This window comes from Rana temporaria, chromosome 4 (assembly GCF_905171775.1).
Source record: "Rana temporaria chromosome 4, aRanTem1.1, whole genome shotgun sequence".
NCBI classification, from domain to species: Eukaryota; Metazoa; Chordata; class Amphibia; order Anura; family Ranidae; genus Rana; species Rana temporaria.
In genome coordinates, this window is record NC_053492.1 from 315,996,611 (window position 1) to 316,140,789 (window position 144,179).

Sequence of the window (144,179 nt, forward strand, 5' to 3'; positions counted from 1 at the left end):
GCACTCAGCCCCCCACACCTGCACACCCTCAGCACCCCCTCACCTGTACGCACTCAGCCCAGCCTCACACCTGTACACACTCTGCCCCTCCTCACACATGTACACACTCAGCCCCTCCTCATACCTGTATGCACTCAGCCCCGCCCCACACCTGTACGCACTCAGCCCCACCTCACACCTGTACACACTTAGCCCCCCTCACACCTGGATACACTCAGCCCACCCCCACCAGTATGCACTCAGCCCCACCTCACACCTGTACACACTCAGCCCCCCTCACACCTGGATGCACTCAGCCCCCATCACACCAGGATGCACTCAGCTCCTCCTCACAAGACAGGACAGCCTTCCCAGAAGAGTTGAAGCTGTTATATCTGCAATGGGTGTACCAACTCCATATTGAACCTTACGAACTAAGACTGGGATGACATTAAAGTTCATGTGCATTTATAAGGCAGGCATCCCAAAACTTTTGACAATGTAGTGTATGTACACCCTATCATTTATTAGTATTCATAAGAGTTCACACATATTGATGGAAAGAGTGATCTTTTGTTTCCTGAAATGGTAATCAAGTAATAAATCAACTAATAAATCCAAAGCACATTTTAAAATCTTACTGTACTTTTTTATTGTGTTCTTTTTAAATAATTAATCAGTTAATCAATAAACGTGTCAGCAAAAATAAAAGGAGCGGTAAATTGTGTAACATATAAATAAAACTCTCATACTTACTAGAACATAGACTTCTTCACAATGGGGACTTTAGAGCAAATACTTCTTATTGGACTTCTGTTTCAGTCAGGTAATTCAAACGTTTGGATCAATCTGTATCTGTAATGTAAATATTTAATAACTTTTCTTTTCTGTTTATATTGTGTAGTGTTATTCATCAATTGATTTCCTAATATCGCACAGTGTTGCGATTTATGATAGGGTTGCACTGTGATATATGTATGTTTGTTTAAATACATAGGGGCAGATCCACGTACATCGGCGCATTATTCCGCCGGGCATAGCGTATCTAAGATACACTACACCGCGGTAACTTTTTTTGTTTTTTGAATCCTCAAAGAATTTGCGCTATAAGTTACAGCGGCGTAGTGTATCTTTAAGGGCGCGGAATTCAAATGGATGTGATGGGGCCGTGTTTTATGTAAATACGTTGTGACCCGATGTAAACAACGTTTTTTTTTAACGGCGCATGCGCCATCCGTGGGGGTATCCCAGTGCGCATGCTCGAAATTAAACCGGAACAAGCCAATGCTTACGACGGTGACGTCATTCTACGCAAATCCCTAACGACTTACGCAAACAACGTAAAAAATTCAAAATGCGAGGCGGGAACGATGGCCATACTTAACATTGAGCACGCCACCAAATAGCAGGGGTAACTATACGCCGAAAAAAGCCGAACGCAAACGACATAAAAAAAATGCACCGGCCGGACGTACGTTCGTGGATCGCTGGAAATAGCTCATTTGCATACTCGACGTGGAAATCGACGGAAACGCCACCTAGTCTCCGCCAAAAAAATGCAGCTAAGATCCGATGGCGTACTAAGACGTACGCCTGTCGGATCGATCCGAGATGCAGTCGTATCTTGTTTTGTAGATACAAAACAAAGATACAACGCGCAAAATGTGAAATTACGTGGCGTATCAAGAGATACGCTGGCGTAATTCTTTTGTGGATCTGCTCCTTATACTTTATCTTAGGGGTGGCGAGCAGCCATTCTAAATTAGACATGTGCACACTGAAATATTTTGTTTTGGTATTTTGTTTTCGTCCGAAAAATACATTTATTTAGTTACTCCCTAAATTTATTTTTATTTATTTCATTTTGTTAGAAAATGCATTCGTCCGAAAAACCAAACTAATTAAGGTCGAATCTGTCATTGAAGGCTCATGGTGTCCGTCGAATGTTCTAAGAAGATTCGACGAAGCAGCTCAACTGTACAACGCGGCAATCGCACATTTCCGGTCGAATGTTCAGCCTACAAGCTATAGTAGAATTCTAAAGGGGTATGACTAGTAATAATTGTTTTTACTAATTATTATTACTAGTCAACCAACATTAGAATTCTTCTATAGCCTATGATCGGAGCATTTGACCATAAATGTCCATTTGTGGCTATCGTATGTTTTTCGCTGCTTCCTCGAATCTTCATGTCTCTATAATGTCAAATCTTTTCTCTCTATGGGCCAGATTCACAAATGAGATACGACGGCATTTCTTCTGATACGCCGTCGTATCTCTGTTTCTATCTATGCGACTGATTCATAGAATCAGTTACGCATAGATATCCCTAAGATCCGACAGGTGTAATTGTTTTACACTGTCGGATCTTAGGATGCAGTACTGCGGCCACCGATGGGGGGAGTTTGTGTCGTAAACCAGCGTTGGGTATGCAAATTAGGAGTTACGGCGGATCCACGACGGTTTTTCGCGTTCGCTACGTCGCCGCTAGTCTAGTTTCCCGTCGCAAAGTTAGTCGTTTTTTTTGGTGCCCTAACTTTAGTCAGCAAGTATATTGCTGTCTAAAGTATGGCCGTCGTTCCCGCGTCGAAATTAAAAATTTAACGTCGTTTGCGTAAGCCGTACGGGAATACGGAAGTACGCTACGTGCGTCGCCGTTCAAAAAAATGACGTCACGGCGCGCAAAGCATGGCGGGAGTTAAGAAACGGAGCATGCGCAATAGGTCCGGCGCGGGAGCGCGCCTAATTTAAATGGCACACGCCCATTTAAATTGGCCCGCCTTGCGCCGGAGGCCGGCAGCGTAGTTTTCATCGCAAGTGCTTGGTGAATCAGGCACTTGCGATGAAAAATTGCGGCGGTGTAACGTATCTAGGATACGTTGCGCCGCCGCGATTCTACATGAATCTGGCCCAATGTCTCTATGTCGAATAATCTCAGACTAATAGAGTTAGGTTAGGCACATTCGATCGCAGATTCAATAGACACAGATCGCTATTGTCTATATCGAACTGTTGTCGCAACAAAATGAAAATAAAGCATTTTTTATGTCGGATCTTTCCGATTTTGGATTCAACACGTTTGTTATCGTTTGTTAAAACGAACGCGAAAATCCCAGAAATTTGGACGAAAACAAATGCACATGTCTATTCTAATATAGGAATTATAATCAAGAGATAAAAAAAATGGGGTTTCATATTCACATTCATTGTACATTCACATTCAAAAGCACAACAATATTAAGCGAGCATTTGAAAAAAGTTGTCACATTACAGCAATACATGCCTTAAGCCCTGTACACACGATCGGATATCTGATGGAATCTAATCCAATGGATTTTTTGTCGGATATCCGATAAAGCTGATTTTCATCAGACTTGCCTACACACCATCGGTCAAAAAAATTATCGTGTCCAACGCAGTGACGTAAAACACTACGACATGCTGAGAAAAATTAAGTTTAATGCTTCCGAGCATGCGTCGACTTGATTCTGAGCATGCGTGGATTTTTGACCGATGGACTTCCACACAATCATTTTTTTCTAAAAACATGTTCTATTTTTTTTCACCAATGGAAAACAAACCGATGGGGCCCATTGGTCTATCGGTCTGTTTTCAAAAGACAAACTGATTGTGTGTACAGGGCTTTAGTGCTACGACAACATCATTAATTATGCTCTAATTTTCACTTTGCTCCAAGCAAATTGTTGTAATTTTTTACACATGCACATTTATGTTTCAAAGTGCACATTTACTAATCTAAGGATTTTACAGTAAAAAAAAGAAGATTACACTTGGTTAGGTAATCTGAACTGCATAAAATATTTACAGATCTGTATATTTCCTTTTAGGAGGCACCAGTTCTACAACAGAAAGTTTATCTATACAAGGTACCATATCATATCATTCCATATCATATCATATTCTATAATGAAATGTGATCAGTCTTTATTCTTTTATGTTTAAGGTGCAGAAAATATTCCTTGGTATTAATTAGTACTAATTCCGTCTAAATCAATATGGTCTCTTCTCAGTGTTCTCAAAACTGGTCAGTCTGTTTGATGCCAGCGTGGTGTTTCTTCAGCCCTGCACCTTTGAATGTGTACCAGTCACAGAATTTAACGACCCATCCTTGTCTTCTGCTGGTTAACAAAGTGCAGGCCAAAATTGGGCAGTATTAAAAAGAATTTCAAATTACTGGGCCAGATTCACGTAGAATTCCGGCGACGTAACGTATTGCATTTACGTTACACCGCCGCAAGTTTTACGGGCAAGTGTTTGATTCACAAAGCACTTGCCTGTAAACTTGTGGCGGCATAGCGTAAATCCGTCCGGCGCAAGCCCGCCTAATTTAAATGGGGCGTGTATCATTTAAATTAGACGCGTTCCCGCGCTGAACGTACTGCGCATGCTCCGTTTGGAAATTTCCCGCCATGCTTTGCGCGAAATGACGTTGCACCGATGTAATTTTTTGAACGGCGACGTGCGTTACGTCCTTTCCTATTCACGGACGACTTACGCAAAAAAAAAAAAATTTAAATTCGACGCAGGAACGACGGCCATACTTTAACATGGCAAGTCTAAATATAAGCCATGAAATAGCAGCCTTAACTATACGCCGGGAAAAGCCAACTAGCGACGACGTAAGAGAATGCGACGACCGCGCGTACCTTCGTGGATCGCCGTAAACAGCTAATTAGCATACCCGACGCGGAAAACGACGTGAACTCCACCCAGCGGGCGCCGAAGTATTGCATACTAAGCAGGGCTGTGGAGTCGGTAGATAAATGTTTCGACTCCTAAATGTTCCGACAATCTAAATTTAGTAGGAGTCGGAGTTGGAGTCGGTGCATTGTTTGCTGACTCCGACTCCAACTCCAGGTACCCAAAATTTTCCTCTGACTCCGACTCCAGGTACCCAAAATTTCCTCCGACTCCACAGCCCTGATCCTAAGATCCGAAGGAGTACGAAGCCGTACGCCTGTCGGATCTTACCCAAATGCCGTTGTATCTTGGTTTGAGAATTCAAACTAAAGATACGACGTGGGAAATTTGAAAGTACGCCGGAGTATCGGTAGATACTCCGGCGTACTTCTTCTGAGAATCTGGCCCACTGTGTTTATCTCAGACTTGATGTCACAAATATCTAATTCATCTGTGCCTTGTGGGCATCACTAGCAATCTTTTTTTTTAAGTGCTATTACTGCTGTATTTAGTAGCAGGAACTGTAAAACTTTTTTTTTTTTTTTTTGACAGTAAAAGGTAAAACTTTTGTTTAAAGTGGATGTAAACCCACTCTCATCTTTTTTAACCACTTGCTTACTGGGCACATATACCCCCCTCCTGCCCAGGTGAAATTTCAGCTTCCGGCACTGTGTCGCTTTAACTGACAATTGCGCAGTCGTGCGACGTGGCTTCCAAACAAAATTGACATCCTTTTTTCCCCACAAATATAGCTTTCTTTTGGTGGTATTTGATCACCTCTGCGGTATTATTTTTTGCGCTAAAAACAAAAAAAGAGCGACAATTTAAAAAAAAAACAATATTTTTTACTTGTTGCTATAATAAATAGCCAAATTTTAAAAAAAATAACATTTTTTTTTCTCAGTCTAGGCCGATACATATTCTTCTACATATTTTTGGTAAAAAAAAAAAAAATCGCAATAAGCGACTGGTTTGAGCAAAAGTTATAGCGCCTACAAAATAGGGGACAGCATTATTATTATTTTTTATTATTAATTTTTTTACTAGTAATGGCGGCGATCTGCGATTTTTATTGGGACTGCGACATTATGGCGGACACATCGGACACTTTTGACACATTTTTGGCACCATTCACATTTATACTGCGATCAGTGCTATAAATATGCACTAATTACTGTATAAATGTGACTGGCAAGGAAGGGGTTAACACTAGGGGTCGAGGAAGGGGTTAAATGTGTACCCTGCATAGTGTTTCTAACTGTGGGGGAAGGGGACTGACTGGGGGAGGTGACCGATCTGTGTCCCTATGTACAAGGGACACAGCATCGGTCGCCTCTCTCCCTGACAGGATGTGGATCTTTGTGTTTACACACAGAGATCCACGTCCTTGTCTGTGTAACCGCCGATCATGGGTGCCCGGCCGACATCACGGCCGCCAGGCACACGCATCGGCATCTCAGTGATGCGGCGGGCAAGCACGCGCTGCCGCTGGCAATTGAGATCCACACTGTGGCTGTACAAAGTCGTACAGCCGGCAGCAAGTGGTTAAAGTAATGGCAAACTGCTCATCTATAAGGATATACATGCCTCCTGCATGTATCCTTACCTTTCAAATATCTCCCCCTTCTTTATTTGGAGCTCCGTAAAATTGTGGATTCAATGGGCGGGCCTGATGTACGGCGCTCTACACTCGCGCCTGGCCAGAGTGAAAAGGGTGCGCACAGGAGAAGAAGAGCGCGCTCATGGGTGCTGTCAATTCATGTGTCACTGTCCAGTGACAGTCGGCATGATGGTGCGGCGAGGACAGCTGTGAGCACGGAACCCCCCTAAAAAAAATTTCCGCGGAAAGCCAGGGGAGGGAGAGAAGCAGAAGCGGCTGAGCTAAAGCCATGCAGAGAGATCGGTGCTCATGGCTGTCCCTCCGCTGTACCGATCACCTCCGTATTCTCCTCCACCAACTCCCCTCACCTTCTTCTATGTCCTCCCTTCTCTCCTCCGTATCCACCCGCTGTGTCTTCCTCCTACGCACCCCCCCCCCCTCGTCCCCCGCAGCCGACTCCCCTCCTCTGCTCTCCCGCGGGCTGGGGGGGTTAATCTGTCAGGATGGAGAGCGGAGGAAAGGACCGGTATATATGTAATTTACCGGTCCTTTCCTTTTCTGAATAGGACATTGAATGGGACGTTACCGAATGCTCTCTCTGTGTCTTGCAATAACTGAGCAGAGTAACCTGTGTGTTACTCTGCTTCTGTTTATGAATGGAGGGGAGATGCTGTCTTCCCTCCATTCATCTTCAGTGTGAGAAAGGGAGTGGGGAATCTGTTACCTAACTCCAGTTCTCTGTCTCTAAGGGGAGATGTCAGAGGTCTGTTTTGACCCCTGACATCTCACCAAAGCCCCCCAACAGAGCTCATAAAAAATAAGGACCCTCCAAAGGAAAATAGGAACCTTCTTGCAAGGCCTTAGTGGGTACCATAGATGTAAGATGTGCCAAGTGTGCTCCTTAAATATGTGTCAGGATCGCAAAATTACACAATTTATTTCCACGAACACTGGTAAGACCCATGAGGTTAAGCCCTTTGTGACTTGTTCATCCAAGGGGGTCGTATATTTTCTCCAATGTCCTTGTGGACTTCAATATGTGGGGAGGACCAAAAGGGAATTGAGGATCAGACTCAACGAGCATATAGCCAATATTAGGAAGGGTTTCCCCAACCACTCAGTATCTAGGCACTATGACCTTGTCCACGATAGGAATCCTTCTGGTACGCTGTTTATTGGTATAGACAAGTACAAGCCGCATTGGAGGGGGAGTTCTCTTGTTAGAGAGATATCCAGTTCAGAAATGTCTTGGATCCATAGGTTGAGAACTTACCTTCCGTATGGACTCAATGTAGATACCGACATAAATGCCTTCATCAACAATTCCTAGGTTGGGAGAGGGGTGACAAATCTGCCTGAATCCCCCCCCCCCATCCGAATTGTATTCGAACCATGGAATGTTTGATTGTGGGTAAGCACATGCATGTATACATATGATGGTTTCATTTGGAATTAGCATTTATGTTGTGTGCGTATTAATGTGTTATGTTCTAGTAACAAGTAGAGTTAATGCTCTAGTAACAAGGCCCTGTAAGGTTATGGGATTCGGTACTGGAGTATGAGGGGGTGACCTTCGATGCGGCCCCAGATGTGGAGTCCTCCCTTGGGATCTGTACCCGTGTGCGTGTGGGGCGATCCCATGGTGCAATTAGTTTTGCTCCAACACAGGGTTAAATCAGAGTTCATCCCGGTGCTATGAGTATTTTAATAGGTCACCAATCTAGCCATCAATCGTGCGAATGGTGTTTTTAATATGTTTTAACGGTTTTGATTATTATGCTTAAATGTTGCTAATTCATGCTGGCATGAGGAGTTTTAATAATTATGCTTAATTGCGATTGTTTAATTAATTTATGTCAGAATGCATTCAATCTTTCGTATATGTCCCCGTAGAACCAGCTTTTTATTTACATCCGGGACACGGAATTTCCAAGTCTCCTTCCGGGGGCTGGACACATGTCCCTCTGCGCCATTGGCCCACCCGCCCGTGGGAGGGACTCTGGTGCTAGCGAATGAGACAGGAGACTGGCCCAATAGTGGAACGCAGGCGAGGTGTGACTCCTCTGTGTTTTACAACGCGCGTGCGCCCGCAATCCGGAACGAGGCTTGGCTCAATCACAATATGTGTTGTCTATAAGAGGGGATGACCCGGCATGCCGCTCGTGCCCCGAGACAAAGTGACCTATTACGAAACACGTCGGGCAAAGCGAGCGGCGTGCTGACGTCATCCCCCTCTATCGCAGTATCTCTACATGAGTGGCTTGCCTGTTAGCGTCTGGCCGGTGCTACAGGCTCAATATATCTACCGAAATGTGAGTGTTTGATTTTAAATTTTGTCTACAATAAAGTATCCTCTGGTTTTATGCTATGTGAGGCCCTTCTTTCCTTATATGATCCATGCCATTGAGTGACCGAGTGATTCATGTGGAGTGCCTTTGATCTTTGCCAAATCAGTATTAACCAGTTCCCTGCCGGTTTTATATGCTGTACTTGGTCCATGAGGACCTTTGGCTCTGATAAGCAGATTCTTTGACTAAAGGTGGCGGATTCACAGTAGTTCTTGGGATCACGAGGCTTCATTAATCTTTGGAGTGCGCACGGGTGTATACCAGCTATTCAACTAAGGACTTTCTACATTCAGTGGGACTTTATTTTTATTTATCCCTTTAATTTTTAATTTTTGTACACCTTATCTCACCCATCTACTAGATGGACTGGAATCTTTGTTTACATATTCACTAGGTTGATCAGTGTCATATCTGCCTAATGTGGTGAATTGCACTTAAATGTTTGGTGTATTTTGTTATTACATCTGAGTGTATATACCTATAGATTTGTGTTGTCGTCGACACCTATATTTATCAACATCAGACACACACGGTTCAATCTTGGGCTATGTGTTTATCTGATGTGCGTTTTCACTGATAGCACAAAATATGTTTTTTCTTTTGGTTTAGCGCAACTATATATATTTTCCTCATAAAAAATAAAACTGCAATGAATATTAAAAAAAAATATTGTAGAAAAAATATAAAAAAAAAAAATACTGACATTGACACAATATGACTGTGAAAAAAAAAAATGAAGAACAAATGAAATTGTAAAAAATAAAAAAAAACATGACAAAATAAAAAAACATGACAAAATAAAAAAAACTATTGACGCCGACCACTGACACCGTCCACTCACGCCGTCCACTCACGCTGTCCACTCACGCCGTCCACTCACGCCGTCCACTCACGTCGTCCACTGACACCGACCACTGACACCGACCACTGACACCGACCACTGACACCGACCATTGCCCCATCCCCCCACCCCCTTTCCCAAAAGCACTGTGAAAAAATATATTTAAAAAATAAAATCCCACCCTCCCTTCAATAGTACAAAAATAAATTGTAAAAAAATTAAACTGTAAAAATTTATAAAAATAAAAAAAATCCACTGGTCTCAAAAAAACTTTTGAAAAAAAAAAATTTAATTGCAAAATACAAAAATTATCTGACACTAGCCACAATCCTGACACCATCCTGCACGTACTACCCACCACTGTACACTCTGCATTACTTTGATTTGCACCGCATTGCTGTTCAGATCACATGCGATGTCTGTGTGATGCGATTTCAGCCATACAGTTTGTATGGCTGAAATCGCATCACTTTCGGACCAAACACGCACAGGACCCTTTTTTTGGTCCACACAAGACGTTACCAAACGCTCTCTCTATGTCTTGCGATAACTGAGCAGAGTAACCTGTGTGTTACTCTGCTTCAGTTTATGAATGGAGGGGAGATGCTGTCTTCCCTCCATTCATCTTCAATGTGAGAAAGGGAGTGGGGAATCTGTTACCTAACTCCTGTTCTCTGTCTCAAAGGGGAGATGTCAGAGGTCTGTTTTGACCCCTGACATCTCACCAAAGCCCCCCAACAGAGCTCATAAAAAATAAAACTGCAATGAATATTAAAAAAAAAAACTGTAGAAAAAAGATTAAAAAAAAATACTGACATTGACACAATATGATTGTGAAAAAAATGAAGAACAAATGAAATTGTAAAAAAAAAAAAAAACATGAAAAAAAAAAAAATATTGACACCGTCCACTGACGCCGGACCACTGACGCCGGACCACTGACGCCGGACCACTGACGCCGGACCACTGACGCCGGACCACTGACGCCGACCACTGACGCAGACCACTGACACCATCCACTGACACCGACCATTGCCCCATCCCCCCACCCTCTTTCCCAAAAGCACTGGGAAACCCCACCCTCCCTTCAATAGTGCAAAAATAAATTGTAAAAAAATTTAATTGTAAAAATTTATAAAAATTAAAAAAATCCACTGGTCTCAAAAAACCTTTTGAAAAAAAAAATTAATTGTAAAATAAAAAAATTATCTGACACTAGCCACAATCCTGACACCATCCTGCACGTACTACCCACCACTGTACACTCTGCATTCCTGTGATTCGCACTGCATTGCTGTTCAGATCACATGCGATTGTGTGATGCGATTTCAGCCAAACAAACTGTATGGCTGAAATCGCATCACTTTCGGACCAAACACACACAGGACCCATTTTTTGGTCCACACCAGAATCGCATGGGTGTTCACACCCATGCGATCTGATTCATGTCCTAACTGTCAGTTCACAGTGCGATATTTGAGCTGAAATGGGAGTGTCATTACCATTGTATGACACTCCCCAGCAGTTTGCATATGGCAGTGTAAACTGCCATGCGAGTCGGGTGCGATGTGGGAACCCGCAGCGGTTTATACGCAGGGTTCCCGAATTGCACCAGTGTGAACCAAGCCTCAAAGCATACAGCCTAAATGGTCCTGTGGGTGTTCGGTCCGAAAGTGATGCGATTTCAGCCATACAGTTTGTATGGCTGAAATTGCCTCGCATGTGAGATGAACAGTAGTGCGGTGCGAATCACTTGCGATCTCGCACATCACACTAATGTGAACCAGCCCTAAGTTCATTCAGCCTTACTGGGTATAAGTATAAAAAGTGAGAAATTCACCCCTCCCCCACATAACACATCCTGGTAATATAGGAATTTTGTATATGTGATCAGGTGACCTCAGACACACACTGCAATATAACAATAATAACAATAATAAGACTCAATCACTCAAGCTCGGACTAAATACATCTCCCCTAATCACGTGTCTATGTATATTCTGATGGCTGTTCCCTGGAGAATTTCCTCATCACACTGAACTGTAAATCACCCCATATTTTGAAAACATTTACTCAAAACACAGGAAAGACAGCCAATCCTAGGAGAGCTGGAGGGGAGAGGAGAGGAGGAGAGGGGAGGGGGATGTGAATTGGGCACTTTTTACAGAAGCTGTGCATGTCTGCAAGCTAGTGCACGAGATATGAAAATAACCTGTCACTCAAAGCAAGGACTTTGGTTTTATCTGGAAGTCTGTTTTATTTCACTAAACAATAAAAAGAGTATTGCTCAGCGCTGGATTAACTCTGTGTGGCAAGACTGGGCACAGATGATAGGAAATCGTATTCTCTACATTGTGACATTAAAAAAAAGTGTGAAGAAAGCCTCTTGAGGGGGGAGGGGGCGAGCAGGAATGTCAGGACGCCCACTAACACACAGCTCATTTCTGTATCTGCAAAGTAGAGAGTGTCCTGACTTGCCTGCTCGCCCCCTCCCCCCTCAAGAGGCTTTCTCCACACCAGGAAGAAAGCCTTGCATTACTGTGTGTATTTACAGACAAAAGAACAGGAAGTGAGGATTTCTCAGAAGAAATAAGGACATTTAGCCCAGGTTCACACTGGGTACGATTTGAGATGCGATTTCACATGTCAAATCGCATCTCAAATCGGCGGCATTTGTCGGCAATGGCACCGTCCTAATCAGTGCGACGCCACATCTGCGGCGCTGCACCGATTTCAAAAAGTAGTTCCTGTACTACTTTTTGCGATTTCGAGCCGCGATTTACATTGAACCCTGCATCGCGGCCGAAATCGCGGCAAAATCGCGGCAAAACCGCAGCCGCAAAATTTTGAATTCGCAGCAGTGTTAACCTAGCCTTAAAAGCAAAATGGAAGGATGAGGTAAGTGAAGGAGGACTGCACTAAGGTAAAGGAAGCTATTTAGGGAAAACCATTTTTTCCTTTACAACCCCTTTAACGTTTCCACATTTGGAGGGAGTTTCCCTCTTTTGAAAGCAAGTCCTTCTGCCCCCTCAGTTGTCTCTTTTATTTGGTCTGATGTATAGGCTAGTGCTTTTCATTTTTTTTTTTCTTGTCATGACTCAAGACACATTAGCTGACATGACACATGACATGAGCCACCCCAGTTTTAAATGTAATAAATATAAATGTTACTTGTCAATAGGAAACCTGAGCCTGTGACAATGCAAACAACTGCATTGTTGAAATAAACATTACATCAGAAGCCCCCAAACACATTAGAGTTCCTCTATTACATCAGATCCCCTTAACATCAGAGTGCCCCAGTTTGCCATCTGAGATCCCTATCACATCAGAGGCCCAACTATACATAAGAGGCCCATCACCACACAGTCCCACCATCACCACTGAGTCCCCCATTACAGAGTCCTCTCATCACATCTGAGTCCCCCTATCAAAGTGCCCTCCATCATGGAGCCCCATTATAGAGTCCCTTCATCACAGAGCTCCCCCAATCACACAGTCTCCCATCACATAACCCCCCAAATCATGCAGTCCCTTGCCCCATCACAGGGGCCCCCAATGGCATCAACAGAGCACAGAAAGGCAGGTGGAGCAGATCTGGAGGAGGCAGGTTTCTGTCCTCCCTTGAATTCTGGGGGTGATCCTGCATGCTGCCTACCCTTGATCAGCATCATGTGTTTCCATGGTGTGGGTAGGTCGGCTGCCAACACCATAGGAAGGAATGATGCCATGAATCCTACCCTAGAGTGTCATCGGTTGTTATAGTGCTGGGAGCCAGCCCATCCACACCATGGCACCCCATGACACTCATTAAGAGCAAACTGGGCAATGGTCTGGTAAACCCAAACAAGAGAAACACTGGTTTAGGCCTTTATAAATAAATGCACTATTAAACTAGCAAAAGTGTATACTATAGTAAACTTTTCAGCAAACATCAACATTTTTGCATTTGCTATTTTAAAATGTGTTAAAAATTGGTGGTGAGAAAAGTACTCATTTTTTCTGTATTTCATTTTTATGATTTGAACCAGGTTAACAAGTGACTACCTATTTCTCTGAATTGTACAAAAATATGGCATGTCCAAACTGATTGAATATGCTGAGATTTTTCAAAGGGACTAAAACAAGCTACATAGTTAGGAAGGTTAAATAAAGATAATTTTTGAAGTTCAACATGACTGCGTGTGTGAGCTTTTATGTCACTACCATATCCCATATCTGTGCGTTGTATTTGCAAAGAAATTATCAAAATTATCGATGCTCCCCGCTAAAAATACTGCCTCTGGAAGGGAATTCCACATCCTAACTGCTCTTACAGTAAAGAACCCTCTACCCAGTTTAAGGTTAAAACGCTTTTCTTCTAATTTTAGAGTATGGCCACATGTCTCACTAAAATCCCTTACATGGAAAAGTTTTATCCCTATTGTGGGGGTCACCAGTAGGGATGAGCCCAATGTTCGAGTTGAACATAAGTTTGACTCGAACATCGGGTGTTCGCCTGTTCGCTGGGAGAAATCTAATGCTAATTTTAAAGGTTAATATGCAAGTTATTGTTATAAAAAGTGTTTGGGGACCCGGGTGATATGTATTAATGCAAAAAAAAGTTTTAAAAGCTAAAGTTTTTTCGGGAGCAGTGATTTTAATAATGCTTAAAGTGGAACAATAAAAGTGAAATATTCCTTTAAATTTCATACCTGGGGGGTGTGTATAGTATGGCTGGAAAGTAGCGCATGTTTCCCGTGTTTAAAACTGTCCCTGCACAAAATGTAATTTCTAAAAGGAAAAAAAGTCCTTTAAAACTAATCGCGGCTATTCATGAATTGTCGGGTCCCAGCAATACAGATCAAAGTCCTTGAAAAAAACAGCAGGGACCCCTAACGAAAAAAAAGTGTGGGGTCCCCCCAAATTTCATATCAGGCCCTTCAGGTCTGGTATGGATTTTAAGGGGAACCCTGCACCAAAATAAAAAAAATGGCGTGGGGTCCCCCCAAAAATCCATACCAGACACTTATCTGAGCACGCAACCTGGCAGGCTGCAGGAAAAGAGGGGGGACGAGAGAACCCCCCCCTGAACCGTACCAGGCCACATGCCCTTTAACATGGGGAGGATGTTGATGGGGACAAGGGCCTCATCCCCACAACCGTTGCCCGGTCTACGGGAAGGGGGCTTATCGAAATCTGGAAGCCCCTTTTAACAAAGGGGACCCCCAGATTCCGACCCACCATGTGAATTGGTAACGGGGTACATTGCATCCCTGCCATTTCACAAAAGAAAGTGTCAAAAATTTTAAAAACCACACAGACAAAGTTGGGAGAAGTCCTTTATTAAAAATAAAAAAAACATTCCAGCGTTGTAATCCATTCTCCAAGTCCCGCGGTGTCACCCGTCCGTGTCATTGGGTAACCCCCGACTTTCTCCGGCAAGCGGGGGGTTACCCTATGACGTGGGCGGGTGACCCTGCCCCGTGATGTCATGGGGCAGGGTCACATTAACTTGCATATTAACCTTTAAAATTAGCACTTTTGATTTCTCCCATAGACTTTCAAAGTGTGTTACGAGGCTTTTCGAATTTGCCGCAAACACCCTAAATTGTTCGCTGTTTGCCGAACGGGCAAACAGCCAATGTTCGAGTTGAACTCATGTTCTGCTCAAACATAAAGCTCATCCCTAACCACTAGCTGTAGACTATAGCTGGAAAATGTTTCTGCCCCATCTGCTGCAGCAAAAAAAAAACACAGTCACTGCCACCCACATGCCCATAGTGCCCAATGCAAGCTTGTCCAAGCTGCTGGCTCTACAACTTCTGTGCATTATGCCCCCTTCAGTAAATTTGCAGAATGTGCTGTGCTACAATGGCAGGTTACCAGTTGCTATTTCTTTTCATGTAAGGCCATTCCAGCTCTGTACCATCAAATGTTAGGCAATGTTGTGGCATGGTTAGGCAAGGCAGTCAGTTTCAAAGTCCAAGTTACTGCTGACACATAGTCCAGCAAGCATGTTCAGGGATGATATATTTAATTCACAGCACACTGGGTAACTCTGCTTACAACTCGGAAGGATGCAGGACAGGGCTCAGTGCTGCAGCTTGTTGTGACCCCACGTCTCCATACAGCTAGTGGTGATGATGCAGAATTTGTCAGCTCTACCCCCTCCTCCTCCTCTTCCTTCTTCTCCATGCCCTTAAATTGTCCTATGAACCACAAGTAGCTCCTAAGCGTTCAAGGGGCTATTCAATGAGTCAAGCTAAAAGATGCCATGCAGTGCCTCAGTTGGTGTGTCTAGGGGATAGGAGCCACACCAGATTGTTGCAGCTCTACAGGGACAGGCCCAGAGGTGGTTCATGCCATGCCAGCTGGAGCCAGGAACAGTGGTGTGCGATAATGGCACAAACCTCCCGTCCGCCCTTAGACAGGGAAAGTTGACACATGTGCCATGCCTGGCACATGTCTTCAATTTGGTGGTGCAGTATTTTCTAAATAGTACCCATAGTTGTAAGATCTGCTAAAGCAGGCCAGAGGAGTCTGTAGCCTTTTCAGGCTGTCATACACAACCAGTGCTCGGTTGGCTAAAATTCTGCGAGAATTCTAACTGCCGGTAAATTCCTGATAATTTCCTGATTTGTGACATGTCCACCAGGTGGAACTAAACTTTGGCAATGCTGCAGCAGCTGAACATGCAGCAAAGGGCTGTCAATGAGTACGTGTATGAGTATGGCACAACGACAGACTCAGGCCGGCTATGCTTTTTTTTCACACGCCAATGGCTGCTGATAAAGCTTGCATGCACTGTACTGTCATTATTTGAGGAGCCACAAGTATGGTGAGCAATGACAATGCATGCATCAGTGACACAATCCCTGTTGTGTTTCTGCTAGAGCAGACTCTGAGTGGCATTATGGACAGGGCACTCGAAGTAGAGTAGCGGGATGAAGAGGACTTCCTTTCCTCATAAGGTTCACTTTATGCAGACACCATTGTTCCTACGCCACAGAACACACAAGAGGAGAGGATTTTGGCAGTTTTGGAGGCATTTAAGCCATACGTCAAACAGTAAGAGATTGTTTTCAATTCACAAAAACCTTGGGAGTAGTACATGGCTGGGAGGAGGCACTTCCAGAAACTATAATCCTCAGTGACCCTGAGGAGTCTGCTTCTCATGCCTCTGCAAATGTTCAGTGCATGGGCTCCCTCATGCTTTAAAGCCTGCGAAAAAGGGCCCAAGAATACATGGCATAAAGGAAAAGGGTCACTGTTGGTTGGCAACTTTCCTTGACCACCGTTACAAGGGGAAAGTCTCAAAACTCATCCCGTCCCCACAGAGAGTGCAGAAGATGAAGTCTCTTGAGGACAACCTAAAGATGAATCTACCTAATGCTTTTCCCAACTCTGGTAGGTTACTGTGTCATGGAAATGTAGTTGTGAGGCTTCTGTTGGTCAAGAGAGAAGCGGCCACCTAAGTTTATGCATTTCACAATTTTTTAAGTGCTCGCCACCCAGGGCTGTCAGTAGGGGTGCAACGGATCAAAAAACTCACGGATCGGATCGATCCTCGGATCAGGAGTCACGGATCGGATCATTTTCGGATCAGCAAAAAAAATAAAAAAATCTTGTTACACCCACCAGAGTTTTATATTTCATAGTTATTTTCAACACAAAATGGAGTTTATATGCTTAAATACAGTGTTTGGAAATCCGACGGACTGTTTACATGTTACATTTTAAAAGCAGCAGCAAACCTGCTGACCTCACATGCTTGCTAATGTGACAGAACACCTCTGATTTCACATTTAACTAAATGTGAAATCAGAGGTGTTCTGTCACATTATTAAGCATGTAAGGTTTGCTGCTGCTTTTAAAACTAAACAGTCTGTTGGTTTTTTAAACACTGTATTTATGCACATAAGCTCAGTTTTGTGTTGAAAATAACTATAAAAAAATATATGATCGGACACACACAGCAGGGCTTCACCTGTCAGTGATTATTGTGGGGTATGATGGTGTCCCCATAGTGGGTGTGTGTGTGTGTGATGACAGGGGACACAGTGTGGAGGGGAGGAATGTGTCATATACTCACAATGTATTAACTACCGTATGTGTTCTGCTCTCGTCCTCGTCCAGTGCTGGTGATGCCGAATAGCATCCTCCCCCGTCCCCCCGTCCAGGAATACAATAACAAACACTCGGCCTCCCCCTCCTCCTCCCCCCCGGGCTCCGCAGCGCTCCTTCTCCCTTCACACATGGCTCCGGCCAAAACACTAACACACGCTGCCTGCTTGTAACGCGCCCGATGATTGGTTTGGAGGCAGGGCAACTCTGGGTCGTCGCTTCTGTTCTGCATCCTGATTGGCCGAGTGCTAGCGCCTCCTCCTTTCTTGTCAGTCAGTGTACTGCAGTGAGAGGAGGCTGAGGGAGCTCGCAATGTACGGATCATACGGATCACATGTGTACCGATCCGAATAGGTTGATCCGTGCGGATCACGGATCAATGACGATCCGTTGCACCCCTAGCTGTCAGCATGGTGGATGATTATCTATGGGCGAAAACAGAGATGGAGAGCTTTCAAGTCGACGATCCACTGGCTTACTGGGTCATGAGAACAGACCACTGGTTATAACTTGCCCAGTATGCAATTGAACTGTTGGGCTGCCCTGCATCCAGTGTGCTTTGCAGATGGGCATTCAGTGCTGCTTATAAATGGATGTTTTGTTACTGACTCTGTTACGAACTTTGTTACTGATGTTTTGTTACTGTGGACCGTCTGACATTTATCAACATGAATCAGTGCTGGATTACAAGCAGCTATGGAGCCCCTGATGCCGATGTAGCTGATTAAGTATTTTGGGGATGTGGAATCTCTGTAGGACTTCCAGATGAAATCAACACCCACAACGCTAGTTGTAAGTGTTGAATTTACCTGTAAGAATTTTTTTGGTCTAGGTTTCTTGGGCAGAATTAACACTCAAAGACCAATTTTTCCACACCTGTTTGACAGGTGAAAATCATTTACATTTTTTACAGCAAGGTCAATTCTTGCTTTCATTTAGGGCCCTTTCACACGTACGTAATTTGTCCGCCTCCGCAAAGATCCGCATTTGCGGACGGAAGAAATCCTATTTTTCTTCCGTCTGCCGGATCGCATGAACACGGACATACGGTGCGTGTTCATCCGATCCCCCATAGGGGAGAGCGGAGGAAAGAAAGGACGGTCCCTGCACAGTGTGCGGGGACCGCCCTGTCAGCTGCCAGCTCAGCGGGGATTTTACGGAGGATCCCCGCTGAGCTTTGCAGACACACGGAGCGGATCATTACTGATCCGCCCCGTGTGAAAGGGCCCTAAGAGTACCTCTTTAGAGTTACTGTGTGAAGGCGCCACCAACACCCAAAGACCAGTTTCTCCACACCTGTTACTTCTATCCAAAGTCTGTTGAAGAGACACCAGAAATTATCCAAGTAATCACTAATCCCAGTTCCCAGTGCACTATTGTGGCCTCATCATACAGACTAGCTCTGCAAGTTTCTTACAAAGTAAAGAAAGCTTGCAGGGAAAATGTATTTTTTTGGCTTTATAAATGCAATTATTGCTGCAGTAGCTTCTATACACTTTACAGGTAGCCTAAGGGGAACCTCCATGCACGACTATATTGAAAGGAATTTTTCATTTTTATGCTTTCACTTTAAGCATCAATAAATCACTGCTCATTTGATTAAGTTTTTCACAAACATTTTCTTCATTGATACATGTCCCCCAGGGCAGTTCCTGGACCCCGAAACCATTGTATGCCCAATAACTTGCATATAAGCCTTCAAAATGGGCACTTTTGATTTTTTCAGTTCGGCTCCCATAGGCTTCAATGAGGTTCATTATTTGGTTTCAAACTTTTGTGATGTTCAAAAGTTCTGGTGCAAACTAAACAGGGGGTCGTTCAGCCCATTCCTTGTAATGATAATAAAAAAATAGCAACTGTTTCAAATTTAACACTGGGACTTGTTTGTGTTAGTTTATGTTTCAAGGTGCTATTTTAAGACTTTTTCTACAATTAAGTGAAGAGTCTCCAGCGACAAGGAAAATACAGTATAAAATAGGAAACAAATTGGAAGGGACGTTTAATATTTATTTTTTACATTTTACAGGGTTTTTTTTCAGTTTATTTGCAAGTAAATCCATTCATTTATACTGAGCTGTCAAGCAAGTTCATTGGTAAATTTCCAGTGTTCACACTTTACCTGCTCTCATTCATATGAAATGTTATGTTCCTAATGGATTTAATGTGGATTGGGACGTGAACTGTTTTATTAATAATGGTTCATTTTGATGTTGTTTTTTTATAATTAAATTACATTTTTAGCCAACATTGTTCTATCATGTTCATATAGCATAAAATGATTTACAAATGTCGACTAGGTGGGGGTGACTTCACTTGTTTGATGTTGCTTTTATTATCTTCTTAATAATGAATTATCAAATTTTGTCCAATTCCCAAAAGCGTGACTGTTGGTCTTGTGTTTATTTTTATATTCTGTTTTTTTTAAATGCTTTTTGTTAAGATTATATGGTTATAGAATTGCACAACCTTGTTTTTGCCTTCTATATATCTTATTAGTGTAATCCCAAGGAACCTTTAGCAATTTGTTACATCTTTTGTGATAGACGTCTGGGGTGTGTAGTTTATGAGAAAATTCCTTTGTCTCTTGTTACTCACCCTGGATGTAAACATAAAAAAAAAATTGTTCCTGCTTCCGGCTGGTGAAGCGCAGTGACAGATAAGTTATGCATTCCAGGTGTCAACTTTGAGTTGACGCACTGTCCGGAATCAGGTGAAGCGCAATGACGGATACGTCATACATTCCAGGCGTCACCTTCCATTTGACACAATGTCTGAAATCTACATAAATAGGCGTGCTTGTGTTAAATGTATTTCATTATTAAAGATTGAACAGTAAGTTAACATGATATTAAGGCTTATTTTAATTTTTTTTAAATAACAAACATGTTATACTTACCTACTCTGTGCAGTGGTTTTGCACAGAGCAGCTCTGATACTCTTCTTTTCGGGTCCCCTGGCGGTGCTTCGGGCTCCTTCCTCTGAAGCAGTGCCCCCCTGAGAAAGCTGCTTGCATGCTTGCTCCTGAGCCACTGCTCTATGTGTCCATAAGACATATAGAGCCAAGGATCGTCACCCCTCTGCTCTCGCCTCATTGTGCTGCTGTCTCAGCCAATGAGGAGGGAGAGTCCTGGGACAGCCGAGGTTATCGTGCACATCGCTGGATCAGAGGGGGCTCAGATTAGGATTTGGGGGGGGGGGGGGTTGCTGAACACAGATGGATTTTTACCTATATGCATGTTAAAATACCTTCCGCCTTTAGAACCACTTTAAGATTAAGCCTCTTATATGTCTCTTATAGAACCACGCACATTTTAAATTGATGTCCTGCCTCTAAGTTAGGCCGTGTACAGACGACCAAACATGTACGATGAAAGCGGTCCGCCGGACCGTTTTCACCGTACATGTCTGGCCGGGGATTTCTGTACGATGGCTGTACTAACCATCGTACAGAAATCCGGGCGTAAACAATACGCTGGGCGTGTCCGCGGCGACGTAGGCGGGCCTGCCAGTTAAATGCTTCCACGCATGCGTCGAAGTCATTCGACTCATGCGAGGGATGGCGGGCGCTCGGACATGTACGGTAGGTCTGTACAGACGACCGAACATGTCCGAGCGGGCAGGATTCCAGCGGACTGTTTTAAAACAAGTCCAGGAATATTTGTCCGCTGGGAAAAGGCCCGGCGGGCAAATGTTTGCTGGAATCCTGTCCGCTCGGGCCTACACACGACCGAACATGTCTGCTGAAACCGGCCCGCGGACCAGTTTCAGCAGACATGTTTGGTCGTGTGTATGGGGCCTTAAAGTACATTTTCTGCTACAATGGCTTGCTGGATGCACAGACATCCCTGTTTTTTTTTTTTTTGGAATGTTGGCAACTATGATGTTCACAATTGAATGGGTCATCACTGTGCTCTTTCTTCCCCTAAGCAAGCTCATACTTTTAACCATTTTGCTGCCAGGGTAATGTTTGAGATTTTTGCACACATGGATAAAAGGATTTCTGAAAGCAGACACCCTATAGAATAAAATAGTGTTTTTTTTTTAGGTCACACGATATTACTGCAAAGGTAAAAAGGTAAACATACACTAAAGTGAATTTTAAGGCACCCAGACATAATACATTTCCAAATGTATTAGTAAAATCTGAAATATGAGGTTGCACCAAGTAAATAGATACCCAACATGTCAAACCTTAAATGTGCGTGCACCCGTGACATGGCTACACATTTCAGTACCCTATATTTTCCATAGTCGAGACTTTAAATATTTAGAAATGTAGAAATATTGCTCTCACTCTAGCATGCGGGGCAATATGTAACATGTGTATCGAAAGTTTTCATGCAGAGGTGCCACAACACGTGCGTTTACATTTGTGCGTGCGTATATATGTGGGGGTAGGGGGCCTCAAAAAAATGTTGGCTGGGGATTTTATGTGCTTGGGTATACCTTTAATTTTTTATTATTAAAAAATATATATTGTTTTACCTTTTTTTCCATCCTATAGCAGACGTGGACGAGCAGAGCAGCTCCAGCCACTGTCTCTGGTTCTCATTGGCTGGATTGATAGCAGCAGGAGCATTGGCTCCCGCTGTTGTCAATCAAAGCCAGTGACATGGTAGCCGGGGGCGGGTCCAAGTCCTGCTGTCTGTGTCAATGGATGCAGCAGCAGGACTCGGGAGCATGGCCGCACAATTCCCCCCAGCGAATGAGGGTCACCGTGGGGGGAACTCGAGAAGAGGAGGAGCCAGGAGTGCTGACTTCTATTATTCTGAGTGATATATATATGTATATAAAAAATTGTAGTGCTTACCCTTCCAGAAGCCACTGATGTTGCTGGGTCCTCTGTTCTGCCACAACTCTTAAAACAGCTTGGTCTCCACTGACACACCCAGTTAGAGGTAAAGGACCATGTACACCTGAACAACTTAAGTGTTAGGGATTCACAACAATGTAGCAATGCACAAACAATTAGACCCAGACTACCAGAAAGTAGGTTATTGTTTCGAAGCAGGTAACAGCACAAGACTTGATATGAAGCAAATAAACACTATGAAGAAAATAAACACTGGAAAGTTACAGAACTGAATTAATTGAAAACTGTGCTATAACTGGAAGGCCTACAACTGTATAACGACAGTGTTAAACCACATTTTAACCAGACTAACACCTTTTGAGCTGATTAGACCCATCTAACTCAATAATAATGTTCTTGAGTGTACTCTATTAATATATCCCCAGATATGGATATCTGTAAGTTGTACCTGGTGCCTTAACTTAATACTAATGTTGGCCAGCTTGCGATGGGACCCTTTGTTGGTGGTGCACAAAAGTCTGTCTCTTTAAGTGGATGTGGATGTAAAGCTTCAATCTACTAGGTGAGGGGCAGTCTATGCAGAGCAGAGTGTAGCAAGGGGTTAAATGTGTGTTCTTCCCTGGCTCTGGTACACACTTGCACAGTCTCTGGTAAGCTGCAGCAGGAGGACTATCTCCCCTCAGATGTAGTCAATCAGACTCCGGCAGCAAGACCTCTCTGTGTAGTGCTCTTTTCCTCTGAGGCAGCTGCTTGTCCCATAGCAAGTCCTCTCAGCATGGCATCCCTTCACAAGAATAATGTAGTCTCTCCCCCCCACCTGGGAAAAAAGTCCAGACTCTTGTCTTCTTCTGCAGTTTGGAGTCCATCCCACTGCCATTCAATGGTATTGTGCTGTTCTCTTTAAGGAAATACACTTCCTAGTGTCCACTGCAATACAGCAGGTTTTCTTTCTCATGCTCCAATCGGCTCAGACTCTCCTGTTCCTTGATTGGCTCAAGCTCTTTTGCTCCCCCAGTGGCTCAAGCTCTCTGCCAGGAGAGGGGAGGTGGAGAGCAAGAACTGGTTTCACACAGATCCTCCCTGTGAGCCTGCAGTGAGAGAAAGGAGAGAAGCTGGTTGTAGCGCTCAGCACTCAGATACACAATTTTTTTCCAAGATCCCTTTCTATCTAACTGAGCAGGGCTTTCAGCATGTTTCTAGGCAGTACTGTAGCCTCTTCCTAGTCATTTTGTGTTGGCGGAACTCAAGTCGATGTATTGTATATACCAAGGCTTGGGAACAGTAAAGCTGACCTGGTATAAATTTGTCTGGTTCTACAGGGACCAGCCACATATTTTAAGAGTGTGGCAATCCTTGCTCAAAATGTTTTTGATCAACTTTTGTTGAACAGTCATGATTGAAAATGTTTGTTGGCAGGTCCCACTGTCAAAATACAATGTCTGGGGTAGCTACCATATCTGTACAGTATGTACTACACTTTCTTTTTTAATACATGTGTATACCGTATAAGAAGGAGGGTGTATATACATTAGGAATAATCTTAATATGTGTTACCAGGTTTAAAACCCTGTAGCTGTATAATTTGTTATATACAATATGTACATGCAAGCAACCAGTTTTGCTTGCTGCATATGCAGCTTCTGCACCCTGCTTTTCAGTGCCACAAAACAGTTATGTATTACTGTTCCTTTTTTGTTTTATTTAATGCCCATGATTGGGCATTAAACTAAACAAAAATGTGCTTAATTTACTGTATTTATTGGCATATAACACTCACTTTTTTACCCTGAAAAAAGACGGTAAACTGTGCCTGGGTGTTATACGCAGGGGGCTGTGGTAAGTTTTTTCCCTGAAACTTCCCTCTTAAAGTTAGGGTGCATGTTATACGCCTGTGTGTGTTATACGCCGATAAATACGGTACTAAGATAAGGGAACGCTCATTTTATTGAGTAAATATTATCTACTTCTTTAGTAAATCATCCCCATGTGTCAACAAACTCAACAAAATCAATGCACTTCATATTTGTCTAATATTTTATCTTGAAATGTACCGAGAGAGATTATTTGTCCAAAGCCACTAAAATATGTAAGAGGAAGCTTGTAAATATGAAAATTCTATAAAGAATTACTCTTTAAGTACAGTACACTTCTATAGTACACTTATATATTATAATAAACTTCAATAAATGTCCTAACCTAAAAATATTTTGTATTATTTAGAAATCCGACTAGTGGGTGGCTTGGACAGATGTGCCGGACGTGTGGAAATATATAATGGAACAGAGTGGGGAACAGTATGTGATGACATATGGGAAATCAATAATGCCCATGTCGTGTGTCGACAGCTGAAATGTGGGTTTGGTGTTGCAGCTCTAATGTCTGCTTATTTTGGACCGGGTAATGGGAGTATTCTTCTTGATGATGTGCGGTGTGTTGGAAATGAGCAGTACCTTTACCAATGTAGTCATCTTGGATGGGGCTCCCATAACTGTGGACACAATGAAGACGCAAGTGTCATCTGCTCAGGTATACGATTGTTGCTCTTTTAACACAACAAGGTTTTAGTAGGCAAAGAGACATGCTTTATAGTGTATTTTTTTTTATTACTGATATGTACAGTATGTTACAGGCTGCACTGTAAAATTCATGCTACCCTTACACTTGAACACACAGCATAATTTGATGATTCATGACATTCGTATTTCCCGAGTATATGTCCGTCACATACTTCATATTTGAAGGTCAAATTCTCTAAACATTGAAAACAAACCCTGTTATCAAACATGATTGGAAACAAATTACCCTCCAAGTATGTATTTCATACATCTGCACAAACAGGCCATTTTTGTAAGTGAGAGAACAAGGTATTTTCAATTAAAGGTGTACAAATAAATTCCCTTAGCTAAAAACACATAGGCCCAGATTCTTGTACACTGGGCGTATCTCTGCGGCGGCGTAACGTATCCGATTTACGTTACGCCGCCGCAAGTTTTTCAGGCAAGTGCTTTATTCACAAAGCACTTGCCTGTCAAGTTGTGGCGGCGTAGCGTAAATCACCCGGCGGAATTCTAATTTGTCGGGTAGGGGGCGTGTATCATTTAAATGAAGCGCGTCCCCGCGCCGAACGAACTGCGCATGCGCCGTCCGTAAAATATCCCAGTGTGCATTGCTCTAAATGACGTCGCAAGGACGTCATTGGTTTCGACGTGAACGTAAATGACGTCCAGCCCCATTCACGGACGACTTACGCAAACAACGTAACTTTTTAAAATTTCGACGCGGGAACGACGGCCATACTTAACATTGGCTGCGCCTCATATAGCAGGGGCAACTTTACGCCGGGAAAAGCCTAACGTAAATGTTGTAACTTTACTGCGGCGGCCGCGTGTACGTTCGGGAATTTGCGTATCTAGCTAATTTGCATACTCAATGCGGAATTCGACGGAAGCGCCACCTAAAAAATTGCAGTTTAGATCCGACGGCGTAAGAGACTTACGCCTGTCGGATCTAATGGATATCTATGCGTAACTGATTCTAAGAATCAGTCGCAAAGATACGACGGGTCAGATTAGGACTTACGATGGCGTACATGGCGCTGCGCCGTCGTAAGTCCTTTAAGAATCTGGGCCATAGTAAGTGCAAGAGTTTGAACTAATGTGAAATTGTGGTGACAGAAATTTGGGAGATGCTAACTTAATTTTAAAGTGGCCATACGAATTATAGTCTAACTACCTGAAAAGCTCTTTGACATGGGAAATTCATGCAGCCACTCATGATCTGCATTGACTCGATGTGGGGTATATTTATCAATGATTTGATGGTCATTTCACTCTATATTCACCTCTTTGATGAACATTCACTCCTGTGCTAGGCCAAATAGGTGGACATTTGGCCAGGATTCCACCAGTAAAAAAAATAATTCTTTGACTAATGGCAACATCAGTTAATTTATACTGTAACATTCACCCAATGTAAGAAAAAGCTGAATGTTACTTTTCCTAAACATTCATCAGACATTCCTTCAATCTTTAAATCCATTGAACATGCACTGATTGTTTGTCTATGGAGAAAGCTATTTTTCGGAATTTTGTTTTCATCCAAAAAATAAATGTATTTAGTTACTCCCAAAATTAGTTTTTATTTATTTTGTTTCGTTAAAAAATGCATTTGTCCGTAAATCCGAATGTATTAAGGTCGAATCTGTCATTGAAGGCTTATGGTGTCCGTCAAATGTTCTAAGAAGGTTTGACGGAGCAGCTAAACTGTACGACACCGCAATCGTACATTTACGGGCCGAATGTTCCGCCTACAAGCTATAGAAGAATTCTAATGTTGTATGACACTAGTAATAATTATATTTATAAATTATTATTACTATTATTATTATTATTATTATTACTAGTCAACCAACATTCAAATTCTTCTATAGACTATGGGCCAAGCATTTGCCTGGAAATGTACGATTGCAGCGTTGTACAGTTTAGCTGCTTGTCGAATCTTCTTAGAACTTTCGACAGACACCATAAGCCTTCAATGACAGATTTGACGTTTGTATGTTTTTCGCTGCTTCCTCGAATCTTCGCCATTCATGTCGAATGGTCTACCCCAACACTGTCTCTATAATGTCAAATCTTTTCTCTCTATGTCGAATCTTTTCTGTAGAATAATCTTGGAATAATAGAGTTAAGGTTAGGCACATTCGACCACAGGTTTGATAGACACAGATTGCTATTGTCAGCATCATGTCGAATCTCCTATCTATATCGAACTGTTGTAGCAACGAAAACGAAAATAAAGCATTTTTTATGTCGGATCTTTTGAATTTTGGATTCTGCACGTTCGTTTTTGTTTGTTAAAACGATAGCGAAAATACACAAAATTCGGACGAAAATGCATTCGGACAAAAACACATGTTGTAAAGAAATCAAATCATGATACATATAACCAAACTTGAAAATATATTTATAATTACATTTAAATTGCTAAAAAACACATCCATGACATGCATTGCTACATTATTTTTAATTTCTACATTCACTATGTTCTTTTGTTATTTTCAGAAAAATAATGGCTAGAAGTATTCTAGTGTTCATTTCATGCATGGCTGTCAGGTCTATTGTCAGGTCTATTGCCATCTACTACCAAGGACAATATTACCGTATTTATCGCGGTATAACGCGCTCCTGCGTATACCGCGCACCCCTAATGTTGCCCCGAATCCTGTGGAAAAAAAGTATTTTTTGTACTTACAGTTTTGGTGTCTTGCGCGGCATCCATCGGCGGCCTCGTCGGGTCCGGCGTCCGTCTGCGGCTTCGGGTGTCCTCTTCGTCGGGTACGGGTCCTTCTGCGGCTTCCGGGGGTCCTCTTCGTCGGGTCAGGGGTCCGTCTGCGGCTTCGGGTGTCCTCTTCGTCGGGTCCGGCGTCCTTCTGCGGTGTCCTCGCGTCCTCCCCGCTCGTTTTTCCGCGCCGAGTTTGAATACTGCGCCGGCATATACCGAGCGCAGTACACTCGTGTATCGTCGGGCAGGCTCGGCAACTCTCGCGCTGACGTCCTGTATGCTCAGGACGTCAGCGCGAGAAGTGCCGAGACTGCCCGAAGATACACGAGTGTACTGCGCTCGGTATATGCCGGCGCAGTATTCAAACTCGTGGCGGGAAAGCGGGTATCGGCGTATACCGCGCACCCACGATTTTGCCCTGATTTTCAGGGCAAAATAGTGCGCGGTATACGCCGATAAATACGTTACCTGATAGTGGCCACAGAGTATCAACACAGATGATGGAAGTGATAGCGAGAGACATATGAAATGAAGTACAAAGCAGGCTTACTTGCCTCAGGCAATGACATAGTACACTATGGGCCAGATTCACAGAAAAAGTACGCCGGAGTATCTGCTGATACTCCGGCGTACTTTCAAATTTGCCGCGTCGTATCTTTATTTGTAATTCACAAACAATGATACGACGGCTTTTGGCTAAGATCCGACAGGTGTACGGCTTCGTACGCCTTCGGATCGTAGGTGTAATTCTCCGGCGGCCGCTGGGTGGAGTTTGCATCGTTTTCCAGCGTCGGGTATGCAAATTAGCTGTTTACGGCGATCCACGAAGGTACGCGTGTTCGTCGCATTCTCTTACGTCGTCGCTAGTCGGTTTTTCCCGTTGCAATCTTAAGCCTGCTATTTCATGGCTTAGATTTAGAACAGCCATGTTAAAGTATGGCCGTCGTTTCCACGTCGAATTTCAATTATTTTTCTTTTTGCGTAAGACGTCCGGGAAATACGAAAGTACGTTACGCACGTTGCCGTTCAAAGAACACGTCGGGAGCCGTAATTTCACGCAAAGCACGGCGGGAAATTTCCTAACGGAGCATGCGCAGAACGTTCGGCGCGGGAACGCCCAATAGTACACGCCCAATTTGAATTAGGCGGGCTTGCGCCGGACGGCTTTACGATACGCCGCCGCAAGTTTACAGGCAAGTGCTTTGTTTACAGGCAAGTGCTTGTGGCGGCGTAACGTAAAGGGGATACGTTACGCCACCGTAATTATTCCTGAATCTGGCCCTATAAACCTATAGAGATAATGTAGCCTTTAATCACATATGAAGACTAATAATGTATTTACCACCAAAGTGTATAAATAAATGTAGACATTTTCTCAGCCAATGTCATAAAGTCCTGCTTTGTTTGCATAATACGGATTGGGTGCATCTAGGACCAAAGGGCCAGATTCACAAAAGGGATACGACGGCGTATCTGCTGATACGCCGTCGTATCCCTGTTTCTATCTATGCGACTGACTCATAGAATCAGTTGTGCATAGATATCCCTAAGATCCGACAGGATGCAGTACCGCGGCCGCCGCTGGGGAGAGTTTGCGTCGTAAACCAGCGTCGGGTATGCAAATTAGCAGTTACGGCGGTCCACCAGTGTTAGTTTGCCGTCGCAAAGATAGGGCACCTTTTACAAAGTGTAAAATTACTACACCATGTAAAAGTATACCCGTCTTTCCCGCGTCGCTTTTGATTTTTTTTTTAAAACATTTTTTTCCCGGCGCAAGTCTTTTTTTCAAGTTGCGATTCACAAAACGTCGGCGCATCGTAATTTTGCGCAAAGCACGTTGGGAAATTTGCGTCGGGAGCATGCGCAGTACGTCCGGCGCGGGAGCGCGCCTAATTTAAATGGTACCCGCCCCATTTGAATTGGCCCGCCTTGCGCCGGACGGATTTAGGATACACCGCCGCAAATTTCCAGGTAAGTGCTTTGTGGATCGGGCACTTAGACAGAAAATTTGCGGCGGTGTAACCTAAATCGGTTACGTTACGCTGCGCCCGGGCTACGTGAATCTGGCCCAAAGTGCTTATGTTATTGAAAAAATGCTGAAACTTTTGGAGTGATCGTCCTTTTTTTCTCCAGAGAAAGGGGAACAACCTTCTTCTGTATATGAATTGTGGTCAAATATTGGCCCACTCAGAGAGAAATGCCACAGTAAAGCCTCGTACACACGATCGTTTTTTCCGACGGAAATTGTGTAATGACAGGCTGTTGTCAGAAAATCTGACCGCTTGTACGCTCCATCAGACAATTGTTGTCATATTTTCTGACAACAAATGTGGGATAGCATGCTTTAAAATTTTCCGACGACAAATGTGTGATGTCGGATTTTCCGATCGTGTTTACACAAGTATGTCGGAAAAAAATCCAAAGTATAAACATGCATGCTCAGAAGCAATGCTCACCATAACAACAATAGCAGAAGTTGGCCAAAGGGTGGTGCTAAAAAGCTGAAAAACCAAGTAGTTTCATGTTTGTTGGCCAACAATTCTTTGCCGTTTGTATGCAATACAAGTTCACGGCCAACGCCCTTCAGACAAAAGTCAGCCTCTTTCGTCTGATGAAAATCTGATCGTGTGTACGAAGCTTTAGTTTAGTTTGGAAGGCAATTTTGAATTCAGACAGAGTTCATTTCTGTAGCAGTATCAATAAGGTATCAGCTTATGAAGCCAGACAATTCTAAGAGCTTACAGTATAAATCATTGAGCTGACTGATTTAGTCATCATTGAACTTCCAAGTTAAAATAAATAATCTAATTTCCATAACATCATAAGCAATCTGGAGCCATTGTACACAAGTGTGATATGTGACAAAATAACTTTTATTCAAAGTATAAGCATTATTTTGATTTTAGTATCAGCATTATTCTTGCTTTGGCCGATTGACACATTTCATTGACTAATAATAAATTATATGTTCATCCTTTCAGATTCTCAAAATGCCCATTTATATGGTACTACAGGTAATATTATTTTATTATTTCTTCAAAAAATAAATAAATAATCTGTCACTCATAAAGCAGGACTGTGGTTGTTGCAGAGACAAGGTAGAACTTTTACTTCTTACAGTATATTTATGGGCCATTGTCAGTTATTCAGCAGTGAAAAATCAGCTATGATGTTTTTTTAACCAGCTGATGACCTTAAGTGTACAAGTTATATTCTAAAAACCTCACCTAAATACGTTGGTACAATCTGATAGTCATTGTGGCAATCTGGTTCTGTCTCTGTGTCACAGGAGCCACTGCAGTGGTTTCTCTGTATTTGACACCAGCAAACAGTGAGGCATGGGCAGTTATGGGCATGGTGTTAGGACATAGGCTTAATGTGACATACTTTTCCACCTTGATACGGTAGGATAAAAGAGCAATGTCAAGCTACTCATGAGCACAAAAGCACAAGTGTGTTCAGCCATGCATTATTTTGGCTGGCTGGACAAACATCTGCATCTCCCTGGGTGTAGAAAAATATGGGCAGTTTTTTTCTAGATCTACTTTGTGTCTGCAAATGTATATTCCCTAGAGCATAGGTGTGTGCAGCCTTTTGCATTAGGTTGTGCACCCCAAAGCTCAAACACACATGCCTTTCTCTGAAGCCTCAGCTGCATGGGGCAGTGAATAAATGGAAATTGCTCTATGCTGAGCGGCTTCCTGTTCATTCACAAACTGAAGCATAGTGGACACGGTTTACTATGCTTTAGTTATAAATGAACACAGTGAGTGTTCAGTTAGAAAAGGAAGAGGTCAGTAAATGAAATATTGGCTAGCCCTTTTATCTACTCTCTATCTTGAAACATCCCCCACGGCAGCCAAGGGAAGAGGAGGGAAGCCAGCAGCACTGCGTGGAGCAACATGCGTGAAAGCCTGGGCCGCAGGGGAAGTCATCACCGCACAGAGTGATTAGGGTGTGCCTAGGCACATTGACACCCCCCCTGCGCACGCCTATGCCCTAGAGCTGAACTTCAGGGAAATTTTTTTTACCCTTGCAGTGGGTCCCACTCCCACTGTATGGGTAACTGCTTGTTCTGCCTAGAGCAGTGTTTCTCAAACCTCTTTGTCTTGCGGTGCACCAAAAAGATCTACAACATTTCGTGAAAAGATGTAACAATTTTTGTGGCCAGCAATAAATATATAAAAAAGCAGAAGTCTTGTGTGATCCCCAATATTATATATCAGTAATATATAATATTGGGGATCACAGAAGACTGTTGCTTTGTATATATTATACAGTATTTTCCTGCTGATATAATAATGGGGAACGGGGATCACACAAGACTGCTGCTTATATTTACTGCTGATATACTCACACACTGGTCCATCTGTCCCCATCTCTTCTATCGCCTTACCTTCTCAGCTCCACATGTGTGGGACAGCCAGGGACTTCTGGCTCCTCTGTTCTGTTGTGGGTGTGACTGGAGGAGGGAATGATGTCACATTGAGGCTCGCTGTGCCCAGCACCTCATTGGCTGGATGCGCCTGGCACAACACCTGTCCTGGTACACTGCTGACAGCCAGGCCACAGCCCAATCATATTCTGGATCAAGATTGGCAGGGTCTGGTGGTGGCGAATATCATGCAATACAATCGTGCACAGGCTAGACAACACAGATAACCGTGTACGTGTGAGGCCTGCACATACTTGCTCAGTGAGTGACAGTCAGTACTATGCTGGCAGAGCAGCGGAGTCTCACGGTGTGGAGCCGATGCAGCCAGTGCCAGGTCCGGTGAACAACATGAATGATCCCACGACACACCTGCAGTTCTCCCACGGCACACAAGCACACAGTTTGAGAAACACTGGCCTAGAGAGATGATATACTTACCTTACTCTTTATCCCAGATCCTTCTCTTTCTGCGACCAGACTCTTAAAAGCCCAGTCGCAGCTATTTGATGTCTTCATGTACAATGCAAGACCAGCAATTATATCCTGCATTGTATAGGGGGACATTGAGGACCTGTCCACATTCCAAAATGGTCTAACAATGGAGGAGAAAGCTTGCTGCTGAGAGAGTTAGGAATAAGGCAAGTATTTAACCTTCTTCATCAGCCCCTAACAAAATGAGCAGTTAACTATTGTTAACAGCTAAATTCAGTCTAAACAAGTCCAAGTTACTATGTGATGCACAAGCCTCCTAAATTAAAAAAAAAAAGCTTCCTTTAGTGCTATGAATCAGGAAAGCAGTGGACAGGACTAGGCAAGGCCAAATGCTGGCTTAAGAATTGGCAGTGACAATGCTGATAGCTATGCCCCCTGCAACATTTTTCATCCCACTGTAGGCACAATCTACATGAGGGTGACATCAACATCATAGGCAGCTGCATTAGGTGAACTTCTCTGGCAGGATTACCAGGTTTTGGTGAGACTTTGCAGGCAGACTAAGAGAAAACTGTAAACACAGACTTTAAGTATTTTTTTTTTTGTGCATGAATATCAGTGGGGTTGAATGTTTTTTATGCCCACACTTCTCCGCTGTCTTGCTTTTTCTTTTGTGTTTAGAAAATGTTGTGAAGCACTAGTATATAGAAGAAATCAAACTGACTTATTAGAAATAGAGAAAAACACTCCTGTGGTGCATGAAGTGGTGTAACTTCCTCTCTAGGGTCTGGAGCTAGCACCACACTTCTCTTTTATTTCTGATAGGTCAGGATCTGTGGCCAGTCTATAAAAAGTGACAGTTACAGTGCATTACACACATCCCCCCTATCATCCTTTATTTACCTTTATCCTCACAGACATAACCTGGGCCTGTTGACTTTTACTGTACTCCAAGTCTTTCTTTTCTTGCAGACTTCAATATGTATTGTTAGTGAACAATGTCATACCACAAAGAGTGTTCCAGGCATAGTGGCTGTATACTTTATTTATTAGCTTGTATACTGTGAGTACTTTTGCTAAAAAAAAAAAAAATTTTACAGAATATATAAAAATTATACAAAAAATGCAAACCCGCAAGACAGAATGAAGACAAGCCATTGATGGAGACAATATTCAAAATGTTGCTCATTCACATTTTTTTATTTGTTTTACGTATACTGTATACTTGCCTCTAGTTACTGAAATTTAGTAACACATATGTATTTTGTTTACAGAGCATCCACAATACCCAGATTTTACAACAGGTATTTTGTTGGATTGTGTTACTATGTGTCTATCTCTTATTCTGTTTGAACAAATAATGATGATGACTATAATTATGATTTATAATAGGATATGCACCATAAAATCTGCAGTCTTAGCTTATTTAAGAAGAAAATTCATGGTCACATATGTGTTTCATTTACAGCAATTGCACAGCACCCACATTGGACAACACGTATGTATTAATCTTTGCATTTATTTTCTATTATTTGGAATTGTTTAATTACAATGCCTATGGTTATTTATTTTTATATATATCACAGAGCAATACACCAGTTGTGGAGGTCACATCATGCAGTTTTCTGGGGTTATAACCAGCCCAAATTTCCCCAGTGATTATCCACCTAATAGTTTCTGCGTATGGGAAATTGAGACATCAAGAGAGTATCGTGTGGAGTTGACGTTTACACATTTTCAGTAAGTGCATAGAAGAATTAACCTATACTGTGAAAAATTTAGGATGCTATTGCTAACCTCCTTCTGAAAATGCTGATTCCCCTTCTGTCCATGGGTCACTGACCCAGAACATGCATGCAGATTGGAAAGATATTGACGTTAAAATATATATTTAAAGTAAAAATAAATTGAAGTCATACTCAAGGTCAGTGGTTCAAAAGCAATAAAAAAAACAGTGGATCAGCATGACAACCTAGCAACTAACATTTTCAGAAAGATAGGTCAGTAATGGAAGTTTACATATTACCTATACCACAGCACTGTCATAAAATCAAACCAAATCTATTCAAAATGTTGTTCAGTGCAATAAATATGTGAATATATAAACAAACAATCCCATTATATTTTAAACGTCCATCTATAACTGTATAACATGCTTCTTTGTTCAGATAAAAGTGCTCCATGCTCACATAAAGCTCTTAGCACTCCACAAAGTGCTCAGGGCCAATGTAGTGCTTCCACACACTCTCCGGACCAAATAAACTGTATGCATGTTCAGCACAGAAGTTATAGCAGGATTGGGGAACAACCCTCCTGGGAACTCTGGCCGCAACATTCTGCCTCTTCACCAAAGATCTCCTGATGCTCATACACCCCTCCTGTATATGTGTGTGCCTGTTCTTGGGCTTTCCCTTCCATCTCTTCCCAGTCCATTCTGGTAGAAGGTGATTCTGTTCTGGCTAGTAGCACAACTTTTTCACAAGTTCTCTTCAGGCTGGTATCCCAGAAGATTGTGTTAACCAACCGCTGTTAATTCAATTAGCTACACAGTCTACTTCCTTCTTTTTTAGAGATGCATTTATGATTTAAGTTGATGAATTATTATTTTCTTTTTACATTTTGAAAAACATAGTTTAAATACATATTTATACACAATTTAAATAAAATAAATAAATACATAAAAATAAAGCCATTGCAATAAATAGTATTTGAATAATTAAATCTGCGTAGCTAGCATCAAATATCAGTAGCCGTTTGAAGCTGGAAGTAGGCATTAGATAAGCACACACAGATAATCTAAGTGACCAATTAAATTTTTGTTACAGATAGGTGCACTGAGCCGACGTTAAAAAGCATGCGATAATTACCACCAGGGTTTAGCTGGTGGTATCACATGCAGTATTTGTCAAAAAACTGTCTGGGGGTTGGGGGCCCCCAGACTGTTACTTGACAAATAGCTGGTTGCTACGGAGTGGGCCGGGATTTAAAAAAATAAACGGCGTGGGGTCCCTCTCAGAATCCATACCAGACCCTTATCCAAGCATGCAGCCTGTCAGGTCAGGAAAGGAGGGGGTCGAGCAAGCCATACCAGGCCACATGCCCTCAACATGGAGGGGTGGGTGCTTTGGGGTGGGGGGGGGCTCTGCACCTTGTTCATGTTAATGGAAACAAGGCCCTCTTCCAGACAACCATTGGTGGTGGTTATGGGGGTCTGCAGGCAGGGGGCTTATCGGAATCTGGAAGCCCTCTCTAACAAGGGGGCCCCAGATCCTGCCCCCCCGATCTGAATGAGTATGGGTTAGAGGTGTAGTGTTACAAAACACAAGAGATTACTTTTATTAGTCCTTTATTAAAGCGGATCTCCCACGCCTAATCGTTTTTTTTTTAATGGGCTATTCAAATCTGTAATAGCACTGCTGTGCTAAACTCACGTTTCCGGTGTCCGACCGCCGCTCCGCTGTTAATCCGTCCATAATAAATACTTATATTCTGGTTTGCCTCCCGTCGCCATCTTGGCTTTGGGCGTTCGATTCCAACAAGCAGCTACTTCCTATTTGCGGTGGATGCTGTCCCAGCATCCACCGCTCGATCTCGTGCATGTGCACTGGCAAAGGTGCCCGGCGGCTTGAGCGTCTCTGTTGTCATCGCAACGGCAGACGAAGTCGCGCGATGTTAGACAACAGAGCGGAATATTATAATTAGGGAGCTCTGATACTGGCTCCCAGCAGACACAGCGCGGCACAGCAAACTGCAGAAAACCCGTCGGAAACCCGAGGGGGGGCAGACCGGAAGCAAGGCTGATAAATAAGGTACACGATTGCTAATTGAAATTAAAATAGCCGATTCATCATTAGTTTGGAGCGGTAGGAATATGGAGCTACAGTTAAATTGAGGGTGGAGATCCGCTTTAAATGTCTTCTCTCTCCGGTAGTTTCTTCCCCCTCCGGTGATTCTTCTCCCTCTGGTGTTTCTTCTCACTCTGCGGTCTTCTCCTTACGCTGTCTTCTCTTTCCGCTGTTTCTTCTCTATCTTTTCTCTCCGGTGATATCTGCTTTGTTTGCCATTAAAAATAAATGCTGGCTATCGTAGGGCCCTTTAAGAGCATTGGTGCACTTAACGACAGTCACAGTTATATTTACCCTCTATTCATTCCAATGCAGGTGGACCAAGGTGCCTGATTTTGTCACTTTTTTGGTCATTCATTTTAATAGGCTACCCTATGCATGACAATTGCTCAAAAGAGGACTGATCTTTTTGGGGGCTATTTAAAAAAAAAATTGCATCACACTACAATACATGAAATATTAGCATGTCTTGTGGTGCGATTCAGCAAATGTGCTTTGGCTGGTGCATTTGAGTTGCTATTAAGAATGAATGACTGCCCAGTGGAATAAATAAAGGTGCAGCATAGGAACAGTATAGTCTCAGTAAAGGTGCAAGGTATATGTGGTTCAGATGCGCTAAAGGTTTGAGGGTGTTATAGGGTGTCATAGAGTTTGTATAGGCGCAGTCTAGGTTTGGAATAAGTGCGGTATAGAGTGCAGTATGGGTGCGGTATGGATTGGGTACACTTAGTGTCCTGCTGTCAGTGGCTTAGTCCCTCCTACCAGTATCAGCAATGGGAGAATAGCCCTCTCACTAGCCCATGGGATGCTGGGATGACCCAAAATCCTCCAGTGATCAGCGGTGGAAATCAGAGAGGAGTAGACACTCCAGTCTCCCTGTGGCAGCGGTTCAGGTGCTGAGATGTGTGTGTCCTCCCTCCCAGTATCAGGCTTGGATCTCAACTGGTATGGTCTCCCGCTAACAGGCCAATATCCAGACAGAGGTGATCTCTCACTCTACCTTTAGTGGTACCAAGTAGAAAAACTTTTCTGGGCAATTTAATAAAAAGTCATGTAAATGTTATAGTGCTATAGTGCAGCCATTACATGGCTACTGTCTCAAACTACAACTCCCAGGATTCTCAATACTCTGCATAGAAGTCTATGGGCTTGCTTAGCTTTAGCTCTACTTCTGCTGGTTGGAGGAGGATGATGCAGCAGCATACATATATAATATCACAGCAGAGGGAGAGAGGCAAAAAAAAGCAACATTTCCTTCTCCATGTTGCACCTGGCCACACAAGTCTTTAGACTTTAGTTAGCTATGGTAGTCTTTTAATTGTTTCCCATATGTGTTGATTGTACACGCTATATATACACATTCCTTGCACCTGGAGGAATCATTCTAACACAGATGCCTTTGTAGACTGGCCCTTAGGCTGCTTTCACACTGAGCAACGTCGGGCGTATTTTTAGCGGCGCTTTACTGTTTTTTTGGCGTAGAAAAGGGGTCAAAAATCGCCCGCAAAGCGGCGCTTTGCTGGCGGCTCGGCAGTGCTGCCCATTGATTTCAATAGGCAGGGACGCTTTAGGAGCGGTGTATACACTGCTCCTACAGTGCTGTAAAGATGCGGCTTGCAGGACATTTTTTAGCATCCTGCCAATGCATCGCTCCAGTGCGAAAGCACCTGGGCTTTCACATTGGAGTGAGAGGAGAGGCGCTTTACAGGCGCTATGCAGACGCTATTGTTAGTGCTATAGCGCCTGTAAAGCGCCTCAGTGTGAAAGCAGCCTTACACTGTACATGATCCCATTAAACTAGAGGGAGCCCATAAACTGAACACAGTCCGGGGAAAAATGTATAATTAATGTACTGCTGGTTTAAAACAAATGTATCACTCGAGGACTGGTGCAATCAATCACCTGGAACTTTATGGATGTTGTCACTTTAGCATTTATTAGTGACATGCTGCACTGCAGCTATTTGTGGTCTGTATTCTCATTTAGCTTACCTTGAAAAAAGTTACTGTATCCTGGTTTTGATAGTTTTTACTTTATTTTTTTATTTTGTTTAGCACCCATTATTACATCATCTCATGATTACATATTGTACACCATGCAAACAGCAGTGTTAGCAATTTGCTAACTTCTTATTATCTGTAAGATTTGAATAAAGGTAAGATTTTCAAAGTTCAAAGCAGCTAATTCCCTTATTTATAATTGTAAAAATGGTAGGGCCAGCAGCAATTCAGATGCATCGAAACCATAAATCGATTGTTGCATTACTTAACCAGAAACGAGTAGGTGGGGACACACCATTACAACAGGCTGTCATTTCAACAGTATCAGACGGTGCATATGAATTACTTATGCTGCAATGATAAAAAGGTATGCTGCCCCTCAAGGACTTGAAAACCTTGGTAAGTGCCTAGTTTCCTCCACCCCTTCCCTCTTCCCCTCATGCCAGCACTAATGGTAAATGGTGGGTGTGTGGATATTTGTATCCACTTTTTTAAAGAGAAATAAATGTTTTAAAACGAAACATCTATCCACCAAATAGATTTATCTGGAATATTTTCACTCATGGATATGTTACAATGACCACTTTGCTTTTATATTGTGTGTTGGATTACATTACCTTTACAACCCCTTTAAGCAACAAAGCCCATGTGGTTTGTCTGTTCTGTAGGGCTATATACAGAATTTCTAAGATTGTGTTTTGTTGTTAGACTAGAATCATCATCAAACTGTATGTACGACTGGGTGAAGATATATGATGGGCCTCCTCGAAACTCTATGCTTTTGGCAATGCTTTGTTATCCTTCAAACATCACTTTGTACAGTTACCGCTCATCATCGAATATCATCAGCATTGAATTTAAAAGTGATATCATTATTCAAAGTTCTGGATTCCGTGCTGACTTTTCATCAGTTGTGGCAGGTAAAAGATTCAATATTCAAATTTTGTGGAACACTTACACATTAACTAACTACATTATGCACCATGTTTTAAAATGTATATTTACCCTCTATTCATTCCAATGCAGGTGGACCAAGGTGCCTGATTTTGTCACTTTTTTGGCCATTCATTTTAATAGGCTACCCTATGCATGACAATTGCTCAAAAGAGGACTGATCTTTTTGGGGGCTATTTAAAAAAAAAATTGCATCACACTACAATACATGAAATATTAGCATGTCTTGTGGTGCGATTCAGCAAATGTGCTTTGGCTGGTGCATTTGAGTTGCTATTAAGAATCAATGTCTGCCCAGTGGAATGGCAGAGCCCAGGAACCATTGGCACCACCTGCTGGGGGAGGGTGTTCACCCCTTTAAAAAAGATCACTTTAATCGGAAACATTCTTTGACCATACTACAACCAACAACAGTACGCTTATCGTAGTTTAAATACACTCTGGTCTACATGTTTCACAGCTATAAACTGATTTATTAGGACCAAGATGAGGTGTTGCTTAAAATGTGGATTATTGTTCATTGGCAAACAGGTCAGTATGTCTGTATATCCACTTCAGCTCCAGGCCATTTCTAGTACTTTTTGTTTGCATGTAACAATCAGTATTTTTTGCTAGAAAATGTCTTAGAACCCCAAAACATTATATAGTTTTTTGGGAAAAAATACACTTTTTTGAATTGCAATGCAAAAAAAACACAATACATAACCCAATTTATTTTTGTAAAATTTAAAAGATGATGTTATGCCGAGTAATTATATACCAAATATCTCATTCTTTAAAATTACGCACACCCACGCATTGGAGAAAAACAGTAACTAACCATTATAAGTAGCATAACCATTTTACTAACCATAGGCAATGCTTTAAAAGCCTTTACAGGTTACCACTTTGGATTTACAGAGGTCTAGTGCTAGAATTACTGCCCATGATCTGATGTTCATGGTGATACCTCACATGTGTGGGACGATAGCTGTTTGGGTGCGTGTGGGACCCACGCGTATGTTAGCCTTGATGTGGAAATTCTTTATACGCAATGTGTAATCCATGTCTCCTGCGCTAATAAAGTACCCTTTCAGCCTTTTGGTATAATGCTCCCCTATTTCAGAGTAAAACAGACATAACCACTGTCTTCACATCCTTAGCTCCATAGGCCGACTTCCTTTTGGAGCCTGTCTTTTGTTTATTCATAGTACTTAAAGTGGAGGTTCACCCTAAAACAATTATATAACATTACATCCAGCATACTAACGACATGTACAGTATGGGGAAAATAACAATATAATGGTATGTACAGCAAAAAAAAAAAAAAATACCAGCATACTGTACATGTCGTTAGTATGCTGGATGTAATGTTATATAATTGTTTTAAGGTGAACCTCCACTTTAACAATAGAGCTTGGTAGCTTCACAACCAGCCAATCAAGCACAGCCACTGCTTCAAACAGGAGGAATTATACAAATCTCAACCAATGAACAATGACTAGGGGAGTTTATGGTCGTGTCTGGGCAGGGGCAGTGTGTAGGATGCCCATTGTCTGTGCTCTTTAGCTACAGATAGGAACCACATGGCTGGCCTAAGAACTCATGAACACTTCCCCCAACCACAATGCACACAAAACTCCTGTTTTTACCATTGGCGTGAATCTTTATTCTGCATTGTTAAGAGATCAATGCATACTCAGATTATACTACCATTCCAGAAGATGGGAGACGATCTGCAGAGACACACACCATAGCCACTCCACCTGCTGATCAGACATACAGGGCGACACAAGCGCATATCCCTCCATAACTGATAATGTCTTTGCAGAGTGAACACATACCCCCCAGGGGCCCTTCTCTAGCAGACATATCCCCACTCTGCAAACAGGTATTTGCAACCTCAGGAAGCTTTCCATTACCAAACGGGTCTCAACTGGCATTAGTCTGCCCCAGTCCGCTCTTTAGAGCAGGCTGCAGGAGAACCAACACTGTGACAATACATATTAAATAAATCTTAATAAAATTTCCACAACAGCCTTTTCCTATGAACATGGGGGGATGGAGAAACTTTTATTGATTTTTTATATAATTATTATTATTTTTTTTTTTATATATATAAAACTTTTATTACTGCCACAAGGAATGTAAACATCCCTTGTGACAACAATAGGCACATGACCGGCAGGTACTCTTTATGGAGGAATCTGGGGACCCCAAATCCCTTCTCTGCACTTAAATGCACTCGAAACACCAAGATTGCCATTTTTAAATGCTTTTAGTCATTTGAAAATGGACATATTTTTATATCTTTTTCCATCTTTGCAAAGTTTCATTACCTTGTTACGCAGGTCTTTTGACTGTTCTTTTCTGATCCCCATGGCTTATTATCTAGCCTGCTTAGGGCATCCAAGTGAGAGCTAACAAACTTGTTGACTATTTATACACAGACACTAATTGTGATTTAAAAAGCCACAAATCCGGCGTATCAAGATACGTAGTTTACGTAAGACATACGCCGGCGTAAAGTTACCCCTCATAAAGCAGGGGTAAGTCATGTTAGGTATGGATGTCGGAAACGTACGAACAGCGTCATATTTTGCGCCATTTGCGTAAGTCGTCCGTGAATGGGGCTGGGCATAGGTTACGTTCACGTCGACTAAGCATTGAGCAGGTGCAATTTACTTTGAAAATTCAACGTGATAGTGAGCATGCGCGCGAATGCGCCGTTCGTAAAAAGCGTCAATTACAAGGGGTCATGATTAGTTTACATAAAACACGCCCACCTCTTCCTCATTTTATTTAGGCGCGCTTACGCCGGCACATTTACGCTACGCCGCCATAACTTAGGACGCAAGTGCATTGTGAATACTGCACTTGCCTCTCTAAGTTGCTGCGGCGTAGCGTAAATACGATACGCTACGCCCGCTTAAAGTTACGCCGCCTTACGTGAATCTGGGCCTATGTGTCTAAGCTACAATAAGGATCCTGTTAGCTCGAGTATGTTCAGTCCTATATAGCTCTATAAGATTTCTTTCACATCACTTATATGTGTTTTACTCTTATTTACTAACATTATAAAGTGTATTTTATATTTTCTTGTATGGTGCCTTTTGAGTCCCACAATTTGCTTGTTCCTTTACATACAACAGTGTAAGAAAAAGCTAAATTACACCCATAGGGCCAGATCCACAGACATTTACACTTGCGCCGCGTATCAGAGATACGCTACGACGCCGTACCTTACCTGGCGTACTTTCAAATCCTCAAAGATTTTGCGCCGTAAGTTACGGCGGCGTAGTGTATTTCTGTCAGGGGAATTCAAATCGGCGGGTAGGGGGCGTGATTCATTTAAATGAAGCGCGTCCCCGCACCGATTGAACTGCGCATGCTCCGTTTCGAAATTTCCCGCCGTGCTTTGTGCGAAATGACGTCGCAACGACATCTTTTTTTGAACTTAGACATGACTTACGTCCATTCCTATTCACGGACGACTTACGCAAAAAAAAAATTCAAATTTCGATGCGGGAACAACGGCCATACTTTAACATGGCAAGTCTATCTATATGCCGCAAAATAGCAGCTTTAACTATACGCCGGCAAAAGCCGACTAGAGACGACGTAAGAGAATGCGACGGCTGCGAGTACGTTCGTGGATCGTCGGAAAAAGCTCATTTGCATACCCGACGCGGAAAAACTACGCAAACTCCACCCAGCAGGCGCCAAAGTATTGCACCTACGATCCAAAGGCGTACGAAGCCGTACGCCTGTCGGATCGAATCCAGAAGCCGTCGTATCTTGGTTTGAGGATTCAAACTAAAGATACGACGCGGGTAATTTGAAAGTAAGCCGGCGTATCAGTAGATACGCTGGCGTACTTCCTATGTGGATCTGGCCCAAAGTATTTACAAATGAGCAAAACTAATATAACAATTTTGTGATAAGCAGTTGAAAGAAATTTTATATTTTTTGTAAACAATATTAAATAGATAACTGATTATTTACTGACAATGTATGGCACCTCCAGATGTAATTATTTTTTCTCTCTTAATATATGCAGGTTACACAACAGCACCTCCAGGTAATTATAATTAAAATATACATAAACATCATGCATAAATTAGTATTTTTAGACATTAATGCCAAAATATATGTTTTTTAGACTTCTCTCTCGGTGAGTTTTTTTTAGGATTTTAAAATATAAATACAAAATGTTTTTCCTTCATTAAAATCCATATTATTAAATTTGGAATTCACAGTGGAATTTTGTGCCCCAACGCAGGTCATGTCAATAGTGTTTTGTTGCATGAGACTAACTACTATAAGTATATTTTATAGCCTAATCTAAACTTAGTTTTGCACAGAAGGGTTGGGATCCCTATCATTATTTTATTGGTGCCTGTGTACCTTTTGAAGATATTTATCACTTCCATTTTTCATTGTTACATAGTCCATCTAGAATTTTTTTTTAGAAAAGCTCTATATACACAATTCCATACCCACAGTTGATCCAGAAGAAGCCAAAAAACCCCTTTGAAGCATGATCCAGTTTGCTCCAGCTGGCAGTGATTTTTCTCTGGTGATTGTTGTAACCAAGACAGAAAGGGAAAGGAGATCCAAATTGTTACATCTATCACTGGAACAGCAGATAAAGGGAAATCAACTTGTGGAGAAACCTGTTCTGGTGACAGCTAAGGGATTGGTAGATTTACTCTCCTTTTGCTCTGTCTAATGCCCCGTACACACCATCACTTTATGTGATGAAAAAAAACGACATTTTCTGTGAAGTAAAAAATGACGTTTTTGAAACTTCAATTTTCAAAGACGAAGTTGCCTACACACCATCGTTTTTCTCACAATGTTCTAGCAAAGCGAGGTTACGTTCACCACGTTTTTCCATTGAAGCTCGCTTCATAAGTAGCTTATGGGCATGCGCGGATGAAAAAACGTCGTTTTAAACGACGTTTTTGCTACACACGGTCAATTTCTGTGAAGTAAAAGTTGACGTTTTGAAAAACGACACATAAAATTGAAGCATGCTTCAATTTTTTTTGGTCGTTTTTTAGAAGACATAAAACGACGTTTTCCCCCACACACGGTCAATTAAAGTGACGTTTTTAAAAACTTCATTTTTTTTCATCACATAAAGTGATGGTGTGTACGCAGCATTAGAGACAGAAAGTGAAGGGAAATCTTCTCAATGGAACACAGACCATAAAAAAATTATCTAGGGTCAGGTTGTGATGAACATATGAACTGTTTTCAGTTCAGTTTTTCAGTATTTTGCGGTCTCTTTAAATTATAAATTCAACAGATTTACATAAAGTCTTAGATATTGAGTAAAAATATGTGAAAACATAACACTGACAAGGCGCTTCTGAAATAACATGTGGGTGTCATATATGCACGATACGATAAGACCTCAAAGGGCTGACTAACAGTGATATCAAAAGCCCAAAAACACTGAGGACATTGTAAATGAAAATTCAAAAGTTGAGGATTACATGTTACAGAGAAGGCTTTTGAAACATTAATTTATAAGGGCTACCCTAGGGCGCTAATATCGGAGTAAGGTGACACGTGACATTGAGGTCAAATGGGAAGATATCAGGTTCTTTTCTTTTTTTTTTAACAGAACAGCCATTTTCAGGTGTGGTTAGTGAAGATGCCTCACTTGCCAGTTCATTGTGCAAGGTCAGACAACATTTAGGGACAAGGCCAGGCACATCTATGAGATAAGACAGTTTATCACTTGCTCTACAGACCATGTAATTTATGTACTATGGTGCTCATGCGATCTGCACCATAGGCCTACTTCACAATAGGATCGGTGAACACGGTAGGTTCATTGAGGAATGCTCAGACAAGTACAGTATCCCATGCCACTTCACACAGTGTCATGGCGGGGACATGGGTCCCTTACTGCTAACCAGAAGTTTTCACTATTGTGCAAACGTGAGATCTTTTGGATGCACAAATTAGATACTTTGACTCCCAATGGCCTTAATGAGGATCCAGAGATTCAAAGTGTAATTTTTGATCTTTTTTATAGATACTGGTCTGCGATATAGTATATTTAAATGGTCTGCCTGTTGTTACTCCTCTATTTCTTTCTTTTTTTCCCCTCTATCATGTTTTTATATTCATACAATATTAGTGTGTTATTCGGTATATCAGTTATTTACATGTACTTTAGAGTGCAGCAGAAAGCTGACAATTTTAATCTATATATTTTAAAAAGGTCTATTAGGTGTTAATGTTGCATTCCCCAGTAGTTGATCAGAACATCCTTGGGCTGAGGCATATGCTGGGTTAACTGCTAATTGATGGATGTCGGTGCACAGATATAAACATTGGCTTGCTGGTTGCCTGTCAAAATTTGACAAAGGGGCATACCCTGAAACATGTTATCCTGGCAACCGGTGTGATTCTCTGGTGTGTCTCAGTCTGAGTGACCACCACCACAGACTTCCAGCTACTTCTGGTGACATGGATCCACCCACCTCCTTGCTGTGGTCGGCAGAAATGTTCCAACATGGATCCCACGGTCCCCATCGGTAATCCAGTTACCCAGCTTTTCTGCTTGCCTGTGGTACAGGGTTGGTCATCAACTGGTAACCACTGTTCATCTCATTTGTTTTTTAACCGTGTGTGGAATAAACCTAGACTATTTCAATGGATACACCATCCTCTGTGTTTCTGGGCTCTTGATATTGCTGTTAGTCAATCCTTTGAGGTCTTATTGAGGTCTTATCATATCATGCATATATGACACCCACATGTCATTTCAGGAGCACCTTGTCAGTGTTATCTTTTCAATTGTTTCTTGCCACTATCCCAGTGGTCACTCTGAGGCAGCCCTTTTAAATGACTATTGATATCTGGATCACTCATGGCGGTGGACTTTTCATCAAGGTGGAGTCAGCCTAGTGCCTTACAACGCTGTTGTTTGGATTGAGTCAAAATCTATCTACTATATCAAACACATAGTAATATCTGATCAATATGAATCACAGTGCTCAACATTCATCAGTGATAAAACAAGGTCCATGCACATATAAAAAACATGCATCAGGTGCTCCTGTGCTCCTTAACTTGCACATGGAACTGCCTTTTACCGCCTTCCTGTCCAAGCCAATTTTCAGCTTTCAGTACTGTCACTCTTTGAATGACAATTGCATTGTCAAGCAACACTGTACCCATATGAAATTTGTATCATTTTTTTTTCACAATGGCAGGTGTCCATTTTTCACAAATAAAGCTCTTTTGATGGTATTTAATCACCATTTGGGTTTTGCTACACAAATGAAGAAGACAGAAAAAAAAAGTTAGTAATTTGTTATAAAATCTTGCAAACAGGTAATTTCCTTACATAGTTACATAATAGGTGAGGTTGGAAAGAGGCACAAGTCCATCAAGTCCAACCTATGTGTGTGATTTTATGTCAGTATTACATTGTATAACCCTGTATGTTGTGGTCGTTCAGGTGCTTATCCAATAGTTTTTTTAAACTATTGGTGCTCCTCACTGAAACCACCACTTGTGGAAGGGAATTCCACATCATTGCTGCTCCTACAGTAAAGAACCCTCTATGCAGTTTAAAGGAGTTGTAAATAAAAAAAAATTATGCTGAAATGACTGTTTACAGGGTATAGAGACATAATAGTTAACTGATTCCTTTTAGAAACGATTAAAAATAGATACAAATCAATCATTTAATGTACCTGTAGTTTCTAGTTTCGTTTTTGCATGCTGTTTCCTGCCTCTCTGCTGTACAGAGCCACAGAGCCAATACAGGGCAGTAATGGTTTGGAAAACGAAACTGATTGGTGCTGAGGGGTTTTAGACACACAGTAATCACACCTCCTTGAAGTTAGTGACCACAGAGAGAAAGCTCCCAGCACCGTGGTTATCAGGAAACAGACAACCAGGAAGTGTGGAGATCAGAGAAGAATTACAGCAACTTGAGAGCAAAAACAAACAATGAGGACATGAAAACAGCACTGCATTAAGGTAAAGGAAGCTACTAAGTTAAAAAAAAAATCCTTTACAAACCCTTTAAGGTTAAACCTCTTTTTTTCTAATTTTAACCACTTAAGGACCGCCGCACGACGATATACTTCGGCAGAATGGCACGGTTGGGCACATGGACGTATATATACGTTCCTGTCACGAACGTACTTCCCGAGACCAAGATGCTGAGGGCGGCACAACTTTGCGACCTGGCACAATCCGCCCCCTGGAGTTGGGACAGAGGGGGGAAGGCGCAAGGAGGCACCAGTACCGGCAGGGAAGCTGAAGTCTTACTTTGATTCGTCAGTGGCTATAGCTGATGGTGGTTCACTGGAGACAACTGTGGGCCAGGCAACAACAGTTCTGGTACACAGAGCACGTTGTCAGGGACAAGGACTGGAGGCGGGTCCGGGGTGCAAGCCGAAGGTCAAGGGTTGGAGAAGGCAGAGAATCCCAAGTTACAGGCCAGAGGTCAGGGGCAGGAGACAGCAGCAATCCAGGGACGTAAGCTAGAGGTCAGGTTCAGGAGAGAGAGCAGAGTCGTGAGGAAATCCAGGTCAAACAAGGCAGGTACAGCAACAGAAAGCATAACAAGAGCTGATGACAAACCAGCAACCTGTCAAGGGACATGGGCTGGTTTAAATTGGCCGGTCAGGCCTCTGATCCTGGGGAGAGGGCGTGCGTGCGCGGGCCCGTACATGCGGTGCGCCGCCGGAACATGCATGAGCGTGCGATTCGCGCACAGGCATGGGCGGAGATCGCTGTTCTACCGCGCATGTGCACTATTCTGCGTCTGGCTGGGTTGGCTCCCTGACAGTTCCCTTTAAGAGCCCAGCCGTGGGTCGCGAGCATGCTGCCAGATGCACGCTCACAACCCGGTCCGAAGCTCCGTCTGTTCCCTGCTCCGTCTGCTCCGTCTGTTCCCTGATATAGGGAACGACGATCACTGATGTCACAAGTCCATCCCCGCCCCCCTACAGTTAGAAACACACATGAGGTCAGACTTAACCCCTACAGCGCCCCCTAGTGGTTAACCCCTTCACTGCCATTGTAATTTTCACAGTAATCAGTGCATTTTTTATAGCACTTTTCGCTGTGAAAATGACAATGGTCCCAAAAGTGTGTCAAAAGTGTCCGATGTGTTCGCCATAATGTCGCAGTCATGAAATAAATCGCTGATCGCCCCGATTTGTAGTAAAAAAAAAAGATATTAATAAAAATGCCATAAAACTATCCCCTATTTTGTAAACGCTATAAATTTTGCGCAAACCAATCGATAAACGCTTACTGCGTTTTTTTTTTACCAAAAATAGGTAGAAGAATACGCATCGGCCTAAACTGAGGAAAAAAAAATTATATATTTTTTGGGGATATTTATTATAGCAAAAAGTTAAAAATATTGATTTTTTTTCAAAATTGTCGCTCTATTTTTGTTTATAGCGCAAAAAATAAAAACCGCAGAGGTGATCAAATACCACCAAAATAAAGCTCTATTTGTGGGGAAAAAAAAGGACACCAATTTTGTTTGGGAGCCACGTTGCACGACCGCGCAATTGTCAGTTAAAGCGACGCAGTGCCGAATCGCAAAAAGGGGCAAGGTCCTTAAAGCGGTAGTTCACCCCCCCCCCGACACATTTTACCATCGAGACAGGCATTGTAGCGCGAGCTACAGTATGCCTGTCCCGATTTTTTTAACCCCGGACTCACCTTGTAATCGGACATCGTAGATTTCGGCTCCCGCGGGGAATGGGCGTTCCTTTCAAGAGGGAGGATGATTTACGGCCGGCCCTGGCACGTCACTCTCCCCGAAGACAGCCGGAGTAGGTCTCGGCTCTTCACGGCGCCTGCGCACAGGCTATGCGCACGCGTCGTGAAGACCAAGCCTATTTCGGCTATTTCCGGAGAAGCGTGACGCGCCAGAGCCGGCCGTCAATCATCCTCCGTCTCCATAGGCACGCCCATTCCCCGGTATCTTCGATGGACGACTACAAGGTGAGTACGGGGGTAAAAAATTCGGGACAGGCATACTGTAGCTCGCGCTACAATGCCTGATTTTAAGGTAAAAGAAAAAAAAAATTTTTTTCGTCGATAGGGTGAACCCCCGCTTTAACCTGCATATTGGTCCGGTCTTAACCGGTTAATGAGTGGCCACGTGTCTTATTAAACTCCCTTCCACAGAAAAGTTTTATCCCTATTGTGGGGTCACCAGTAGGCATGAGCCCGATGTTCGAGTCGCCCATTTACCGAGATTAGAACATTATGGGGGGCTTGTGGAAAAACCGAGTGTCCGCGGAACGCCACATAATGAACAGCGAGACCATCAATGCACTGCAACCATCACAGTGCATTGACGGCTGCTAATTGGCCAAAGCAAGCACCTGACCTGCGTGCTTTGGCCAATCATAGCACACTCTGCTGTGAGAGCCATGATTGGCCAAAGGCAGGGTGCCTTTAGCCAATCATGGCTCAGGGGGCTATGTCCACGCCCTACACTATGTTAGGCTGCTTACATAGTGGACGTACATAGTTTTTTGAATGAGAGCAGCAAAATGACATTTGTAAAGGAAAAAATGTCATTTAAAACTGCTCGCGGCTATAATGTATAAAAAAAATGTAAAAATGACAGGAGACAGTTTGGGATAAGTACTTTATTTAAAAAAAAAAACTGGCCAGCGATGTCCATTCATCTTCGATCACAGCGCCACTGACCCGAGAAAAAAAACAAAAAAACTCTGACTGCAGTCTTTTTGCGCTGACAGCTGTTATATAGCTGGTGACCCCGCCCCCTCTGACATTATGTGATGTCAGATGACATCAGAAGGAGCGGCTTACATCCCTGCCCTCAGCTATATAACAGCTGTCGGCGCAAAAAGGCTCCAGTCAGAGTTTTTTCTGTTTTTTTTTCTCCGGAGCGGCGGCGCTATTATTGTAGATAAATGGACATTGCAGGACATTTATTTTTTAATAAAGGACTTGACCCAAACTGTCTACTTAAATTTTTACTTTTTTGACACTTTTTTGGTGAATGCGTAGGGATACAATGTAACCGATACCATTAACACAGGGAGGGGGCGAGATCTGGGGGTCCCCTTGTAAAAAAGGGGCTTCCAGATTACGGTAATCCCCCCCACAACCACCGGGCAAGGGTTGTGGGGAAGAGGGCATGTGGCCTGGTATGGTTCAGGAGGGTGGGGTGCTCTCTCATCCCTCCTTTTCCTGCAGCCTGCCAGGTTGCATGCTCAGATAAGGGTCTGGTATTGATTTTTGGGGGGACCTCCACGCCATTTTTTTTATTATTTTGGCTCAGGGTTCCCCTTAAAATCAATACCAGACCTGAAGGGTCACCATTTAAAAAATAAATTGGTGCAGGGTTCCCCTTAATACATTTTGATGTGGGGTTTCTCACTTTATATTCAAACCAGATCCAAAGGGCCTGGTAATGGACTTGGGGGGGGCCCCATTTCAATGATTTTTATCCATATTGCCGGGATCCGACAATACATTACAGCCGCAAGCAGTTTTAAATAAAAAAAATTCCTTTAGAAATTTAATTTTGCTGTGATACTGTTATAAACACGGGAGAGATACAATACTTTACAGGCAGACTAAGGACACCCAGGCATGATATTTAAAGGAATATTTCATGTTGTTGTTTCACTTTAAGCATTATTAAAATCATTGCTCCTGAAAAAACAGCAGTTTTTAAAACTTTTTTTTGCATTGATACATGTCCCCTGGGGTCCCCAAACACGTTTTTTTCTGGTAATAACATACATATAAGCCTTTAAAATTAGCACTTTTGATTTTTCATGTTCGTGTCCCATAGACTTTAACAGTGTTCGCGTGCTCGCACAATTTTTTTTTCTGTTCGCAAGTTCTGGTGCGTACCAAACAGGGGGGGGGGGGTGTTTGGCTCATTCCTAGTCACCGGTATGGTATTTGTAAATTGAAATCATATCCCCTCTTAAGCGTCTCTTCTCCAGAGAGAATAAGTTCAGTGCTGGTAACCTTTCCTCATATCTAATGTCTTTCATTCCCTTTATTAGTTTTGTTGCCCTTCTCTGTACTAATCTTCAGCACATCCTTCCTGAGGACTAGGGGTGCAACGGATCAAAAGACTCACGGTTCGGATCGTTCCTCGGATCAGAGTCACGGATCGGATCATTTTTCGGTACATTCTCTCAGTACAGACACACCCCCCCTCAGTACAGACACACCCCCCTCTCAGTACAGACACCCCCCTGTCAGTACAGACACCCCCCTGTCAGTACAGACACCCCCCTGTCAGTACAGACACCCCCCTGTCACTACAGACACCCCCCTCTTACTACAGTCACCCCCCTCTCAGTACAGACAACCCCCTCTCAACACAGACACCCCCTCTCAGTACAGATACCCCACTCAGTACAGACACCCTCCCCCTCAGTGCAGACACCCCCCAGTAGTACAGACAGTAACCCCCCTCAGTGCAGACAACCCCCCCAGTAGTAAAGACAGCAACCCCCCCTGAGGACTGTTGCCCAGAACTAGACAGCATACTCCAAGTGAGGCCAGACCAGAGTCTTGTAGAGTGACTCATCTCTTGAGTTACTCCCCTTTTTAATGCATGCCAATATTCTGTTTACTTTGTTAGCAGCAGCTTGGCATTGCATGCCATTGCTGAGCCTATCATCTACTAGGACCTCCAGGTACTTTTACATCCTTGATTCCCCCATAGGTTCTCCCCCCAATGAGTAGATTGCATTCATATTTTTGCTACCCAAATGCATTATTTTACATATTTCCACATTAAACCTTATTTTCCATGTAGTTTCCCACCCCATTAATTTGTTCAGATCTACTTGCAAGGTTTCCACATCCTGCAGAGAAGTTATTGTCTTGCTTAGCTTAGTATCATCCGCAAATACAGAGATTGAACTGTTTACCACATCCTCTAGGTTGTTTATGAATAAATTAAATAGGATTGGTCCCAGCACAGAACCCTGGGGACCCCACTTTCCACCCTTGACCATTCCAAGTACTCCCCATTTATCACTACCCTCTGAACTCGCCATTGTAGCCATTTTTCACTTCATGTACTCACCCTAAGGTCCATGCCAACGGACCTTACTTTGTACACTAAACGTTTATGGGAAACTGTGTCAAATGCTTTTGCAAAATTCAGATACACCACATCTACAGCCTTCCTATAATCTGAATGGCAACTCACCTCTTCTTAGAAGGTTAATAGATTGGTTTGGCAAGAATGGTTCTTCATGAGTCCATGCTGATTACTGCTAATGATACCATTTTCATTACAAAAATATCATCCCCTCCAAGAGCTTGCATACTATTGATGTTAGGTTAACTGGTCTGTAATTCCCAGGGATGTATTTTGGCCTGTTTTTAAATATTGGTGCTACATTGGCTTTTCTCCAATCAGGTGGTACCATTCCAGTCAGTAGACGGTCAGTAAAAATAAGGAACAATGGCCTGGCAGTTACTTGAATGAGTTCCTTAAGGACCCTCGGTGCAAGCCATCTGATCCCAGTGACTTATTAATGTTAAGTTTTTCAAGTCTATTCCTAATTCTGTCCTCTGTTAGCCATGAGGATGCTTCATGTGATGTGTCATGAGGATAAACACTGCAGTTTTGGTTACTGAAGCCCCCCTGATTCCCTTGTGACTGAGGAGAATAAATTCAATACCTTTGCCATCTCCCCATTCTTTGTAACCAGATTTCTTTTCTCATTCTTTATGGGGCTAATATGGTCTGTCCTCCCTCTTTTACAGTTGATATACTTTCAATAATTTTTGGGTATTGATTTTGCTTTCCTCCGCCCTAATTGCACCCTTACATTTCTTGTTGCATTCTCTGAAGAGTTTGAATGCTGATGATGATCCCTCAGCATTGTATTTTTTGAAGGCCTTCTCCTTTGCTTTTATATGCATGTTTACATTGGAGTTAAGCCACTCAGGACTTTTGTTCGCTCTTTTAAATTCATTTCCCAATGGGATGCACTGGTTAATGCCCTTATTTAATATCCTCTTAAAGTAAACCCATCTCTCCTCCGTGTTCTTTGTTCCTAAGATTTTATCCCAATTAATATCTTTTAGCAAGGTTCGTACTTTAGGAAAGTTGACTCCTTTGAAATTCAGTGTCTTTGTATTCGCCTTATGTTTCCTATTTGTGTGATTTGTACTGAAGCTAATTGACCTGAGATCACTTTTTGCTAAATTGCCCCGTACTTCCACATCCATGATTAGGTCTGTATTGTTGGGTAATCAGTAGGTCTAGTAATGCTTTGTTTCTAGTTGGCGCATCTACTATTTGACCCATGAAATTGTCTTGCAAGACATTTAGGAACTGCGAGCAGTCTGTTTGGATAATTAAAATCTCCCATTATGATTACATTTTCCATGCTTGCTGATAATTAAGATTGTTATAGTAGGTCATCTCCCCCTCCTCCCCTAGGTTAGAGGGCCTTTAGCATACTCCCAATATTACTTCCTCCTTAGTTTCTTCCCTTTGGAGCTCTACCCATAAGGATTCCACCTCCTCCCTAGCCCCCTTAGTGATATCATCTCTCACATTCACTCGTACATTATTCTTTATATACAGGCATACCCCTCTCCCTATTTTATTTCTCTGTCCCTGCGATGAAGGAAATACCCTTGAATGGTTGCCAGCCAATCATGACAGCCGTTGAACCAAGTCTCTGAAATTACCACAAAATCTAAATCCTCCTCGTACAACAGTATCTATAGTTCTCCCATCTTGTCCACCAGGCTCCTGGCATTGGTGAACATGCCACGTAGTTTGGACCAGTTGCATACTGTCTTCTTATTGGGTCTTCCAAGGTTGAAAATAGTACTTGGTGCTATACTTACCTTGGGTTTATGCGGTTTAGTCAACCTACCACTAGTGCCCCAATACTTCCCTCTGGAAAATATTCCACGCTGACTATCTCTACCTCTGGACCCCCCCCCCCCTTCGCCTAGTTTAAAAGTCCCATCTTCACTCCCAGCAGATCTGCACCCTCCTCCTTTAGGTGCAGTGCGTCCCTTCTATAGAAATAGTGACCAACTGAGAAGTCGGCCCAGTTCTCCAGGACCCCAAACCCCTCTTTTCTACACCAAGTCCTCAGCCACTTGTTTACTTCCCTAATCTCCCTCTGCCTTTCTGGTGTGGCTCAAGGAACCAAAAGTATTTCTGAGAATACTACCTTGGAGGTCCTTTTCCTCAATTTAGCTCCTAAATCCTTAAAGCGGAGGTTCACCCAAATAACATTTATATAAGACCAAATTCTTTATACTACCAGCATGTACAGTCGGCACTTTTTTAGGCTGTACATACCTTATAATCTATATTTGAAATCTGGCTTCCGGGTACTTCTCCCGCGGGAGTAGGTGTTTCCAAGCTGAGCCGCAATGTAATCTAGGCGTTCGCCCAGATGATTGATGTCTATTAGAAAATGTTCCCCCTGGCGGATAAGGCCCGCCCCGCGTATTGTGTATGCGCTTCACGGAGTTTGCGAAAGGAGCCGAACATGTAAAGGGGCGAGTCGGCTCTACACAGTGCCTGTGCACCGACTAGGACCCGTGTAGAGCTGACTGTGCAGGCGCCGTATAGAGCCGACTCGCAGCTTTACCTGTTCGGCTCCTTTCGGAAACTCCGTGACGCGCCTACGCAATACGGGCGCACTTATTGGGATGTTCCAGCCCAAGGTCAGCCTCCCTTGCACTTTCCCCTCTACCCTTCCTGACTGTCACCCATCTAGTCTTTTTTAGTGCCTGAACCTCTTTGTCTCCACCCGTCTCTGTGCTGGCCCCTGCCAGCACCTGCCGGCTAGGTTCCCAGCTCTCCTTTAGTATAGAGGGTCTTCTTAGTGCTGACAGTTGCTTCCCTAGATTCAGAACCTGGGCTTCCAGGGAAACAATGGCCTGGATTCACGTAGAGCGACGTACATTTGTGTGGGCGTACCACATCTCATATGCGCTACGCCGACGTAACACAGAGAGGCAAGAACAGTATTCACAAAGCACTTGCTCCCTTTGTTGCGCGGCGTAGCGTAAATTGGTCGGCGTAAGCCCGCCTAATTCAAAGTAGGAAGGAAGTGGGCGTGATACATTTAAATGTAGCGTGACCCCATGCAAATGAGGGGCCGAACGAACGACACATGCGCCATCCCGTGGACGCTTCCCAGTGCGCATGCTCAGAATCACGTCGGAACGAACGCCTAATATACGTCGAATCACTGAACGTAACCTACGCCCAGCCCTATTCACGTAATACTACGTAAACGACGTAAAATACAACGGCTGTTCCGACGTCCATACCTTTGCATGGGTTGCGCCACCTATTATGTGGAATAACTTTACGCTGGACGTACGCCTTATGTAAACTGCGTAGATTACAGCGGCAGCGCAAGTACGTTCGTGAATCGGCGTAACTCGGTCATTTACATATTCGACGCGTAACTCAATGGAAGCGCCCCTTGCGGCCAGCAGAAATATGCACCCAAGATACGACGGCGTAGTAAACTTACGTCGGTCATATGAAGCCAAATTTCAGGCGTATCTTACTTCCAGAACCAGGTGCAGAGATACGCCGGCGCATCCGTGCACTTACGCGGCGTATCAGTAGATACGTTGGCGTAAGGCTTTCAGAATCCGGGCCAAAATGCTTACATTTTACACAGCAGTATTCTCCCTTGATCGGATGATCAAGGAATGCATAAATCCAGCAAGATGTACATCAAGTCGCATCTTCACACCTGCCGGGCTTCGTACCTACTAGTTTAATGAGGATTGGGGATTATACCTTGTCCAAATTAACTAACAACTAGCTTCCTGACACTTATGCCGCGTACACACGGTCGTTTTTTGTGATGAAATAAAACAAAGTTTTTAAAAACTTCATTTAAAATGATCGTGTGTGGGCTTCACATCGTTTTTTGTCTTAAAAAAAACGATAAAAAAAAAATTCAAACATGCTTCAATTTTTTATGTCGTTTTTCAAAATGTAATTTTTGTGTCATAAAAAATGATCATGTGTGGGCTAAAACGACGTTTTAAACCCACGCATGCTCAGAAGCAAGTTATGAGACGGGAGCTTGAATGGAACAGAGTGCTGTCGTACGTGTTGTACGTAACCGCGCTTTGCTAGAGCATTTTCAGAATGCGGGTTTATGATGAAGTAGTAAAGACAGCAACCCCCCCCCCAGCAACCCCCCCCTGAGGACTGTTGCCCAGAACTAGACAGCATACTCCAAGTGAGGCCAGACCAGAGTCTTGTAGAGTGGGAGAATTATCGCCTCATCTCTTGAGGTACTCCCCTTTTTAATGCATGCCAATATTCTGTTTGCTTTGTTAGCAGCAGCTTGGCATTGCATGCCATTGCTGAGCCTATCATCTACTAGGACCTCCAGGTACTTTTACATCCTTGATTCCCCCCATAGGTTCTCCCCCCAATGAGTAGATTGCATTCATATTTTTGCTACCCAAATGCATTATTTTACATATTTCCACATTAAACCTTATTTTCCATGTAGTTTCCCACCCCATTAATTTGTTCAGATCTACTTGCAAGGTTTCCACATCCTGCAGAGAAGTTATTGTCTTGCTTAGCTTAGTATCATCTGCAAATACAGAGATTGAACTGTTTACCACATCCTCTAGGTTGTTTATGAACAAATTAAATAGGATTGGTCCCAGGACAGAACCCTGGGGGACCCCACAGACTTCCACCCTTGACCATTCCAAGTACTCCCCATTTATCACTACCCTCTGAACTCGCCATTGTAGCCATTTTTCACTTCATGTACTCACCCTACGGTCCATGCCAACGGACCTTACTTTGTACACTAAACGTTTATGGGAAACTGTGTCAAATGCTTTTGCAAAATCCAGATACACCACATCTACAGCCTTCCTTTAATCTAGATGGCAGCTCACCTCTTCTTAGAAGGTTAATAGATTGGTTTGGCAAGAATGGTTCTTCATGAGTCCATGCTGATTACTGCTAATGATACCATTTTCATTACTAAAATCTTATATAATATATCCCCTCCAAGAGCTTGCATACTATTGATGTTAGGCTAACTGGTCTGGAATTCCCAGGGATGTATTTTGGCCTGTTTTTAAATATTGGTGCTACATTGGCTATTCTCCAATCAGGTGGTACCATTCCAGTCAGTAGACGGTCAGTTAAAATTAGGAATAATGGCCTGGCAATTACTTGACTGAGTTCCTTAAGGACCCTCGGTGCAAGCCATCTGGTCCCAGTGACTTATTAATGTTGCATTCTCTGAAAAGTTTGAATGCTGATGATGATCCCTCAGCACGATGTGAAGGGTGGCAGAGGACACTACTGTGGGGCGTGATGTGAAGGGGGGGCAGAGGACACTACTGTGGTGGGTGATGTGAAGGGGACCAGAGGACACTACTGTGGTGGGTGATGTGAAGGGGAGCAGAGGACACTATTGTGGTGAGTCATGTGAAGGGGAGCAGAGGACACTACTGTTGTCGGTGGTGTGAAGGGGGGCAAAGGATGCTAATGTGACACAATGGGGGTTATTTACGAAAGGCAAATTCACTTTGCACTACAGGCAGTTGTTGTAAATCTGAGGGGTAGATCTGAAATGAGGGGAAGCTCTGCTGATTTTATTATCCAATCATGTGCAAGCTAAAATGCTGTTTTTTATTTTCCTTGCATGTCCCCCTCGGATCTACATCGACTGCACTTTCAAGTGTTCTTTCAGTGCAATTTCAAGTGCACTTTGCACTTGTAGTTTACAGTTCTAGTGCAAAGTGGATTTGCCTTACGTAAATAACCCCCAGTATGTGTTCTTCATGCTGTCATTTTATTGGGAGCGTGATAAAAAAAAATATTTTAAAGGGTGCCGCCTAGTACTCCCCCAGATCTTTGCTTTCCTCCATCCTTCCACACTCCTAAACCTTGTGGACAATCTGGTGGACACAGCCGATGACAGATCGTGTCCTTCCGGATAATAGGGCTCCTGCCCAGCCATCATTTTACAAAGGGCCTGGTGGGAAGGGGTTAAAATCAGGCACATATGGAGTGCTTTGCTTTCAGTTAGTATTTTCACACATAGGGGTTGGTTAAGAAGTAGTAGAAAATGTTTATATATAATGTATATACAGTGGGGGTTGTTTACGAAAGGCAAATTGCACTGAAAACGCACTTGGAAGTGCAGTCACTGTAGATCTGATGGAGACATGCAAGGAAAAAAAAAACATTTTAGCTTGCATATTATTGGATAATAAAATCAGCAGAGCTTCCCCTCATTTCAGATCTACCCCTCATATTTACAGCGACTGCACTTCCATATGCACTTTCAGTGCAATTTCAAGTGCACTTTGCACTTGTAGTGTGCACTTGTAGTGCAAAGTGCAATTGGCTTTCGTAAATAAACCCCAGTATCTCACAAAAGTTAGTACACTCCGCACATTTTTGTAAATATTTTATTATATCTTTTCATGTGACAACACTGAAGAAATTACACTTTACAACAAAGTAAAGTAGTGAGTGTACAGCTTGTATAACAGTGTCAATTTGCTGTCCCCTCAACACACAGCCATTAATGTCTAAACCGCTGGTGAGTACATCACTTAAGCCCTGTACACACGATTGGTCCATCCGATGAAAACAGTCTGATGGACCGATTTCATTGGTTAACCGATGAAGCTGACTGATGGTCAGTCGTGCCTACACACCATCGGTTAAAAAAACGATCGTGTCAGAACGCAGTGACGTAAAACACAACTATGTGCTGAAAAAAACGAAGTTCAATGCTTCCAAGCATGCGTCGACTTAATTCTGAGCATGCGTGGATTTTTAACCGATGGACGTGCCTACAAACGATCGTTTTTTTTTTTCTATCGGTTAGGTATCCATCGGTTACATTTAAAACAAGATTGCTTTTTTTTAACCTATGGATAAATAACCGAGGGGGCCCACACACGTTCGGTCTGGACCAATGAAAACGTTCTCATTGGTTTAACCGATCGTGTGTACGCGGCCTAAGTGAAAATCTCCAAATTGGGCCCAATTAGCCATTTTCCCTCCCCAGTGTCATGTGACTCATTAGTGTTACAAGATCTCAGGTGTGAATGGGGAGCAGGTGTGTTAAATTCGGTGTTATCGCTCTGACTCTCTCATACGGGTCACTGGAAATTCAACATGGCACCTCATGGCAAACAACTCTCTGTGGATCTGAAAAAAAAAATGAATTGTTGCTCTACATCAGGGGTGCCTAACCAGTGGCCCGGGGGCCACATGTGGCCCAAGGAGCCCCTGATGTGGCCTGCAACCTCCTGCTTTGGGATGGTGGATTGGCAAGCCCAGATTGTGGGTTGTCGACCCACCATCCCAGAGCAAGAGTGTTGTGAATGAAGCCGGCGGTAGAAGAAGCAAGTGGCTGCGGAGCACAGTCGCATAAGCCGATGCTTCCTATATAGCGCCAACTCCTGTCACAGGCGGGGTGATACCAAATGCTCTCTGCCTGGGACAGCAACAGCCGATGATACCTGAATAGAAGACTGCTTTTAAAGGTAGGTTTATTACTAAAATCCCAGGGCCAGATTCAGGTAGAATTGCGTAAATCCGCGGCGGCGTAACGTATCACATTTACGTTACACCGCCGCAAGTTTTACGGGCAAGTGCTTGATTCACAAAGCACTTGCCTGTAAAACTTGCGGCGGCGTAGCGAAAATCCGTCCGGTGCAAGCCCGCCTAATTCAAATGGGGCGTGTATCATTTAAATTAGGCGCGTTCCCGCGCCGAACGTTCTGCGCGTGCTCCGTTTTGAAATTTCCCGCCGTGCTTTGCGTGAAATGACGTCGCACCGACGTAATTTTTTGAACGGCGACGTGCCTTACGTCCTTTCCTATTCACGGACGACTTACGCAAAAAAAATAAAAATTTTAAATTCTACGCGGGAATGACGGCCATACTTTAACATGGCTATTCTAAATATAAGCCATGAAATAGCAGCCGTAACTATACGCTGGGAAAAGCTGACTAGCGACGACGTAAGAGAATGCGACGACCGCGCGTAACTTTGTGGATCGCCGTAAACAGCTAATTAGCATACCCAATGCGGAAAACGATGCGAACTCCACCCAGCGGGCGCCGAAGTATTACACCGACGATCCAAAGGCGTACGAAGCCGTACGCCTGTCGGATCGAAGCCAGAAGCCGTCGTATCTTGGTTTGAGGATTCAAACTAAAGATACGACGTGGCAAATTTGAAAATACGCCGGTGTATCAGTAGATACTCCAGCGTATTTCAGCTGTGAATCTGGCCCCCAGTGTATATATCTGGGTATATCTGTTCTGCAGTGGTTACTGGGCTGCTTTCAAACTGATCCACAGGTGCAGCGCAGAACACCTGCAAGTTACCTGCACTGAGCCATAGACTTCTGTTATTACCTGGGAGTTTGGTGCACTTCAGAAAGTGCACCACCCCTGCAAGATATAACAGAAGTCAATGCAAAGTGCAGCTAAGCCACAGGTGCACTGCGCTGTACCTTTGGTGTGGGTAAACCGCAGCACGTCAGTGTGAAAGCAGTCTTAGGCTGCTTTTGACACGACCGGTCCGACCCAATCAGACCCTCCTTTCACCTCTATTTAACCACAGATGTAAACGGATGTGTTGCCATTTACACCCACCTACCTTCAATCCGATCTGCTACAGAAAAACAGTAGGGGTAATTTCTCCCCCTCCATCTGGGCAGATCGGAGGGCCCATAGAGTAGAGCAGCCGTGTTTGTGTCAGCTCTGCATATGCAGAGTGGACTTGGACCTGTCATCCGCGTGCTCCGCTCATTGTGGCCCATGACTGCTTACCAAGTTGCTTAAGTGGCCCTCACTTTTCAAAAGTTTGGGCTGCAGCACTGTGGCAAAGACCATACAGCGGTTTAACAGGACAGGTTCCACTCAGAACAGGCCTCGCCATGGTCAACCAAAGAAGTTGAGTGCACATGCTTAGCTTCTGATAAAAATAAACTATTAGCACATCTATTTCTGTTAAGTTTTTTTTTAATATACAGCATTTTTTGTACACATTTCTAACACTTGGCTCACAGTTGCAGTGCATTAGTCCCAGTGTACATTGCTGTCGAGAAAAAAAAAACAGGCTGGGTCACCTCCTAAACACCCGACAGCAGCAGCTTAGCCTAATTGTCACAAGCTACTAAAATATGTACAAGAACGCATGTCAAATGTGAAAATCATAAAGATCTTCAAAGTACACAGCAATAATAATTTAAAAAACTGTATGTGCTCACCGATAACACATGGTATATTGCAATAAATGTAAACCTAAAATATCTTGTCTTGTTTAGGAACTAACCCTATTCGACTGGTGGGTGGCTTGGACAGATGTGCTGGACGCGTGGAAATATATAATGGAACAGAGTGGGGAACAGTATGTGATGACATATGGAACATCAATAATGCTCATGTTGTGTGTCGACAGCTGAAATGTGGGTCTGGCGTTGCAGCTCTAAGTAATGCTCATTTTGGACCGGGTAATGGGAGTATTCTTCTTGATGATGTGCGGTGTGTTGGAAATGAGCAGTACCTTTACCAATGTAGTCATCTTGGATGGGGCTCCCATAACTGTGGACACAATGAAGATGCAAGTGTCATCTGCTCAGGTATATGATTGTTGCTTCTATAACACCACATACTGTATATGACATATAAAGCAGTGTCTTTTTATGCAAATAAACCAGCCTACACAGATGACCATGTAGTTGCCATCATCCCTTGGAAATTTGTAATGAGAAAACCTCTAGGGTTGGGATTGTGAAGGCAACAGAAAATATATTCAAAAAGTATAAAAAATATATATTTAATACACATAAATAGAAAAAGTACAAAATTACAGTGCAATACAATCTGATATCATGGAAAAAACATTAATTACAGACATATGAGTAGCAGAAAGACACCATGCCATTTTTAAAGAAAGTTCCCCTTGAGGGGTAAACTGTAGAGATATGGCTGATCCGACGCAATTCCGATCAAACCTTCAAAGGTTGATCTTCATCAGGGATATTATGTGTCTTTGATATCTGGATAAAGAAAAATTGATTGAAAAACAAACAATAAATCATGTCCAATAATGTATACATATTCACAATTGTGAATATGTATACATTATTGGACATGATTTATTGTTTGTTTTTCAATAAATTTTTCTTTATCCAGATATCAAAGACACATAATATCCCTGATAAAGATCAACCTTTAAAGGTTTGATCGGAAACGCGTCGGATCAGCCAATTCTCTACAGTTTACCCCTCAGGGGGAACTTTTTTTAAATATGGCACATGTCCGCTGAAACTGTAGGGCCGACCGGACAATTTTCCGGCCGAGCGGACAGGTTTCCAGCGGACAAATGTTTCTTAGCATGCTAAGAAACATGTCCGCTGGAAAGCTGTCCGTCGGACATGTCCGATGGTCAGTACGACTCATCGGACATGTCCGCTGGCCCGAGAACCCGCGCATGGCGTCGAAGTGATTAGACGCATGCGTGGAAGCATTGAACTTCCGGGTTCGCGCACGTCGCCGCGTCATCGTCGCCGCCACGTCACCGCGCTGTCTGTCCGCGGGGATTTTGGTTTGATGGTGTGTACAACCATCAGACCAAAATCTCTGAGCAAACATGTCCGATGAAAACGGTCCGCGGACCGTTTTCATCGGACATGTTTGCCCGTGTGTACGAGGCCTAAGATGTGTTTGCAGATGCAGCAGACAGGACCTGCTGCAGGCAATAGGCAGCACCTTAACCATATGACTGTGGACTATTTGGGGTCCAGGGCTGATGTGGTCAATAGCGAAAGCTTGTGTGCTGTCTGAGAGGGCCTTCAACACAGCAGGTGTTTTTTTTTTAAAAGAGACAAATTCACCTGTTCCCAGACATTGTTAACTGGCTCAATTAAAATGATCAGCAATGGTTACAAAACCTGTGCAGCTGCAAAGATGACACACATAAGGTTTCCACAGCTGGGTCTCTGATGCAAAATTTGTATCGTAGGTTGCAGTGTAAATGCTGCATTGCATTCTAAAGATTGCAGCCAGGGGCATTTCTAGGGTCTTAATAGACCACGGGCACACAGATTTAAGCAAAGTGATTAGAGATGTGCAATTTGTTTCAGTCCAAGTACGAATTGGGACAAATTTGGGGTTATTCCGAGATTTGGATGTATCTGAATCTCCTAATAAAATAGTAATGAAATTTGTTTAATTTTGTTTTTTAAATTTGTTTTCTAATGAACAACAAATTTTCAGAACAATTCAAATTCGGATCAGTCAAAAAATGATCGACCGATTCGAATTCTGTGTGAAGAATAGCTGGTTAAGGAGTGGCCGCCACGTCCTTAACAACAGATGACTCATCTGCTGTCAGTGGGCTTCCCCACTGACAGCTGAAATGTAAACGAAAGACTGCCAACAATATTTTTTTTTTAAAAAAGCAGTGTGGGGTCCCCCCCAATCCATACCAGGCCCTTCGGGTCCAAAATGTAAAGTAAAAAAAATTGTGTGGGGCCCCCCATCAAGATACATATATATATATATTGATACATGTCCCCCATGGCAGTATCCAGTTCCCCGTACCATTTTTTTGGACAACCGATTGCCTTTTAGCCTTTGAAATGGCCAGAAGTGATTATCAAGATTCAACCAAAACTGGTGGAAATTTGCCAGGAATCAACCAGCAAAAATGACATTCCATGACATATAGCAACATCAGTTCTTCTTTACTGTAACATTCACCCATTATACTAAAAGGGTACATGTAACCTTCCCTGAGAATTCACCTGACTTTCCCTCAACATATTTATGCTAAAATTCACCTGGTTTAGCTTTTACATTAAATTAAAATTCCACATTAAAAACACTATTAACTGTTTATGAAGGAAGCTGTGTTTGTATACAGATTCAGCATTTCCCAAGTTATTTTTTGAACTATACATAAAAAATACCACGCCTTCCAAAATAACAAAAAAAAAAGTTTTAATAGAGAGAAAGGGAAAACAATTGCTCCTCCCTCCTCTGATCTGCTAACTCTGGATTGATGTGCAGCATTTTCAGGCATCATTGAAACCTGAAAATATTAATTAAAAATAGATTCATAAAATAATTTCTAATAGTATTTTATGTTTATTTTAACTGCTTTTTTACCTGCATTTATGTTGAACTGGTTAGGAGTTTGAGGGATCCCTGAGTTTACCAAAGAGGGGGCAACAACCTGCTTGCCACTCAGTCATGCCAAAGAACCCAGTGTATATAAGTACTAGTGCTTTTTGGAATCTCTTTCAAAGCATCACCAATGTTGAAAGGTAGGGATTAGCTATGATCCTCCTTAAAATCTATACCAGACCCAATGGGTCTGATATGGATCTCCTGGAGGGGGGCTCACACATTTTTATTTTTTATTTTTTGATCAGACTCAAAGGGTCTGGTATGTATTTTATGTATTTTGGTGGGACTCTACACATTTTTTTCATTCTTGCTGTAGGGTGTGCTACAACAAAAATGACATTTACGAAGAGAAAGTTTAAATTACCAGCAAATTACATTATTTGCTAGCTTTAAAAAAAAAATAAAGAAAAAGAAACAGTACACGCATCCCTTCAAAGGCCCTTTAAAATACATAGCAAATACAGATATCCATACTTGACATTGTCATGTATTAAATGAACCCTGTGACTTTTAGCCATATATGATCTGGAAATAACAAAATAACATAACAAATGTAGCAATTAAAAATAATACAGAAATTATTATACTATTTCAATAATGTTATTTTGTTATTTCCAGGTCAATAATGGCTAAAAGTCACAGGGTTTATTTAATACACGACAATGTCAAGTCCTTTGCCCAGCAGCACAATAGACAGTATTTTCTGTTAGGGGCTGTATCGTATCAACACAGATCATGAAGGTGACAGTAAAGCAGGCCATACACGGTCAAATTTCGAATTTTCTTTTCAAAATCAGAAAGTTTTTTTTTTGGGATCCGATGATGCCACCATTGATTTTTGAAATTCGGCAGACCAAGCCTTTATGTTGCTACAGAAAATAATTTTTGTGTCTGGGAATCTTCTTTTCTCTCCGGGAATTTTCTTTTTTTGCACATGCGCAATTTTTTTTCTATTACATTTCCAATATGTCCGATTCCTCAAATTTGATTGCCGCATGAAAATAGGCTGTTGCTGCAGCCCACTAACGGTGCGAAATTTGTACAAAAATTCTTAGAAACGATTTTCGAAGGAAAATGCTTTCGAAATTCGAACCGTGTATGGCCAGCATTAAGCCCCATACACACGAGTCAATCTTATGACCGGCTTCTGTTGAACAAGTATGCTGGAAAACCAGCAATCGATTGGCATCTGATCAGCGCTTGCGGCCAATGGCTGTGAGCAATGACCGGTGTGTTCTGGGGGCAATGACAACGTTCCCTGTCAGAACATAATAGCACAGCCGGGGAGATTGCTGTACCAACATTGCATAGTTAGTACAGAATCCTCTCAGTTTTTTCATTTAGCTGCTGGATTGAACGAAAAAAAATAAAAAATAACATGTACCAGGCTTAATTTTTCCCAGGGAAGGAATGGGGTCTATTAAACTTTTCATAGCTATGATAGACTTTAAACAAACTATTACATATGACGTTTGATAAAAGCATTGTTATTGTATTGTCATATGTATGCATTTCACTGACTAATCATATGTTCATTCTTTTAGATTCTCAAAATGCCATTGTAAATGGTTCCACAGGTAATATGATTGTATTCATTTTTCACTAAACAAATCTGTCACAAGTAAAATAGGACTGTTTCAGGACAGAAGGAGACAAGGCAGAACATTTATTTCTGATATTCCTGATGCCATTGCCAAGTAATAAGCAAGAGAAAAGTGAGCAGTAGCAAGTTATGTCACACTTATGCCCTGTACACACGATCGGAAATCTGATGGAATCTAAACCGATGGATTTTTTCATCGGATATCCAATGAAGCTGACTTTCATCAGTCTTGCCTACACACCATCGGTTAAAAATCAGATCGTGTCCAACGCGGTGACGTAAAACACTACGACATGCTGAGAAAAATGAAGTTCAATGCTTCCGAGCATGCGTCGACTTGATTCTGAGCATGCGTGGATTTTTGACCGATGGATTTTCCCACAGACGATCGTTTTTTTTTCTATCGTTTTTTTAACCATAAGAAAAATTTAAAACAGGTTCTATTTTTTTTCACCGATGGGAAAAAAAACGATGGGGCCCACACACGATTGGTTTGTCCGATGAAAATGGTCCATTGGTCCGTTTTCATCAGACGAACCGATCGTGTGTACAGGGCATTAGAGGAGATAGGTAGTAAGTTAGTGGCAGTATTTTGGTGCATTACTATAACTGGTCACCGTTATTAGGCCTTGTACACATGGCCGAACATGTCCGATGAAAACGGTCCGTTTTCATCGGACATGTCTGCTGGGAGGTTTTGGTCTGATGTGTGTACACACCATCAGACCAAAATCCCCGCGGACAGAGAACGCGGTGATGTAGAAGACACCGACGTTCTCTGACACGGAAGTTCAATGCTTCCACGCATGCATCGAATCAATTTGACGCATGCGCGGGATTTCGGGCTGCTGGTTATACGTCATAACCAGCGGACATGTCCGATGAGTCGTACTAACCATCGGACATGTCCGACGGACAGCTTTCCAGCGGACAAAGTTTCTTAGCATGCAAAGAAACTTTTGTCCGCTGGAAACCTGTCCGCTCGGCCGGAAAACTGTCCGCTAGGCCCTACACACGGTCGGACATGTCCGCGGAAACTGGTCCGGGGACCAGTTTCAGCGGACATGTTCGGTCGTGTGTACGAGGCCTTAGGCATTGTTGCTGGACAGTTGGGGGATCAGAACCTCCACATGGGTCTACCAAATTAAAGGGGTTGTAAAGGTTTGTTTTTCATTTTCTAAATAGGTTCCTTTAAGCTAGTGCATTGTTGGTTCACTTACCTTTTCCTTCGAATTCCTTTCTAAATGTTTTTTTTCTTTGTCTGAATTTCTCACTTCCTGTTTCTCCTCAGTAAGCTTTCCACCATCATCCGAGCGGTGGAAAGTCATTTAGAACAGCTTACTGAGGAGGAACAGGAAGTGAGAAATTCAGACAAAGAAAAAAAAACTTTTAGAAGGGAAATCAAAGGAAAAGGTAAGTGAACCAACAATGCACTAGCTTAAAGTAATACATTCATTATTTCAAACTTCAATAGGCTACTGAGTTCTCACAGGTCTGTGTATGGCTTTACAAGTTGTATGCTACCTTGGGGGAAGCAATTTTCTTTCATTTTGAACTTTGTGTAAAATAATAAAAAATATTAATTAAATCAGTTATGTGCTCATATAAATAGTTACTGTGTACTATTTTTAAATGAAACTAAAGTACCTAAATATGTCTTAAAATCAGCCCTGCACATTATTCAGAATAGAAAGGAGGTTTAGCACAATCAGTCAATCAGGCTGCACCTGCTGCATGCACATATGCAACAAAGTGAAATTTGTGTGTTTACACAAGTAGGTGAAGCTCCATTCACATCTGTGTGTTTTTCAAAAGCATGGCAAACGGCACAGAAAATGTTTTAGAATCATGCTGCATACGCACCAAAAAGCCCAGTAAAAAACACACCACACATCACTCTAAAAAGAGTTCTGGAGCTTCTTTAGGGCAATTGTTGAATGGGCTGCCCTATGTGGGATGAGCAAAAATGCTCTAATGCCGCACACACACGGTCGTTTTTTGTGATAAAAAAAAAACGACATTTTTAAAAACGTCATTTAAAATGAACGTGTGGGGGGAAAACTTTGTTTTATGTCTTCTGAAAAAAGACAAAAAAAAAAATCGAACATGCTTCAATTTTTTTATGTCGTTTTTAAACCCGCACATGCTCAGAAGCAAGTTATGACACAAGCTTGAATGGAACAGAGTGCCGCCGTACGTGCTGAACGTAGCCGCGCTTTGCTAGAGCATTTTAAAAAAACGATGGTGTGTAGACAACGTCGTTTTTTAAAATGAAGTTTGAAAAAGTTCATTTTTTTTCATGAGAAAAAACAACATTTTTTTACAAGACAAAAAACGACCGTGTGTACGCGGCATAAAACTCCCTGAAAAACAGTGCATACGAGAATGTGAGTTCCAGCTACACAGAAAAAAGGAGTAACCGCTCAGGTGTAGCAGATGAAACTCCTCACTGGATCCAAAACCACGGGTGCTGGCAATGCAAATGATCATGCAGGAATACAAAAGAAGGTTTGGACAGCCGCACTCCAAAAAAATGTCCTTTTATTGTAAAAACAAATCACAAAAATACATGCCACAGCAAAAAAAAACTGATGAAATCTGACACGTTTCACACTGTAACTCAGTGCTTAATCATAGCTAGTTACACAGAGATGTGAATGGGGATTGACAGCTGAGTGTCTCTATCCAATTTCTCCTATGTACTTGTACAAAGCTGACCATACACTATGCAATCCAATTGTATAATTTCCTTTAGATTTACAAGAACTACTTTGGAATAAGATGACCCACCTATTTATCCATTCACTCTGTATCCAATCAGGCAGGCCCTTGCACTACATAGTTGATGGTAAATCTAAAAGAGACTGCACAATCATATTGTATAGTGTATGGTGAGCTTTACAAAAACCCAGGACATATGTCTCGTGTTCTCAAAACTAAAGCTTCTGCATACTCTGTCAAAAAAACGATCATTGCAAAATGAAAGTCAGGCTGGCCATACATTATACAATGTTCTTGTTCAATTTTCCATTAGACCATATAATATTAGGTCAAACCTAAACACTTTCAATTGGTATGTAATCAGACAGGCCCTTGCACTACATAGGTGAAGGTAAATCTAAAGGAAATTGGATAAGAACATTGTATAATGTATGGCCAGCTTAACCACTTTAGCCCCAAAGATTTGGCTGCTCAATGACCAGGCCATTTTTTTGTGATACGACACTGCATCGCTTTAACTGATAATTGCGCGGTCATGTAAGGTTTTACCCAAACAAAATTCACGTCCTTTTTTCCCACCAAATAGAGCTTTCTTTTGGTTGTATTTGATCATCTCTGCGATTTTTATTTTTTGTGCTATAAACAAAAAAAGAGCGTACATTTTGAAAAAAAAACGCAATCATTTTTGTTCTTTTTGCTATATTAAATATCCCCAATTTTTTTTTAAAAAAAGCGAATTTTCTCATCAGTTAAGGCCGATATGTATTTTACATATTTTTGGTAATAAAAATCCCAATAAGCGTATATTGATTGGTTTGCGCAAAAGTTATAGCGTCTACAAAATAGGGGAAAGATTTATGGCATTATTATTTTTTCTACTAGTAATGGCGGTGATCAGAGGACAGATCGGACACTTCTGACACATTTTTGGGACCATTGGCATTGATATAGTGATCAGTGTATAAAAAATGCACTGATTACTGTGTAAATGTCACTGGAAGGGAAGGGGTTAACAGTAGGGGGTGATGCCTGGGTGAGCAGAGCAATCTGTTGTTCATACTTAGTATGAACAACAGATCGTTCTCCTTACCCCTGACAGCACGGAGATCTGTCTGTTTACATTGACAGATCTCTATTCTGTCTCTGTGTGGAGCGAGTGTGGGTGCCCACCGGGCACGCGCATTGGCTCCGGCATCGTGCCATGGGTGCATGCACCCCCTAGTGGTCAAAAGGCGAGCCAACGTATAGCTACGCCCAGGGAAGCCAACCTGCTGCAGTAAAACTGCAATGGCTGGTCGGTAAGGGGTTAAGGTAGAAAAAAATAAATGCTTGTGTATTCGGTGGGAACAGTGATCACTGACTGCATTTAACCACTTGCTTACTGGGCACATATACCCCCTTCCTGCCCAGGTGAAATTTCAGCTTTCGGCACTGCGTCAATTTAACTGACAATTGCGCGGTTGTGCAACGTGGCTCCCAAACAAAATTGACTTCCTTTTTTTCCCCCACAAATAGAGCTTTCTTTTGGTGGTATTTGATCATCTCTGCGTCTTTTATTTTTTGCGCTATAAACAAAAAAAGGGCGACAATTTTGAAAAAAAAACACACTATTTTTAACTTTTTGCTATAATAAATATCCCATTTTTTTAAAAAAAAATAAAACATTTTTTCTCAGTTTAGGCCGATACGTATTCTTCTACATATTTTTGTAAAAAAAAATCGCAATAAGCGTTTATTGATTGGTTTGCTCAAAAGTTATAGCGCCTACAAAATAGGGGACAGAATTGACATTTGTTTTATTTTATTTTTTTATTAGTAATGGCGGCAATCTGCAATTTTTATTGGGACTGCGACATTATGGCGGACAAATCGAACACTTTTGACACATTTTTGGGACCATTCACATTTATACAGCGATCTGTGCTATAAATATGCACTGATTACTGTATAAATGTGTCTGACAGGGAAGGGGTTAACACTAGGGGGCAAGGAAGGGGTTAAATGTGTTCCCTACTAGTGATTCTAACTGTGGGGGGAGGGGGACTGACTGGGGGAGGTGACCGAACTGTGTCCCACGTCCTTGTCTGTGTAACGGCCGATCGCTGGTACCTGGCGGACATCGCGGCCGGCAGGCACGCACACCGGCACCTCAGTGACGCGGTGGGCACCCCAGTCAATAGACGTCCTCCCGTGGTTAAAAAACATGTGGTAGTAATCTCCTGGAGTAGGAAGGCAGATGATGCAGGGTGCATGCCAATGAGGTCAGCTGGTGAACTACTTCCTGTGTCATGTTCTAAGGTCTGTGTAAGAAACAATGGAGACTTTTTTTATACAACAAGCACAGACGCTATGTAGGATAAATAGAAAGCTTTTTTATTTCTGCAAAACAAGTACATTAATGGTATATTGGTACATAATGGAGCTGGAATTTAGAAAATAAGGTGACCTTAGCCTTTAAAACATCATGTATCTCTAATAATCACATCTTAGACATTTTGTTTTATGTTTGTCTATGTAAGAAAGTAATGAGTTTAATTAAAAATCTGTATTTTCTTACAGAACACCCAACATACCCAGGGTTGCCAACAGGTATATACATTTATTTCCATGTTTACCTTATTTGGATTCATTTATTTTACGTCTGTCTCTCCATCTGTTATTATTCATAATAAGAATTATTAATGTTTAGATAATGTATTTTCCTAACAGATTAATGAATCGTTAATGTATGTTCCTAAATTCCTATACAGCATTAAATATTTATAATTTTTTTGTTTAAGAACACGTTTTATTTCTGTCATTCCATCTAACAATTTGTCAATGAAATACTTGATGAAATATGTATTTAATTTACAGTGAATCCAACATTTCCAAGCTGGACTACACGTATGTAATAATATTTGCATTTTTTTTTTCATTTATTTGGAATCTATAGAATACAATGCCTCTTGGTATTATTATTATTTTTTGTATATTACAGGGAATAACACCAGCTGTGGAGGTCGCATCACACAGTTTTATGGGGTCATAACCAGCCCAAATTTTCCCAATAATTATTCATCTAATAGTTACTGCATATGGGAAATTGAGACAGCAAGAGGGTATCATGTGCAACTGACTTTTACACATTTTCAGTAAGTGCATAATAAAAGTAGAGGAAACCTATACTGTAATAAATTATAATTTCGAGCTGGTTTTAATTTGTCCAGATTATAAAGAAATTGAAGTCAAAATGCCTATTCTGTTTATATGCTTTAGGTCAGTAATTGAGATATTATTGGACCAGAGGATCAAATTGGAGTCAGACAAATATAATTTTCAGAAGTTGGTCTACATAATTATTTATTCCATACATGTTTTTAGAGATGTGTTTATTACTTAAAAGAGAAATATGGAAGTACAAAAAAACAAACACACAGCATCAGTCCATTGCTGCAACTGTCCCCTGCCAGCTCTAAAACTGAGAACTGAGTGATCACATAACTGCTGACCACTCAGTTCTTGGTCTTCAGTGGGCAGATAGTGGTGACTGTCAGTCACCGGCTCTCTGTTCTGCCCCTTCAGTGTTTACTGAAGTACAGGACTGTGCAGGGGGTGGGAACAGCTTGCTCTGACTGTCAGCGGTGTGATGAGAGGCTGAGCCAGCTGCCAGTCAGGCATCTGGACAGATCTCAGTATTATTGATGGGATCCCTGCAGAGCCTGGACCAGCTCTGTGATGTCAGCCAACAGCAGACTTTAGTTCTGTCGGCCGAATCTGTTTCACAGGAGTGCACTTAGTTCTGCACCACTGTGACATGAGAAGTATGGCCAAAAGAGCTTTAAGTAAATATAATATGGACAGTTTTTTACAAAAAAGCAAAAGGCACCCCACACATGCACAAAGACATGCAAGAACCTACACTGGCAATCATGAGTTTAAACCTAATAAAAGCTGTGAAATCTAAATTGAAAATGTGCCAAGTTAAATTGTATGTAAAGGAAAACCTTATTTTGTCAGTTTTGGATTGAGATAAAGGTTTAGACCCCTCTATTAGACCCCTTTAGACTGAGGCGTTTTTCAGGTGCTAAAGGGCTAAAAATAGCATCTGTAAAGCACCTGAAAAACGCCCCCCCCCCTGCCACCATAATGTAAAAGCCTGAGTGCTTTCACACTGGGATGCTGCGCTGGCAGAATGTTAAAAAAAGTCCTGCAAACAGCAAATTTGTGGCGGTGGAGGAGCGGTGTATACACCGCTCCTCCACCGCCCCTGCCCATTGAAGAAATTGGGCACCCCTACTGAAGCGCCTGCAAAGCGATGCTACACGGGCGCATTTAATACCTTCTTCAGCTGCTAGCGAGGGTTAAATGCACCACGCTACCGGCCAAACAGCGGCACTAAAACAGCAGTAAAGCACCGCTAAAACTAGCAGCGCTTTACCGCTAACGATGCCCGCGGCTCAGCGTGAAAGGGTTCTTAGGTTTTATTCCTGTTTGTATCCCAACTGGGTAGATTCTCTGTTCTATTACTCACCTTGCCTCTACAACAAGAGGTGACTACAAATCTTCTAATGGGAATAAATTCTCAGATGTCTTATGCCGTGTACACATGATCGGAAATTCCGACAAGAAAACCGTGGATTTTATTTCCAAAGGAATTATGGCCCAAACTTGTATTGCATACACACGGCCACACAAAACGTGGTGACGTACAACACTACAACGAGCGGAGAAAAGTTCAATGATTCCGACTATGCGAAGTATTGATTCCGAACATGCGTAGGATTTTTGCGAGTCTTGTCGGAATTTCCGACAAGAACTTTTCCCTTCGGAAAATTTGAGAACCAGCTCTCAAATTTTTGCTGTCAGGAATTCCAACAGAAAAAGTCCGATGGGGCCTACATACGGTCGGAATTTCCGACCAAAAGCTCCCATCAAACTTTTCTTGTCGTAAATTCCAATCGTGTGTACGTGGCATAAGATGCCTTGCCTACACAAGATCGTGAAAAAAAAAATGCTTTAGCAAAGCGCGGTGACGTACAACAAGTACAACTGCACTATAAAGGGGAAGTACCATTCAGATGGCGCCACCCTTGGGGCTGCTTTTGCTGATTTTGTGTTAGTAAAAGTTTTGTGAGAGGTGATTCACGCTTTTCAGTCTGTTACAGCGTGATGAATGAGCTATCTCCATTATGAACGTTAGTTTTACCAGAACGAGCGTTCCCGTCTCATAACTTGCTTCTGAGCATGCACCTTTTTTTTCAGGTCGTTAAAGCCCACACACGACATTTTTTACAATGTTAAAAACGACAACGTTAAAAATGACATTTTTAAAAACGACGTGAAAATCAGAGCATGTTCTAAATTTTTATTGGCCATTTTTTACATCGTGAAAAATGCTCTGGAGTCCACACACAATCGTTATTAATGACATTAAAAAAAATGTCATTTTTTACATCCCGAAAAACGATCATGTGTAGACTTTGCACTTAAGTTTGTAATTTAGTCCTGTCTAGTTGAATGACTCAAGTGTATAAGAGATCAGCATGAGATATCATGTTGTGGATCTGAATTTTAACAAAAATAAAAACCAAATTAACCACTTCAGCCCCAGAAGGATTTACCCCCTTAAAGCGGTGGTTCACCCTCCATAGCAGCATTTTAGCATAAAATGAGGCATAGTAGCGCGAGCTACAGTATGCCTGTCTTGATTTTTTTATCCCCGTACTCACAGTGCAATCCTACATTGAAGATTCCGTCTCCCCGCGGGGAATGGGCGTTCCTATCCAGACGGAGGATGATTGACGTCCGGCTCTGGCACGTCACGCTCCCCGAAGACAGCCGGAGTAGGTCTCGGCTCTTCACGGCGCTATACGGCGCCTGCGCACAGACTATGCGCAGGCGCCGTGAAGAGCCAAGCCTATTTCGGCTATTTACGGAGAAGCGTGATGTGCCAGAGCCGGCCGTCAATTATCCTCCGTCTGGATAGGAACGCCCATTCCCCGTAGGGAGACGGAATCTTCAAAGTAGGATTGCACTGTGAGTACGGGGATAAAAAAATCAAGACAGGCATACTGTAGCTCGCGCTACTATGCCTCATTTTATGCTAGAAGAAAAAACATTTGTTTTTTGTTTGTTTGTTTATAGGGTGAACCCCCGCTTTAATGACCTGCACTGCATCATTTTAGCTGATAATTGCTGTACCCAAACAAAATTGACGTCCTTTTTTTCCCACAAATAAAGCTTTCTTTTGGTGGTATTTTATCACCTCTGTGGTTTTTATTTTTTGCTCTATCAACAAAAAAAGACAGACAATTTTTTAAAAAATATATATTTTTAACTTTTTGCTAGAATATCCCCAAAAAAATAAAAACAAACATCAGGCCAATATGTATTCTTCTACATAATTTTGGTAAAAAAAGAAAAATTTCAATAAGCGTATATTTATTGGTTTGTGCAAAATTTATAGCGTCTACAAAATAGGCGATGTATTTATGGCATTTTTATTATTTATTTTTTACTAGTAATGCCGGTGATCAGTGATTTTTAGCGGGACTGCGATATTGCGACAGACAGATTGGACACTTTTGACAAATTTTTGGGACCAGTGACATTATTACAGTGATCAGAGCTAAAAATAGTATAAATTACATTGACAGGGAAGAAGCTAACACTAGGGCACGATGAAGGGGTTAAGTGTTGCCTAGGGTAGTGTTTCCAACTGTGGGCGGAATGGACTGATCACTAGGAACTGACTATCTCTCTCTACTCCCCTGACAGAACTTGATCTGTTTATTTACATTGACAGATCCCCATTCTGGCTCTCTGTGGGGAGATCGCAGGTGACTAGCGGACATCGCGGCCACGCGCATCGGCCTCGGCGACGCATCGTGGGCGACGCATGCTATAGGTATTAGAGGTTCCAGCGATTCGCGTAGCCGAGCCAATCTGCTGCAGTATAAGGCTCCATGCACACTGAAACTGATAAACTGTAGTTTATTGGCGTTTTGGCTTTTTTTTTTTTAAAGCCCATAAACTGAACATGTGTTAGCACACATGGGCGTTTTTTAGTGTTAATTAGCTTTGGCGTTTATTGGCTTTTTTCTGAATGTCCGAAATTTGCATTCAAAGTGTAGTTTTTTGGCGGGGAAAAACGCAAAAAAAAACGCAAAATGACGAAAACGCTCAAAAACACAGGCGCCAGCGTTTTTTTGCGTTTTTTTAATCCATTGAAAAAAAATAAAGTAAAAAAAAATTAAATAAAGCTGCACTGAAAAACGCTGATTATAACTATTGCAAAAATGCTAAAAAACTTTGAAAGGCTCCCTGCAAAGCTACTGGCGTTTTTTTATTGCTTGTTTTAGCTTCAGTGTGCATGGAGCCTAACTGTGGCGGCTGCCCGGCAAGCGGTTAAAAAAGAAAAGAAAGTCACACTAAGAAAAGGTGCTTTTCCAGCTACTGAAAATAATAGAATAAGGCAGATGTAGTATGACAAATTATTTGCAACATTTTTGGAGAGAAAGATGTCGGAATGTACTTTTAAATTAACAAAAAAATCCACCAAATCCCACCAGATTTATCTGGATTGTTTTGACCTCTAGGTCTGATTAGAATTGATACTTTTGTGTTTTGTTGTTAGATTAGAAACATCGAATAACTGTGTCTATGACTGGGTGAAAGTGTATGATGGACGTCCCCAAAATGCTACACTTTTAGCAACGCTTTGCTATCCTGCAGACTATACTTACTACACTTACTCATCATCATCTAATGTCATCAGCATTGCATTTAAAAGTGATAGTTCCATTGAAATGTCTGGATTCCGTGCTGCCTTTTCATCATTTCAAGCAGGTAACAGATTAAATTGTAATAAAATCATGTGGAACAATTAGCTAACGGAAGGCTTCCAAGTGAAATAATAACAGCTGGTTATTTGGTTTTTGGAGCCAGAATGTTTAAGAACCATACCCTTTGTAAAAGTGTAATACAAAGGCATTTTTCAAACTTAAAAATTATCCACTCTTTAAATGAATGCAAAGATATTGTGAACATATATTTCATAATCACATAAGTAACTCTACAAATACAAAAATTCTCTCTATATGAAAGTAGTTATTTTTCTGCAAAATATTCTACTCTGGGTATACTGTAATTCAGGAGTCACAATTTCAAGTCCTGAGCTACTAGCCAAACCTTAAGAGTTACTCGCCACCAGTTGCCCCACCCAACCCCTACCTTGTCCCACCCCTATTTCCGCCCCTAAACACACTCTTGTAAATTATCTCATAAAATGACACTGTTAAATGTTTTATGCAGAATTAGGTTACAAAAATAAATATTACCAACAACAGCTTTAACAATATTAACATAAAGCATATCAGTGCCCATCAGTGAAGCCTCATCATTGCCCATTGGTGCCCATCAATGCAGCCTTATCAGTGGCCATCAGTGCAGCGTCATCGATTGCCATCAGTGAAGCATATCAGTGCAGCCTCATCAGTGACCATCAGTGCCGCCTTATCAGTGGCCATTAGTGCCCATCAGAGAAGATAATCAATGCTGCCTCATCAGTGGCAATCAGTGCTGCCTTATCAGTGCCCATCAGTGCAGCTATATCAGTACCCATCAGTGCAGCTTATCAGTACCATACGTCCATCAATGCTAAAGGGTTTACAGGGAGTAAATTGGAGGATTGCCGGCCAGATCACACAGAGAGAATTTCCCACTGTGACACAGCTTGTATATGAAACAGACGCTGTCAAACAAAGTCCTGCCTCCTGGACAGGTATTGGACCAGTGTGCTGTCTATTACAGGAGCCGGTCCAGGAGGGGGGACTTTGACAGCGGCCAGCGTTTCATATACAAGCTGGGTCACATCGGGAGATCCCTGCTCTGTGTGATCTGGCCGGCAATCCTCCTGACAGTTTCCTGGCTGATCGCTTCTGGCAGAAGTGGTACAGCCTTTTTTACAAAGCATTAGATGCCCTGTAAAAAATGCTGCACCGCTTTTGCCAGAAGTGATCAGCCAGGAAACTGTCAGCCCAGTCAACCCCTGCTCCACACTCGCCCTCAACTAATTTCCACTAGCTAATTGTGAGCAGGCGAGTGGAAATTTTGAGGGCTTCTGTAATTAGCATTTTGTTTGAACAGACATTTTTGCCCCAGAAACTTGTGCAATGCTGGTAAAAGAAACTTACTACCACAAAAAGTACTAGGGCTTACTAGGCTATTTTAAAGTAAATGTCAAGTCAAATTTTTTTTAGTTGTAGATAGAATGAGAAAAAATTTGAAATCTATTATGGTTTTAATTGTTCTGGCTCCATAACAGAGATTGACCCTCGCTTGCTGTCCCATTGACAATAGTTTTACTAGACAGGAAGGTCAAGTCTACAACATAAACAGACAATTAAGTATCCTATCCACCCCTAATCTACAAAAAAATATATAGATTTTTATTTTTATCTGTGTTGATATTGGTAAAATCCTCTCACTTTCTGTTTGGTTAACAGAAAGTGAGAGGTTAAATATTGTCAGCAGGACAGAAAGTGAAGGGAAATCTATCTATCATTCTATCCCAAAGCAGGAAAAATGTTTTGGCTGGAATTATACTGTATTGTGTATTTTTGCTTTGAACCAGCAGTTTAGGATTCAGGTAATGAATTGCATGGTGAAAAAATTACTGTGCTGTTCCTCAAGTATGCGTGAATGATAATGCTGCAACTTACTTGTGAGACACACACACCAGAATATAACAAAAAAATTAAAACTGCGCAAAAATCTATAATAATGCAATTACATTAAAATGTTTATATGTGTACATAAAGATGTTATAGTTGCGCTAAATAAACCTGACTAAGTGTATGAATAGAAATATTGAGAATACCTATAAGTAAAGCAGAATACAATGTACCACTAGTGACAAATTACTCTGTTAATATAGGTAAAATTCACCATACATATGTGCAAAACTGCAGAGATAAATGTGAAATATGTAAATACATCAAAAATTGCTGAGAAAAAATTGACTTATATCCCAAACAAGTTTAGAGAACCGTAATAAGTGTCCGTGTTTAAAACAAACAGAAAGTGTCTAAAAGAAGAAAAAAAATGCTCAGTACAGCAGAGAGGCAGGAAACAACATGAAAAAACGAAACTAGAAACTACAGTCTGCGGATTTGTCCATTTCGGGGGGGAGCGACACTACGGGACCCCCATTGCTAACTCCAGAGGAGGAGACCCTGAGGAGCTCAGTGGTTTGGACATTCCGGTTCACCATTCTTACCCTTGCAGAGGTTAATATCTGCACAAGTGCATATGACCTTACCATCTGAGGTCCAACATATCTGGTAAGGGTCCCCCTTATTATTTTGTGTGACACCTGAGGAAGAATTCAGTGTGGTGGTGGTGTACAATAGTCTCACTTCCTGTTCTTGCACTCCTAATTTGCCATTCATGTGGAATTGGACTATTCCTCTTTGGACATAGAAGATTTTGTCCTTTTACTTATGGTCACTTATTTTTTTCTTCTTTTGGACACTTTCTGTTTGTTTTAAACACGGACATTTATTACGGTTCTCCAAACTTGTTTGGGATAAGTCAATTTTTTCTCAGCAATTTTTGATGTATTTACATATTTCACATTTATCTCTGCAGTTTTGTACATATGTATGGTGAATTTTACCAACATTAACAGAGTAATTTGTCACTAGTGTTACATTGTATTCTGCTTTACGTATAGGTATTCTCAATATTTCTATTCATACACTTAGTCAGGTTTATTTAGCACAACTATAACATCTTTATCCACTTTATTACAAGATTTTTACATGTTTTTTGTGTTGCAGCTTTTCTCACTTCATATATTGTATCAATATTTTTTTGTACTATTAGCGCAGAATTTACCCCTTTCTATTCTACTGTATATGTGTACATATATGTGTACATACACAAAAAATGTAGAAGAAACTGTCTCCTGTCTCTTCCATTATGCTTACGTGAATGATCACTATAACCATGTGTCATACAAATGAATGTGAAAATACAACCTTAAAAATTGCTAAACAAATTATGTCAGTTAATATTGTGTGAAGGTGATTTAAAAAAGCGGGCCAATTGCCCTTGTGCAATGTGAAACAACACTAAAATGTCCACAACAAAAACAAAGTTCCCTCGGTTAACTGAGGGAAAACAAAAAACCTCATCTTGTTTGTTGCTCTTATTTTCTCTTCCTATATTTTATTTCTTCCTATTTTTCCTGTTGCTCACTTTTGTTTTTGTTGACGGCTGTTTAGCTGATTTATTCATGCATATCTATGTTGAACCAATGAACCATTCTGTAGAGCTGTATGTGGTAATAACAGTCATACTTGATTTTTCTGTGTATTTACTTAACATAAATTCCATGTGCCTTGAGAAATTATGAAATCTGCTCTTTGGGGTTCTTTTGATCTCGTAAAATCAATTAAAACATTGAAAAAGGAAAAAAAATACGTATTTGATCACATGGAGTAAGGGTTCTAAACCCATGCACACTCTATACCAAAATGTTTGGGTTGGACTTTAAAGGTTAACGATTTTTCATTACTGAATAATTACCAGCAGAATAATGGTTAGAATAAAGTATGTTTCCTTTCATTGATGTGTATGCAACATGTTACTAACTTCATGTTGTTATAAAGGTAATTTTGTCAGAGGAAAACATAGTTGTGTTTGCCAGTTCTTGAAGTGAACTGTTGAGTAAGGGCATTGGTGCCCACTAAACACTCTTTATGTTTGTATTTAGAGTATGGAACTTTGCCAAAAATTAAGTAATTTGAATCTCTTTGTATAGAAGTTCTATCCATCGTGAAAGAGTTTATTTCTGTTGATCAAAAAAATAATAATAATTAAACAGTGGTTCAATGTTCTTAAATATGACAAAAAACATGAAAACTTCAAGGAGGTAGATACTTTTTATAGATGTTGTATCTGATGCCTGTGTTTACATATGCACCAAGATTGGTCTAACTCTAAATTAGGCAAACTAAGAGGGAAATTACATACATTTTAAATATTATTACCTATATAGATTTCTGATTTTCTACTGGTTTTAAGGTATATAATCTACGGTTGTAACATTTTTTTTTTTTTTTTTATATATATGCAGATTATACAACGCAGACTCCAGGTAATAATAGTAATTTACATATGTGTATATGAATTTGTAAAATAGAAAATATTAGAGATTATTACATTTATATTACATATATAGTAAGATACCAATAGTGCATAGACACGTTTTTTAGTGCCTGAAACCTATACAGTGCAGACCTGCTTAATATAACATTCCTGTAAATAGAACAAAAGTAGGAAAGGGTCATTGATTACTTGCAGTAACATCCATTTTTACCGCATATGTGTCTGTAGCGTTCACTAGTGTTGCTCACGAATATTCGCATTGCGAATATTCGACTCGAATATAGCATATTCGAGAAATCGCGCTATATTTCGAATTTCGCGGTGAATATTCGCAATTCCGAATATTCACATTTTTTCAATTTGATTTTTAAAACAGATCACATCCTATCGACGTCTAAAAGCATTGCTGGTATGATTAGAGACCCTGGGCCGAGTAGCTAAGCTGAGGCGATCCTTTTATGTTGCCAAATTGAAAAAAAAAACATTGCGATTTTTCGCTATTGCGAATGCGAAAATGATTGCGAATTTTCGATAACTGTGGTAGAAGAACTCTGATTGTCTCTGATGCAAAAGGGGGGGGCTTTGTGTATGTTTCTGTTATGAATATTTGTATGTTTGATATTATTATTTTTTGTAAGAAGGAAAAAATTGCGCATACCTTAAAAAAAGGGGAGAATACAGCAGCAACTCAAAAATGTTATACAACATAATTTAATACAAGACAGAAAATGGAGTCGCTCTACAAGAATAAAAAATATGTCTAGTGACAAGACATGTGGGCAAATTATAAAATAAACAAGCGCAAATAACTTGTGAAATACACAGTGAAACAAATATATAAAGAAATATAGTCCCAATAATAGAAAAATAATCTTTCATAAAAATGTCTTTGATATGTGAAGTGAAAAAAAGTCCAAAGCATGCAGCATGAACGTGTTCAATCTTCAAGGTGTTTGATTGACAAACGGCTGTGACAGATGGATAGAGTAAAGAATCACCACCAATGCAAAACACTTTTTATTTTGTATTGTAAAATATCAAGAATATTCTGAGCCAATCAGAGTGCTCCTTCTGCATTTGCCGAATATTCGCAATTATTTTGTATTGTAAAATATCAAGAATATTCTGAGCCAATCAGAGTGCTCCTTCTGCATTTGCCGAATATTCGCAATTATTTTGTATTGTAAAATATCAAGAATATTCTGAGCCAATCAGAGTGCTCCTTCTGCATTTGCCGAATATTCGCAATTATTTTGTATTGTAAAATATCAAGAATATTCTGAGCCAATCAGAGTGCTCCTTCTGCATTTGCCGAATATTCGCAATTATTTTGTATTGTAAAATATCAAGAATATTCTGAGCCAATCAGAGTGCTCCTTCTGCATTTGCCGAATATTCGCAATTATTTTGTATTGTAAAATATCAAGAATATTCTGAGCCAAACAGAGTGCTCCTTCCGCATTTGCCGAATATTCGCAATTATTTTGTATTGTAAAATATCAAGAATATTCTGAGCCAATCAGAGTGCTCCTTCCGCATTTGCCGAATATTCGCAATTATTTTGTATTGTAAAATATCACGAATATTCTGAGCCAATCAGAGTGCTCCTACAGCATTTGTCGAAATTGCGCAGTAAATATCGCATTCGCATGTTGCGATATTTCGATAAAATATCACGAATATTCTGAGCCAATTAGAGCGCTCCTCCAGCATTTCTCGAAATTGCGCAATAAATATCGCATTCGCATGTTGCGATATTTCGATAAAATATCACGAATATTCTGAGCCAATCAGAGTGCTCCTACCGCAGTTATCAAAAAATCGCAATTATTTTCGCATTCGCAATAGCGAAAAATCGCAATCATTTAATTTCGATAAAATATCACGAATATTCGAATTTAGCGAATATATCTCGAATATTCGAATATATATTCGAGATATATCGCGAAATCGAATATGGCATATTCTGCTCAACACTAGCGTTCACCCCCGAAGGAGCCGCTGGTTATTAAATGGGATGGCAGATCTACCTCATGGCTCTTTCCGAATGTCTAGGGATGAATGATGCGCACAGCAGCAGTAAAGGAATGTCCACGAATAAATGTCTTTTTATGTGCAATTTATTAACCAGCCGGGTAAAAACAGTTAACAGGTGATGAGAGGGGTAGAGATGAAAATAAGGGAGGAAAACAGCAGATTCAGGCGTAGTACTTGGAACAGTCCTGTTCCCATGCATAGCAACTTTCCTTACACCACTCCTACCTGAGTGGGTCTAGCGTGTCCGGATAGGCCTCTCTCACTGACCTAGCAGCCGGAACACCACTCGAATCTTTTTAGAACAGAGTCTCTGCCACAGACCCTTTGAAATGAATGTAAGAATGGAACCTCTGCCACAGGCCCTTTGAAATGAATGTCAGAATGGAACCTCTGCCACAGGCCCTTTTAAATGAACGTCAGAATGCGGAGATAACCCCTCCTAGGTAAAGTTACGCCTGGATCCTCTTTTCTTAACGTCGCCACAGGTACCGAATGAAAGAGTAGTCAATCCTTCAGTATCCGGTCACCTCGATCCCCGATGGTTCATCAGAATCCTATTGGACCACCAGCCTCTCATTGGCGCTCCTCAGATGGACTCCCCACCGAAAAGCTAAACTCGCTTGGGATCTTCAAAGTAGGAACCCAGTCGACCACTGGGTCCCCATCCTGCTCAAATGCTTCAGACCAATTTAGGCCCAAAACCAGGAACACCGCATAGCACGCCCACTCCGGCCAGGTAGGCCATAACACCGGAGTGCCGTGATGTGGCCACCCTAAAGGTGGGTGCCACACCGGAAAGAAGCCCACACAAAATGGCGTCTGCCTCATAAGTACCCTCTCCCAGCATGCCCAACGAGGCCCACACCTCCTGGTTGGCTGCTGGGAGAGAACACCCAAACCTCAGCTCACTGCTGCCACCTACCGCACCGGGTTGGGAAAACACCCCAACATGACAGAATGAGCCCACAGCACAGCCAAGCCAAAACAGAGACCCAATCAAATGGTTGCAATTGGAATCAGAGTCACTTACACTCTGATTACCCCTTAAATTTCAATAGCACGGGTTACCTTGGAAGTAACCAGGCGCTACATGTCTACTACAGTTTTACTGTATTTCGGTGCCATTCAGTTTGAACTTGCCTCCCTAACATGCCACAATAGACCTTCATTTTAGGCCAGCACAAAACACAGGTGCAAACAACCAGTGAGTTTAGGTACACTTAAATAAAATGTGTAGGTGCATTAATATGTCAAAATTAATAGGCTGCCTGCACTGCAAATATGTAAATCTGGAAAAAGCTTGTCCTTCTCGACAACATGCCATTAATAACGAGTGATTCGGCCTGCCTGAATTAAAATTTATTGAAAATAGATTTTGACAGTTTGACAGAGTGAGCCATTTGTAATTCATTGCTTCTGCTGTGATCACAGCTAATCTATGCTGGTGTTACTGCTACCTAAAAAAAAAAAATTTTTACACCACCATCCTGCTGCAAACCCAATGAATGTCTCCAAGAACCCCAACATTTCATTGTTCAGGTAACTCTTGCAACAGTTATGGTCAAAGGCATCTCGATCATAAATTGATTGTACAATTCAAACTGCAAGAGAGGTACATTTGAAAAAAAAGCTTTTGCTATCCAAAAAAGAACATTAGAGCAAGATTACAGTTTGCCATTGAACATATAGGCAGAAATCGGGCCTTCTGAAACACTGTGCTGAAGCCCAATCAATCCACGTAACAGTAGGCATGTTTGTTGCAAACAGAAAACAATATATCAGAAGAAGAGACTCATAACTGTGAAACGTGGTGGTGAAATGTTCTGGTTCGGGTTGCTTTGCTGTTTCAGGGCCTGGGTAGCTGAAAGACATTGGGTATCATTTATTAAAGGCAAATACACTGTTCACTTTGCATAATCACACACACACACACACACACAAAATGCTCCTTTTACAATAATGTTTGTTTTAAGTGAATGTGTCAGGACATAAATAATTTTTTACCTCTCCTTTTGAGATTGTTACTTGCCTTGCTGTCTTGCAGTGCTATAGTTTCTATGCTTCCATGATCACCGAAATGGCAACCACCGCCGCAATGCCCATGCCAAGGGACCTCTGTATACTGTATAATGCAGTCCTAATTCCAAATTCCCAGAGCCTCCTTAGTAGGAGTACATCTAGGAATGGATAGAATAAGGGCAGGTATTCCTGAAGTGAGTTCCTTCTTAAAAGCACAGGAATGCATGTGATGCCCAGCAAGAGCACAATGGAAGCAAAGGCATCCAGTGCGTCCCTGCACCTAATTCATCCAACTGTCCACCCCAGCATATAACTGGCCTTTGCAGCAAGGTGCACATGGAAGGGCACTACACATCTTAAACAGACAAAAGATTTCCCAACACAGTTACCAGCCAGCCTGCAAAACAACCAAATTGACCCTGTCTAACAGTTTACATTGAAAATGGAGGGTTTTGTTTGCACGGGGGAGGGGGGCAGAGACACAGAGCTGACAGGCAGGAAGGAGGGGGTGAGGGGGAGAGCTGAGAGCAGGGCTGCGGATGATGAAGGCATGTACACTGACCGTGGTGGTTAGGACTCATCAGCCCTGATTTTCGTGGTCAGTGCAGAGAGTGGTAGTTTTTTTTTACAGTTTGGAGAGGGGCAGATTACACAAGTACTGTGCTGTTTAATCTGCTTTAACTACTTGCCAACCAGCAGCCGAATATATACTGTGGCAGATCGGCTCTCCTGCATGAACTAATGTAATAGTACGATAGTCAGTGCATGTGAGACTGCAAGCGTGCCCGATGCACGCTGCAGGAGCCGTCAGGAGTCCGCCAGCCGTCCACGATCGTTGTACACAGAGGCAGAACAGGGAAATATGCCTTTGTAAACAAGGCGAATCCCCGTTCTGACAGGAGACATGTAAGAGATCTTCTGTTCCCAGTGATGGGGAATAGTGGTCTCTGTCCCTAGCAGACCATCCCCCCTTCAGTTAGAACAAGGGAAAACAGTTAACCCCTTGATTACCCCCTAGTGTTAAGCCCTTCCCTGCCAGTATCATTTTTTACATTGTTCGGTGCATTTTTATAGCACTGATCAATGTAATAATGTCACTGGTCCCCAAAAAGTGTAATTTGGGGTCAGATTTGTTCGCCGCAATGTCTGTGTCACTAAAAATCGCAGATCACCGCCATTACCAGTAAAAAATAAATAAATACAAGTCTATAAATCTATTCCATAGTTTGTAGACATGATCATTTTTGTGCAAACCAATCAATATACGCCTATTGAGATATTTTTTTCTTCACCAAGTATATGTAGAAGAATATATATTGGCCTAAACTGGTAAATTATTTTTTTGGATATGTTTTATAATCGAAAGTAAAAAATATTTATTTTTTGTTTGTATTTTTAATTGTCAGTTTTTTTTGTTAATAGTGCAAAAAAATAAAAACCGCAGAGGTGATTAAATACTACCAAAAGAAAGCTCTATTTGTGGGAAAAAAGGACATCAATTTTGTTTGGGTACAGCATCGCATTACTGCGTAATTGTCAATTAAAGCAACGCAGTGCGATATTGCAAAAAATTACCTGGTCAGGAAGTGGGCGGAAGGGTTTAAGGGACCAGGATCTGTGTATATATATATATATATATATATATATATATATATATATATAGATAGATAGATAGAGTATATATACAGTATAAGTATATATATATATATATATATATATATATATATTGTATCTCTAATTTTATTTTTGTTGGGGGGGTTAACAAACACTAAACTGACAAACAAACTGTCCATATTTAACCATTTTGCCTGGTATAAGCTCTGGCTGATGTTTGCAAGTTATCAAAATCTCAGAAGCCCCTTTAGAAGCAGGAGACCTGCAGATATCCATCCCCTTGTGAATAAATATGGGGTACATAATACTCTTTGCTACTAAAACAAATGTATTAATAAGTCAAATATAAGCAATGTCACATGATGTAAATCCACTGTCAATCAGTGACATACAGTCAATCCACATCAATCACAATGAATATTGCATGATGATGTTGACCTGCCACCATGATGACTTGCTGACTGACAGTGTTTTTGTGCCACTATGCCCATGCAAATGACAGGTGCCCACCTGGCAGTGCCAATGCTACCACTACAAAATGCCAGATCCATGGCAGCTGTTTTTAAACAATGTTGCTTTTAACCACTTCCAGTCCCAGTCAGTTCTGATATTCTTCTCTTAGGTCCTTTTCATGTAGAAAACTGCTTAGAACCCACAAACATTTTATACTTTTTTAAGCAGAGGCTCTAGGGAATACAATTTTATATTTTTTGCCACACAATATTTGTGCAGCGGTTTTTCAAATGCAAGTATTTTGAAAAGGAAAAAAAAAATACTTTACTTAATATTATTGCACAAAAATACAATATAAAAGTTTATGTTATGAGTAAATACTGCAGATACCAAACTATTAAAATTGCATCCGCTGTGGGATGGCATCAAACTACAGTAACTAATAATCTCCATAGGCAACGCTTTAAAAGCCTTTACAGGTTACTAGTTTAGAGTTACAGAGGAGTTCTGGCACAAAAATTTACGTATGCGTGTTGGACCTACGTGCGTGTTTGCATTTGTGCGTGGGGTGCTTTAAATGTTTTTTTGTGGTTTTTTTTCTCTCTTTTAGTTCTATCAGAAGGGATAAAAACATCCCTTGTGATGGCATGGGCCATGACAGGTCCTCTTTATGGAGAGATCTGGGGTCCATTAGACCCCAGAACTCTCCCCTGCCCTCCAAAGCATCTGATCAAACCAAGACCGGTTTGATCAGATGCTTGTTCAAGCCGACTTGTTTCGCATTAGACCGAAACTGCATGTGACAAGCCTCATTCCTTCCTGTTTCTGACATCACACAGTAGAAGGAACAACATCAGTTCCTCTCCTTGTGTTCCAGGAAGAAGGTGCCACCAGTCCCATCCTTACCAGTCCCCCCCCCCCCATCACAAGAGAGAGCCCAATAAAGGCGATAACCGAGATATCAGGCTTCTAATTTAGAGTATACTGCACTACATTCACAGCTTCATGTGCAGGTTTAGAGCATCCTAAAACATGTTATTGATATGATTTGTGTATTTTTAATGTTGCCCATTGAGTCACATTAAAAGACCCTCTGCCTGCGGAACAGCATTTATAAACATTTTTGTTTGCATTGATACGTGTCCTCCATGCCGCAGTCCCAAGGTATCCATGCCCTTATATTACATAAAATGCAAAAAAATACCTAGATGAATCAATGTATATCCTGTTTTGTTAATGTATTGTGTTTTTTTTTTTTTTTTTATATTATGGTTTGACCCAATTCCATAGACCACTGGTTTACAACAGGTGAGTAAGGTGACAGCATTTGAGTGCTTTGTGATATGCCAGTCTGAGCAGAAATGTATAAACAGTCATTTACTTTTGTATTTTCAGCACCAAATTACACATGTGGAGGGGTTCTAACTTATCCATCAGGAGTATTTTTTAGTCCCTTTTATCCAGGACTTTACCCCAACAATGCATTTTGCATATGGGAAATCAGAGTCTTGCCGGGGCACATAGTGGATCTCTCTTTCCTCTACATGGAGTAAGTATTTAAATCAGTCTCTGAATTATATACATAACCATAATTATAATTACCAAAGCATTAGCCAGGAAATATAGAGAAACAAGTTTGTACTTTTGTGGGGTGTACATTTGCTAGAAAAAAACCCCCCAAAAACACAAAAATTATCTTAAAATCTCAAAACATTATATGGTTTCTGTAAACAAAAGGCCCAAAGAATAAAAATATGATAGTTACATACCACCACTGGTTGCCAAGGGAGAAGCTGCTAAACACCCCAGCCCCTGCTGACCCGATGAGACCCAGGGCCTGGTATGAGAGGACTGCCTATATCCTCTGCTTCCAGTCCACCCTGACAGAATTAAAGTGGAACTTGTTTTAAACTTTTTTTTACATTTCTTTAGTTACTTCATGGTTTCTGACCTGGGTAAAATATGTCATACACCAGAAGAGTCTTCAGGATGGGAGAAGGTATTTTCCCAGTTAAGCAGATCCTCCTACCTGCATGCCTGAACTAAGGACAGATGTATTGCAAGAAGTAAATACTTCATGAATCATCTGCCAGAAATGCTAGGGGTGCTTTTCAAAATGATTTCACAGCAAAATAATGCAAGGAGACATGGATTGACGGATGAATTTACTTTGAAATTTAAAAATGAATTAAGTTGTGTTTTTGGTTTGTGGTGCTCAGATGCAGTGTAGTTCCACTTTAAGAACAACAAGGATAAAAACGACACTACAGCTACACCTAGTACGAACTTGGCTGAAATAGGGGAACTGAAATGTTTACAATTCCTCATTTAGACATTGCATACCGTGACCTCAAAAACTGAATAAAGACTTAAGGTGTGTCCCTCTGAATTAGGGTAAGAATATAGAAAAGAGGGGAGAGGGAAAGTTTTCCCAAATAATTCTTCAAGGAGGAACAGCTGGTATTATCAAAAAAATATATATAATTCTTTATTGAAAAATCCACGTGAACACTTATGCCGCGTACACACGGCTGTTTTTCTTGTCCTAGAAAAAACAATGTTTTTCTCTACGTGATTCTTGTCAAGCCTGCCTTTACGATTTTACACAATCGTAAAAAAAAAAAAATGCTCGAGCAAAGCACGGTGACGTACAACACATACAACGGCACTATAAAGGGGAAGTTCCATTCAGATGGCGCCACCCTCTGGGCTGCTTTTGCTGATTTTGTGTTAGTAAAAGTTTGGTGGGAGACGATTCGCGCTTTTCAGTCTTTGTGCTTTTTAGTCTGTTACAGCGTGACAAATGTGCTATCTCCATTACAAACAGTTGTTTTACCAGAACGAGTGCTCCCGTCTCATAACTTGCTTCTGAGCATGCGCGTTTTTTTCCCGTCATTAAAGCCTACACACGATAATTTTTCACGACGTGAAAAATGACAGCGTGAAAAACAACGCAAAAAATTTAGAGCATGTTCTAAATTTTTAATGCCCATTTTTCACGTCGCGAAAAATGCTCTGGAGCCCACACACAATCATTTTTAATGACATTAAGAGAAAAGTCATTTTTCACGTCATGAAAAACGGTTGTGTGTACGCGACATGAGAGTTAGTAAAAATGTATATATAACAAAACCTCCATCACATTCAATAAAATTAGACAACGTTGTTTGAAGACACAGATGGCCACAAGTAGACATACACTCCTCACAAATATCATTGACTACTAATCCCCATAGATCCCAGTGGGAACATGAATGGATATAGTCTGAGAGCAATTCACTCAATAGCTCAAGGGTGCAACACATTGAGCATTTAACCATTTCACAGCGGGGTTTATTAGAAGATATTTAAGAGCAGTTCAAAGACTTGACCCCGGTAGGGCAGATAGGAAAATAATGATGCATCTATGGCTAAAATAAAAATGATATTGAAGTACGGTTTCCTAAAAATGTAGACAGAGCAGGAATAGGTATGGCAGGGTTCCTCCAGGTAGCAGTATGTACAGTGATTGTCTGGAAAGTTTCTGTTACAGGTGGAGACGGGCTACTGGATCTCTAAGGGGCAGGTGAGTGTGTGTATAGGTCACTTTTCCCAGCCGGAAAGACAGAATCGATACAGCTCACCACTCCCCCGGTCCAGATCATCCACAACCTTCAAGCAATCAGACCGACAGTCCACCTGTTTCTAGCCACAGAGGATAGACTAAAAGCCCTGTCCACTACTCCATGTGTACCGTGAGTGTCCAGTGCTGTTGGCGTCCAGCGCCGTAGTTCCTGAAAGTAACTGTAGTACTTCTGTATCCTTTTGAACCTCCCGGGGAATGCGAAGGGTGGATGTCAGCTAGTAGGGGATCTGTGCCCTCATTGCAGAGAATGTGATGGCGTCATGCTGACGTGTTTCACTCGTGACTCAAGTTTCTTCAGAGCATGCGCAGACAGACATGTGGTAAGTATCCTTATATAGCCAGTTCGAAGTACAACGCATGGTATCTCCACAGGGTTCATCAAACTTCCACTTCCGGCTACTCCGCCAGTCACACGATAACAACAGTAAGAATGGTCGGTAATGGAGTGCAGCAAAGCTCCATGCATAAGACATAAATAAAAATATAAATAATAATAAAAAAAAAAACGGGGTCAAGTCTTTGAACTGCTCCTAAAAATCTCTTATTTAACCCAGCTGTGGAATAATTAAATGCTCAACATGTTGCACCCATGAGTTATTGAGCGAATCGCTCTCAGACTTTATCCATTCATGTTCCCACTGGGATTCATCTATGAGGATTAGTAGTCAGTGATATTTGTGAGGAGTGCATGTCTTCTTGTGGTGGCCATCTGTGTCTTTAGACAAAGTTGTCAAATTTTATTGAATATGGTGGAGGTTTTGTTATATATAAATGTTTACCAACTCTCAGTGTTCATGTGGATTTTTCAATAAAGAATTTAATATTTTTTTTGATAATACTGACTCTTCTCCCTTGAAGAATTACTTGGGAAACCTTTCCTTCGCTCCACTTTTTTTGTAGTTCCACTTTAAGTTGTATTTATAGCCACAACTATTTTAGTTTAGGGTAGCGTGGGGAAAGATTAGAATCCTTGTGAAGTTTTATTGCTGTCCAGGGCTCCATTAGAAGGAGATTTTACCTTTATTACTTACAAAACACAAAGTAAAAAACATTTCAACAGCAAGCTTACAGAAAGCAAAATGCTTATTTTAATTAAGTTGTGGGATCTTGTAAGTTTTTAATTATTATTTGTTTACCTGTGCAGATTTTTCTTCACTTCATGTGTAATAAAACCTTGTCCCAGAATAGAAAGTTACAAGAAATGCCCTAGATAATAGTGAAATCATACTATTGATACCTTCTTGATTGAATAGACAAGCTAGTTGGGAAAATGTGCTTATTTCTTCATTCAATAGCCTTTTATTTAAATACAATTTTGCCAAATGTGGAATAAAGTAGGAAGGAGGCAAACTTTTTTTTATTTTTTTTTTAGGCATATTTTTGTATTGTACACTAATGCATACCAAAAGTAAAATTTATAATGAAAAACATATTGTGTAAATTATGTATTGTCTATTAATATGAATAAATATTAATTTATATGAATTCCTATCTTAATATACATTAATAATTCTTAATATCATATTCCATAAATATGCATGATAGGATATCTTTGTTGAAAAGTACAGTGTGAACCCCATACATTCCTTATAACAATGTAATCTGGCTGATTGTAAATGCTCTTACTTTCTTCAATAAATGGAAATTAAGTTTTAATTTATACTTTTTATCACAGCCTAGAATACACAGGTTCTTGCTCCTATGATTCTGTGACAATATATGATGGCTTGCCATTGAGCTCCTCACCACTAGGAAAAATCTGTTCATCTGTGAACTCCACTTTTAAGTCTTCCTCTAATGTGATGGGTGTTGTTTTCCGAACTGATGGTAGTGTGCAGAGAAGTGGATTCCAAGCATTTTACTCCTCATCATCTAAAAATACCAGTGAACCAGGTACAGTGACATTGCATATAATGTGTAGGACCACAGTTTTACTGCTTCATAAACTTTTAAATGGTAACAAAAATGTCTAAGTCATTTAACCCCTTCCCTGCCAATGACATTTACACAGTAATTAGTGCATTTTTATAGCACTAATCTCTGTAGAAATGCCAATGGTCCCAAAAATGTGTCAACAGTGTCCAATATGTCCACCATAATGTTGCAGTCCCGATTAAAAATCGCAGATCGCCGCCATTACTAGTAAAAAATTTATAATAAAAATGCCATAAATCTATCCCCTATTTTGTAGACGCTATAACTTTTGTGAAAACCAATCAATATACGCTTTTTGCGATTGTTTTAATTAAAAAAATGGGGCTATTTATTACAGCTAAAAGTACAAAATACTGTGTTTTTTCAAAATTGTCTCTCTTTTTTTGTTTATAGCACAAAAAATAAAAACCGCAGAGGTGATCAAATACCACCAAAAAAAAGCTATATTTGTGGGAAATAAAGGACGTCAATTTTGTTTGGGTAAAGCGTCGCACAACTGCGCAATTGTCAGTTAAAGCATCGCAAAAATGCTCTGGTCATTGAGCAGCCGATTCTTCCGGGGCTGAAGTGGTTAAAGGGCAGGAATAGAAGTATGAACCTATTCACAAACTCATTCGAGCATTCTGTCTCCTCCCATCATTCTGAAATCCATCATGCCTAGATGCCATATGGGTGCTACACTGTCGGCCTAGGATGGTTTTAGGAATGTGTCAATGTAAACTGGAGAACAGAATGAGGAAATGGGGGTTTAAAGCTGTACAGTAAACCCTCCACTGAACTGTATATTTGCAATTTTATTCAGTCTTTCTGGGGATGATGACTGAAAATTCTGTTACAGGAAATGAATAAGAAGCCTTGCTTCACTCTCAAGCTTGTACTGGATATATAAATGCTCACTGTCTGTGATGTGCTTGATTTGTCCTATCACACACCTTTTATACATCATACACTCATATTCAATGTGAGCATAATGTGTAATTTTTACCAAATGTAAATGTAAGTAAAAGTAGAATTCAAAGAGGTTTTGTGTAAAGAATAGTCATCAGAAAATACAGTTTTTTACTTACATTAAACAGCTGCAAGCCTGCAAACAAGTAAGTTCTGTGCAAGTGCAGGTTACTTCTTCCAAACACCCAGTACTTACAGCATCTTGTTATGCTGGTTTCCATGGATAAATGCTGTTGCATTTCCTCTAGGTCAGTGTTTCTTAACTCCAGTCCTCAAGGCACTTCAACAGGTCATGTTTTCAGGCTTTTCATTTATTTGCACAGGTGATTTGATCAGTTTCACTGCCTTAGTAATTACCACAGCCGTTTCATCTGAGGGAAATCCTGAAAACATGACCTGTTGAGGCACCTTGAGGACTGGAATTGAGAAACACTGCTCTAGGTTATTGAGGCACTTTGAGATAAATTTGAAAAGTTACATTTAACACTCTATTTTACTGCACTGTGTTTACCCAGTTTTATTTATATCATTTATTTATTATTCCATGTTCTTTCTTTCAGTTAATTGTGGTGGAATCCTAACTTATCCATGGGGAGTAATTGAAAGCCCATCTTATCCATATTCACGCAGCCCTGCTGACTGTGTTTGGCATATTCAAAGCGTAAACAGCGTTATTGAGATCTACTTCAATGATGTTGCGTAAGTTCAAGAAAAAAAATAAGAGTTTCACAATTACGATTTCATCACAGTACACTATAATGCTGTCTTATGGCCAGATTCAGAGAGAGTTACGCTGGCGTATCAGTAGATACACCTTCGTAACCCTGAATCTGCGCCGTCGTAAATTTAAGCGTATTCTGGAAACCAGATACGCTTAAATTAGGCTAAGATACGAGCGGCGTAAGTCTCCTACGCCGTCGTATCTTAGGGTGCAATTTTTCCGCTGGCCGCTAGGTTTCGCTTCCGCTGAGTTCAGCGTAGAATATGTAAATGCCTAGATACGCCGATTCATGAACGTACGTGCGCCCGTCGCAGTAAAGATACGCCGTTTACGTAAGGCATTTTCCGGCGTAAAGTTATTCCAACAAATAGCTGGCCTAGTCAATGTTAAGTATGGCCTTCGTTCCTGCGTCAAAATTTGAAATTTTTACGTCGTTTGCGTAAGTCGTCTGTGAATGGGGCTGGGCGTAATTTACATTCACGTCGAAACCAATACGTCCTTGCGGCATACTTTGGAGAAATGCACACTGGGATATGTACACGGACGGCACATGCAGCGTTCGTAAAAAACGTCAATCACGTTGGGTCACCAATCATTTCCATAAAACACGCCCCCATCCTCATTTGAATTAGGCGCGCTTACGCCGGCCCCATTTACGCTACGCCGCCGTAAGTTAGGAGGCAAGTGCTTTGTGAATACAGTACTTGCCTCTCTGACTTAAGGCGGCGTAGCGTAAATATGATATGCTACGCCGCCTTAAAGATGCTGCGCCCTACGTGAATCTAGCTATTAGTCTACAAAACATATTTACAGTTTAAAGGCTTTTCACAAAGTTGTAACTATTCAGAGGTTATATTTTTATTAAATAGAAAAGATTGAAACTCATTCTAGGGGACAGAAGCTTTCTTAAACTGTAACTCCACTTTTGCTGAAAAATAAAGCAATCTTGTTCTGGTTATATTTAGTGCAAGAATTTTAGCAAATGCAATTCCAAAGTCTTACCTACTGTTTACACTATTGAAAACGGACATTTAGATTCCACCCACTTCTTGATGTCACTTCCTACTTTCTGATTATCAAGTGGAAGGGTCTACCTGTTTAAAACCAGATTTATCATATAGTTATAGCAAAAAAAAAGTAAATGGAGTACACAACACTTCCTTTGACAATATGGATATAAAGATTACAAGGAAGTAATAGATGTGCGAATAGAAAACAAATGCAGTAAAATAAAATTTATAGCAGTTATGTGTACTCTATATTTTCTAAATAAACATGTAATGGCTTTTACTTTTCCATCATTTGGATAGATACCAGCATCTAATTTATGCTCTAGGCATTCCAGACTTTTTTTTTTTGTTCACTGTAGCTCAACATCAACACATGTATGCAGTACTCATCTAGACCATTAAGGTGATGTTATAACAATGTCTGCTATTATTAACATAATCAAGATAAGGCACTACATCTTGATGATCTGAAAAATTATCATCTGTCAACAATGCAAAACCTATTTGTATGTAAAAGACCGTTATTCTGTGTAGGTTGCTGTTCCCTGCTATAAGAGTCTTTGCATTTACCATGTATTATCTTTACACCTTCTCAGGCTTGAAAACTCTGCTTACTGTTCATCTGGCTCTGTGTCTGTGTATGATGGGACACCTGCTGGCTCACCATTATTGGGAAAGTTTTGTGGAACAGGGACACGCAGATTCAGATCCTCATCTAACAGTCTAAGTGTTGTATTCACCAACAAAGGAAGCAACAGCAATTATGTCCGTGGTTTTCATGCTAACTACGGCTCTATACAACAAAATAATCAAAGTGGTAATGATGCAGTGTGTTGTAAAATGCCTTGGAAATGCTAATAACTAATCTCAGTGTTATGTTTCTACTGCTTAGTTGACACAATCCTGCAACAAGCCTTTCTCCTACCAGTCTCCCTCAAGATACCGATTTGAATCCATTAAGGCTAGTTTAATACCTTACAAGCACATGGCTGCTGTCTGAGAACATTTTTTTAATTAAAGAATCAAGAAGCGGCTACAAGGCAGTCAATAAAATGTAACCTTACTTTATCCCCTCCACTAAAAATATATGAATGACTTCTTTTTTTTGTCAGGACAGTTTCACAAACACAAATATGTGTTACTGTGGTCCACTGACCACCATTTCTTAACTTAAAGCGGGAGTTCACCCGAATTTTTTTTTTTAACATTAGATTGGGCCTAATTACGGGAAGCAGAATCGGGTGTTTTGTTTACAATCAATGCAGTACTTACCGTTTTAGAGATAGTTGTTCTCCGTGGCTTCCGGGTATGGGCTGCGGGACTGGGAGTTCCTATTTGATTGACAGCCTTCCGACGGTCGCATACAGCGCGTCACGTGTTGCCAAGCGTTGGTGCGGCTCTATACGGCGCCTAGCTTTTAGTTTATAAAGCAAGGTGAATTTGCACTTCTCCTTAGAAGTATTTAAATCTAAAAATATATATAGTGATAACAGGTAACAACCTGTCAGTGAGTATAAAAATGAAAGGTTAAACCCAAAATTCCAACAGACAACTCACGGCTCTGAATTAGTATAGCAATAAGTGACAAGGTGAGGAAAATAGATTTGTGAAAAACTTCTAATACGGTGCTGCAATATTAAAATTTGCTGGAATATTCAGCAAGCAAATGGTATATGTAAGTGAAAAAATCTGTGCAACCCACACAAATATACACACAAATATCAAAAAAGAACAATTGAAACAAGAAATAAAAACAATCTATATCAAAACCATCTAAGTGAAACAGTCCAAGGAGTATATGATAGTGGTAATGTGTGCCTGGAAACAATTGAAAGTCCACACAATCACATTCTTGGTTTTGACAAAGGCGATGTATCGTCTTTCTTCAGTATGGAAATATATGAACATCCATGCAATGTAGGCAATAAAAAAGTAGGCAGATTAGCCTCTTACCAGAGAGAAGATCAAAAAGGGCATATCACAAAGGATCTGGGAGCTGTAGTTCCTGCAGGTGGATAGGGTCTGGCGTTCTGTTCTCTCCATGTGCAGCAGCGCTTTCAATCCACTCCTATGTTGTAGGATAATCAGCATACACAGCTCTCTCCAGGATGTTAAAAGGTAGAGATAAAAGAAAAAAAGGAGGACTTCATAGTGTAGTACTTTTCAGTAACACCTCTTTAATGAAAGAAGTTTCTTATTAAAACATCACAGTTTTGACAACTTGGAGATGAAAAAAATACAGAAACAAAAAAAGCAAAAAAAGGGGATATCAGAATCCTTTCAGCCTCGGTAACAACCGACAGGCTAGATAATGGCAACGTTTTGAAACAAACGGCTCCGTCCTACGCGGCGTTTCACCTAAAGCCGGCTTCAACTGGGAAAGGAGGCCTCCTTTCCCAGTTGAGATATGGTCTGGCGTTCTGGAGAGCACAGAACGCCAGACCCTATCCACCTGCAGAAACTACAGCTCCCAGATCCTTTGTGATATGCCCTTTTTGATCTTCTCTCTGGTAAGAGGCTAATCTGCCTACTTTTTTATTGCCTACATTGCATGGATGTTCATATATTTCCATACTGAGGAAAGACGATACATCGCCTTTGTCAAAACCAAGAATGTGATTGTGTGGACTTTCAATTGTTTCCAGGCACACATTACCACTATCATACACTCCTTGGACTGTTTCACTTAGATGGTTTTTATATAGATTGTTTTTATTTCTTGTTTCAATTGTTCTTTTTTGATATTTTTGTGTATATTTTTGTGGGTTGTGCAGATTTTTTCACTTACATATAGCTTTTAGTTTAACCTGTTATACTACAACCAAAATTGATGTATAATTCTTGGAAAGTTTTGTAACATGATACCCATTTTTTACTTGTATTTGTAATCTAAAATGGAGGCTTTGCTAGAAGATATCTATGGTTATTATATGTGCATGTGCCTGTCTGTGTCTTTTTCTGATTTTGCTTTGGATGATTAATGTACAGTTTTCATTTTCTAACATCTATCTTTTATAGTGATTCTTTATTGTACATCAAACCTCATGGAAGCACACGTCTCAGTGCAGTATCTGCAGTCTTTAGGATATTCCACAAATGAAATATTTTTGAATGATGCACAATGCCGTCCCTATAGATCTGGAAATTGGCTAATCTTTTCCATGCCGTATGATCAGTGTGGCACAGTCAAACAGGTATGTTAGATTTAACCTGGAGAACAAAGTTAACTGACAAGTATCTAGCTAAGATGAAGACAGTCATTATTTAAAAGCAAATACAGAATTCTGCACATAGTTTAACCTCCTGGGCGGTGTTCCCGAGTCTGACTCGGGGTGAGATTTTTGGGCTAGGATCGGTAACCCCGAGTCAGACTCGGGCTCGCCTCGCTGGATGTACAGGGAGTTTTACTTACCTTGTCCCTGGATCCAGCGATGCCACCGCGCTGTGTGAGCGAGCGGGACCTCGCTCGATTCACACAGTGCCTCCGTGTGACGCCGATCTCCGTTCCCTGCGACGTTACGACGCACGGGGACGGAGAACGGCGCCAAATTCAAAAAAGTAAACAAACACTATACATACAGTATACTGTAATCTTATAGATTACAGTACTGTATGTAAAAAAAACACACCCCCCTTGTCCCTAGTGGTCTGTCCTGTGTCATGCATGTCATTTTATATAATAAAAACGTTTCTTTCTCCCTGCAAACTGTAGATTGTCCATAGCAACCAAAAGTGTCCCTTTATGTCAAAAATAGTTTTAGATCAGCTAAAAAACAGCGATAATAAATTATAATCACTTGCAGAATTGTGCGATAGCGATTTGTGGGGAAATTCGTCATAAAAAAATAAAATAATGACAGCAACAATTCTGCAACTGAGCAAATTTCAGTGATTTTGATTTGATTACATTATTGAATAATTTTTATTATAATTATATTATTATTTGTTATAATTATTTATAATTATTTATTATATTATAATTTATAATTTTGTTTTTAAAAAAATGTCATACCCGGGATGCCTATTAGAAGCTTGTTTGGTCAGATTTAAGTGAGTTATTTCTAAAAATGACAGACCTACAATATAAAACGCCAAATTTCCTTGCAAATAATGGTACCGCTTTCAGCATGTTTTTTCTGAAAGAATCATACCGCCAGGGAGGTTAAAGTCAGTCCAATCACGAGTCCTGACAGAGATTGGATACCATTACTGACCTTCTTCAGAGAATGCTAGTTATATGTTTCTTATTCACAACCCTGGGGCAAACATGCTGCAAATAAAAGTATAAGACAACTCACAATTTCTAAAGCATGAGCATGTCAGCAATGGCAGTCTATAAACATTTCTTTTGAGAGGTACCTCTCAACTCCATGCTGTTGTAGACTTAAAGGCCATTTAAACTATTGTAAAAAATGATGCTAATATCTACTTTGTTCATTAGAATATTAAGTTAGAAAAGTCTTACCATTAATTTAGATAGTAAAGCAGCCCTAAACTCTGCCGAGTTTAGGGCTCTAGTTCTAAATCACAGGGAGCATGCTGGAGAAGATAGGACTATAAAAAATAATTAAAATAATAAAAAAACATATAAGTAAAAGGTTATGTTTTATACAAAAGCACATAATGTCTGGTCAGGCGCTTATAGAGAGGGCTCCTAAATACAGTGGAAAAATATAAATGCACATTTTTAACTCAAGATTTCGGTTTCGGTGTTTTTCATTTGAGTTTAACTTACGTTTCTGTTGTACTTCAATCAGAACTTTTCTGTATATTCTTAATCAAAAATTACATATATAAATATATAGTTATTTTGACAACATAAAAACTATATTATGCACTTTAGAAATCTTTGTGAAGTCTTAAAAGAAGCGTTAGAATAGTTCTGGGTTATTTTTTTTCAACCTTTAGGTTTTTAAAATTATATGTTTTTTAAAAATTGGTTTATAATTGTTATAAAAATAAGCATTAATTAATACGTATTTAATATGTGACAAATGATTCACAGAGCACTATGGATTATCTAAATAGATAAAAGCAGTAATAGCTTAAAGTGATTGTAAAGGATCGTTTAAAAATTAAATAACAAACATATTATACTTGCTCATTTTGCACAGAGTGGCCCCAAACACCGACTTCTTGGGTCCCCCAGCGGCTCTCGTGGCTCCTCCTCACTTCAGATGACCCCCTAGGAGAAGTGCTCTCCCGAAGGGTTACCTTACGGGCAAGCTCCTGAGTCCAGTATTCTTCATCTATAGACACTAAATAAATAAAAGTGCAGCGCCAATAACAGGAACTCTTGTAACCAGAGTACTAAAATATTGATGTTTAACAAAAAACAAATTCAAACGTGTCACCGTGAATAAGTAATAAACAAACTTAATAAAAGTGCCCCCTATGCAAGTATAACCCACCACCGTATGGTGTAGTTTAAGTCCACCCTATCCGGTAAGGGTATCCTATTATTTGGCTTTGGAGGGATCACCTTTCCTTGAAAGAAAAATTTCCACATTGATTCTATAAGAATTAAACCCCCCCGTTTAGATCTTTTTCACCGTCACGGACATTCTTATATATATGTCACTTATATTAGGTTTGTTTATTACTTATTCACGGTGACACGTTTGAATTTGTTTTTTTTGTTACACTTCAATATTTTAGAACTCTGGTTATAAGAGTTCCTGTTATTGGCACTGCACTTTTATTTATTTAGTTTGTTACAATTATCCCTTTGTTGTGTTGGCTGCCCACCTTAGATACTTTTAGGGAAGCACAATTATTTACTTTTTTACCTCATCTATAGACACGAATGCTGGAATCTGCCCTGCCCCCGCCTGGGTCATTGGATCTGATTGACAGCAGCCAATGGCTGCGCTGCTATCAATCTATCCAATCGGGACACAAGACAGCAGCTACAGATGGTGTGCTTGTTCCCAAACAGAGGATGACAGGGGGGGCTGAAGCACTAAAAAAGGTTTTTCACCTTAATGCATAGAACGCATTAAGGTCAAAAACCATGAGAGTTTACAGCCCAAGGATGGCTTTGTCTAATTTAAAAATGTTCACAGTGAGACTTTCCCACAGTTTTGTCCTTAATTCTAAACTGAGCACTCCAAACTTGGTGGGTATATATGTATACATAATTGATAAATTGAGCGCAGGTGTATTTTAGAAATAACCTAATATTCCCTAGAAGTATAGCAGAACACCAGATACCCAGTCTCGCTCAATGGCAGCTGAAGTGCATGGGCCAAATCCAAAAGAGCAAATGGGCAACTGCTCAGATCAGTTTATAACAAGCAAAAGTAAAGGTACAAAAAACAAGATAATACGGCGCTAATATTTAAACCTGTGAAAAATATATATGTGAAATATATCTTAAAAAGTTGAATGCAACATTCATAAAAATAAATGTAAAATAAATGACCAAAAGAATGATCAAAAATTTTGATAAAAGAATTGACAATATGGTAATTGACAATATGGTATTCAATGTGACAAATCCAACCATATAAATAAATGAAGTGACAAAGAAATAGTCCATAAAAAATCAGTGCAAATTAAGTCCAATTAAGGTGAGCATCTGTGATTAATCAGGAAAGGGATCCTCCACCAAAAAGGTCACCCAATGTGTGGGAAATGAAATCTCCTTACCAGAGACAAAGACCGGGCTTTCAACGGTCTAATTCAGCATAAGGATGTTTAAAGTCTTCCTTGAAAAGACTATTCCAGACACTGCTATGAATCACCAGTATTGATAACTCCAAAAGATAGAATCCCATTCAAATCCGCTCCAGTTAAACATTGGTGTTCATAAAAAATAAAGAATGGTAGGAAACCACATAGTGCATTACTGTGTAAACATTGAGCTTTAATAAAAACAGGTGTGCACTTACAGCAAAAACTTTGGAATCTCGCATGTGGGATATGGTATCGAAGGGATGGCGTTTCCTCAAGCCTCCGTTCGCTTCGTGTCTCCGTCCGTCGCGTGTCTCTCCCTCTAACGTGATGACGTCACTGTGGCTAAGCTCCTCCTACGCGTTTCGTCGCAATACGGACGTCTACGGGGATAGGCTGCCTGAGAGAACGTGATCACGAAGCTCATTATATATAGCCTCATCCGCCATGATGGAAGAGGGCAAAATCAATACGAGCTATGGGAAAGAAAAAACGGAGCGTGCACGTGTTAATGTGCGACGCATAAACGAAGCTAATTGTGGGAAGGAATGTTAATATTCAGATAGATGCCATCTTGTGGACAAAAGGGAGTAAGACACGTGGACGGAAAAAAACGAAGCAAAGGATACTATAGGAAACACCATCGCAGCTATCAATGACTTATCATCTCTTAATGAAAGTATGACATGCAAGGCCTGTACAACACATATCTCCTCTAAACATGCACAAATACATATATGTCATGAATCCTATATGTAATTACAAGATCATAAATGTCTTGATATATTTGAATTATATTTGTATATTGAAAACATTAGAAGATCAAGAAAAAAAACCAAAAATATGATAAAAATATTAAAAATATGTTAAAAACATTATTAAAAAGAAGATGGACATAAAAATATGAACATAAAAAATGTGGACGGGAACAAAAACTAACTAAGCATTATTTAAAAAACAATTAATGTCCCAATCCACATTTAACCCATGAGGCCTATATGATCGCATATTGAAAATCCAGCGGGTCTCAAGCTGGGAGATAGTGCGCACTTTATTTGTACCCCTCCAGTGTGGACGTAATTTTTCCATAGGTAGAAACAATGTACCATCAATACTTTGGGCATGGTGCTTCGCATAATGTTTAGATAAATTATGTTTAGAGAATCCTCTACCTATGTTACCTACATGTTCATTTAATCTAATATTAACAGCTCGTTTGGTTCGTCCTATGTATTGTTTTTTACAGGGACACTGTATTAAGTAAACCACATGGTCACTTGTACAGGTAATAAATGTCTCAATGTCATATATCTTAAGGGTCTGAGTAGATTGAAAAGTAGTAAGCTTACGTCCCTGAAATGCATTAATTTTGCAAATATTGCATTTTCGACATGGATAAAAACCCTTCATTTCTTGAAAAAAATTTACTACTTTAGGAGGATCTATTATATTTGGGGCAACCTTTAAACGTAATGATGGTGCTCCTCTAAAAATTACTATGGGTTTCTCTGGAATGATCGATCCCAATATCTGATCATTCTTTAAAACACCCCAATGTTTTCTTAAGATCTTTTTTACAGAGAAGTGTTGGTCAGAGAACCCAGTAATTAAAGCGAAGCTGAAAAAATCTTTATTATCAGTATCTATCTTTTTTGTGGTTAAAAGCTGATCTCTATTTAAAGTACTGACAGTCAAAATAGTTTCATCAATACTGTCTTCTTTATAGCCTTTATCTAAGAATTTCTTCTTTAGAATTTGGGCCTGTTGTTGAAAATCATGTAGGGAGGTACAATTGCGTCTAATTCTCTGGAATTGTCCCTTTGGGACAGCCTTAAGCCATTGTGAGTGATGGCAGCTCGTAGTAGGGATGTATGCATTGCGATCAGTTTCTTTAAAATGGGTCATAGTAGTTAATGTCTCATCTTTAGCAATGATAATAAGATCCAAAAAATTAATTGTGGATGCACTAATATCATATTTTAAAAAAATTCCTCGGTCATTAATATTTAAACTGGATAAAAAACTATCAAGGGATGGGGTATCACCTTCCCAGATCACCAAAATGTCATCAATGTAACGTTTCCACAATTTGAGTTGACTTGGAGGGTTGACATCAATGACTTCTTTTTCCCAGAAAGACATGAATAAGTTTGCCACACTAGGGGCAAACTTGGCGCCCATTGCTACTCCGCATTTCTGTAAATAATAATCACCACCAAACCAAAAATAATTATGGCTGGTTGCAAACACCAAAAGGTTAGCAATAAAATCTCTTTGAATAACTGAAAGTGACTTATCTTGCTGTAAGTAAAAACGGACCGCCTCTAGGCCATGATGGTGTGAAATGACCGTGTACAATGAATTTACATCAGCAGTAGCTAATAAAAATCCATTCTTCCATTCACAATCTTTTAGTAAATTGATAACCTGGGTGGTATCACGTAAATAGGATGGGGTGGAAATAACCAATGGCTGTAAGAACTCATCTATATATTTGCCGATACGTGCCGTTATAGAGTCTAAACCACTTATGATCGGACGACCCGGTGGATTGGTGGTACTTTTATGCACCTTAGGCAGGTAATATATCACTGGTACTCTCGGTGCTGATGGAATTAAGTGAGCTTTTTCTTTTTTATTTAAAACACCCAGTGAGAAACCTTCATTTATTAAGGCCTGGAGTTCTTTCCTATATTTTACTGTTGGATTGTTGGCTAAAAGGCTGTAAGTGGTGGTGTCAGACAAAAGCCTATGCATTTCAGCTATGTAATCGCTTTTGTCCAAGACCACCACTCCACCACCCTTATCCGCTGGACGTACAACCAGATCATTACGTTTACAGATTTGTTTCAGTTGACTTTGAAATTCAAATGTATTTCTAGATCTGGGAACTTTCAGGTCCGCTATATCCTTTAAAACAAGCTCCTTAAAAGTCTGTAAAGAAGATGAAATAAAACCTGGTGGGTTATATAAAGAAGCATTTGCCAATTTGGTGTGTCTGGTTGGAACCACAACATCACCAATCGGCTCACTACTTGCTGATGGTAGAGAACCTGCTGGTGCACCTACATATGTAACCCGATTTTGGTCTCTAACTCCCATAGGGTTAAGAAGAAAATGCCTCTTAATGTTCAGTTTTCTAATTAGTTTGTGGGCATCTATGAAGGTCTCGAATTTGTCAAGAGTTCGTGGGGGAGCAAACTTTAAACCCTGACTGAGTAGGGCCTGCTCACCTTGTGAAAGTTGGGCCGAACTAAGGTTAAAGACTCCTGAAATATTTATCTCTTTCTTTTCTTTGGTCCTGACCCTCCTCCCCCCTCTGACACCCCTCTTTCTTCGTGAGGCCTTTTTGGTCTGTTGTTGTCCATGGGAAAAAAACGAGGTGACTGGTTCCTTTCATGCACTTGGGGTGTGTCATATTCACGTCTGAACCTTCTTGAATGGTCCAAATATTCTTCAGGGTGTCTAAAGGTACTAGATTCATCCACTGCGTCACTACCCCCATAATGCATAAGGGGGGCGAATCTGTTTTGGATTGGAACATGATTATTCCTAGGGGTATATCCATAATTCGGACCATTATGGTGCACCCCTCGTGTATCATGATGATCACGATCACGGCCAGAGTGAGTATACCCTTGGTAGCCTCTCAGTGGGGAATCATAAGCACCCACATGGCTCACATGACCATAGAGGCCACGGTCATCGTCATAATACGAAGGCCTCCTCCTACGAGGTGGATGATGGTTTACACCTCCCCCATATTGACCCTCAAGTGTTTCTACCCGGGGTCTTAGTTTTTTTGATCTATTATGACCTTTTTTAGGTTTCACCGAGGTGTAGCCATTAGTGTGGGGGACGTTAGTGTGACCAGTTCCTCTTATACTGGAATTTGCACCAGAGCAGGATGGAATTTGTGTCGGAATAATGCCTTCTTGAGTAGCATTAATCTGATGGGACATAGAACCCGAGACAACTTCCATAGTTTCATCTATCTTAGCCTGCCATTTGAATACTAATTTATTGGAATAGTCAACAGAATCCCTGTTATACTTTTTCTTTTTCTTCAGTTTTTGTTCTTGATCCTCTTTTTCTAAAAAGATTTTCAGAGAGTTAGATTTAGTTTTATAAATTTCATCTTCTTTAAACGGAGTAAGCTTCTCATTGAGTTTGATCACCTCTTCATTGAGTGATCTTAATTTCCCCCGTTTTTTATCAATTAAAAATTGTAGGAATTTTACACCAATGCCATTAAAATAAGAGAACCAACCATCTAAGTCAGTTTCCCCCTTTTGAGGGCTTACTTCCCATCTCAGACTGCGGGGGACCATTTTTTGACTAACATATTGTTCAAGATATGCTATGTCCCATCCTGTGTGCAATTCTGAGACTAGAAGGTTTTTTAATCTGACAAAAATTCCTCCAATCTCATCTGATTGTTCTTCTACATCGTCAAACACTCCTTCAAGATTAATGTTAAACTGTGAGCGAAAATCAAAAATATCCATGATGGATCGAAAGCAGCAATGTTATGGTATACAACAAAATATGGAAAGGGATTTCTCTGTATAGACAGAAAAAAACACTGCGCTATCGTGTAAATAAATTAACAGTGAAAAAAATTAATTTCTGTGAAAAGCTGCCAGTATTAATACTAAAATACCATAGTAAACAAAGAAACAAAAAACAAGATAATACGGCGCTAATATTTAAACCTGTGAAAAATATATATGTGAAATATATCTTAAAAAGTTGAATGCAACATTCATAAAAATAAATGTAAAATAAATGACCAAAAGAATGATCAAAAATTTTGATAAAAGAATTGACAATATGGTAATTGACAATATGGTATTCAATGTGACAAATCCAACCATATAAATAAATGAAGTGACAAAGAAATAGTCCATAAAAAATCAGTGCAAATTAAGTCCAATTAAGGTGAGCATCTGTGATTAATCAGGAAAGGGATCCTCCACCAAAAAGGTCACCCAATGTGTGGGAAATGAAATCTCCTTACCAGAGACAAAGACCGGGCTTTCAACGGCCTAATTCAGCATAAGGATGTTTAAAGTCTTCCTTGAAAAGACTATTCCAGACACTGCTATGAATCACCAGTATTGATAACTCCAAAAGATAGAATCCCATTCAAATCCGCTCCAGTTAAACATTGGTGTTCATAAAAAATAAAGAATGGTAGGAAACCACATAGTGCATTACTGTGTAAACATTGAGCTTTAATAAAAACAGGTGTGCACTTACAGCAAAAACTTTGGAATCTCGCATGTGGGATATGGTATCGAAGGGATGGCGTTTCCTCAAGCCTCCGTTCGCTTCGTGTCTCCGTCCGTCGCGTGTCTCTCCCTCTAACGTGATGACGTCACTGTGGCTAAGCTCCTCCTACGCGTTTCGTCGCAATACGGACGTCTACGGGGATAGGCTGCCTGAGAGAACGTGATCACGAAGCTCATTATATATAGCCTCATCCGCCATGATGGAAGAGGGCAAAATCAATACGAGCTATGGGAAAGAAAAAACGGAGCGTGCACGTGTTAATGTGCGACGCATAAACGAAGCTAATTGTGGGAAGGAATGTTAATATTCAGATAGATGCCATCTTGTGGACAAAAGGGAGTAAGACACGTGGACGGAAAAAAACGAAGCAAAGGATACTATAGGAAACACTACAGCTATCAATGACTTAACATCTCTTAATGAAAGTATGACATGCAAGGCCTGTACAACACATATCTCCTCTAAACATGCACAAATACATATATGTCATGAATCCTATATGTAATTACAAGATCATAAAAAGTAAAGGTACACATGAGCAGAGCCAGACACAGAACAATACACAAATTCTTCAGCACACTTGAATTAAGCTGTAATCATGACTTTTTACTAACTATATTGTTAGATTTATTTTAGCAAAAAGTCATGCGACGTAATTTACAAATTATTAATATTTTTTTTCTACAGTAAAATAGAAGTATTTTGCTACAAATAAATTGCAATCCATGTGTAAAAATGTTTAATTTCAATTGAGTACATTCACATTGTTGCACAGCACTGTGGGAAATGTCTGTTCTTGAATTTTCTTTTATTTAGGCATTTGAAAATGCATGCAGTAATATTGTAATGCTAGGTAATTGTTTGTCTTAATTTTATTTTCTACAGCTTCCAGCGAATAGTATTAACGCACATAGAAAGGTGTAATAAGAGATACAAAAAATGAAAAAGAAAAATAGGGTAACAAATGTATACAGAAAAACAAATGTGTACATACACACAGACAGTCAAAGATAACTCTCTATACTGTGTTTAAAGCTGAACTGAATTTATAGTTTAATTTAGCTATATACATTCCATGTGAATCAAAATAAAAAAAATGGAAAATCTTACGGCCTGAGTAGAAAAGCCTGTCCCATGCCAGCATGCTGCAGAGTGGGAACCTTGCTGTCTGTGAGCAAACTGCTGTGACACAACCAGAGAGGAGCATGAACTTTTTTGATTGCAAAGCTATAGGCCTAACTCAGTAGGGGGAGTGTTGGACCTCTGCAATGAGACCACTGCTTTCATAAAGAGCATACGGTTCCTAATCTGCAGCTGCTGGACAGAGGTAGACTTTACTTCTTCCAGCAGCTGCTTTAGAAAGAAAACAAAATGTAAGACATGAAACACCTTTGTTTTGATTTATCTGGAATGTATTTAGCTGATTTGAACTTCAGGATTAATTGAACTCTAAGGCCCCGTACTCACGACCAAACATGTCTGCTGAAACTGGCCCGCAGGCCAGTTTCAGCAGACATGTTTGGTCGTGTGTGGGCGCGAGCGGGCCGAATTCCAGCAAACATTTGCCCGCCGGGCCTTTTCCCAGCAGACAAATATTCCTGGACTTGTTTTAAAACAGTCCGCTGGAATTCGGCCCGCTCGGACATGTACGGTCGTCAGTACAGACCTACCGTACATGTCCAGGCGCCCGCCGTCCCTCGCATGCGTCGAATGACTTCGACGCATGCGTGGAAGCATTTTAAAGGCGGGCCGCCCACGTCGCCGCGTCATTGTCGCGGCGACACCGCGTCATCGACGCGGCGACACCGCGGACACGCCCCGCGTATTGTTTACGCGCGGACTTCTGTACGATGGTGTGTACAACCATCGTACAGAAGCCCTCTGGCAGACATGTATGGTGGAAACGGTCCGACGGACCGCTTTCACCATACATGTTTGCTCGTGAGTACCCGGCCTAAGGGCCAGATCCACAAAGCAGTTACGCTGGCATATCTATTGATACGCCGCGTAACTTCTAGGTTGCTCCGGCGTATCTTTGTTTTGTATCCACAAAACAAGATACGCCTGAAGCTGGGCTAGATCCGACTGGTGTACGTCTTAGTACGCCGTCGGATCTAAGGTGCATATTTACGCTGGCCGCTAGATGAGGCGCTTCCGTCGATTTCCGCATCGAGTATGCAAATTAGGTAGGTACGCCAATCCACAAACGTACATCCGGCCGGCGCATTTTTTTACGTTGTTTCCGTAAGGCTTTTTCTGGCGTAAAGTTACCCCTGCTATATGAGGCGTAGCCAATGTTAACCCCCTTGGCGGTAAACCCGAGCGTGACTCGGGGTTGGTTTTTCATGTTAGGATCGGTAACCCCGAGTCACGCTCAGGCAGGACGTGCAGAGTGTGCAGCGGCGCGGCTTACCTTCTCGCTGGATCCACAGGCAAGTTACTTACCTTGTCCCTGGATCCAGCGATGCCACCCCGCTGTGTGAGCGAGCGGGACCTCCTCGCTCGATTCACAGTGTCCCCGTGTGCCGCCGATCTCCGTTCCCTGCGACGTTACGACGCACGGGAGCGGAGAACGGCGCCAAATTCAAAAAAGTAAACAAACACTTTACATACAGTATACTGTAATCTTATAGATTACAGTACTGTATGTAAAAAATACACACACCCCTTGTCCCTAGTGGTCTGCCCAGTGCCCTACATGTACTTTTATATAATAAAAAATGTTCTTTCTGCCTAAAAACTGTAGATTGTCCAAAAGTGTCCCTTTATGTCAAAAATGGTTTTAGATCAGCTAGAAAACAGCGATAATAAATTATAATCACTTGCAGAATTGTGCGATAGCGATTTGTGGGGAAATTCGTCATAAAAAAAAAAAATAATGACAGCGACAATTCTGCAACTGAGCAAATTTCAGTGATTTTGAGTTGATTATATTATTGAATAATTTTTGTTATAATTATATTATTATTTGTTATAATTAATTTTAATTATTTATTATATTATAATTTATAATTTTGTTTTAAAAAAAAAATCATACCCGGGATGCCTACAAGACTCTTGCTTGGTCAGATTTAAGTGAGTTATTTCTAAAAATTACAGGCCTACAGTATAAAACGCCAAATTTCCTTGCAAAATAATTGTACCGCTTTTGGTACGTAATTCCAGACAGAATCATACCGCCAGGGAGGTTAAGTATGGACATCGGGCCAGCGTCGAATTTTCCGTCGTGTACGTCGTTTGCGTAAAACGTTCGCGAATAGGGCTTTGCGTAGAATGACGTTCACGTCGAAAGCATTGGCTTGTTGCAGGTTAATTTTGAGCATGCGCACTGGGATACCCCCACAGACGGCGCATGCGCCGTTAAAAAAAAACGTTGATTACGTGGGGTCAATAGGAATTACCATAAAACACGCCCCCATCTCATCCATTTGAATTGCGCGCCCTTACGCCGACACAGTTACACTACGCCGCCGTAACTTACGGCGCAAATTCTTTGAGGATACGGAAAATACGCTGTAAGTTACGGCGGCGTAGTGTATCTGAGATACGCTACACCGGACGTATAGATGCGCCAAGGTACGTGGATCTGGCCCTAAGTGGTTGATTTTACTAAAGGCAAACAGGCTGTTCACTTTGCAAGGGAATTTTCACTTAGCTCTGTGTGTGTGGTAAAAATTCACTTTGAAAACTATATTATAAATGAATGGTTGTGTAGATAAGGGCCCTAAAGGATAAGTGCATTTTAAACTATATTTTCATCTATGAAATGCTGAGTTATCCCCTAATCTCCTCCTCTTGAGCTCTGACCCCTAAACTGAGTAGGACATGTTCCTCTCCTCACTGCTCTTCCCTTGAATATGGGGTTACATACATAGAGGTTTTTCATAGAGAAAACTTTTATCCAACCCAACTGTGGAAAATGATCTGACCTTTCCCATTTGGAATCCAAACATCAGATTTATGGAGTAAAATACTGCTCTGCCTGTAATATCAAAGGCTACATTTATCACACAGCTGAAATTTAACTATTGGTAATCTCCTGGCAGAGATTTGTTTATACAATCATTTACCATAATTTGCAAATCTTATGTATGATAAAGTGCCTTATTTTCATCCATAAAAGATAATGATTAAAAATGTTGAAGTCTACAATGTATACTGGTTTCAGAAGATTGTTTAAAACCTGTTCTGTTTTTCCAGGGCGAGACAGACACGATTAGCTATTCGAATACATTGCGTGGCCACCATTCTGATCAAATTATTGAACGCAGAAAAACATTAAACTTGAATGTCCGTTGCCAGATGTTCCAAAACACCATGGTGAACATTATGTATCATGCAGACGATGCTGCAAATCAAACATTGACACAATATGGCCTGTACCGTCCTTCACTGTACTTCTACCCTTCACCAAACTTTACCTATCCAGTGTATGATTATCCATATTATGTGGAATTAAACCAAAACTTGTATCTCCAGGCTACACTGCATTCATCTGACAACAATCTCACTTTGTTTGTGGACACATGTGTGGCTTCTCCTGATCCCAATGATTTTGTGACAAAGACGTATGATTTAATACGTAATGGGTAATGCTTCTTTTATTTTTCTCTACAAATTGTATAGTTTGTGTAGGATCTAAACATTGTTAGACAAATTAAGTCAACCATTTTTTTTTCTATTGTAAATCCACACAATTTTTCCTTAGAAATAGTAGAATACATTGTACAAAGCAATAAATCTCACATTCATCAAACATTCACTGTGAGTGAATGTTTCATGGGTATGTGTATTACACATGTTTGAAGGTCACATTCACTGTTCTTTAATATTGTTTGATTTATGTTGCAATATACTGTATAGTATACATTCTATTTATTTCAAAGCGAGAAACACTGGAAATACAATACTACTAATAATGTTAATTAAAGTAAACAAATATTTGGAAGTGCGGCGGCGTAACGTATCGAAGATACGTTACACCGCCACAAGTTTTCATTGCAAGTGCCTGATTCACAATGCACTTGCAATGAAAACCTACGCCGGCGGCCTCCGGTGTAAGCCCGCGTAATTCAAAGGGGCGTGTGCCATTTAAATTAGGCGCGCTCCCATGCCGGACCTACTGCGCATGCTCACTTTTGAATTTCCTGCTGTGCTTTGCGCGAAGTGACGTCATTTTTTCGAACGGCGACGTGCGTAGCGTACTTTCGTATTTCCGGACGTCTTACGCAAGAAAATTTTTTTTGAATTTCGACGCAGGAATGACGGCCATACTTTAACATGGGCTGTGTAAAGTTAGGGCAGCTAAAACGATGACTAACTTTGCGACGGGAAACTAGACTAGCAGCGACGTAGCGAACGCGAAAAACTATCGCGGATCGCCATCAGTACTAATTTGCATACCCGACGCTGGTTTACGACGCAAACTCCCCCCAGCGGCGGCCGAGGTATTGCATCCTAAGATCCAACAGTGTAATTCAATTACACCTGTCGGATCTTAGGGCAAACTATGCGTAACTGATTCTATGAATCAGTCGCATAGTTAGGAAGCCCCTAAAACAGAGATATGACGGCGTATCAGGAAATACGCCGTCGTATCTCTTTTGTGAATCTGGCCCTCAAATCTTACCTATTTGAGTACCCAGGATTTTTTCTTTTTAAATCCCCTTGAGTTCCAGAGCATTTTTTTTTCTTCTTTTTAGTTTCAGGCGATGTCTCAGTCTTGCACCTTATACACACAGTAGGGCTTTAATTTTGTTGAAAATTTAAACACCTTGGGGTAGATGCACAAAGGAGATACGCCGTCGTATCTCTGAGTCTGGCCAGTTGTATCTATGCGCCTGATTCATAGAATCAGTTACGCATAGATTTCTATTAGATCCGACCGGCGTAAGTCTCTTATGTCGTCGGATCTTAACTGCATATTTACGATGGCCGATAGGGGCGTGTACGCTGATTTACGCCTAGGATATGTAAATCAGCTAGATACGCAAATTCACGAACGTACGCCCGGCCGATGCAGTACAGTTACGCCGTTTACGTTAGGCTTTTCCCGGCGTAAAGTTACCCCTGCTATATGAGGCGTATATGCTGCATACCAATGTTAAGTATGGCCGTCGTTCCCGCGACGAAATTTGAAAAATGTACGTCGTTTGCGTAAGTCGTCCGTGAATGGGGCTGGACGTCATTTACGTTCACGTCGAAACCAATGACATCCTTGCGTCGTACTTTGGAGCAATGCACACTGGGAAATTCCACGGACGGCGCATGCGCCATTCGTGAAAAACGTCAATCACGTCGGGTCAGGGTTAATTTACATAACACATGCCCACCTCTTCACAATTTGAATTAGGCGGGCTTACGCCGGCCTATTTACGCTACGCCGCCGCAACTTTTTTTGGAGAATACGGCACTTGCCTGTAAAAGTTGCGAAGGTGTAACATAAATAGGATATGTTACGCCCGCACAAACATACGCCATTCTACGTGAATCTACCCCATACTGTATGTTTTTAATTCTTATTTTTTCTCTGGGGAAGAATAGTAAAGAGATATAATTCATATTCCTTTCATTTTCCCAGAGCAACATTTATATAATTGCACACCATCATATATTTACCACTAAATTTATTTATGTGGTTAAAATTATATCATGTTAGTTTGACTTTTATTTAATATAGTGGGATGGTAAAGCTCAAGGTAAACCTATACATTTTACTTTAAAGCGGAGTTCCACCTATTTAAAAGTCAGCAGCTACAAAAAGTGTAGCTGCTGACTTAATAATCGGACACTCGCCTGTCCCATGGTCCAACGATGCGGGCGAACAAAGCCCAATTCCTCTCCCCCTCCTCTCTGCCGCGCCAGAATTGTAACTGTGGACGCCCGGCTGTGGCTTCATCCGTGAAGTGTGACCCCGCCCCCTCTGACGCGTCATGGGAAACCCCTGCTGCGTCTCGGTTACAAAAGAGCGGTCAGACAGCTCACGCGTCATTCGTCCGGGAGCCTCCGGTAGAGCGGGATTGTTCGTATCGGCGGGTACGGGACCGGGATCGTAGAAGGATTATGGCGCTGGAGTTTTTTTTTATTATTATTTAAGGACTTGTCCCAACTTGGTGTGTGCGTTTTTTTTTTTTTTACATTTTAACACTTTTTTTGTGAAATGGTAGGGGTACAATGTACCCCGTTACTAATTCAGATGGGGGGCCGGGATCTGGGGGTCCCCTTTGTTAAAGGGGGCTTCCAGATTCTGATAAGCCCCCCGCCCGCAGACCCTCACAACCACCAGGCAAGGGTTGTGGGGATGAAGCCCTTGTCCCCATCAACATGGGGACAACCTCCCCATATTGAGAGCAGGTGGCCTGTTACTTTTAGGAGGGGGGGCGCTCTCTCATCCCCCTTCTTTTCCTGCGGCCTTCCAGGTTGCATGCTCAGATAAGGGTCTAGTATGGATTTTTGGGGGAACCACACGCCATTTTTTTTTATTTGGCACAGGGTTCCCCATAATATCCATACCAGACCTGAAGGGCCTGGTAATAGAATTTAGGCTACCCCCACGCATTTTTTTTTTAAATTACTTTTATCTGTATTGCCGGGACACAACAATTCATTATAGCCGCGAGTAGTTTTAAATTACTTTTTTTCCTTTAGAAATTTAATTTTGTGCAGGGACTCTTCTAAGCCTGGGAAACATGCGCTACTTTACAGGCATACTATAGACATCCCCCAGGTCCGAAATTTAAAGGAATATTTCACTTTTATTGTTTCACTTTAAGCATTATTAAAATCACTGCTTCTGAAAAAAACTGCAGTTTTTAAAACTTTTTTTTGCATTGATACATGTCCCCTGGGGCAGGACCCAGTTCCCCAAACACTTTGTATGACAATAACTTGCATAATAACCTTTAAATTTAGCACTTTTGATTTCTCCCATAGACTTTTAAAGGGTGCTCCGCGGCTTTTCGAATTTGCCGCAAACCCCCCCAAATTGTTCGCTGTTCAGCGAATGGGTAAACAGCGAATGTTCGAGTCAAAATCATGTTCGACTTGAACATAAAGCTCATCCCTATTCCTGATCACTAGGAACAGCAGATCTCAGTAGTGTCCCCTGTCAGAACAGGGATCTGCCTTGTTTACATAGGCAGATCCCTGTTCTGCCTCTCTTCAATGCAATTGTGGGTGGCCGGTGGACAGCAAGTCTCCGCTCCCATTCTCCCCATCACATGCACAAACCGATGTACAAGTACGTCGGTTTGTGCAGCTGAGCCTCCTTGCCGCAGTATAGATGTGGAAGGTGGACGGTAAGTGGTTAAGGAACAAGCAACCTATACCAATTCCCTTGAACAATTACTGGCACAAAAACTTTAAATGTATTCAGCAACAGTCACAAATTATATAAATCTACTTTTCTGTGAGAAAAGTTACTTTGCAAACCCAAATATTACCTTATAAATGTGGCAGTAACATCAGCACTGGGCTGCACATACCTTGTGCTCAGAGCAGATCTGTGGGAGGGACCCAGCAGGTCCACCCACTACAGGTTGCCTGTAGCAGTAGTGACTGGTTTTCATTAAAGAAAGCTGCTGCACAAAGGAAAGGTTTGTAATTAGAAAACATTTGCTGGAGTTCAGCTTTGATTTTATTTTACAATTGAGTTCAAATGATTTGGTGAGAACCTCTGTCTGGATTGAGATTAACCAGTTATTTTAGTCCTGGTGTCCATTATGATGAGGAATTGTTTTTTCTTAATGCTACAAATAAAAAAGAAACAGGGGTTTCAACCATTCCCAACAATTACTGGGTAAGGGTTGAGTACATTTAGTGTTATTTAGTGTTAATTTAGGCGTTGACAGCTGGGGAGTCATAGGAGATTTTAGGACAATAAATCTACATGTTTGTGGCACTCTTGGATGGATGGAGCTCCCATTTAGGTATAATGCTTTAGAGACAATTAAGGATGTGCTGCAAAGTCCAAAATTTAACTAAAATGTACTTTTATTTATATGTGTTTAATGGGATTGGCCTTTTGGATTGCATTTTGTATTTTTTCATGTAAAAAATAATATTTTTAAAACCTACTTTTATTAGTTTCCGTAAAAAAATGGTCATAAATATTACAATTGTGTTTTTTTTATGTTTTCAGATGCATCAAAGATTCCACTTATTTGACCTACCCAACATATTACTCAAATCAGATTCGATTTGGATTCCGCGCTTTTAGTTTTGTACAGAATTTTTCCAGAGTCTACTTAGAGTGTAAATTAACTGTTTGCAACAAAAATAGCTATAATTCCCGCTGTTACCAAGGATGTATAAAGAGACGTAAAAGGGCTGCATCTTCTTCTTATGAGAAACTTACTGTTATGGTTGGGCCAATTGAACTAAAAGAAAATTAAACCTTTTAAATTTGTGCACTACTAGGCACTACTAAATAACATTGAAATATTCTTCTAAATATATATTATAAATATATTACACAGTTTATCACTTTTGGAATGATATTTTCAATGATAGGGTTTCTATGATGAGGTTAAATTCACTATAAGGGGGTTAATTTGTTTTATGCTAAATAGTTTGGTGTTACAGTGACTTTATATATATATTGGTAACCTCAATGGATTGCAAATCTAAGCATTTAACACGTGCGCGTTATCTTCACCAGGCAACTTACATGTTTTAAAAGGTTTTGTGTTTTAAATTAGGGAGTGCCAATAAAAAAACTTGTATTTACTTCAGGCATGTCTCTTTTATTGTTTTCTAAGAAAACAATAGACTCAGCCTTTTTAAAACTGAATTTCAGGTATGGCTTGTATTTTATAGTTACATCTTCCCAGTTTGGACCAATGTAAGTATGCATGAACCATACCTGTGGGACTGCGGTGAAGAATTGCTGTAGAAGTCACTGTTACTACAGTGTTTGCAGTCTTCCAGGTCCCGTGCTGAGTGACTGCCCTGCTGCATAATAGCCAAAGGGGTTCACAGGGTTGGCATGGCTGCCATTTGGTGAATGCCTTGCATTGTTCTCCATAAATACAAAGTGTTCTCCAATTGGATAAGGTGAAGAGGTGGGGTAGTTGTGTACCCCATTAAGTTATTGCATAGCAGGGCAGCAAGTCAGCATGACACCAGGAAGACGGCTAAAATTACTGAAGTAGTGGTGACTACTACTTCTTCGATTCAGCAGCAATTTCATGGGTATGTTCAAAGCCAGACCAATGTATCTATGCAGTGCAAACCAGATCACATATCTGGAATTCAAATTTAATTATTGACAGTATGTAACGAGACAGTTAAATTAACATAGATGAATGAACTCCTCCCTACTGTCCTCTTCTCTAGATTCCTGCTTTCTAAAGAATTTCATATTAAAACTTGATTCATTTTCATCTTTTATTGCATATAAAAAACTCATTAAACAATAATAATAAAAAAACATGTATTTTTCTTGATATCATTTTAGTTAATAACCAATTGTAAAATTTGCATTTAAATACATTTACTTTACTAATATATTTCAACATTGTCTGTCTTTTTTGTCTGGACCATTAGGACAAATTATTATTGTTAGATAAAAAATATAAATCTTTCCTGTATTTCTTGTAGATCTTAATAGACAAACTATAAATAACTTTACAGGTCTGCACTAATACACTAATACTAATAATATTGCACTTGTATAATAAAAAAACAGTCCTTTAGGCAGGGCTTTTTTCAGGGGGAACTTGGGGGAACTCAGTTCCACCACCTCTCGCTCAGACCATTTGGTGCCTGCTCACCACAATCACTTGTAAACACAGAAGTCTGGTTTCTGTGTTTACAAGTGACAGCTCTGCACTCTGTGTGTAACCCCCCTGAACACTGCACGTAATGCAATTCTGGTATTTAATGCCCCTTTAAGACCCTTCTACTGTTTTTGAAATCTGAACGGGTCATGGTTGAGTTCCTGCACCTATTTTCTGAGGAAAAAAAGCTCTGCCTTTAGGCAGGGCCGGCGCTACCACTAGGCGGACTAGGCAGCCGCCTAGAGCGCACTGTCGCCTAGAGCGCCCGGCCACTGTATACAGAGCTTGCAGTTCCAATAATACTATGCACCAGGCAGCCGCTCTGACTCCTCTGAGCCTCTGGCATGTGTGAAGCAGGGCAGCGCCCCCACCCCCCACTCCCGGTCTCCACTCTGACATTGTGTGTGTCCACAGTGTGCAGAACACCTCCCCTGCCGCTCTCCGCCTCTGACATTTTCGCAGTGGATTCACCCAGCCGGCTCTTAGCTCTGCACTCTGAGCCTCTGACTCAGAACGGAGATCATTCTGACAGTGTACTGTGTCCAGCACCCCACCTAGCTCCCCCTCCCCTCTCTGCTCTCTGCTCTCAACTCTCCGCTCTGACATGTGTGTGTGTCCAGCGTCTACCCCCCTCTCCCCCCGAGGACGCTCTCCTGGACTGGCTGTGTCACACTGGAGGGGAGTAAATCCTGGGACAATCTTGTAGCATGGCGTCTGGCAGTGGCTCTCCAGGCTTGGGGCCTGCTGGAGCCTAGAAGAGGCACGGACAGAGGCAGGTACAGGCATATACAGCAGAATTTAGGATTGGTGTGAGCAAGGAACAGGCAGACAGCAAGCACTCACGTGGGATACAAGTTTTCTGAGAGCAAGACCATCACCTGATGTGTATTCAGTAAAAACTGTTGCCTTTCTTAGATAATCACACGATTGTGTATATATTGTCAATGGGATGCAATTGGCAAATCTCTTGTGTGTATTATATGTTTTTATATTCACTGATGACTGATCTGCCAAAGTGCCAAGTATGTACCAATGAACCCCCCCCCCCCCCCGTGAGGCTGCATTGATTGGCAGTGGTGAAGCGGCATTGATGGGCACAGCTGAGACTGTATTTGATGGGCGCAGGTGAAACTATTTGATGGGCACAGGTGAAGCGACATTAATGGGCACAGGTGAGACTGCGTTTGGGCACAGGTGAAGCAGCATTAATGGGCACAGGTAAGACTGCGTTTGGGCACAGGTGAAGCAGCATTAATGGGCACAGGTGAGACTGCGTTTGGGAACAGGTAAGACTGCGTTTGGGCACAGGCAAGTGGCATTAATGGGCACAGGTGAGACTGTGTTTGGGCACAGGTAAGACTGCGTTTGGGCACAGGTGAAGCGCCATTAATGGGCACAGGTGAGGCTGTATTTGATGGGCACAGGTGAGACTGTATTTGATGGGCACAGGTGAGACTGTATTTGATGGGCACAGGTGAGACTGTATTTGATGGGCACAGGTGAGACTGTATTTGATGGGCACAGGTCAGACTAGTTGATGGGCACAGGTCAGACTAGTTGATGGGCACAGGTCAGACTAGTTGATGGGCACAGGTCAGACTAGTTGATGGGCACAGGTCAGACTAGTTGATGGGCACAGGTCAGACTATTTGATTGGCACAGGTGAGACTTTCCACAATTAGCTAGTCTACCAAAGTGTTGCATGCAAAATAGTAGCAGTCATTAAAAATGTGGGGTATACATAGGCAGGGCAAAGGGAGTGCAGTCAGTGGTGGAGCCAAGGGGGGGCGGAAAAATTAGGTTTTGTCTAGGGTGTCAAAAATCCTTGCACCAGCCCTGCCTTTAGGTCCAATTAAGTGACTGTGCCCCAAAAAAATGATGTCATCAGTACTCAACAGACAGGTGAACACATTTGCTCTTCCTATTAATCACTCAGTTTATCCTATGTCACATCAGAAATTAAGGGTCAGCAGAGTAGGTAATCTGTGAGAATCTACAGGATTTTCATTCTAGGAGGTCACAGGGAGAGAAGCAATAGGGTCTGGGCTGTGTGAGCATAATATATATTTACACTGAATGGATATAGATTTTGAAGCAGCAACACTATAACACACCACCAAGACAATAAAGCCAAAGGCATTGGGATTTACATGTTTCATCATGAGCAGTCTCAGGCCCAACATCTATGTCCTGGTTGCAAACACTGACCTTAAGTGATACCTGAACAAAGATGATACTGGCCTTCTGAAGAGAAAGTAAGTTGAACATATTGGGGTTGAACTGGAATAACTGTTGTCTTTTATTCAGTCTTACCAACTATGTACAAAAGGCAAACAGACTGTTCACTTTGCAGGGGAAGTTGTACTTTGCAAGGAAATTTTCCCCAGAGCATTTTCACTTAGGCCCCGTACACATGTCCGAGGAACTCGACGGGCAAAACACATCGTTTTGCTCATCGAGTTCTGTGGGAAGCCGCAGAGGATCTCGGCGAGCCAAGTTTCCTCATTGAAGAACGAGGAAATAGAGAACATGTTCTCTATTTGGCTCGACGAGGAACTCGTCGGCTTCCTCGGCCGAAAGTGTACACACGCCGGGTTTCTCGGCAGAATTCAGCTCCGATCGAGTTTCTGGCTGAATTCTGCCTAGAAACTCGGTCGTGTGTACGGGGCCACAGGTGTGTACTCACTTTTTTTGCCAGCGGTTTAGACATTAATGGCTGTGTGTTGAGTTATTTTGAGGGGACAGCAAATTTTCACTGTTATACACGTTGTACACCCACTACTTTACATTGTAGCAAAGTGTCATTTCTTCAATGTTGTCACATGAAAAGATATAATAAAATATTTACAAAAATTTGAGGCCTTGTACACATGATCAGTCCAAACTGATGAAAACGGACTGATGGTCTGATGGTCTGATGGACTGATGGTCTGATGTGCGTACACACCATCAGTTCAACGCGGTGACGTAAAACACAACGAAGTGCTGAAAAAAACGAAGTTCAATGCTTCCAAGCATGCGTCGACTTGATTCTGAGCATGCGCGGGTTTTGAACCAAAGCTTTTGCATACTAACCATCGGTTTTGACCGATCGGTCAGGCGTCTATCAGTCCGATTTTAAAGCAAGTTCTGAGGCCCTGTACACACGATCAGTCCAAACTGATGAAAACGGACTGAAGTTCAGTTTCATCAGTCCAAACCTACCGTGTGTATGGCCCATCAGACTTTTGTCCTTCAGACCAAAGTTTTAAAACTTGCTTTAAAATCGGACTGATGGACTGATGACCGATCAGTCAAAACCGATGGTTAGCACGCAAAAGCATTGGTTCAAAACCCACGCATGCTAAGAATCAAGTCGACGCATGCTTGGAAGCACTGAACTTCTAGAAATAAAAGAGTTAGCATATATCGGGGGAAGAAAGCCGGTTCCTCTCCAAATATAGGGATTTTTAATGTGAGGTGTGTTGCTCTTAGTATCAAAGGTAGGCGCACAAAACACAAGGTTTTTTTGGTAGTATCAAAAATAGTTTAATTATATAAATATAAAATTTCAAATTTCATAAAATTATTAACATAATGAGATATACATGATCAAGACCACATTTTCATGAATCACAAATAAAGAAGAAAAGATTATTTTTGGAGGAAAAGTAGATGCGAGTTTGCCAACTAGTTTCGCACTAGATGTGCTTCGTCAGGGCTTGCATAATATTCCTGTTCCTTTATTACATGTAATGGTCTGTGTATGACATAGAGATTCATCATTAATATAAGTATAATACAATAATTTAATATCTTAGATTTTGTAAATAAATATATAACACATATAAATACAAAAAAGGTACAAAAAAGGTATAATGCGCTTACCACTTCCGTTTAAAAGGCTCAGAGAACCAGGCAGAATAGAGACTGCCTAAGTATCAGCGAAGGAGAACTTGATGCAATCAGGAGATTGGCTAATACACTTCTAATCAGTGGAAGCCAGATCCACTTGATTTGGGCAGGTACGGACAATGAAATGTTTGTGAGGAGTTCACCACAAGCAAGGAGGAAGAAATACAGATATCTGTACGTTGTATCTATATCTCTCCTAAAGGAAGGGGACAAAAGAATAAAGGAATAATGAAAAAGTATTGAAAAAATATATATATATTTTTATAGACAGGGTAGATATCTATATGTTTAATGAGTATACATAGAGTGTCAAAGGTATACTTAATAGATATGTTACCTCGGTAGCAGTGAGGTTTAAATTAATACTGCTAGTAGGGTCCAACGGAATTCCTAGTGGGTTTCCATTCAGTTCTATAAATAAAAGGTATGTGTACATATATATATATCAATAAATTCATTTATAGTTAAATAAATGAACTCAGTGCCTGTGGCAAAATCGTCACAATAAAGCACCTGTCTATTTGTAGGTAACTAAAGAAGAGGGTTTACCTTAAGTGACCAGCAACAGAAAATATATAGTAGCATATACTGTTGTCCTAGAAAGGTATATTGCCTCAGTGGTATTGAGGTTGAGGGTAATGCTGCCAATATGGTCCAAAGGCAATGCTATGTATTTCCACTTCAATTCTATAAACATAATAAAGATAAACGAAAAAGATAAATGAATTGAACTAGTGCATATGGCTAAATAGCCTAAATAAAGCACTGAGTCTTAGGGAAACAGACCAAAGAGTAATTACCTTGGCTGGATAGTGACAGCGTAAGAATGAGTGAAGCAGTGTGCTGGCGTCCCGCATGCGGTGTGTTGTCCTCCCTCAAGCCGTCCAGGTCAGCGTCTGACATGTGTATCGTCAGCGCTGACCTTAATAGCAACATCTCTACCGGAAGTGAAAAGAGTCATCGCTGACCCCTGGCACCACTTCCGGTCCACGTGTCCCAAAACAATAGCGCGCACAGGTAATGCGCTCCAGCATGATGACGTAAGCCGGAGCGCATGAAGGAGAGACATGTCCAATCAGTCTCTAACCAGCCAGATACAAGGAATTGGCTGGTTGTGCGCGCGCATCCCATCTGTTGAAGCACTGAACTTCGTTTTTTTAGCACGTCGTTGTGTTTTACGTCACTGCGTTGGACTCGATCGGATTTTGAACTGATGGTGTGTAGGCACATCAGGCCATCAGTCCATCAGACTATCAGACTTCAGTCCGTTTTCATCAGTTTGGACTGATCGTGTGTGTACAAGGCCTAACTTTGGACTGAAGGACAACAGTCCGATGGGCCATACACACGGTCGGTTTGGACTGATCAAACTGAACTTCAGTCCGTTTTCATCAGTTTGAACTGATCGTGTGTACAAGGCCTGAGGGGTGTACTCACTTTTGTGAGCTACTGTAATTATATATATATATATATATATATATATATACATACACACACACACACACACACACACACACACACACATATGTATTGTGACAGGAAGCCAGGAAAATCTATGGGTTTTGTCCAGAATGGGAGATATAGTTGTCCCAGGTTCATTGCTTTTGTGTTTGTGCTTTGTAGTGAGCCTGTTTGTGCTCAATGAGGGTTAAAGGGTTTGTAAAGGTAATTTTTTCCCCCCCTAAATAGCTTCCTTTACCTTAGTGCAGTCCTCCTTTACTTACGTCATCCTTCGATTTTGCTTTTAAGTGTCTTTATTTCTTCTGAGAAATCCTCACTTCCTGTTCTTCTGTATGTAACTACACATAGTATAGCAAGGCTTTCTCCCTGGTGTGGACACTCCTGCTCGCCCCCTCCCCCCTCAAGAGGCTTTCTCCACACCAGGGAGAAAGAATCGCATAACGGTGTGTAGTTACAGACAGAAGAACAGAAAGTGAGGAATTCTCAGAAGAAATAAGGACATTTAAAAGAAAAATCGAAGGATGAGGTAAGTGAAGGAGGACTGCACTAATTTAAAGGAAGCTATTTAGGGAAACATTTTTTTACCTTTACAACCCCTTTAATGAACATAGGTGTAACAGATAAAGCACTCAGGGCTCTATAAAACTCCCAGGTTGCTTCAAAAAGGGGCTCCACCCTGGAACCAGATCTCTGTGCTTATAAGATTGGGGAGCAGCAATACTTCTGAATGGCGAGATTAAGTCTGTGTGACTAAAAGCCTCTGTTTATTTATTGTGACCGCCAAGTGTCTGGACAGGGGTAGGCTGTGGCAGAACAAGTAATTAGGTTATTGTGTTTTTGTAGTTAGACGCCCAAAGTGGCAAGGGTTTATTTTCTGTTTTGTTTTATTTTACCTGTTTTGATCCCGACAGATGTGTAAATAAACCATAATTTCTGCGTTAAAAAAGATCCTGCTGTCTGTCCGTGCCAACTTCACTATGTTGTGACCCCTCCAGGGGGTCCTGCACACCCCGCTACTGAGGTAATCCCTTACATGATGGTGAAGGTTTAGCAGGACAGGTGAAGTAAGGCCAGCATGCAGGAGCTACTGAGATGGCTTGCTCTGGCAAATGCAAACCAACAACAATGCAAATACAATTTTGCAACAGAGCCTTGCAATTCAGCAGAAAGTGCTGGAACAGCAAGAACAGAAACACCAACAACAAATAGAGGCTATCATAAAACAGTTTGAGCAAAGGCAGCAGACTGAGGCTGGGAGTGATTTTGGTAACATATTGTCTTTTTTTCGGGTAAGCCACCTGTTGCCAAAGATGACTGCAGATGATGACTCTGAGATGTTTCTGACCACCTTTAAAAGAACAGCGGAAAAAATAAAGTTAGCCTAAAGAACAATGGGCTGGACTAGTGACTCCCCTATTATCTGCAGATTCTCAAAGGGCTTATTTTTACTTGGAGCCTGTGAATGCAAAAACCTATGATCTTTTAAAAACTGAAATATTGGCACGACTGGGTGTAACCCTGGCTGTCCTTGCTCAGCTTGTCCACAATTGGAGTTATCGGCTGAGAAAGCCACCCTGGTCACAAATGTATGACCTTAACCACTTGACCAGGAAATGGCTGCAGCCAGAAACTCTGCCTGGACCAAAAATTGTTGAGCGGGTGGTCATGGACAGATTTCTGAGGTCTCTCCCTACCACCTTGCAGGAATGGGTGAGCCATGGAGATCCGGAAACAGCAGACAAACTTGTAGACCTTGTGGAATGGTACCTAACGACTGAGAATCTGATGTCTTGCCTCAAACACTCACAGACTTTGCATCCCAAGACCAGACCATCCCCAGCTATGGGTAAGACTGCATCAAGGGATGGGGGTGAAGAGAGTGAAAAAGGGGGAACTAAAGGTATTTTGGGGACTGCTTATAATGTCTGGCGTGAGCAGCCTGGAAGTCCAATCCCACAGGAGGCCACTAGAATGTTGGTTTGTTACCGCTGCCGGGAAGAGGGACATGTAGCTGCAGTTTGCTCAGCTATTGATGAACCAATGCACTGTAACTTTCTTACAGAGGTATCGAAGTCCCAATTTGCAGCTATATGCACTGCAGTAAAGGGAAAGGAGAAACCATTATGCAAAATGTGTTTAGATGGTAAACATGTTGTTGTATTGAGTCCATTGAGTGTCCATTGAGTCTGGTAAGCACATTCCCCTTCTGTGCACTTTGGGTGTCTTATCCTTTGCGTATGGTGAAGGAACAAGTTTGCACTGTCTGGACAACAATCCTTTTACAGCAAGATTTTGTTTTTTGTTGGTGGATGGATTTTGGAAATTAATCACATTATTTGGGGTTTTTTCAATTGGGGCAATTTTTTATCTTTTTTGCTTTGTATATTTTTCCTTAGAAAAAGTCAAACACTTTCTTTATGGATTTATATTATGTGTGCAATACTTTTTGGTGATTTATTTTAAAGATTTATTACCACTAATTGTTTATCACTGGTTTATCCACTTAAGAAACACTCATAAATATTAAATATACTAAAGTGAGAAAAATACAAATCATAAAATTCTCCCATTTATGAGTGTTTCTTATAATCACTTTCCAGCTCCTTTTTCACATAGGTCTGTAACTGCTCTGTAATTCCCAGGGATGTATTTTGGGCCCTTTTTAAATATTTTGTTCTACATTGGCTTTTCTCCTATCAGCTGGTACCATTCCAATCAGTAGACTGTCAGTAAAAATTAGACATGTGCAATTTGTTTAGTTTTTAATTCGTTTTTTAACGAAAATTCGTTAATTCCGAATTTTTGTATTAACACATTTTTTATTTCCGAATTTTCGGACATCCAAAATTTCGAATTTCCGAATTTTTTCATTTCCGAATTTTTAATTTCCGAATTTTCGTATTTCCCAATTTTTAATTTCCGAATAAATACGAACATTTTTCTTTTTTTTTTAATTTTCGAATTTTAGAGATTCCGAATTTTCGAAATTTCGAATTTTTCATTTTTTATTTTCGAATTTCAAATTATTACATTTTCGAAATTTCAAATTTTTTATTTTTCGAATTTCGGGAATATTCAAATTTTGAATTTCGAATTTTCGAATTTCGAATTTTCGAATTTCGAATGTTCAATTTTCGATTTTTTGAATTTTTTTTATTTTTTATTTTTAGAATTTACGAATTTTCGAAATGTCGAATTTTTCATTTTCGAATTTCGACATTTTCAATTTTCAATTTTTCGAATTTCGAAATTTTAAATTTTCGAAATTTCGAATTTTCGAATTTATCATTTTCGAATTTTTGAATTTTCAAAATGTCGAATTTTTCATTTTAGAATTTTTAACTTTCGAATTTTTAACTTTCAAATTTCAAATTTTCGAAATTTCGAATATTCTAATTTTTTATTTTTCGAATTTACGAATTTTTGAAAATGAAAAATTAGAAAATTCGAAAAATAAAAATGTGGATAATTCGAAAATTAAAAAGTCTAAAATTCGAACATTAAAAAATTCGAAATTTCGAAATTGTAACATTCAAAAATCTGAAGTTCGAAAATCTAAAATTCGAAAATGGGAAATTTCCGAATTTTTTGAATTTCCGAAAAAACAAAAATTTGTTTCATTCGTTTTTTTCCTGAAATTTCGTTTTTTCCTTTTTTTTTTCTTTTTTGCTTTCGAATTTCTGAATTTCCGAATTTCGAATTTTCGAATTTTCGAATTTACGAATTTTCGAACTTCTCGAATTTACGAAAAAAGCAAAACAACGAATAAAACGGAAAAAAATATATTTTTCGATTTCCCGAATTAACGAAAAAAAAAAAAAAAACGAATGAAACAAAAACGACATTTTTTGGGGGGGAATTTCCCAAATTTACGAAAAAAAATCAAAAACGAAAATAACATAAATGAAAAAAAATAATTTTTTTGGCAGTGCACATGTCTAGTAAAAATTAGGAACAATGGTCTGGCAATTTCTTGACTGAGTTCCCTAAGTACCCTCAGATGCAAGCCATCTGGTCCCAGTGATTTATTAATGTTACGTTTCTCAATTCTAATTTTAATTCTGTCCTTCCTGTGATGTGTCATAAGGATAAACACTGCAGATTTTATTACTGATTCCCTTGTGAAGACTGTGGAGAAGAATAAATTCAAAACCTTCGCCATCTCCCCATCCTTTGTAACCAGATGTCCTTCCTCATTCTTTATCGGACCAATATGGTCTGTCCTCATTTTTTACTGTTTACATACTTAAAGTGGAGGTTCACCCTATAAAAAATTTCTAACACTGCATCCAGCCCAGTTGTGCATATAAAATGACACTGACCCTTTTTTTTTGTAGATATCGTTTAGCCGTGGAATTCACCGCGGCTTCCGGGTAGGGAATCCCTCGGGAGTGGGCGTTCCTATTGACATGCCAATTGATTGACATGCTAAACGACGGCGCACACAGCACGTCATGACTTCCCGAAGGAAGCTCTGGTCGGCTCGGCTCTATTCGGCGCCTGCGCACCGGCGCCGAATAGAGCCGAGCCGACCCGAGCTTCCTTTGGGAAGTCGTGACGCGCTGTGTGCGCCATCGTTTAGCATGTCAATAGGAACACCCACTCCCGCGGGATTTCCTACCCGGAAGCCGCAGTGAATTCCACGGCTAAACGCTATCTAGGAAAAAAAAAAAGGTCAGTGTCATTTTATATGCACAACTGGGCTGGATGCAGTGTTAGAAATTTTTTATAGGGTGAACCTCCACTTTAAAGAATTTCTGGGGATTTTTTTGCTCTCCTCTATGTGTCTTTCGTGTTCTATCTTATACTAAAAGATAGAAGATTGACAGTGTGTGTATGGCCTGGTCTGGCCAATCCAATGAACGAAAAGACAAACCTAGTGCTCATAGGCACTGCATAACCGCTCAGGATTTTTAGGACAGACCAGGTGAGTATTTAAAAAAGTATTGTTTATTGAAAACATTTAGTAGTCTATACAGTAGAAGAATAAAATCAATTGCAGTACAAAAATACAGACATGAATATAAATGCCCTCTGGTATGAAGGGCTGTTGCATGTAGCTGTAGGAGATGGCGCCTGACATGTTTCAGACCCCTAGGTCCTTCTTCATAGGCTGAATGTCATCTAAAGCATACATACATATTTAAACATTAGTATAATAGTACAATTTTAACATTGATCAACCTATTGCATGGAATTCTCAGCTGTGTCATGGTACATCTCAGAGCTGAAAAGGAGCAGCCCAAGATGGCTTACGTCAACTCTGCAAATATACATGTGGACTTTGCCGCTGCCATTCAGAGATGACTACATAGCAGACATTTCTGCCATAACTGACCTGGGGCACTGAGGAGGAGACTCATAAAAGTGTCCAACAGCACTGGTATAAAAATAATGAGCAGACTGCTAGTCACAGAAAAAAATATTTGTGGATGTCTAACTTTCAAGATTAAATTCTCTTTTTCACACTGCTCTGATGTATGATATTTTACTGTCCATTTGTTACTGCACGCATTCAAACATACATTCATTTCAGAAATGTGTTTTGTTTAAATGCTTTTATACTCACAAATGGGTTTGCTGCAATGTAAATGCATTAGGGTGCCATTTTATTGCGATATTGTTACTAAGCATTGCAGCTGCATGTTTCCACAGCACATGAATGTAAAGCCAGCGCTTATAGAGTACAAACTTTAATTTGTTGATTACATGTTTGATTATGTTTAAGAATGTATGTTTTTAATTAGTAATATGAAACATTTTTAAACCCTTTAAAAAAAAAAATCAGCACAGGAGGTTCACGCTTAAAGCCGACATTCACCCTTCCACCATCTCATCCCTTTTTCTCTCCTCTCAAAATCAAACTCGTTTTTTATGATTATTCTTTTACATTTTTCAGGGAAGTCTTTCCCTACTTCTTATGCCCCATACACACGATCAGAAATTCCGACACCAAAAGTCCGATGTGAGCTTTTGAATGGAAATTCCAACCGTGTATGCTCCATCGGACTTTTGCCAACAAAAGATTGAGAGCTGGTTCTCAAATTTTCAGACGGAAAAAATTCCTATTGGAAAATCCGATAGTCTGTAGCAATTCCGACGCGCAAAATTCAGACGCATACTCGGAAACAATTTTACGCATGCTTGGAAGCATTGAACTTAATTTTCTTGGCTCATCGTAGTGTTGTATGTCACTGCATTCTTGGCGGTCGAAAGTTCAGAGAACTTTTGTGCGACTTGAGCGGAATTCCATGTTTTTTCCAACGGAAAATCTGATCGTGTGTATGTGGTATTAGGTTCTCGGCTAGGCAATAATGACATTTTAAGTACCATAGGCTAATGAGATACCCATATCACCCATCTTAGGAAGCTGTGGGATATTCCACTGTTTATGAGCCATATAACATCATTAAGGGGGCCTGCTGTCTCTAAAACTTGTAGATGGCACTTGGCTTCCTGATTATACAGATATAGATGGCATTGTGGAACCTGGTACACAGCAGCAGTGAATCCCACAAAACAGCAATAGATAGCAGGGAGTGGGAGTATGTGTTTTGCGGATTACCCAGCAAAAATGAAATGTAGAATGGAAATAGGAAGGATGGGGTGTGTGTGCACACCCCCAGCTAAGACCTGAGCAGAGCTGTGTGCATTCATTGTAACACACAGTGCCCCGGCTCTCTTACAGCAATTTGACAAACAGCTGCACCTACCCTCAGTACACTCCTCTACAACCCAGAAGTTTGGGGAAGAGGCAAAGATCATTCTGGAGCCAGTGGTGAACATGGACCATAGGTATGTGTGTTGAGGATGGGGAGCATGGATGGGTACTGGGGCTATTTTTACCTTACTGCAGGGAATGTAAAAAGTAAAAAAAAAATGGCATTTGGTACTGCCTTGAATATAGTAATAATTTCAACATAACCATCATATATTTGAGAATGAATAACTTAACAAAATACAATCAATTAAATATATATTTTTCCAAATGTTAAAATATTTACTTACTTGACACTTCAAACGTGTTTTTGTTCAAAATGCCTTTTCAGAAGTGCTAAAAATGCTTAGGGTACTAGTATGGGAAAAGATAGCAAAATAGCGGATGATAAATTCAATTTATTAAAATGGCAAAGTGCACAATGGCCTTTCCATAGACAGATTATCCTGCTCATAGGCTTTGCTATATTAGGAAGGATAAAAACATAAGCAGAGAAGAAAGGAAAATGCACAAGCGTGGAAAGAATCAATGCTGCCCTTTGTGATGCTTGACATTTCAGGGACTTGTTATCAAGCAATGCTGCATAGTTATCTAAATTCATCTTTCCAGCTGCCATTCTTAGCACTGATAGGAGGGAGAACTTACTGATAGGCCGTCAGATAAAGCTGCCACATCATTTTGAAAGTTCGCCTTCTGCTGCAGCCCTGATGGCTTCTAACGGTCCACCTTTATATTTAAACCCATTAGAAGTCAACATTTTTTAACCTTGAATCCCTTGCAAACATTTTGCAATAAATGTGTGTGTGTGTGTATTATATATATATATATATATATATATATATATATATATATATATATATATATATATATATATATATATATATATATATATATACACACATATACATTTGATATATTTATCACACATACGCACTGATGCAAATACTAGAAAATGTATAAAAATTAAAAATGGTCTATTATGAAGGTTGTATGTAGATCTGCATGGTGTTAATAATGCAATTATGTAAAAAATGGTGAGTTTATAAACAGATGCGTTTTGTGAAATACCCCTTCTAGGACCTGTTGCTTGCATTTACAGCCACCCTCCTACACTTCTAAACTGACTTCCACAGGCAGAGGCATGGTGGGAACTGTAGTTTCGCAACAGCTGGAGGGCCCACAGTTTGACACCCCCTGCTCTAGTTACACTCCGTGATTTTAAGGAATTTGGCTCTGCAAAAGACTAAATATTCATTAAACAGGGTCTCTAATTGGCAAATATTATAAATATATTTGACAAAGCTATGTGTAAAGAGTTGTCTTACCGGGAAAAAAATGTGTATTTATTCTTATTCAGTCCTGAAAGCGGAGTTCCAAGAAAAAAAATATATAATAAAAGTCAGCAGCTACAAATACTGTGGCTGCTAACTTTTAATATTAGGACATTTACCTGTCCTGGGCGCACACAATGTCCTCATCTGAAGCCGATCGGTCCCTCGCCCCCCGGTTGGAGGCACCGCCATCTTCGGTAAGGGAATTGGGAAGTGAAGCCTTGCGGCTTCACTTCCTGGTTCCCTACTGCGCATGCGCGAATTGCGCTGTGCGATCCCACTGGTCCTTGCTGTCTTTGAAGTAGGCGGCGGATGTGGCGTAGGTCACCATGGTGATCTATGCCAAGAAGTGGGAGCAAATACCTGGTATACACAGGTATCTGCTCCCTCCTCCCCCCTGAAAGGTGCCAAATGTGAAACCGGAAGGGGGGGGGGATTCCGAAAAGCAGAAGTTCAATTTTTGGGTGGAACTCTGCTTGAAAGAGAATTTCACCCCCTGCCTTTTTTGAGTAATGCACAAATACATAATTAAATGCCCAGTGATCCAGCAGTGTTCGGTAGGGATCCACAGGTCGCTGCTGCATACCCGGTACTGCGTCACCATCTTCATCTGTTATCTTCATGGTTACTTATCAGATTCATATTTAGAATACTTTATTAATCCCAAAAGAAAATTATTAAGATACAGTTACATTCAACAGAGACAACACAATATCACAATAACAAATGGAACAAGACACAATCACACAATAAAATTACCAATAACAGCAATTAGTATCAAATAAAGCTAATTTAAAGCAGAAAAAAAACATCTTCAGCATCACCTGGCACATGTCTTTCCTATAGAGCACTTTAGTGTTCTTTCTCCAGTCCTGCTTATTATCTATGTGCACCCCCAGATACTTTTAATTCTCGACTACATTCACATCCACTCCCCAGATGGAGACAGTGGTCACCGGTGCCTTCCTCCTTCTCAAATCCATAACCAGGTTCTTTGTCTTTGTCACATTTAGATAAAGATGATTATCCTCACACCATGTGACAACAATATCTACCACAGTCCTATACTCAATCTCTTTTCTATCCAAGATACATCCAATTACTGCAGAGTCATCAGAAAACTTATGAAAATGGCAAGACTCTGTCTGGTAAATGTAATCAGTGGTATAGACAGTAAAAAGAAGGGGAGAGAGAACTGTCCCCTGTGGAACCCCAATATTGCGGTCTTCCTGTCAGGTAGTTTACAATCCATGACTCAAGGGAAGCATCAACCTGTATCGCTGTAGCTTCTCAACCAAGAGATCTGACCTGATAGTATCAAAAGCACTTGAGAAGTAAAAAAAAACATGACCCTCACAGTGCTTGCTGGCTTATCCAGGTATGCATACATGCAATTTAGCATGAAGATGATAGCGTGCTCAACTCCCAGTCTCGGCTGGTAGACAAACTGCAAAGGGTCTACATATTTACTAACCATGAGTCGTAACTGAAGTAAAACAAGTCTCTCCAAGATCTTCATAATGTGGGAGGTCAAAGCCACTGGTCTGTAATCAAGGGAGGAAAAGATTTACTTAGTAGAACCAAAAGAAGAAAAGATTTTGCCCATGGGACTTTGAGTGGTGCCAAATGAAGCAATAAGGTGTTATAAAAATAAACATTTATTTTATAATACATAAAAAAAAGAAAAATATGTCATCATAAAAACATATCTCAATATGCATATATATGATTAAAAAAACAAATAGTGGAGTGCTGATCCAAAGAGTGGCAAACAGTCAATAAAGGATAAAATCCATGTATACCATATACATTTTATTGGTAAGATAAAAATAAAATTGTGTAAAAAATGTAGAGGTACAAATGTCATAGGTAATGATAATTAATGAAACAATAATGCCGCGTACACAAGGTCGGAATTTCCGAGAAAAAAGTCAGACGGAATTTTTTCATTGGATATTCCGACTGTGTGTGTGCCCCATTGGACTTTTTCCGTTGGAATTTAGAAAGAAAACATGTTCTCAGAGGGAAAAAAATTATATCAGAAATTCCATTCGTCTGTAGGGAACTCTGATAGAGAAAAAAACACGCACGCTCAGAATCAAGTCGACGCATGCTCAGAAGCATTGAACTTAATTTTTCTTGGCTCGTCATAGTGTTGTACGTCACCATGTTTTTGACGGTCGGAATTTGGTGTGACAGTGTGTATGCAAGACAGCTTGAATGGAATTCCATCGGAAAATTCTATTTTTTAGCGCGTTTTCAGTTTTGCAGAAACACACTACAGTCTATTTAACTTGGTTTCCTATAGATGTAGTTTAAACCTGTGCATTTTATGGAAAAGTCCAGGGACCTTTTTCTGGTTTTTGGTTCCATAGACTTCAATGAATGAAAAGCATGTATTAAAATACGCAAAATGCACCTGGAATATGCAAACTTCAAAGTTTGCATATTTCAGGTGCATTTTGCGTTTTTCAATACATATTTTTGATCCATTAAAGTCTATGGAACCAAAAACTTGGAAAAAAGTCTCTGGCCCTTTCCATAAAACGCACAGATGTGAACTACATCCATAGGAAACATAGAGAACTGAAAATGCACTAAAAAAATACATGGGTGTGAACCCAGACAGTCATTGGTACAGTGGTACAGTGTTGGATATGGTTGAAGTTATTGGCTTTAGGTTGAAAAACAATGGGTTAGAATCTCTGTCAGGGTTTTATTGCTGGCCGTGTCTTCACTGGGAGAATCCCATTTTACTTTTCATCCTAAATGACCACTGGGACAGAAAGTGTACATGCTTTCTTGTATTAACTGACTGTACACCTTCGCTTTACTGCGAATGGTTTATGTTAATTTCATTATGCATCATATGTTCAAAAGCATGGGATGCAGTATCTATTGGTATTACATTTTCTGTTTATGCATGACTTTTGGAGGAACAAAATTGTCATTACACGGTTTAAAAATAGTTTTTGGAAATATTGTTCTCTTTATTTGTTTACTCATTATTCTCTTCTCTATATCACAGTTCAACAGGCCCTGATGAAGCGGGGCTGCCCGCGAAACACGTAGGCCTTATCTACGATTCACTCCCAGGATCTACATATCCTGGACCAGAGAAACAGTAACGAACTGTAATGTGCAATCAATTCATTGTTTTAAGCATTTTCATCCACGGATGATGTATTAAACTTTTTTCATACTTTTTAAACAAACTTTCATGAAATTTTTCGATTACAACTTTTTGCAACTCCATCTAGGCACATTTAAAGTCCCATTCCACAATCTATTGTTCATATTTTAGATTGGTTGCTAGGACCGCCCCTAGCAACAAATCACAGGCTTTTTAAAGTTGGACAGCTCCCGCCTTCTGCTTGGACATTCTGTCTTCTACCTGCTTATTGTAAGGATGAAAGTGGCGATGGGGGAAGGAGTTACACGGGAAAGAAGAGGACACCCAGGCAGGATGTTCAAAAGGTTCACTGTTGTCACCCTGCACATGCAATTCACCCACCATACACACTTTTCAGCAGCGATACTCTGCATCATGCACTGGAACCGTGCACATGCAGTAGTTGCAATGGGTCCTGCCACCTTACTCCCCAGCCAGCAGTCACAGTTTATATAGGCAGTTTGCCATGTACTGGACGAAGGGGTCCCGCATATCGGTATCGGGGCGTGCGGCCGCAATGAGAGTGGAGCTGTCAAATCTAAGCACTGATGTTGGGGATGGGCGGGGTCCCTCATATTACCCCCGCCCATCCCCAACATCAGTGCTTAGATTTGACAGCTCCACTCTCACTGCGGCCGCACGCCCCCGGCTTGCCCACCAATCATTGGATGTTTACCCTCTGGGCTAATAATTCTACATGAGAAATACGAGACCCAAGGTTTTTTGGGGACCCATTCGTGGCTTCAGTCCCCCAGCCCCCCTCCTGATGCCCCTGGTGTGAACCCAGCCTTAATGTCCGTTTTTGTGATATATATATATATATATATATATATATATATATATATATATATATATATTATGAAGCTTGCTAAGGATTCCTTACAGTATGTCCTCCCCGCTCATTCAGGTGTCCCTGACTTAAGGAAATGCTCCGCTACATCAATGATAGCATTGTGTACATGAGCCATTATGTTAGGTACTGTATGTTAAGTTGTAATGTGTGTATGTATGTGATTTTTACAAGAAGAAAAAATAAATTACAAGACAATATCACCAAAAGAAACCCTTAGTATTCCCAAAAAAACTATATTTGTATTAGTTTGTTATCATAAGTAATGCCAGGGCAAAAATAAACAGACCCTTAGCAGAAATGTAAAGTGTCCACAATAAACTCCCATGACAGGTTCTCTCATGGGGCAATAGTAATGTCAGTGTGTTTTTTTTCCAGTAATATAATCTCTAAATACCTTTTCGCAGTAGTGCTTCTGTGCAGTCACATGGTTTTCTCGGGTCTTACTCCCAAGCAGAGGAACTCCAGTGGGAGGGGCTCACATTCCTATGCTGGTTTAGTTTCAGGAGGAAAGGAGGGGCTTTACACAAACCATTAAAATGACAGGAAGGGAGGGGGAGAGCGGGAGCTACAGATGCATGGTCAGGAACATAGGAACAGGCAGGATCAACCAGGTATTATACTATATAAAAAAAGGATGGCAAAAAATGACTGGCACAAAAATAATGAAGGAAGGAAAGATCAAAGATAGGAAGGATTGACTGAAACGTACTAGGATAGCAGGAAGGAAGGATAAAACAATCCAAGGAAGGATTTCTCGAAAGAAGGATCAGATGATCAATTGTAGGAAAAAGATTGGCCGATGTTTCCTGTGATCAAACAATCAATCAAAAGAATGATCGATTGAAGGAAGGCTTGGTCACAGCAAGAATCTGACGATTATAGGAAGGATTGATTGATTACAGAAAAGATTGGTCAGTCGATCTTAGGAAGGATCAAGACATGGAAGGATTGATTGATCGGAGGAAGGATAGATCAAAGGAAGGATCATGTGATCGAAGGAATAAAGGATTAATCAAGTGAATGATCAATGGATCGAAGGAAGGATTGGTCGATCGATCAACAGAAGAATTGAAAAAGAAAAAGTTAATTTTTAGGACTTTAAATGAGTCAATGGCTATTGAAAGGCCAATGTCTCCATCCCTGGTGATTGTATATAAAAGGGGAGGAGATGGAAAACGTGGAGGGAAAAAGCTACTTTGTTATACAGTTTTACACACGTCCTATCCTTTTCCCTCCACATTTTCCATCTCCTCCCCTTTTATATACAACAGAAGAATTGGTCGAAGGAAATAATCGGTCAGTCGATCGCATAAAGAATCGGTTGGTCAATCGCAGAAAGGATCAGTTGGTCGATCACAGGAAGGATCAAAGTAATGAATTTAATAAGGAAGGATTGGTTGCTGAGTCACAGAAAGGATCAGTTGGTCGATCACAGAAAGGATCAGTCAGTTGGTCACAGGAAGGATCAAATTTAGGAAGTATTCATTAATAGATTGCAGGAAGCACCAGTTGATCAAATGATCATAGGAAGGATCGGTCAGTCGATCACAGCATAGACTGGTCGGTCTATCACAGGAATAATCAAAGTAAGGAAGGAACGGTGGATCAATTGATGAAAGGACTGGTCAAAGGGGATCGGTTGGTCAATTGAGGAAGGATTGGTCTGTCAATCGCAAGAAAGAATCGGTCGGTCGATTGTTCATCCCTTGTGAAAGCAATTAAGTTTTCACAACGAATGAACTGGACCACAATAGGCTTTACTTGTGGTGATAGCAAGACTTGTGTAAACATTCATGTGGAGGCAGATGCCAACTGATCCCTTTTCTGTGAGAAAGGTGAACAAAGCATTCCTAGCCCATGTACAGCTGACATCAATCAAAGAGAAAGACTAAGGCCTCATACACACGACCGGGTTTCTCTGCAAAAAACAGTGGGAAAACTGCTTCTTGCCAAGATTCCCGTTCGTGTGTACGAGGCATTCAGGTTTCTCGTCTGGAAATCAGGCAAGAATCTCGACGAGAAAAAAAAGAAAACCTGCTCTCTTTTTTCTCGTCGAGATTCTCGTTTGCCTGTTTCCAGACGAGAAACCCGAGAGTGTGTATACTTACCTGTCGCTGTGGAAACCCGCGCATGCTCGAAATGACTTTGACGCATGCGTGGTAGCTTCCATGGCATAGGTATGTTGAAACAAGTTGGCGTCGACCGCATCAAATGTGACATGCGCATGCTCGTCATACGCAATGACGTCACTGCGTTCTTTCCTTTCAAGAGAACCGCGGTTCTTTTGAAAAGGAAAGTTAGTACACTCGGGCGACAAGAGTTTCTTGCCAAGAATCTCGTCAGGGAAAACGACGGGTTTTTCGTGACGAGATTCTCGGGCCAGTTCACACCAGATGCAGTTCCGTGCGCATTTTTTCTGCACTAAAAATCCATGCACACTGTTTTCCATGTATTCCAATGGCTCTAGTTGGCTCTAGTTTACACCATGCAGTCAGTTTCCGGTCAGTTTCTGGTGCAGAAACTGACTGTATTGGTGCAGAAAAAACTTAACTGCACGGAACTGCATCTGGTGTGAACTGGCCCTAAAAGGGATTGATGACAACAAACAAGGATTACTGCTCCAGATTTTTTTTTAAATATAAAAGACATATATGTATTTTTCAAATATAGAGAAACTATAATGATCTGAGGTTATTTTTTTCTATAAAATTGTATAAATTAGAAATTGTTATATGTACAGTATATATAATAAAAATATAATAAGATGAATATTACATACATGAGAGCACAAAGCACCGTGGGTTAGCTAAAGAGAAAGCACAACAGGCAACAGCAGCTTTTTGTTCTGAGGTTATATTTGTGTAATAAAATACAATACAATTAAGAATAAATCACAGCTGAAAGGTCATCTGCTTCAGTGTGCAAATTGTGACCTTTGTTATGGAGACTATAAAGAAAAAGGCTTTTTTTCCCCAACTTGTACAATGCTCTACTATTGCACTGACTGCTTCAAATAATGTTACACACTGTATGTAAAAAGGAGCCTAAAGCTTGCTGGATCAAAAAATACAATACAAATTTAACATGTTCCATTTTATATGATCAGAGACATACTATTGTTGCTCGTGTCTTGTCTGTGACTTTATAAAGGATGGGAAAATGCCATTTCATTTATAAATAATACAAACATTCTAGTTCCCAAAATATGGTAAATATAAATGTGTAATTATTAAGCCAAAATAACATCTTTTAAAATTCACCGTTAAATGTAGTTGGAAATATTGCATATAGGGGCAATATATTTTTAACTACTCAGCAAAGTTCATAAATATAGTAAAGCACAGGAGGCAAAGGATAATTATTTCTTGATGTTTCTGTCGTTTTAAAACTGACTGTGAAATCAATTATTTCACTTTGCTCCATTAATGTTTTTGCTGCATGGTTTCACAGAGTTTATGTGTATTTATAAAGATCCATAATTAAAATTTGAGTGTTGAAATATCATGGTAACGTGATAAAAAGGCAAAATATGTGCATACAAAGGAAAAATTTCATATTCACTCCTCACTTTTGTACAGACCCCTGTAAACAGCAAGGATGCATGCACAAGTGGCCTGAACCTGTGAAGGACAAAACACATTATATATATATATATATATATATATATATATATATATATATATATAGTGGCGTATCTAAGGTATGGCAGATATGGCAAGTGCCATGGGTGCCGTTTGAAGGGGGCACTCATGATTGGCTGAGCAGCACTTCCTTCCCGCGTAACCGGCACAGGGATGAGGGGGTGGCCCGGGGGCTTGCCATATTAGGGCTCTGAGGGCTGCAGACAGAGAACGGGATAAATTTCCTCGCCTAGCAATAACTTTCATTAGCCATCCATTATCCTGTGGTGGAGGTCACCATCTGATAGGTAGGAGGAGCCTGTCTTCTCCTTACTGCCTATGGCTATGTGAGAGGGTGCCTGGGCATGGATGGGGATGCAGCTGTCCTGTAATATGCAGGCTCCAATGCCACAGTGAAGTCAGTGGGAGGTCGGTCCAGTCAGAGTCTGTGTACAATGCCTGTGGTATTTTCAACCTCCTTTCATGCTTGGCACATGACAGTAGTATGGTGGCCGGAGTCCCAGCACAGACTGTAATGCTCTCCAATGCAGTGCTCTCCATGTTTCTCAACTTGTAAGTAAAACCTCCTTTTCCACTATGCACAGTTCCAGCAATGGGGGGGGGGGGGGGGGGGGGTCTGAATGTAAAGAAGGGCTCTGATGATAATGGGGGCTTTGATGATAATGGGGGCTCTGGTGGTAATGGGGGCTCTGAATGTAAAGGGGCGCTCTCATAGTAATTGGGGTTCTGAATATAAAGGGGGGCTCTGTTTGTAATTGGGGCTCTAAAGGTAATGGGGGGCTTTGATACACTATTTTCAAAAGAACCCACACCAGCCATTTCAAAATTACTTTTTCAACACATTTTCAATAAGACCCACAGAAACCCTTTCTAAATCAAGAAATCAACACTGGCCCAGATTCAAGAAGCACTTGCGCCCGCGCAACCATAGTTGCGCGGCGCAAGTGCTTACTTGCTCCGGTGTAACGAGTGCTCCTGATTCAGGAACCTCGTTACACCGACTGCAGCCTAGGATGTGACAAACATAAGCCTCCTTATGCCTTCACATCCCAGGCTGCATTCTTGCGTTGGCTGCTAGGGGGCGCGGCCTTTGTGATCGGCGTGTAGTATGCAAATTGCATACTACCACAGATTCACAAAAGTTGCGCGGGCCCTGCGTACGCAAGGTACGGAGTTTCCGTACGGCGCCTTTAGCATAAGGCTGCTCCTGCTAATAGCAGGCGCAGCCAATGCTAAAGTATAGCTGCGCCTCCCGCCCGTGAAATTTAAATTTCACGTCGTTTACGTAAGTGAACCGTGAATGGCGCTGGACGCCATTCACGTTCACTTAGAAGCAAATGACGTCCTTGCGACGTCATTTGCCGCAAAGCACGTCGGGAAAGTTTCCCGACGGAGCATGCGCTGTTAGCTCGGCGCGGGAGCGCGCCTAATTTAAATGATTCCTGCCCCCGGCGGGATCATTTACATTAGGCGCCCTTACGCAGGGCTAATTAGCATAGCGCCCGCGCAATTTACGGAGCTACTGCTCCGTGAATCGCTGGGCAAATGGAAATATTTGCGTGGGCGCAGAGAAAAATCTTTGCTCTTTGCCCACGCAAATATTGCTCCATTCTACCTGAATCTGGGCCAGTGTATTTGTATTGCTAAAAAAAAGCCCCCAAAGTATTGTGAATAGTCTATAAATATATTCAATAGGCTTCTTTTTTAACAGCATCCACATCAGCCAGCTTTCAATAAAATCAATCAATGTTAGAGTGTAATGCCGCGTACACACAGTCGTTTTTCGGCATGAAAAAAATGACATTTTTAAAAACGTCATTTAAAATCATCGTGTGTGGGCTTCACATAGTTTTTCAGCTTCTTAAAATGTAGTTTTTCGGGTTGTAAAAAATGATCGTGTGTGGGCTAAAACGACGTTTTAAACCCACGCATGCCCAGAAGCGAGTTATGAGACGGGAGCGCTCGTTCTGGTAAAACTACCATTCATAATGGAGTAAGCACATTCATCACGCTGTAACAGACAAAAAAGCACCAATCGTCTTTTACTAACACGGAATCAGCTAAAAGCAGCCCAAAGGCGAATAGAACTTCCACTTCAGAGTGCCGTCGAACGTGTTGTACGTCACCGTGCTTTGTTCATCATTTTTCAAAAATGATGGTGTGTGGGCAACATCGTTTTTAATGATGAAGTTGGAAAAATGTCGTTTTTTGGACATGCTGAAAAATGTCTTTTTTTTTTTCATGCCGAAAAACGACCGTGTGTACGCGGCATAATAATTTCACAAAAAAAGTCAAAATATTGCTGTGAGTGGGTGAGAAGAATACTACACCAGTCCACATTGGAAAATACAATATTGGGATTTCATTATTTCACTGAAAAGAAAAATGTTGTAGTGAGTAAATGCAGTGCTTTAAGTGCAGGGCCTAGGATCTTTTCCAACAGGACCCACGCCAGCAAGATTTTAATTTAAAACATCAACACTTTAGTGTATATATTTTACTAGAAAAAGACCCTTATTCCACCTTAAAGTTGCATTTCAGGCTATAACTATTTACTCTTAAATCTGCTCCCACCCACCTTCTAGCTCCTATTCTAAATACCCTTCAGAACAAAGATGCTTGTACTTACATATTCTCAGGGCACTTTGGTTCAATCACAAAATCTTAAAGGGAGATGGAATGCCTGGGCGGTGACATAACCCATAGGCTTACTATGGGGCATCTTGTTGCTGGCTGTCCCTTCTCTCCCCTAAAGCTGCTGCTGGGATTTGATTATGTGACCAGATTGGAGAACCCTGAGAATAGGTACGTATAAGCCTCTTTATTCTACAGGGTAGTTAGTATACAGTAGGTGTAAGAAGGAGGGTGGGTGCAAATTAAGATTACATAGTAATAGCCCGGGATTCCACTTCAACTGCTGCTGTATACACTGACATACATTCATAGATCTCAATTTGTCTGGACAGTATGGTCACCTACTGATTCAGCAGCATTCACAGACAGCTTAGCGCTTTAACCAGACAGAAGTTAAATGTAGGGACCATGATAAAAAAGAAAAACAGGGTGGGTTTTGGACTGTACTAACTAGAACAAAACAGAAAGAGAAGCAAGGAATGTACAAGTTGAAGTTGTGCTAAACTAACTCTAGTTGTCAATAAACACCACTATACAATGATACATGCAATGGCAGTAAATACATATAGGTGGGACACATAACCTCCAAAATATTGTGGTTAGTAAGAATATGCATAGTGAAAATGCAAACTTAGTTTAGTTAGTTTATTTCACTTACAAGTGGCACAAGACCAATATAAATACACTTTTTTCAGGTATAACTAAACCAAAGAACAAAAATTTTAAATAATGCATCTTACCAATCCATAGATGTGTTGACTGCATTAACCACTTAAGGACCCCTTGACGCCTATATACAACGGCAAAATGGCACGGCTGGGCACAATCACGTACCCATACGTGATTCCTTAAGCCCAGCCATGGGGTCGCAACCGCGCCGCCGCCGGCGCGCTCGCGACCAGGTCCGAAGCTCCGTGACAAGAGACATATGCCCTGTACACACGTTCGGTTCGTCTGATGGAAACGGTTAAAAATTTGATTGTGTCCAACGTGGTGACGTAAAACACAACAACGCGCTGAGAAAAATGAAGTTCAATGCTTCCGAGCATACGTCGACTTGATTCTGAGCATGCATGGATTTTTGACTGATGGATTTCCCCACAGACGATCATTTTTTTCTATCGGTTATGAAAATTTTTAAACAGGTTCTATTTTTTTTCACCGATGGGAAAAAAACTAATGGGGCCCACACACGATCGGTTCGTCCGATGAAAACCGTCCATCGGTCCGTTTTCATCAGATGAACCGATCGTTTGTACAGGGCATTACTGTAAATCCAGACTGGAGATTGCCACCTTTAACACCACCACTCACAGCCTCTTACCAGATATTGTTGACCCCCCTATTACAGAGGGTCAAACATGCTTATAAGTTATCCCCGGCAACCTCCAAGATGACTCCCTTTATCTAGAATCCCTTCCATAAGGTTCCAAATCCTAATAAGATGCCAATAAGGAAGCAGCAACTTGGGTCCACAATAAGTATCTCTCAATAAAGCAAATAAATGCTCCTCATAGCATAATACATTAAAACATTGTTTAACTAAGAGCTTAAAGAAAGCCACTCATGTGTGCACTGAGTTTCCAACCGAGAAGATGGACACGCTCCACTAAGTTCTTGGTACCGTGATGACATCAACTTATAAGCATTTTTGACCCTCTGTAATAAAGGTGACAGTTTCCAGTCTGGATTTATGTCCCTTGTCTAGCTACCATCTCATCTTAGAATAGAATGACTCTATATGTGTTATTTTAACATCACCATAATTTAGATCCTTTATTTTTGTTTATTAGTGGGAATGCTATATTTAGCATTCCCAGTATTGATATTCGTTTTTTATTATACTTAATTTTAATTTTATTTCCATACGTTTTTTGGCTCTGCGTAACTTCTGCATACTTTCAGCTATTAAGACCATTAAACTTTTAAAATGTGCATCTCTTTCAGCTAATGATGGGACTTTTTCAACTTTTTTTATACTATTTATACTTTTTAAAATATTACGCTTTTAGACACTTTTTTTTAACATTGAAGTCAATGAGAACATGCTTAAAATCTTTAAAACATTCGACCGCTACGAAAAGTTTCAGCTCCTTCATACTTTCACCTACAGACGCCAAACAAACTTAAACGTTCACAAAATATTCAACTATCCGGCTATGACTTTTCAGTTTCATATCTTTTACAGTTTTTGTGAAAAAGCAGTTTAGGTTTAGTGATTTTTTTAGAAAATTGTATAGATTATACAGTGCTTCTATGGGGCTGGTTTAGAGTGGACGATGACATCATTAGAGCAGAGAGCTTAAAAAAAAATTATCTTTATAAAGGGGTAACAAATTG

General features: G+C 40.9%; 1 protein-coding gene across 3 annotated transcripts; it reads left to right on the plus strand.

The window, feature by feature from the left end:
* Positions 1-719: 719 nt before the first annotated feature.
* LOC120937413 (deleted in malignant brain tumors 1 protein-like) lies at positions 720-117,652 on the plus strand. 3 transcript variants are annotated; one of them, XM_040350629.1, is made up of 24 exons: positions 720-805; positions 3,829-3,867; positions 24,610-24,915; positions 30,651-30,683; positions 33,811-33,840; positions 34,005-34,034; positions 34,123-34,276; positions 39,090-39,301; positions 43,375-43,395; positions 61,677-61,991; positions 66,090-66,122; positions 71,429-71,458; positions 71,726-71,755; positions 71,850-72,003; positions 76,488-76,699; positions 80,994-81,014; positions 88,439-88,456; positions 88,544-88,697; positions 92,449-92,666; positions 94,217-94,355; positions 95,984-96,204; positions 98,406-98,581; positions 111,558-111,946; positions 116,497-117,652. In XM_040350629.1, the coding sequence occupies exons 1-24, from the start codon at positions 757-759 to the stop codon at positions 116,747-116,749; spliced, it is 3,237 nt and encodes a 1,078-aa protein (XP_040206563.1). In that variant the 5' UTR covers positions 720-756; the 3' UTR covers positions 116,750-117,652. The 3 variants fall into 3 exon arrangements, with proteins under 3 accessions (XP_040206563.1, XP_040206564.1, XP_040206565.1); XM_040350630.1 differs by lacking the exon at positions 43,375-43,395; XM_040350631.1 differs by lacking the exon at positions 24,610-24,915.
* Positions 117,653-144,179: the final 26,527 nt, after the last annotated feature.

Bases quoted from the DNA above. Each gene is read 5' to 3' on its own strand.
- LOC120937413 (XM_040350629.1), top strand. From the start codon at position 757: ATGGGGACTTTAGAGCAAATACTTCTTATTGGACTTCTGTTTCAGTCA. The intron at 43,396-61,676 runs GTAATTATAATT...TGTCTTGTTTAG, and splicing joins TTACACAACAGCACCTCCAG to GAACTAACCCTATTCGACTG. The intron at 72,004-76,487 runs GTAAGTGCATAA...TTTTGTTGTTAG, and splicing joins CTGACTTTTACACATTTTCA to ATTAGAAACATCGAATAACT.